The sequence below is a fragment of the Ixodes scapularis genome, unplaced genomic scaffold, assembly GCF_016920785.2.
Source record: "Ixodes scapularis isolate PalLabHiFi unplaced genomic scaffold, ASM1692078v2 PGA_scaffold12__126_contigs__length_90152505, whole genome shotgun sequence".
NCBI lineage: Eukaryota > Metazoa > Arthropoda > Arachnida > Ixodida > Ixodidae > Ixodes > Ixodes scapularis.
Window position 1 is genome coordinate 273,467 of NW_024609838.1, and position 110,941 is coordinate 384,407.

Here is a 110,941-nt window from a genome sequence, read left to right on the forward strand (position 1 = left end):
CATTAGCTACCTTCCCCTGGATTTCTTGGACTCTTTGGCCTCCTAATGCACAATAGGTGTGTGCAGTACACTATTTCAGCTCACATTCTCTCCCCCTTTGGAGGACCCGCCGACTTTGACATCACCTTAGAGGCTCTCGTAGATGTAGTCTCTGCGGTGCTCTAGGACGCCGTCCTTGAGGTCATCCTGCAGGCCTTCCTTAAAGGGCCACTAGAGTGGATTCTGAGATTGTCTCTTTATTGTAACTCAGATCTATGGGCTCTATAATCACCCTAGAAACCCCAAAAATTTCATTTGAAGGTGGCCGATTCGCTTATTCGAAATCCAAACAAAGATCGTGCCACGCCCCCCTTTCTGTGCCATGGCGCAGAACATCAGGGGGCGCCGTTGGACGGGAAGGCAGCAGGGGAGGACACACGACAGCCAATCACGAATGACGGCTTCCCGGCGGGCTGATTTTATTTATTTATTTTAAATATACACTTTACAGAAGATCAGTGTTGCCAGGTCTACTGATTTATCAGTAGATCTACTGATTTCGTTCCGGGTCTACTGATTCACTGAAAAACAAGAAAATCTACTGACTTTTTTTTAGTAAACATATTAAAAATTTATTATATGGCCCCTTCAGTTCCCAGGTTCGCCCATCAAAGGAAACTCATAATGTCCCAGAATTAAAAACGAAGCACTGGCTAGATGGCCCAGAAGCCCGTCCTATTCGAGTGACGTAGCCGTATATTCATCTATCTATTCACCCAGAGCAGGTTCGGCAGGTTGGGCAGGTTCGACGGTGACATCCGGGCCAGAGCCATATATGGAGAGAGTTTGGCTAGCCTATGATCTCGCCGTAACGTCCCTCTCCCTAAAGAGCCAATCAGCCCGTGGCGCAGAGCGAGAGGTGTTTGCGCATGCGCCTGAACTCTCGGCTGCTCCAATACAGCCTACTAGAATAGCTTCGAGTTGAGCAAAGAGAGCCGCAATTTTCATGCATTCGTTCGGCGGAATGCATGGGATCGACATCTAAATTTCAGTTATTTTCTATTATTTGGCAGGCTGTGGCAAGAAAGTGATATAATCCTATTCCTCGGTGGCTTAAAAAGCTAACGAATGAAGTTTCTCCACATTTGAACGCAAACTTTGGGTCAGGCGAAAAAGAAATAAGCCCGTAGCAGACGACGCGTAGCCTCAACAGTACTCCGGACCAGGGTGTAAGATAGACAGGTGGGGAAACGAGAGGCAAATGAGCGACCGGATTGTGTCCCCCTCGGGTTTCTCTTTTTCTGTGGCGCCATCTATGTGGAGCACCGCGAACTCTCACTCCGGGTGGGCGACCGGTGGCGACCGGCTAAACTCACGGAGATGATTTCTCGTGGATTTTCAATGAAGGAATGTCGTGCTCTCGGTTTATTTTACGCACTCTCCCATAAAGTTCCGCGCAAATTCAATTCCAATTTTTTTCCTCTCGCCGCAGCGCCATCTGTCGCAAATCGGGGGTACCCGCAAGCAGACGAGTACACAATCCGGTCACGGCGCTGCGGTAGGCTTCTATGGGCCGTTTCCCCACCTGTCTATCTTACACCCTGCTCCGGACCAACAGCGTTGCTTCAAAAACCTTCCACAGCCCAGTAAGGAACGATGGCAGCATGCAGAGGACTTCCATTGGACATGTTTGCGCGCACTTCCCGGAGCGTCTTGTTTCGGTTTCGTTTCAATAATAGCGACAGGTGAACGTCGCACTGTCGCCTTCATCTGTGCTCCCAAAAGTGCCTTAGTCTCGATTTCAAAGAATAATCCTCGAAACAGTCAATAATGACTAAAACAAAAACATTTATGGAGCCATTTTAATTTGTCCTTCATATAAAGTTACTCGAGAACTCGTCTTGTTTGTTTCTTTCATTTTTATTTGAGTTTATTACCATGTTATTTGTTACTCTATACTATTTCTTCGAAGTGTGTATTAATGGAGATAGCAAAACATGGCAAAATACATATTTCGTGGAATCTACTGATTTTTGTGCAAATCTACTGACTTTTTGGGGATCAATCTGCTGACTTTTTTTTTCTCCATCTGGCAACACTGCAGAAGATTGTATATGATCTCTATGGATTGTACTAACCATCTTTAAACAACTTCCTGGGCTTGTGAGAACTGGACGCAACGGGGACCTAGTTCCTAGCTATGTGCATGTTATAACTTACGACTCCTCACGAGAAAAAATACGATTCTGAACGCGCTTGTGACGATAATCGAGGATAATGGGATATATCTTATCGTGGGATACAAGTTGAGAATGGGCCAGAAGCTCACATCCTTAGTGAGACTTGGGAGTTTCACCAGTACACCCAGCCAAAGGGCGACACGAATGCTTGCTGGAAGCGGAGTGGACTGAGCGTGTGGTTCGATTAAACAGTAGATAGATGGCGCCACCTACCGACAATTCAAAAGGGTGGTGTATCTCCACAGGCTATCGGTGTTCTTTTTCGTACTTGGTTTACACGATTTGCTTTAGCGTACGTCCGGCAATGTGCCTGCCCCCTTTTTCTTAACGTATGTGGGTTGTAAACTCGAGTGCATAATACGCCACAGTTCTCCCCAGTTGTTACCTGAAGTGCAGACAAACCAGAGGTAGCCAACGGCAGTCTTGACGCCCGTACACAGCTAATGCCGTGGGATGAGACAAAACAAACTCGACTCTGCGCAGAAGACGGGCCTGGATAGATCTTCGTTCGGTACGCCAGCATCACATCGTTTTGTAGTTCACAACACCGACAACGCCTCCCCTATGACTGTGAGAACAAGAGCCGGGTGTGCGGGTGCACAATCCATCGGCGCAGTCTTTGGAGGCGCTCGTCGTTGCCTGCGTGTTTGAACTCCGCTGTCGGTGAAATGTCGTCCACAACGCCCAAATCAACAGGTAACGTCACGAGCGGTTCGTCGGCTGACGCTCCTGCTACATTTCTTCGTTTTCTCTACGAAGGGTCGTGCGGGGCGGCGGCCGCCGACGGCGTGCTTTGCGTCTACCTGTCATCCTGGGATCACGTAATGGGACCCCAACTCGTGTTCTGTTGGCGCATGGAGTGCCCCGGAGTGCTCTCCGCCGACGACTCGCCTCATTGCGCCCCTCACTACCTCAAATGCCACCAGTTCCTCGAGAACCCAGAAGCCTTCCTCGTTCGGAATGAAGCACCCCAGCAGGTACCCTCGTTGCCGCGAGGAATCGCCCTTCAAAACCTAAACGATCCCGTGCCCCAACATGGCAGCTTCTGGGTCCCTGGTTGGCCGCCATATTGGGGCCTACCTTGCACTTTTCACTTTTCCTCACGTAATCTTTCTCGCGCCCCTATTTGTTTCATCGAAACTCGTTTCGTGGCATTACCTTTCATGGACAACTTATCATGGACACGTTTCGTGGGCACCAACGTTTCATCCACACTCGTTACACAAATTGGATGCTGTAGGGGCATTTCGTCACACATGCATAGGCCTCCTGCTTTGCCCAGGAGGTGCTGCAGAAAAATTGGCTGGCTGTGCCCCCTACGATTTGTTTATTGGTATAAGGTAGTACAACCTTGCTCATTTGAAATTGTCCCGCATGAAAACGTTGGCCGGCAGTAAGAATTCCCCCTATGCAATTGTTTTTTACGGCACGGAATCGAGCCTATTTCTAACGTGAAAAGCTTCTTTCATTCCCCAAACTCGGCGATGCAAGCTACGTCTACGCTGTACAAGAGGCCGCAGATTTGGTTTCGGCACGCTGTCATGCGCAAAAACAGCAAGCTTGTACTAATGTTGAGCTTGAGGGAGCATTACGAGATACGTTAGCATGCTTTGTAAACAAAATCTCCCCAACTGCAGTCCCTCCGTGCAGCCAACGCTATCGGCTGATGATCAACCTTGAAAATGCGCGAAAGCAGACGCAAGCAACCGAGCGTCGGCCGGCCGTCTGTCGGCCGAGCACATTGTTCTTACTGCACGCTCCCTCTCGAGTTCCTGCACATCTGCGCTGTAAGCTTCACGCAACATAAGATCAGCAGTAGGAGCTCCGCCTTCAACACATGCTTGTTGCTTTCTGTGGTGCGTTAATGCGTGCGCACGCTTGTCTTTTCAAAGGAAAGCTCTCTCTGGGAGCGACGCTTTTACTCATGATCTCACGTTGCAAGAGATGTAGCTCAATCGGATCACTCCGCTGGCCGGACAGCATAGCGTGTTCCTGTTGGTAAAATGTGCATGACACACATTTCGACGCATGCCACGGCCGCTTGATCGAGTGGCCGTGCCTTAGCAGAACAACCTGAAGGGCGAGAAAAACGAGTCTCGCTTGCTCAGTGCGCTGGGCAGTTAGTATCGTTCTTTCTGCTTGACTTCACATGGTTTCGATGGGAATCCGTAGAAGTTCACTCCAGGGTTAATACCTTCCCGTTCTTGACAGTTGACGGCGCAAGACTACTGTCGACAGCGACATTTCGAACTCATTGAGGCCGTGCTGCTTGCTCCCGGTTTCAACATGTTTGGACGAAGAAAAAATGACCAACTTGCAGTGAGCTCGGGTCCCTGGGGTAATGTGCGGTGACGACTACGGGTGGACACATTTCAGTTGTGACCGTGCAAACGTACAAATAACAGCAGCGTGCAGAGGTGAACAGCCGCCCGAACAGGTTTGTTATTGTGCGCGGAACTTTTACTGCTTGTACTACTAGACATTCTATCGCCCGCCACTGGAGGGCACCACGATACGTTCAAAGCTTCCCTGCAGGAGGCCTATCACTGGGGTGTGCGGTGAAAGTCTGCGGCGGCTCATTACAAAAATGCTAGCCCACCCGACCGACCTGCACACGCCGCTTTGCGGCGACAGTCTTGTGCAGCTTATTACAGAAAAAGGCTAATCTGAGCTGTCAGTGAAACGATTTGTCGATGAAACATTGCCTGTAAATGAAACAATCTGTCGATGAAACATTGCGTGTCAATGAAACAATCTGTCGATGAAACGTCGTTCGATGAACTGACTGCCACCAATTTTTCTCAAGTCCTCTCCCTCCTTTACCTTTTCTCGGTTTTCACACCCTTCCCCAAGAGCGCAAAAAGTAGAGAGCCTTGCTCTCGATCTTCCACCCTGCCCTTCTGTGCTCCATCTTGCCGTACGGTGAGCCAGTCGGCGCACTGGAGGGAGACACATGACCGTACTCTCTCACCGGTTGCACGCAGTGCTGTCGAAGCCACGGGGAGGAGAAAGAGGAAAGCCACTTTTGTATGAATCTTTTTAATGACTTGCTAATCTCCAATGGAAACGGGTCCAGGTAACAGGGGAGTTCCTCCTCTCCCTCTTCTCCAGCTTGTTGGGCTACCCTCGCCCTTGTCACTTTGGTAAGTGCGGTCGCGTGCCTGGCTTCCGTCGCTCTAATTGGCTCACTGTTGGCTCTTTGCCAAGTTACAGTGAAACAAAGTATAGCCCCTCTTTCTCTACCCTCGCAGATTGGGAGAGGGGGCACCAACGGGATTTTCTCGCTTGCAGAAAAACCCGAGTTGAAATGTGCGCTTTTGCAGACGATGGAGCCTCGTGTAGAGGGCTATCAAATGACTCTAATGTGCCAGTTCATTCACCGTGTTGTGCCATCATATTTATCGGAAGACGCGTTAATTACCTGCTGGGCTTGCGTGGGGCACAGTTGATTAATGCGTGTGTCTGATGGCTGCAGTATGTAAACAATCCCCTTGCTTCTACTAAGAGGTATTTTGCCATAGGAGGAAGTGGGAGGGTTTTCCAACTGAGCACGTCTGAGGAATTATAATGCTTCGGGAGACAATAGGAGTTTAATTCCAGGCCTTCTCTCAAGGTTGTGTGCCCCTTTGGGTATATATTTTTTTTTCTCTTCGGGGAAAAACAAAGGGCGAGCTTTTGAAGCAAGGTCATGGCCGGTCTTTCGCGCAACCTGCCGAGTGCCTTCCTCCAAGCCTCTTCCTCCAGAGCTCTAAACGGGAGCAAACCGTCTTGGACCCCGTTCATGCACATTCAATTATTTCTAGAGTCTAATGACTACAGGATCTCAACCTACCATGCTTGCATTTTTGGAGTATACCTGTGCTGTGTTCCAATGTTGGCGCATTATTTACCAAATAAATGGATGTAATTAGGAAACATCCAGAGTCAAGAGAAAGGTTATGATTACAACTTTTACAACTGTGCGCCCCATTTCACCTTATGTTGAATCGCTGCAGATGCGCCGAGCCATACCTGCAGGGCTGCCAACACGGAAAGGCAGAATTTCCCTTGCGGATGCCTGAAAGTTTCCTATTTCTGCCTAAATTTACCTCCCTTGCCCAAATAATTATATAATACTAAATATTGTTTTCTGCATCAGTTCCATTTTTACAATGAGAGATATATTACGTAGCCTTTATGCTTCGCGTATGTTTCGCAAAGATTAGTTTATCGGGCCAAAATAGTGGTCGAAGCAAATGTGATGAGGGAATGTTATGCACGTCATCAGAACATGGTAATGTTTTAACAACTTCTTTAGCACTTTTTTTTATAATAGTAAGTCTAAAATAAAAGCTGTAACACAAGCTAGAGTTCTCGAACTCAAACACGTGGAACACGATACATAGTAAGCACCATTTCGTACATGGCACTTCATGAAGTATATTTTAGTCATGGTAAGTCTGTATCTTGGACACGGTATCTGTATCTCCAGACATCGCGGTACTTCTTGTACCCAAGCTTTCTTTTCTGAGAAGGCGCGGCGGCGCTCTCCGAAGATTCGAGTTGACTGGTCCCTTCCTCCATAGTTTTCACGGCGGCGATGAAAACTGATTTTGGTGACGAAAGTTGTTCGAGTGTTCCTCAGTGTTGCCAGACGGTCGCACAACAAACCGCCAAACAGATGCAGAGACTAACCGAAATATAGCCGAAGCCACCGAAATTCTACGTTATCTCGAAAAACAAATATAATTGACCTACAGATTTCTAAATATATACGGTGCCCGAAATTTCCCTCAAACTATCAAGATTTTCCTTATTCCCACATAGACCCGAATATTACCTTAATCTGGGAAATTTACCTCAAGTTGGCAGCCCTGCATCCCTGCCAATCTAAGGTCACGTGATGCTCGCACGGCATTGGATGGGCTCGGAAGGCTCGTAGCATCCCCCGCGTCTGATCGCGAGTTGCCATGGAGTACCGAGACCAGTGGCTTGTGGACAAGAGGGACAAAGGTAGATGGTTGAGCTTGCGTGTGTCTAAATTATGAAAACGAAAGAGGCATAAAAGACCCGTGTTTTCTGCAATTAATTGGTGTTCTTTCGGGGTTCACCTACTTCCTGCATGTGTAAAGACTGAGGGAGAAGAGACGAGAGCACATGAGGACGTCGGAACGGTGGGCTCTGGTTGGAATAATTAGTGGGTGGATGCAAAGCTAGCTGCCTTTTTGGCTACTCACTGTTTCAACACATTCGAATGTGAACGCCGGACCCTGGTGTTTGAACGTGTCCAAGGAGCAAGTGGAGACAAAGGCAGGCAGGTAGCTTTGCATCCACCAACTAATTGTTCCAACCAGAGCTCGTTGTTCCGAGGTCCCCGTGCTCTCTCGTCCCCTCTTCTCCCTCGGCGTCTACCCGTACGTCCACTGTTAATTTAAAAAAGGGTCGACCCGAAAACGCGAGTTCTCGGGTCGTACGTGCTCGAAGCACGCGCTGAGCGGTCCGTCTGCCCCCTCCAGGCCAGCCGCCGCCCGACGGAGCTGGAGGAGACGTACGCATCTAGCGTGCTCCAGCTGCTGCACGGGGGCCTGGAGCAGCGGCACACGCGGTCCTGCCTGCTGCTGCTGCCGGACAAGCGGGTGGCCCTGCACGCGGTGACCTTCTCCCTGACGGGGGCCCCCGTCAGCGTGACCGCGGTCTTCCGCCTGGCCGCCCTCAAAGACCTCTGGCTCCTGCTCAACCTCACCGACCTCGCCCTCGCCCGGGTGGCGCTCGTCTGCCGGACCCCCGGGGTAAGCCTGCGGCATCTTGATAGACCTCCGTTGCCTCGTACACACGGATCGCGTCAACGTCGGGTCGGCGCGGCTACGGCATCTGTAACTCTCATTCGACCGGATACGTTTAGCGTTCGTTTTTGCTCGTACGTCGAAAGTGGTCCCGGTGTGGCGAGGGACGATGTCACAAAGGCAAGAGTGTCACGCCGTCAGATGTCGCAGTTCGGGCGATTGGTGCTAGAAGCCCCGGCGAACAGTGGGCGAGAGCGTCGCCGCCGCGTCCCATCCCCCAGCTGCCGAAGTTTCCGTGCCCTGTCGAGCTGGAGAGTGATCTGCAATGGAACAGGCCTCCACCGCATTCACTGCCGCCACTTTGCTGCCGCCGGGATCGCGGTTGGCGACAACGCGACACTTCCGTGACGTTGTTGGGCATACGTCGAGAGATCACTTTTGGGGACGCAGTAAACAGGCCAGTCTGGGACGCGTTCCCCGCACCATAGCATAGCCGCCTCGATGGCTCCGAGGCGGTGCATCGGCACACGGATCCCTGGGTGGCGGGTACGAATCCCGACCAATGCGCCCGGAATCTGACGGAAACTTATTGCATCGAAGGCATGCAAACGAGATTTCAGTCGCACGTCAAAAGGTGGTCTTCGGTCCTCCGCTTCCCTTCGTTGGTTGCGCACGTAAAACCGAGGGAAGCTGTTCCCTTGGCAAAGAGCAGTACGTATTGATGTTGTAGTTTAATGAAACGACCTTATCGTAAATGAACTTGGTCACTGCTGCGCTTCCATCGACACTGTATTCATGTACTACCAGGTAGGAATGAAATGCTAACAGCAAAGCACATTGCTTTCGATACACGCTGTGTAACCTAGTGGTAACAGGAACTGATAGAACTGCGGAGAGAAGGGCTACGGGGATATGCTTATCAGAGTAGGCGTGCACCCTCGCAGCCCCCATAGCTTCTAATTGCCTCTAGATAGCGCAGCCTGTATCATAGACTGCAGGCTCCTCTGTTCACATTTCATTCCTACTTGGTAGTACCTTTCAAATCGTGTGGCTTACAAAGTCCATGTTTGCTCTCTATGGCTACTACGTACACGCCCGCATTATTTACCTACTACGAGCACTTTTAGGTGACCGTTTTCCTTAGCAGACACACAAGACCACACGAGATAATGTTCCGTGAATGGAGGACTAATTCTTTTATTATTGAATCGTGCGACAGCATTGCGGGTCCTAGCGGATTCATATTAGAACCGACTCGTACAACAACTGAGACATTGGCTTTCCACCGTTCTATTTGTCTTCGGTCTTGGTTTCTCGTTACGGTTGCTCGTCTCTCGCTCGCGTACAATTGGTCAGAAACTCCCGCTTCACAAACACTCTGACCTCTGCAGCGTGACCTAATGAAGAACCTGAGCAAGGCCACGACGCTTCTCAACCGGTACTTCCACCTGGCTGCGTCGCTCCTACGTACAAGGACTCTGGACAAGAGGGTATGGACATAGTTTGGTTATGATCTTTTTTTGTTTGCTAAAGATTGGATGAACAGCTGCATACACTTGTCAAGCTTGCTCTAGGTTTTGTGGTGATGACTGGGTCATGCAATTCGGTTTGCCCCAAAGGACCGTGGAGTTATTTCAAGGTCCAGTTTTGTCAGTTAACTTCTCCATTGTGAACGAGGAATAGGGGCAAAACGTATTGTTTGGCTCGGTGCTTCCTTCCCACTAACTAATGAATTGTAAGGAGACTATTGGAAGCCTGAAACACAAACAATGGGGTGCTACAGGGGCCAGTTGTCTCAATCCTGGAGGCAGCCACAACAGGAAAGAAGAAAATTAAAACGATGTTCTGCTTCGCAGATTTTCGAAGGTTTGTTGACCTTTGAGTTGGAACGGCACTGTTTTTCTTGCAGGCATCTGTGGATGCCCTGAGCAAAGACTGCATGCCGGAAGACTTGATGCGACGCGCACTCCAGTCGCACTTGCAAACTCGTCGTTGTTCCGTCGTCTTAGGGGACAGTGCTGCGCAGGTGAGTGCATGGGGACGTCTAACCATCTTCTAGCGTGTGATGAAAATGACACGTCCATCCAAGCCATACAAGGACACAGTTTGCCAGAGAAAGATCGTAGGATACTGTTGGCCCCATTGGCCAGGTACAAAGACGCCGAAATCGCTGCTGTAGCTACATTGATTCTCAAAGAAATCGGCGAGCATTTAGTGCTGTGGATCCGACTCGGCAGAGTATGGGAATTCCAACCTCGCAACGTTCTGCATACCGTTGTTTCGGGGAGCCAATCTTTCCTTCCAGGTGTCAGCGACTTCGCACAAACGGCGTAATCACAGTGCCTCGGTTTTTTTTTTGTTGTCGCGTATGTTGTTCCACCGCCACGGCTGCTCATCCCTCCTCTCCCGCCTTGTCGTGGCGTGTTGCTGGAAGCATGCCAGAAGAGTTTCCCTTTCGTAAGAGGGATAGTGGGCGTAACGAGCGAACGAACGAAGCAAACGAGCACTGCGAGAAGTGCGTCGGCCTCAAAAAACGAATCCAGTCCAAACCACGACCGTCTAAACAAAAGACGGCTGCATGCACCGGGGCAATAAATGCTAACACATTCAAAAAGTATCCTTCACTTCACTTCTTTTTTCAGAAACAGACGTTGGAACGGGTAGTTGTCATCAATTGCTCGTATTGTGGCAGACCAAAACTTTCTCCGCATTTATTTCTGCGTCCAATCTGCGTCTGCGCTCGACCTCGCTGCAATGCCGTCGAAGTGCTAGTCCGCGGGCTTCGGTTGTTTCTCGTGGCCCTGCCACTACCCGGATCATTCGAGGGACGATTCGCGACGGTTGCAGGTGGAGGCCACGCTTCGGGCACTCACGGCGTTCCTGGACCACGAGGAGCTGTCGTGCTCCCTCTGGGAGGGGCCACGGGGTTCCCGGGAGGAGGGCCTCCCTCCGTGCTACGTGCCGGGCCTGCAGCTGCAGGGGCTAGTGCGGACCCCGCTGGGAGGGGCGGGACCCCTGTCGGCCCGCGAGCTCCTCTGGTCCCCCCACCCGTCCACCGTGGTGGACGTCAGCCAGGGACGCGTCTGGCAGTGCCCGCTCCATGTGGGCTTCAGGGCGCCGCTCACACGCAAGTGAGTGGATGCCTCCCCTCGTTTATATACATACAGGGCGTCTCTGTCTGAGCTTTACACGTTTGTTTAAAAAAAAAAAAAAAAAAAGAGCCACAAAAGCTGCATTAATGTTATCTGTGCAGGGGACTTATATGGCCAGGGGGGGCATAATGTAGGGTGATAATAGTCACAATGAGTCGGTAATTAACCCAAAATATGTCTATTCATTTTTTAACTAGTTCCAGTTAGAAACTTGCCGAGCATGATCAAATACACTAAATCAACAAACTTTAGGAAGATTTGGAGCGCGTGCGAAGCTCGCGCAACGTGCAAAACCTGCGCACATTGAGGAAAACGGTAAAAGCCGCTTGGTTGACACAGCTACTCGCAGACGGTACAATGCCAGCTTGGGTCTACTTTAGGTTGTCCATCTCAAAGAAGCTTTCGTATTTTTTGCTTTATGCTGCGCCATCTGAGCAGCAGCGTGAAACAGACCGTTTTCCTCTCTGAACATGAGAAAAACTGGATTTTCTAGACTCGCATTTTTTTTCTCTGAAGTTTGCTTCGCACAGTTTTGATTTCTTACATTACGTCAGTGGTTCTCAAATGGGGGTTCGCGAAGGCTTTCTAGGGGTCCGTGAAGCCTTGCCTCGTCAGTAAAGCCCGGCAATAAAAGTTGTAGTTTTTTTTTTTAGATCGAGAAGATATGTTCGTTTTCAGGCGAGTTTTCTAGTGTGTATGTCAATATGAGAAGTCTACTTCATACTAGCTCTTAGTCATATCCATTTATTAAATCATTTTTGTATTTAACTAATACATTTTCCCCCTCCCTTCACCACGAAAGGGGTCCTCCATCATCTCCGCCGATACACAAGGGGTCCGCGAAACATTGGAGGTTGAGAACCACTGCATTATGTTATGAAGGCTTACGTACAAGTCATCGGGACATCTGTGCTTGATATAAAGCTTGGCTACCGGTTCAAGGAGATAGCCTGGCACCCGACATTTGAGACACAAATGTTTCGGTGATCTATACATAACGCGAGAAAACAATGCCGTGCGAACCCGCCTTAAGACCTACACATTAAATTTGAGTATGACAAGTGCGCCCTTTGAAGACACCTTAATGAAAAGTTCAATTTCATTCAGTTCCTCTATTTATTTTTATTCGTACAAATATTTTACGCCCAAACAGCGTTCGGAAATGCCCCGTAGGCGTCATCTGGCTCCGCCGTCTGCCCCTCTTGGCTGCTTTGCAGGCTCAAGGCGGCACGCAGCCCCGCGATGGAGTCACAGGTGTCTCAGTTCGTGCAGCACGTGTCGAAGCTCGGAGGCACGCCCGCTGCAGAACACCTTCTACTGGCCTTCAAGCGTCTGCTGCGTGCCAAGGCGTCGGCACTCATCCAGTGTGCGTCCCGTTCCCGGTAAGTGCTCCGGTTATTCTACCCAAGTTCCTAAATTCTTCTAAACACAAGGTTGGGGCAGAGCTTACGGAGCACGCCGCCCGGACTCTCGTGCTGCCGCCGCGGCGCTTCTGTCGCGAAAGTCTGATCGGCGAGCCTCGCAAACTTTTGGTTCCAACTTTGTGTTTGACAAGTCTAGGACATAGAGTTGTTACAAGGAACGCTGGAGGTTCAGGTGGCACATCATGTATACAGAGAGTTTGGTCAATGGGAGGCGTGGGCAGAGCCAGGGCGTGCACCAGACGCAGAAAGAGCGCTTGGCATGCTCCCTTGGCCAACCAGAAGCCTAAAAGAATCCCCTAGCGGTGGTGGCAAGAAACTGTTTTTGTCCAATGCATATGTTGGTACATTGTTTTAATAGGGAGTTTTAGAATAGCGCACGCTAAAGCTTTGCGTACGCAAAGAATAGCGTCGCCGCCACTGCGCATGCTCCGAACGCAAATCTGGTTTTGCGCTTTGCGTGCGCAATTTTAGCGTGCGCTATTTTTCAGAAATAGCGTGCGTACGCAAAGAGTCTTTGCGCTTCTCCAAGGAGGATTTGTGATGACAAGTTGGCTAAATCCAAGACGAGCAGAGTTGAAAAAAAAAATGGCGGCTTCCAGGATTATGTTGGCGGCTGCTTTGGCGGCGTCGTGAGTGCGACGTCGGCGGCATCCTCCCAACTGCGATTTTCAATACGGGACGACATTGTACTCGGTTTGGCAACGATCACCAGCAACATGATGCTTGCGACGAGCGAACATTTTGCGGCGAAGGTACGATGTGCGAAGGTCAGTACACGAGACCTCTCTTGCTGAGGCGACGCAAGCGGACGCGACCGGTCAACCGCAGGCGTCGCATTCTCATGTCTAAACAAATCTAAAATGCTACTCTGGACCAAAAAACTTGCTTTTTTCTAAAGTTACAGCATTTCTTGTGTGAAATAAAAATTGTTACTGTATCTCGGTGGCGTCGCAAGCGCGAGGTGCTTGGGCTTTTGCGTTGCGACAAAGAAACGCTATTCTAAAACTCTTGCGTCGCGTGCGCTAATACAAGCGCTAAATTTAGCGCCAGCTTCCGCTAAAATTGCGCACATTATTCTAAAACTCCCTTTATAAGCGCGTAAGAGTGAAGTGTAGTAACCCTTTATGGTTGAAAATAGGATACACGTGATGTTTTCATCATGATCATGCAGAAAGATGTAAGAAACGAACGCACCGCTCAACTCTGTTTTGCTCGGATAGTGCGTGACCGCTCGGACAACAGATTCCCGGCCTTCGGCGCTTGGCATATGAATTGTGTGGATCGTTTCGCTAGTCACACTCTTCCGCCATGATTTTGGATGACCATGATCAAAACATCACGTGCACCATATTTTCAGTCACTGAGAGTTACTCCGACGCACTTATCAGGTTTGTTTCTCGCGACCACCGCCAGGGTATTCTTTCAGGCTTCTGGTTGGCCACATTCGAATTTGTGAAGACGCCCTGGAACACGCCCAGCCCGCTTTCGGCCAATGGCGCCTCCTCATTTGTCTCCTATACTTCCCAACGAATGGCCAAACTCGCTACATATACGGCTCCGGTGGCACTAGTTTGCTGTTGCATTTTGAAGCAGACAGCAAACAGTCTAAACGTGACTTTCGGTAATACATGCCTATAGGAAAACGCAAATGCGTGCTTTCTTTGCACTCGATTATAAGAGCAAATTTTGCTTAGTGTTGTGACAGAATAAGAAGTTTAAAACGTTTTACAATCAGATGTACAAAAATATGTGTCGGAGCGTTTTTCTTTAGAATAAATGGCGTTGAACACTGCGCTAAAATAGCCCAATATGCATGTATACTACGTGTTGGTGGTTGCATACTGCAATTATAGGGCACATATTTACGCATATAGTCAATGCTACGAAGCACACAAGAGTGAATCAGCTTGAAAAGACACCAAAAGGATGCTAATATATGCCAAATCAAACAATCAAAACAAAACGAGAACGAAGCATGGAGTTATGGAATGAAGAACACATACTGGATTAGTAACAAACTGCATTAGTAACAAACTGCGTTTCCGTCATCTCAATGCTATTACAGCTTGAATAAACCCTACACACTTTTTAATTGTTCTTTTAGAACGCAGCTCTTAGGCGCCCGTTTGTGAATTGAGCGGCATCGGCGTCACCCCACGTTGCATTATGCTAACATTATTAGATTAGCTCAATTACGGCTCATAGATGCTGCATGCAGGAGCAGTACCCCGCCTCACTCACCACGACTCGCCTCCTGTCGTTGACGTGCCGGACGGCTGCTTTGGTAACTGCAGTGTATTCTATGGGATACGTATGTTCCGAAGCGCAGCGTCTGGATGGCGCTTTTTTGTACTCTATGGAACGCACAGTTCGTAAACGAAAACCTAGATGGCGCGTCGAACGACGGGAGGCAGACAAGTGAGTGAGGGGGGGTTCTACAACTGAGGCAGGGATGGGCAGTATTTCAAGTACAAGTATTCGAAATACGTATTTCAAATACTTTGTGTATTTTGCATTTGTATTTAATTACAAATGGGGTAAAGTATCTTAGGTGTGTATTTAAATACTAAAACGTGGGTATTTCAAATACAATTGTAATGAAATACAATTTTGTGGGCGAAAATACATCCCTAAAATTTATTGTCACTGTCCAGAGCAGGAAGAAAACTACGTTCTGCACCGAATGCAGTGTCTCTCAATCAAGTACAAGCGTTTAGTGACTTGGTGATTACGGTGCTAGTCCAGGGCAAGAATAGTGACGAAATCGACGTTCACGGCACTCGTGCCCACGCGTGCCCACTCGCAGCGTGGAGCGGGTTCGTTTCAGCCGGCACTCCACGAGTGGTTGCACTCTCCGAGTTCGTTTCAGCGCTGGCACCCCACGCGTGCATGCACTCGCTGCACCGAGAAAATCGGGAGTGCGCCAAAATACAATCCCGTCATGCCTCGCTCCGGCAAGGAGCGGGAGCAGACGACGAGGGTTCGTCTGCTGCGATGTGTTGCGGAACCGAAAGAAAAAAAAGTAGATTTTCTAAAAGAAATCTCATCCCGCGAGCAATGGAATCAAACGTGAGCTTGAATTGTGAGCGTCTCCTATTTCACGAACGAAGCAATTGACAAACCGTGCTATCAGTGGCGTACCAACTTGTTTTTGAGTGGGGGGGCAAACCAGACCCTCTCCCCCCCCCCCCCCCAAATCGAAAATTCGGCGCAACTTTTGTCCAACTTTTCTAAAGATTTGGCAATGATTCGGCAAAATTACAACGTTACCAGACTTAACATTGATATTTTGTTTTTTCTCACGAAAAAAATTTTGCTTCTTCTTCTTAAAATAAATACAACTTGTAGTGCCTATTGAAAGAGTTATGACTAAATAAGGTGATATTCTAGAAGATAATTGTATCGATGTCGCTTTTGTGTGTTTACTTGTAATTTTGGTGTATGCTTCCAGAAAGTGGCGTGACAACGAGGTTGGGTAGTAGCCGGCACAGTCACGAATCACACTACGAGAGCTTTGATTTTGAGGCTTCATCAGCGCACGCCTGCAAGTGTGTTTACATTGTTAAAATAAAGGCAATCACTGCGTTCTTACTTTCTCTGGTAGTCGCCGTTTCGTGCGCGAAAACGGATGCAACGGTTGCTGAGCCTTCACCAGAAGAGATAACAATATTGTAAATATGCATGTTTTTCGATTTGAGTCACTTGACGTCAGCTTTGCATGAAAGTGCGCGTTCCATATTCGTAACGTGCCGTTTTTAACCTTTAAAATTCCGGTTTCTGGTGTTCGGACACACACGGACGTTTAGGAAGATGGGGAGAGTTAGGAATGGTCGGATGTGCAACGTCGACCATGATAGTTCTGTGTTTAACGAATATTTTTCATCAGTGTTTACTAACGAGTGCTTGGACTCCGTCCCCACTCTCCCTGAAGAGCTTTACGAGCGCATGCATCCTATTAACGTTAACTCCGCCGGTATTATAACATTGACTGATAAACTAAAACTTACTTCGTACGCTGGAACCGATAACATCAACTCTAAAATTTAAAAGAAACACCAGTCTTATTTCGAGTGAGTATTTAAAACTTATCTTTATTCAGTCCTTATCTCAAAGGTGCCTTCCATCTGACCAAAAGGTGGGAAGGGTAATTCGCAGTCTTTAAACAGGGCAGCCGCTCTTCCGCATCTAATTATCGCCCTAATTCATTGACTTCAATTTCTTGCAAACTACTTGAGCATATCCTCTACTCCAATATCATGAGGCACCTATCATCCCGTTTCTTTTCTTTAAACAGCAGCACGGTTTTCAAAAAGGTACACTCTCCGGCAATATGAAAGACCCACTGGGAGCGCGTGGCCGAGGCGGTGGCTGGCGGGGGCGCTGCGAGCCCTCCGGGCAATTCCATTCTGCTTCGAGGGGAGGACGCTCACTCGGGCTCAGATAAAGCGAAACGCGCTTATCAGTTTGTGCCGAGTGCCGAATGAGCGTCCTCCCCTCGAAGCAGAATGGAACTGCCCGGAGCGCTCGCAGCGCCCCCACCAGCCACCGCCTCGGCCACGCGCTCCCAGTGGGCCTTTCATATCGCCGGAGACTGTACTTTCCTGCGAAACACAACTCTGCGACTTTATCCATGACTTGCACACTAACCTTGAACCTTGAACCTTGAAATGAAAAAACTGACGCAGTTTTTTGTTTTTTTTTCCAAAGCGTTCGGCCGTGTTTTTTATCAACGCCTTCTTTCTAAGCTATCATATTTTTGCCTCGACCAAATAACCGTTTACATAGATTCGTGACTTTCTTTTTTCCCGTGTACGGGTCACGTCCATGATGATCATGAATCTTCCTTAATAAATGTATCTCCTGGTGTTCCCCTGGGGTTCGTACTTGGGCCCTTACTCTTTTTAATATTTATTAATGACATCCCCATTGGGATTTCTTCAAAAAACCGCTTTTTCGCCGACGACTGCGTCATCCATAACAAAGTAACTTGTGTGCAAAATAATAACCAGCTTCAGGAAGATCTAGAGAAAATTAACAATTGGTGCAAAGAGTGGATTATGTCATTAAACAAGTATAAACGCAAACTAATCCACTTCACCAAGAAAAAAAACAAACACTGTCATTTAATTACTTCTTGTACTCCGATCTGATTGAGACCGCTACTGTGTATAAATACCTTGGTGTAAGACTAACATCTGACCTTCCCTAAAATAACCACATTGAAGTCATTACTGCCGATTCATCTGGAACTCTTGGACTAAGCAGACGTAACTTAAAAAGGGCTCCACCCTTTGTTCGTAAGCTAACCTTGGACACGTACGTCAGACCAAAAATAGAATATGCTTCAACCATCTGGAATACCCATCGACTGTACCTCATCAATACCCTGTAGAGGCAGTTCAGAACAGAGCTGCTCGCTTCATTTCATCCACTTATGACTTTTTTTTTCAGTGTCTCAGCGCTAAAATCTGAACTAACCATGTCCTCTTTGCAGCTTCGCAGAAAAGTCTCTCAGCTGTGCTTTATTCACAAAATCTACTACCACATTCCCGACCTCAAAACCACTTTGTTATTACCCCCCGACCGAACATCTTCTCGCCTCAACAACGTCTGCACCATCAAGCACATTTCTGACTCTACTAACGCTTTCAATTGGTCATTCCTTTCTCAAGCCATCAGCCACTGGAACAGTCCCCCATCCTCCATTGTCACCATCTTGGACCCTGCTGATTTCTCCTCTGCAGTAAAACTACACCTTTCTTGGCCCATGTGATGGTGTGCGGGGCTAGGCAGATAGGTGAAAACCCTTACGCAGAGCGCCTGCCGGGCCAGACTTGTACGTAGTTCAACTACTTTACTCAAGTTACTGTAGTTTAACTACTTTTCTGGGTAGTTTAGTAACTTTTAATTACATTTATATTCTAGTAATTCGTAGTTGACTTTAACTACTTTTCCGAGTGACTTCCACTCAAATTACAAATTACTTTCTAATTTTAGTGGTTGTTTTGCCTATCAACAGAGAACAGAGGTCGGAAGGTCAGCTGATATTTGCAGAGGGGGAAGCATGCGGAGTAGAAAGGGGGGGGGATGGGAAGGAAGAAAGTGATTTAGATAGTCCAAAAAACCCCAAAATTTTAACGAGCCCCCCCACTGCAACAACACTGCTACGAGGCGCGGGGAGCGAACAGACACGACGCAAGAGAGGTCGAGTAACTGTGGGATTAGCTCCGAATAGTGGCGTTTCTTTGTATTCCGAAGCTCAAGGAGACTTGACGCATTTGAAGAAAGGGCTTGTCCCCGCTTCTCTCCAATGTAGGAATTCTTGCCCACTACAGGAGGTGCACACACTGCTCCTTTTACGGTGCAGGCGATAGAACCCCTAACAACGACGCTCACGCCGGATGGGCTGCTCGTGTATCACTCGAAGCGCGTTAACCCACCCCCGCGCCTGCGTTCACGCCGCTTCGCGGTGACGGTGTGCGGCTGCTAATTACAAATCTATTAACCCACCTAGCCCCCACACCCCCCGTACACACCGCTTTGCGGCGTCCGGTCGGCAACCCAAGCCCCGCTGCCCCCCATGCACTTCCGTAAATAGAGTCGATACGATTTAGTTTAGCGATGTTTCGTCAACAACATTCGTTTTTTTAGTGTTAATGGTAAAAAAGAAATGTAAATATCGCCAAATGCCTCGACAAAACAAAATGTTCGAGAAAAAAAATAAAAAGAAGTAAGCCGGCCCACACCATAAATAGAACCCGGGTCTGACACGTATGAGGCAGACATCTCACCACTAAGTTACGCTACCTCTTCGGAAACTCGCATTGCATCCGCTGCCTATGTTGACGGCGGCAGCGCCTATCTCCAAGCAAGCAAGCAAAACTTTATTTTGTGTAAGGGCCTACGTCCTGGTCTGGACGGCCCGTCCGGCCCATGTCTCGCGGATGGATTCCGTTAGGTTACCGTGTAGCCTTGTTCGTGGGGCAAGGCTCCACAAACCAGCCAATCCGGCGTGCGTGAGCACCGTTGCTAGGGTTTGTATCGCCTGCGCGTTAAAAATATGCCCGCGCGGGTCGGGGGGCAGTGCCCTTGATATTCCTTGGGCGCCGGCGGCCTGTGTCTGCTCTGCCCAGTGGCGGCCGTTTCAGGGGGGGGCAAAACGCATGCCTTGCCCCCCCACTCTGAGAACTGGGGGGGCAAGTGCCCCCCTTGCCCCCCCGGTTGGTACGCCCATGCGTGCTATATTTGCAGGTTTAAGTCGCTCTGTTGCCGTACAGACGCTGAAATATACCAGTGTGTAAAGAAATGCTCAGAACAAACGCATCAGCGGCCCCCGCGATGTCTATCACTATCCGTGTGCGGGTGAAAAATTGAACATTTGTCGACAAAACTCCCCCAGCAGAAACCTCTGACTGCCCAATAAACACCAGAGAAAGCTAAACACAGTGACTTTACCCGAGGCTTGGGTAACATCATTATTTTTAACATTTACCTACGTCAGCTAACATGCCCCGTCGTATTTTGTTCGAGAAAGCTCGTCTCGACGCCCTCACCAAGGCTAATATCTGATCCACCAATAATGACGATCGAAATCGAAAGTCTCACGAAGCTTTGGTGACTATTCCAACAGACTAGTTTTAAGCCGTACCGCTCCAGTGGTTCACGCATAATGCCATGCTCAAACGGATCAAGGTTCTGCTCGGACAGCATCATCAGTTTTCTTCAGTGTAAGCGGTTAAAAAGAGGTCGCGACCAGCTGCTTTCGCCAGTCGCCAGTCGCGACCAGCTGCGAACAGCTGGATGCGGAACTTTACGCCGTCTGTAACTATCTGTACGACAGCCGAGTTGCTTGAAGTCATCGCAAATATAAACTACAGGTTGCAGCGACCGACTTTTGTAGATAAACGTTAGTAGCGACTGCACTTTCGCATTCCCAACCATCACTTTGAAGAGAAAGGCGCTAGTTTCGGTTTCAGATTAGTACCTTTTCTACAACATAGATGGCGGCAGCGTCAGTTTTCTGCACTCGGTGCATTTGGCGAGTTTGTTTGAGTCCAGTTCTCCGTGCAACACTCTGCGAGTGCGATGCATTCTGGGAGAGAACTCGAGCGGCGCCAGTGCGTGTGAAACGAACTCGCTATAAATAAGTGCCTGTGACAACTTGTGATGCTTTCCAGCCTGATTTCCGTCCATATATTCGCCTGGAACATTCTAAATGCGCGGGTCGTCCAGATTTTCGTAACTGGTGCGAGTTGCAACAATAAAAACGTCTCTAGCTAGTGCTGCGCGTCTTGGTCGTCTTGGTTCTTTGTTGGTATATACCAAAATGTAATCGACAAAAAAAAGAGCTGCTTGAAGCTTTGTCCTTTTTTCACCTATTACGTCCAAGCTGATGACATTTTTTTATGATTATATTTCTGTTACGTTACTAGAGACTCCCGCACTAACTCCCGAGTGTGCGATGCAAAATTAAAATGAGATACCCAGAAACCCGTTGCAGGTGCCCTGAAGTCGCTGACGCAAATTTTGAGGAATTTATTTAGAAAAGTATTTGGAGGAGACCAAATACATTTGATTGTATTTGTATCTTGTACTTAAATGCTTTTTTTTGGAAATGTAATTAGATTTGTAAGCAAATACATTTTTTACAGAGTATTTTGTATTTGTATTTCGATACATATTTGCATGTATTTTGCCCATCCCTGAACTGAGGTAATCAGTACCTTTGCATTATGCGACGCATGACGTCATGCATGATGTCACGAGGGTTGCCCTCATGGGGGTAACCACTGATCTCTATGTCTATTTGCTGGATTGTGTTCGACCAGCTCCGCCTATGGACGGGGATGCAGCCACGGTCGGCCATCTTTTTGGTAGAGTTTTATTATTTCTAGCCATCATAGTAATATGGCGGACAACGCTATGGCGGCAGGCTGCCATAAAATAGCCGTGGATCTAGTACACTGTACCGTGGGTGATATTTTGTGCTTGATTGAAGTTGTCCGACGAAGCAGATTCTTGAAACCCGGCATGAACGCTAGGCTCATCTTTGAGGACCCGGCGAAAGTTCTACGAAGGCGCAGCACCGGAGGAAAGCAGCGCAGCTCGAAAGCAGCACCGAAAGCAGACGCCGTACCGGCGTCTGCTTTCGGTGCTTCTTTCGATGCGTGCTGTGCTGCTTTGCCTCGGTGCTGCGATTTCGTGAAACTTTCACCGGGTCCTCAAAGATCGAGCTACCGGTCGCGCCGGGTTTCAACAATATGTTTCATCAAACAATTTCAATCAAGAACGAAGTATAATCCATGGCTAGTTTTGCCACGACGCTGTGTGTCATGGATGGATGATAGTGGCTGCACCAGCTGTACATTGGCTAGAGGTGATATAACTCTACCAAAAAAAAAGCTGCCAGTGGCCGCATTTGCGGAGTGGGCAAACGCAATCCAGCAATTGTCATAGAGATCAGTGGGGGTAACCCTCACGAGGCGATGATGATGATGATGATGACAAGCTTAGTTAACCAGGATCAAGCTAATCAGGCAACACCAAAAATGCACAAAAAAAAAAAAAAAAGAATGTATTGTATTTTTTGTGCGGGATAGGTATAGGTGTAGCTGTATGTTTATCTTTGAGTGTAAATTCTTCCCACCACCATGAGGGGCTTATATGTCATGGTAAAACTTTGCTGCAAGTTTGTGTATTTATGTTTTCTGTCTCTTCAATATGAATCCTGCGAAAACATTTATTTTATATATCTCAATTTTACTTGGATTTGTTATCGCAATTTCTAACTCGAAGGCAGGTGTATCCTTCGCTGCTAGAAACGAATAAAGATAACGTTTCTGGATGTTTATTCGAACAAATAAATAAAGCCCGTTACCAAAGCGTTGCTACAGATTTTTTTTGTTGTTTTGTTTTTGGCCTTGGATAGCGGACGCTTGGGACGTTAAAAAGTCTAAAGCATTTTTGAGTGAAACGCGAGGAAAAACAGGATGTGTTGAATCTGTTTAGAAAGGGGGAAAAGTCACTCTTATCTTCGTCTCTTATTCATTTGTTTTCGAAGGTTTTTCCCCCCTTTCATTTCGCTAATATTTTTCAGAGAGGACTTTGGCCTTCCCCGAGTGTAGCAGACGAAAACCGGCACGCGTCCTGCGCTTTTAAACATTTAGAAAGAGGAGACAGGTAAGGTACGATACAGACGGGACAGATGGCACGTGTAGCGCCCTCGATTTAAAACGCCCGAAAAAATGAGCCAAGGTGGAAACGATTAGCGGCAAAGGGCCTCGGTTATTACGTAGTTGGTGAGGTCGTCAGCGAGAGCCGCGACCTTGGCATTCTACGCGCATTTTAACATCGGCGCGATCGGCGCGCTTTGCGTCACTCTAATCGACCGTCACGTTTCTCAATCCGCAGGCGAGCACTTTCCACGAAATACCTCCAGTCGGTGCTTGCAGTTCCGTACCTCTCGGACTTCGAAGTCATCCTGGCCCATGCCGAAAAACTTCGGCCGGGTCTGTCACGCTACGTGCTGCCACCTGCGTGAAACCGTGAACTACCAAATTTGTGCGAAGGAGGGGGAGGGGGGGGGGGGGTGCAAAATAATAAAAAAGTCTAAACAAAATTTACTTCAGAAACGAGTTCTCTGCGTGTCTGCGTCGCTCAATTTTTGGTCTCCTTTCCCCTCCGTGAGAGTGGCGATGCCTTTCCCGACGAAGAATAGCCTTCCTCATCACGTGCGGGCAAGAACTCGCAGTGTCGGCGGTTTCTCTCGACGTCGTGCGCGCCCCAAGTCAAGGCGGTGCAGGCGGAGCGCGTCGGACCATCAGCTGACGCACAAACATGGCGCCGTCCTTAAGCAAGTTCATTCCTCCGCGCAAGCCGGTGATTGTGGCCGGTGCGGTAGCCGTGGTCTACTTGTGGTCCTACCTGCGGTTCCTACGGAAACAGAAAAAGTAAGTCCACATCACGCGATCACTTTCCCCGAGTGCTCGGTCCGCCGGCGGCAGAGCTGGCCGGACTGTCCGGCTCGGCCGCGTTCTTCGAATTGTAACGATTCTTCCTAGTTCCTCGTTTGACAGAGACCGCTTCGAGTAGCGCCTGGGTTTTTTGTGTTCTTTCTTCTACCCCTATTTGCCATAAACGATGTTGTTTTTTTTTATTTTTTTATTTTTTTTGGTTGATTTGGAGGAGCACGGGTGGCTCCGCAGCGCGAGGTCGCGTCCGTCTTGTCTGCTTCCGAGAAAAATGTTTGATTGTGCGTTCGTTTTTCTCTCTAAAATTCCAGGAGTAAAGAGCTCGCTGCTGCCGCGTTAGTCTACGATAAGGTAAGCTCGGTATGACTGTGAAATAAAACAAATCGGCGCGATTTCCGTGCGTGTGTTGCACTGCGGTCGTGCACGCGCAAAATGAATCTTGTGTATACCACGCAGAAAGATGCCAAAAGGGAGAAAGCACACGTCGATCGAGAGTTCTTCAGGTAAGCAGGTTGATCGCCGTCTGCAAAATCAACTCCGTCTGAATAAAATTCTATAAACCATCTTCCTTTTCACCGTGGGAACCGTTATTTCTCCGTGCAGACAGCTCAAAGACCTGATCAAAGTCGTGGTGCCCGGAATACTAACGCCCGAGGTGCGTGTTTCGAATCGCAGACTTGCATTCATCCGCGTATTAGACGCGGTTCGGCGCGAATGAATACTAATTACTTCCTCCTATTTATTCTGTTGTCGCAGTTCGGCTACATGCTCCTTGTGGCGGGTTCCTTGGTGGGCCGTACCCTGTGTGACATCTGGCTGATCAGGAATGGCACCATCATAGAACGGGCCATCATCTCCAGGAACTTTGCTCTGTTCCGGAGCACTTTACAGGCCTTCGTCTTCACAATGCCCATGGTGAATAGCCCTCCGAGTTCTCACCAAACCATGACAACGCGACTCGTATACGTGCAAGTTGCATGTCGATGAACTTCTAACTCCTTTGATTTCACCCCAATACCCCTTTCGAATGTTTCTTCTGCCATCATTTGCCGGTCATGCCATTGGTTCTCAAATTCCTTTTCGCCGTTCCTGTCCCTAAGTGAAGTTTTCTTTCAGTTTGAGCAACATCTTACAAGATCTGAGTCATCCGTTGATGTGCGACTATGTGTCACACGCTCCCCATTGTGTGCATCATTAATTACGAGCTCGGTTGACTTTTGCGCTGCTTTATTGCATCGGTGCCAAGACCAAAAGAAGTTTCTTGGCTACATCAATTAACCTTGGATTTGAAAAATGGGCCCCTAGGAACCCAGGCTTTTCCCAGAGTGTACCCCCTCGACTTCCCCTAACATGTCCATTATTGTTTACAAGGTTTAGGCTACTCTGCTGCTTATATACAGGGAAGGGTTCCTCAAGCTGTCAGTCAAGACTGATGGGCGTCCCTTGGGATCGAAGACTTTGAGCACCCCTGGTTTATGCCATGGTAGCCGTGAAAACGTGACAGTCTTTGAATAATCGAACTACCGAAATATCCCGAAAGATAACCCACCCCTATTTTTGGTACAATTTGCTATTTCTTTTTTTTATAAACACCAAAGGATGGCCCACTTTCAATAATAGCAGGACCGTGGCCAATAGTGACCTCGTCAGAAATGGCGTTTGGTTCATCTACCCTCCATACAATTACAGGTTTCACAGGTCACCAGTCTTGGGTAGTAACGCGTTACTAGTAACGCGTTGCTGTAACTTCGTTACTTTTTTGGTAACGTAACTGTAACGAGTTACTTTCTAAAAATGTAGCCTATAACTGTAGTTCTATTACTTTTTTCTGAGATAACGATGAAAGTAACAACGTTACTTTTGTCGTTACTTCCCAGTGTTTTATGAATAATATATCACTGAACGAGTGCAATTTAGCCATTTCTTGCACTTTCCAAACCGTCTATTCCGACATTTCGAGTGTCAAGTTGGCCTTGCACAAAGTTGTGAATACGTTCTTTCTCGCGAGTCACGACCCGAATATAGCCACGTGTAGATTTTGTGAAAAAATAGCTAGTTATCTTTACGCACGCGCTTGTACTTTGTGACTGAACACTTACATCTTAGTGTCTTGAAGCACTATCTATGTTGTGGTGTTTGTTTTATCTGTGTAAACACTTTTGAATCCGGTGAATCAACCGTGAAACAACAATACACGTTGGGGGCACTGCGCATGTCTCGTATTTTGATTAGCGCCGCTACTCCGCACTGCGCATGTTTCGTATTTTGATTTGTGCCACTACTCTGGCGTGGAAAGTTTCAAACACGTAACTTCGAGAAGCAACTGCTGCTAAGTTACAATATGAAGTAAAAAGCATATTTTTTAATTTTATGCAATAAAACGTGAGGGGCGTTTTCTAGTTTTTTCTAATTTTTTTTGTGTTATAGAAAAGTAGCGTCGTTACTTTTTAAAAGTAACTGTAACGGTAACTTCGCTACTTTTTTCTGAAAGTAACTGTAACGAATTCCTTTTTAAAAGTAACTTACCCAAGACTGCGGGTCACAGAATGTAAAACTAGCATTTCTTCAACCTTTTTTTGATTGCACACCGAAAGTGAGCCCACTAATTATTTTTACCTGATTTGCTTTCGATTTTAGGTGGGCTATCTCTCTGGATATTACGGCAATTAAAAAAATATTTAAAAAAAATTGGATTTTTTTCTCCAAACGAAAAACATTCTCGTGTTTTTCAAGCTGTACGTGATCTTAATAAAGAAGTGTCCGGGTCTCGAACGAGGCCACTCGCTTCTCGAGAATAGTCCGCGTCCCGTGGATCACGCAGCTGTCAGGAAACTGTCATCGGCGACTCGTGTCCTTACTTCGCCCTTTTTTCTTTTCCCGTTTTCTTTCGCAGTTGTCGCTCGTCAATAACGTCCTGAAGGTAAGAGGCAACGGCGGCTGGGAAGCCTTTGCGAGTGGGAGGGCGCGCGTCAAGGCCTGACAACCCGGGGCTTTGCAGTATGGGTTGAGCGAACTCCGGCTGCGGTTCCGGTCGCGACTGCACCAGGCCTTGTACAAGGAGTACCTGAACGGCATCACCTACTACCGCATGAGCAACCTGGACAACCGGATCGCAAACCCAGATCAGCTTCTGACGCAGGCAAGTGGTTAGCTCGACTGATTTCCTCGTTCTCTGTACTCTCGTTTGGGTTTCTGTGTGTTACTCCGCATGTTGCTTGAGGGGACATTGAACTCATAAGAAACAAAAAAAAATTCTTTTTAGTAAGTTCCTCATTAGGACAAATAAACTAAACCATAAAATTTTCCCTAAAAAAAAAAAATTAACTGCAATATTTATGTTGTTAGACTAATTTCAGTGATTCTGTAGCATGCTTCTATTTCGGGAATCACTCTTAACTCCAACTTAAGTATTGTGCCAATATAAAAAATAAAAAAATAAAAAAAAATATATATATATATATATATTGGTAAGATATGTGTCTTTTCTTGTGCTTGTGCTTTCGGTACTTTAAAGGGGCACTGACACATCAAAATCATATTTTTTTTTATTATCCGAAACGATTGAAAACGATGCCGGGACATTACCCTCAAAATTTGAGATTTGGGAATTCAGTATTCGTGAAGTAAAAAAACAATTTCCAAATGCCGAATTCGAAGTTCCCGCGCGATCGGCGCCGGTGCCTTGACGTCAAAAATCGCGGAGACCTGAGAGTCCCCTTTCTTTCACCACACCCTGCTGTTGCCATGGCGACCCAAAGCGAGGAGGAAAGGAGCGAGTGCCCGGCGTTGCGCCGGACCGGTTTTGAGCGGTGTCGCCTGTTTTCCGTTGGAGGATACAAGTCCAGGAGACGGCACCACAACGAACTCCCGATTTTTGGTATTTCAAAAAGAAGGGCCGTAGTGCGTTCGCAATTGCGTTAAAAAACATGTTTTAGGATTGCCGTTATTAAATGTTATAGAGATGTCGCCTACAATGCTTCTAAATTTCCTGATTTTTGACGTCACCGATCAAAAGAAGCGAGGAGGCGAGAGGCGGGAAAATCAAACGCCAAAAATAAAAAGGCGCGCGCGCGCGCGGGAAATTTTTTTTTTGCGTGTTTATGACTGCAACTTGCATCGTTTTAGACAATAAAAATAAATACAACCTTTGGGGTGTCAGTGCCCCTTTAAGACTGCAAGTTCGGTGCTTTAAGAGAAATTTTTTCTTGGTCGACGTCAAAATAAAAGCGTGTTTCGTAATCTCTCCCAGTGCAAAGCATTTCTTTAAACTAAATATTTCGCTATTTTTTTTTGGGGTAAACTTTATTTTGTGACATACGTGCGCCATCTCGGCACATCACCTTATGACGGACAATATACACGAACTCATCTCTGTTACGTCACGGCGCGGTGGTGGCGCGTCGGTCGCGCTTCCGGTCTGGGGCTGTGGGCAGAAGTCCCCATGCCAGACGTGTATTCCTGCTTTTTTTTGAAAGGAACCAGACAAAAACCGGCCTTCTCGTCAAAACGCTGCGACTGGGACCGAACCAAAAGTGTCGAGAAATGTTTGAAGGTCAGTTTTCACGTGCTCGGTTCGTCCGAGAATCCGGATATGTGCCGTGAAAAGGGAAAACCAGACGCCGTCGGACAACGATTGCTTGGGCGGGAAGCACTTTGGGTTGAATTCACAGATACTTGTGGTCAACAGATTTATTTGTTTTGTTCCAACATGAACGCCAGAAAACTGTCAAGTTGTGCGGACCACCTGTAAACTATGTTCAGTGCGTCTTCTAGTTCAACCGGCCGCCTGATTGTTTGAATTGTCGTCTGCTCTTTCAAGCGTTTCAGCTTGTCGTCTGCTCTCTTAGACGACGCCGGTCCGTAGACCAAATGTAGGCCCGGTACTTGCGATAAGAAGTGAGTGCAGGCCTCAAAAGACTTAAATTTGAAGGTTGGTAAGCAGGCTCGATGTAAACAGTAGATACAAGGAGATGTCGGTCATTGTTACCAGTGACCAACACCGACTTGTTATGCCTAATTCAGTTGGTCCGATTCTGCTTGCGATTTTTAGTATCGTCGTCGACCATCTTAGCTACGGTTCACGCTTTTGCAGCCCGAGCGGCGTCGTGACTGAAAATTCTGAGCGAAATCTCATCATGCGAATCAGGCTTTAGCGTACAATCTGCGGCGTCCATGCGGAATGAATCGCCACATGTCACACTAATCCCGCGAAGTTTTACGCTGTAACGAGCCTCAGTAATTTCGCTGACGCCGCTCAAGATAGTCAGACATCGCCAGGAAGAAGTAGAACCAACAATTCGAACGCGAAAAAGGGCAGGGGGACTCGCACCGACGCTGACAACATCGCATTTCAATGGTTTGTTTATGGGCGACGGCAAGCTTCTTGCCCACGCTCCCATCGCGCATGCGCGGCGGCGGTTGCGTCCGCTAGGGGCGCTCCGGGCGCTCCGGTTTGTTTGTAAACATGAGTTGGTGTATAGGATTCCACAAGCCACCGTTGAAGCCGATCCAGTGCTGCTTGGGCGTCGCATGACCAGGACGCGTGGCTTTGCGACAAAAAGCTTGCAGCGCCGGATCGGCAGGAGAATGACTCGTAGCATTCACCGCGGTCCGTCCGGCGTAAGGTGAAACTATGACGGCAGCCGTTTCGCTGCGGGTCTCTTCTTAGCTTGAGTGCACAAAAGCTTCGGAAACCGTGAATCGGGACGCCTCCGCGATGATGGTGGCACTTGTGTTCCCTCCCGCTTTCCCAACAATGCGACGCTCCGGCTTTGGCGGCTTCGTTTCTCGCCGCTTTGGAACCCTTTTTGACTCACGAGCAGGATGGGACGCCAAACGCGCCGGTCCAGCCGTGTTCAAAAATTTACTCTGTCTTACTCCGGGGTCAAGGTTCTGTACCTTGGCGTTCTAAAACCTACCCGCATCCAGCGTTTTTCAATCCGTGTTGCCACGCGACGCGACCTGCCGGAGCAGCTCGGATCCATTTAAGAAAGTTTTGGAATGGGGCCCCGCTAGATGCGCCGGTCCGAGACACCTTCCGGGTGCCGTAGCGAGTTGTGCTGTGACGTCGGACAACCGCTCTTTCCGAAAGGACGTGGAAAAGTTCTGCAGCTGCCTGACGGACCTGTACTCCAACCTGAGCAAGCCCATGCTGGACATCATCCTGTACGTGCGGTGGCTGTCACTGGCCATCGGGCAGGAGGCCCCCGGGGCCATGCTGCTCTACTTGCTGTTTGCGGGCATCATCCTGACGCGGATGAGACGCCCCGTCGGCCGCATGACCATGCAGGAGCAGAAGCTGGAGGGCGAACTCCGCTACGTCAACTCGCGGCTCATCACCAACAGGCAAGGCAACTCTCAGGAACAATGTTGCCGCGACGTGACAATCACTCTACCTCTGGGATTGGTGGGTAACGACGCGTTACAGTGGAATCTCGTTTCCTTGAACCCAGGGGGGACCAGAACTTTGAATTACCGGGAGTTTCCTTCCTGGAAACATGTAGCGCGGGACATGCATGTTAGTTTAAATTATCTGCAAGTTTGAATTAATGAGGGTTCCAATGTATCGTGACTTTGTTACTTTTTTGGCAACTTTTAACTGCAACGTGCTTTTTGAAATGTAACTTGCAACCGTAGTTCTATGCAGGGAGCAAGTTGTCTGCTTCTTGCCCAGAAGTTGCGGTGACATACGACGCCGAGCTCCGATTGGCTTTGATTGGAGGGATAGTGTGTATACCTCCATGCTAGATACCTTGAGGTCTACCCACTATTTGCTTCCATCGGCCAATAAGAGCGTTCTGACATCATTGCAACCCCTGTGCAAGAAGAAGCGGAAGAATTTGCACTCCGCATTACTTTTTTTCAAGTAACGAGGTTACTTTTTTTGTTCCTTTTCACAGTTTCTTCGAGGGGGCACTAAACCACTTTCTGCGATAGTCTCGTGTTGACCCATTCTATGAGCACTAAGCATCCTAGGAAACCAAACTACACATTCATGCCGGGCCAATTTCTCTATTAAAATCGGTATAAAAAAAATTTATTACCTCGTAACTACTGCAAGCACCAGCGGCCACTGTTGCACGAAGAAAGGCAGGGCTCTGCGCTTCTTTAGAGTTCCTGTATAGTCTCCCTACAGCAGCCAGAGTTGCGCGTCTGTTTCTCACGAGCAACCGCGCCTCTATTTGCCGAGATCCGATCACGCGAGGAGCAAAATTCGAGTGCCGTGCAGGAAAACCACCGCTACGGCTGCTTCGCCGACGTTGCACACGCCCCGGCATATGTTTCCCCGCTTTTGCCTCCTCCTCCTTTTCTGTTTTCCAGAAAATGAGAAGAAGGAGCGCGCCGCCAATGGTGCGGCGCCGCTGTTTGCTGAACTCATTCATGTGACAAGCAGAATCCCTGGCCAAGCAGGAAAGCCGGTGTTACGGGGATGAAAGCGCAGCTCTGGCTCCCGTGGGGAGCCCATACAGAAACTATACCCTTCTTCGTCAAATGGCGCCATCCGGTGTCAATCTTTCGATGTAACGATTCTAATGAGAAATTGTCCACGCATGAATGCAATGTTTGGTTTTTGAGCATGCTTAGAGGCCCTAGATTGTGTTATAAACCATAAATGGTCTATCGCAGTAAGAGGTCTAGTGCTCCTTTGAGATATCATTGAATGTGCAAAATCTAGCTATTCGTTAATTTTTTTAAATGATGTGTCTTGGTATTTTAGTGCCATGTCTGCCTTGTGCCAACTTGCACTGACTTGCACTTTCTGTAATAAACTTGAGAGAGGGGGTCGTTTTCCTTCTTTTTTTCTTGATTTGTAGACTTATCAAACAGTAACTTAAAAGTAACGCCATTACTTCTTAGCATTGTAGGTGTAACAAATTACTTTTTCGTGGCGGTAACGGTAACTTTGCTGCTTTTATCTGAAGGTAACTAACTATAAATTACTTTTCAAAAGTAACTTAACCGAACGCAACTGGCAGTGATTCTTAATCTGAACTGTTCAACTCTGGGGCTCGGTGCCAAACGGACTGATAGCCCTTGCAGGAGACTTGACTGCAAAACAGTTCAGGAAGGATATGTTTTGTTAACCGTCTCTAAACTGCTTCCCCACCTCCGTCTATCTTTTTCTTTCTTTCCTATGTATTGGGTGTTTCAAGCGAACCTTCCGCTCTAAAACGAGCAGGAAAAACGGAAGCCTGCACTTAGAAAGCTCGAACGTTAGCCGAACGTGCACAAAGCAGGTCAGTTTTACCGTGTGAACTTTCAAGGTGCAGTTCTCCTTCCGTAAAAAGGGAGAGCAGATAACTTGCCAAGGTCAAGGTTGGGCGCGTTTGCAGACGACCGAACTACCGACGCTATTTACTTTGTGGCACCATCTCCCGACGGCACTGCGAGCAGACGGCAGAGTGTGTCGTCTGCTCACGGCACCTGTCGGGAGATGGCGCAAAAGTAAATTGCGTCGCAAACTCGGTCGTCCGCGAACGCGCCCAACCTTTACTTTGGCAAGCTTTCTGCCCTCACGATTTTACGGAAAGAGAACCGTGCCTCGAAATTTCGCACGGTAAAACCGACCTGCTCGGTGCACATTCGGCGGATGTTAGAACTTTTTAAGTGCAAACTCCGATTTTTCCCGCTCATTTTACGATGGAAGGTCCGCTAGTAGTGACTTGCGAGGCATTGCAAACCTACGTGTATGGGCCTGCAACCTCCTGTGATGACCAAACTCTACGGAGTTCAATAAAGAACCCCGGAGAACAGGCGAGAGAAGAGGCGAGTCCACTCGCCTCCGTTCCAGCGTTTGCTCCGCTAAAGCGCAAAGAATGGAGGGCTTCGCACGAGGGGCCTGTGTCCTTCCTTTCTGAGCCTGCAGCAGACTACAGCATCTGCATTATTGTTTATAAGTTTGGCCGTGGTTCCATCGTTCCCCGCGGGCTGTGCTGGCGGCTGAGCCACAGTCTTCGTTCGTTGCGTTCCAGCGAGGAGATTGCCTTCTACCAGGGCAACGAGCGCGAGAGGATAACCCTGGACAACAGTTTCCGACGGCTGGTGTCGCACCTGAGGGACTTCCTCGAGTACCGCTTCACCCTGGGCATTGTCGACGACATCGTGGCCAAGTGTGAGTAATCCTGCAAGCGCGGCAAGCGCCTCCGGTTAATTGGTATCGCGTAGGGTGTCCCGGTGCCGACCTTCCGCCTTAAAACGAACCGGAAAAATATGTGCCTGCCCTCGCGAGACTCGAACCTTCACCGAACGTGCGTCGAGCACATTCGGTGAAGGTTCCCGTAAGAAATGAGAGCGGAAGATTCGGCAAAGTCTAGGCTGGGCGCATTCGCAGACGACCGAGCTGGCGACGCTGTGGACTTGCCAGACAAGACAACTTCCGCTTGATAAGATGCCGTTTTACGTGACCCTTAACAAAAATTTTACGGGTTTTTTTTTCATTGCGTAAATTAACTAAGCATTGCCGAACCCTCGTTCTCTGCCCAAATAGAGTACTAGCGGTCTGAACCAGATGCCAAGGTTTCAGAACTGACCGTTATCTTATCTGAAAGTTATTAGTGATTTTTTTTATATTTTCATTGGAAAAATGGCAGCCGACAGAGCTCTCGAATACATGCAGCTGAATGGCGCCAGTTACCGAAAACAGCGATGGGGGGCCCCATTTTGTCGTTGAAATTATCATAAAATCACTTTAACTTTCGAATAAGATGACGGTTAGTTTTGAAATCTTGGCATCTCGTATGGATCACTAACTCTACATTTGGGTGAACAGTAAGTGTTTGGCGGTGCATACCGTAAAATCCCGAGAGATGCCCTACCCCGAAAGATGAGAACTCACTCCTATCCTTGGCTCGTTTTGATATTTTCTTTATATACCGAAAGATAGCCCACTCCTAGTAATCATAGTGTTCGGATCAACGATGACCTTGGCATCAATGCCTCCAGTTGGCGGGATATAAGTGAGCATTACTGACTGGGAAGTACAGTCATCTTTGCTTCAATGCCCCTCGCTGTGATAACATGTTTGACAGAAACACATAATCTAAAATTAGCATTTTTTAACTTTTCTTGATTGCTCACCAAAAGTTGGCCCACTCCTTATTTTCATCCAATTATTTCTCGATTTTAGGTGGGCTACCTCTCGCGATAAGACGGTAGTTTATTTTTGCTGTGAAGGAAACACAATAAATGTTTTAGGGGGCAGAATGTACTTCTGTTTGCTAAATTGACATTCGACAGAACGACCGGCATATACTAAAATGTTCTCCGGCGAGAAGATTGCCAGTTTCTAAAGGTTGTTGAATGAAGTGACCCGTTTCCATTAAACATTGTTTGACGTAACGACCGCCATTTCCTAATAGATTGAACCAAACGACCACTAGTTGCCAGAATCTTGTCAGATGAGACTACTTCCGTTTGCTGAAATGTCATTCTATGAAATTACCATTGAACGCCAAAATGTCGTACAAGCTGTTTGTCATTTGCTAAAATGGTCGAGGAAATGACTGCATATTGTGAAAATGTCCTTCGATGAAAAGAGCTTTGCTTTCCTGGTATGTTCAATCAGTGGCATATACAATGCAACCCACTATAACGATTATGAGAAAACCCGAAAGTTCAATCGTTATAACCGATTATCATTGTATCTCGGCTAGAAACTGATTGTTTTAAGCGGTACAGGTATCGTTATAAGTAGATTGCACTGTAGCCAGGAAATGTTTTCAAGGGGGATCTTCATGAATGGGTTAAATCAAACAAACGCCGGTCATTGAAACGTCGTCCGAGGAAACGGCGCATGTCCACCCCCCCCAGATCTGGCGACGGTGGTGGGCTACATCCTGATCAGCCGGCCCTTCATGGGCAGCAAGCAGATGAGCGTCGACCACAACGTCCGCCTGGAGGAGTACTACAAGAGTGGGCGCATGCTGGTCAAGCTGGCCGAGGCCGTGGGACGCGTCGTGCTGGCCGGGCGCGAGCTCACCCGCCTCGCCGGCTTCACCGCTAGGGTCTCCCAGCTGCGCTGGGTGCTGAGCGACCTCTCGCGCGGCCACTACGTGCGCTCGATGCTGGCGGTGGACTCGCAGAGCGCCAAGGAGACCGCGACGACGCCGAGGAGGCGCATGGAGCTGGTGCCTGGCGCCGGGCGCCTCGTGACCCAGGACAACATCATACGGTGAGCGTTCGGGGAGGGGAGTGCCACGCTCCCCCGCTTTGGGCGCCAGACGGCGTCCCCGAAGTCCCTGAACTGGGTACGCTCGGAGCGTGGGTTCTCAAACTTGGTTCCTGGGGACGCAGGGGTCCGCCAGAGTATTGGCAGGGGTTTCTGCAAGCTCCTGAATTTCCTGGACCATCCCCATCCCTAAGTGAAGTGCTTTCCCAGCTTGAGCACTACTCGAGCAAATCTAACACAAGTAGCACGCCGGAGAGATGTCCAAATTGGCACGAGCTTTGCATTCTTGGGGGGCCTAACTTGGGTCTCGTAGGGTTTTGCTCCAAGGCCTTGGTTTGTGCCAAAGTATACTTTTTGCTGGCATTTCTATGGCTTTGCTCTGGCACGCCACATAATTGCCAAAGTGCCAGACCTGCGCCAAAGGCGCCATGTAGGAGCTGAAGAACCGGCAGCGAAGCCTGATTTCGGCACTCGTTTGGCAGTTTAGGCTCAAAGTTTGCACGTAGAAACTAAACGGCCAAAGGTGAAAAGACTAAGTGTGCAGGCAAGCTGGTGGTAGCTAATCGTGTCGTTTAACACCTCAGACTGTGGTGAAGAAAAGGTAAAAACTTTAAGTCGAAGGAACAGACACAGAAGGGAACGGCTCTGTTCCTTCGGCTAAGAGTTTTCTTTCATTTCTGCATTACAGTCTCGAGTGTAAACGGCATGATGAACCAAAGGCGAAGCCTAACTCTGGCACTTGCTTGGTCGTTTAGTCCCAAAGATGCTGTATGACAGCCAAACCATCAGCAGCAAAGGCTATAAGCTTTGGCACCTGTTTGGCAAATTAGGGCCAAGATACCCACGGCTTTGGCCAAACGAGGTCAAGTTTTGCCCTACCTTGGCTTCTGCGGGCTTTTCAAGGCCCTAAATTCCCGCGCAAAAGCCACACTTTGGCAAAAGGAACTGCGCTACCTAAGAAGCCGCTGTTTGATTCGTAACCATGTCCCAAACACTTCCTAGCATGTGCACTACTCTTGACAACGTCCATAGGCTTTTGTACTGCTCTATACGGATCGCAAGTTTTTTTGCTTCTTTTACGGGGGTCGCAGTTACGTCAGAACGCCAAGCTCCGATTGGCTCTGAATGGTGGATAGTGGGTGGGCCTCGAGGCAACCCGCTTTGAGGTCTATCCACTATACTTCAATTGGAGCCAATCAGAGCTCAGCGTTCTGACGTCACCCCAACTGCAAAGGAAGCAGATGAATCTGCGCTCCGCATAGTATCCATGCCGAGACCGGGAGGTCATCGAGGCTAACACCGTTTCAGTACGACTCCAATGCTGTCGGAACTACCTGCGCGAGCACGTGGCTTCTTTTGTCTCCTTAGCACGAGAGGGCTTGCCGACGAGACAGAAGCCGCAAACCATGCTTGCTCTCTCAGCAGTGCAGTGCTGCAGCGAGGCTACATTCTCACGGCTGCAGCTACCCGTGACAATGTAGCGCTTCGGTGGCTTCGATGCGGCGGTCGTCTTCATTCGCATTGAGCTGCTTGGACGAGTCTTGCCGAGCCTGCTCGTGAGCGAGATATCAAAGCAAATACACCGCCTTTCGATTGGACGCATACTGGCACCATCTATTGGGTAGCCATGGAAACACTTAGTTTTCGTATATTTCCTCTTTTTCTTTTATTATTCTATCTTGGCTTAAAACACTTTTCACTATGTTATAAACGACCATTTCTCATAGATAGCACCTACATTTAATCTCGCATATACCGCAAAACGTTCGCTCTAGCGAAACGCAGTTCCAGTTTCATCTCATAGATGCTCTGGACGGATGGGTCCGTACAGCCGAATCCTCGTAATTGGGCAGCGGCTTGCGCCGCCTATCGAGCGTTCCTTTCGGCGCCTCTAGCTACCAGCGCATGCGCAACATTGCTTTGCAGGTTCCAGGGGGTCCCCCTGGTGACGCCTAACGGAGACGTCTTGGTGGACGACCTGACCATCGAGGTCAAGTCCGGGGTCAACGTCCTCGTCTGCGGCCCCAACGGCTGCGGCAAGAGCTCCCTCTTCCGGATACTGGGCGAGGTGAGCGCGTCGGACGCACCGCATTTTGCGACCGGTTTACGCTAGAGAGACTGGATTGAAAAGAGGGTCCATCTCAGACCGTGAGAAGCAGTCTAAGGGCGGACGCCCCCCCCCGCAGAGATTGATCGCAAGTGCGCATGCTCCGCATTGTCGCGCGGCGAGGAGGAAGGCTGGCGGGAAAGTGAAGGTGTTTGCAGACGGTCGACATTTCCGGCACCTGTGGCAGCTCATACTGCACACGCGGCCCGTGAACCCGGTTCAGCAGTTGGATGCTCTCTGTGATGCAGGCTGTCTATAGTTTGCACGGCGGCCAGGCTGTGCTGGAAACTTACGTAAAACACAAAACATACTTGGAAGTACACGTAAAACGCAAAACAGACTTTCACTCAAAACAGATTGCAATATCTACATCGCGTGATTTATTTGAGTGATTTGGCACATAGACCCAAAATAGAAGCACAGGTATTAAAATCCCTCAGATTAATTTTGCGACGTAAAAATAACGGAACTTTGTTGTTGTTGTTTTTTTCTTTCCCGGGGGATTTTTTTGTGACATGTGTACTATTCGGGAACTTTAAAAGATATATTTTTGGGGAGTGCGGTCTCTCCTTAACATCTCAGTCCATTGACGCTTTTCCGAACTTGGCCGAGCCTATCTGAGCCACCATCTCGCCGACCGATCCAGCACTACCGCCATGGTGTTTGGAACGCTTCTGCGACCAATGTGCTTACCGCATCCCGAGACGTGGTCCCTCGATTTCCACCCGACGACACCGTAGAAGTGGGCTTTTCTGACGCGATTTGTCGCCCTTTTGGGACCACCTTCGACGCACGGGCGGGATGGGACGCCAAACGTTCCATGCACCGCAATATGGCCTAGCTATTGAGAGGTGTCAGTCCCGACCGGCTCGCCTGCTGCGCGGGAAACGTTTTGCCGAAGAGAGACGTTTCTTTCTTCCGCAGCTGTGGCCGCTGTTCGGGGGCACGCTGGTGAAGCCGGCCAAGGAGAAGCTGTTCTACATCCCCCAGCGTCCGTACATGACGCTGGGCACGCTCAGGGACCAGGTGATCTACCCGGACAGCCACCTGGAGATGCTGCAGAGGGGCGTCACGGACGAGGACCTGGCGCGCTTCCTCCACCTGGTCCAGCTGGACTACGTGCTGGAGCGGGAGCGCGGCTGGGACACGATCCAGGACTGGATGGACATCCTCAGCGGAGGCGAGAAGCAGCGCATCGCCGTAAGGAAGCCTCGCCGCCGCCGGCTGCGTCACTGCCTTATTAATCATCATCCTCATCTTTGAGATCTTGCTTCACCATCTTTTGTTCTGTGCCAGTTTTCCAACCTGGGCTAATTAATTATTTATGTATACCCTCAAGGGCATCAGAGAGGGGCGGGGATTTAGGAATACAAACATAATTGAAAGTTGTTACACGGGCTCGATGCAATGAGTAATGATTAACTGGTGCAACCCTATTAAAATCTCCAGTTGTCGCTATGGATGGGGCAAGGCGGTTCCAATACAAGAGTTTTCGGGGATGAAAGAACTGTAAATAAGGGGTATAGTGTTGCATGCGAGAATGCCAATTCTACAGTTATGGTTGAGGCGCGAAGATGTGTGGATGGGATCATAAGTAATAAGTTAATCTTTTATACACGTTTGCGAGTTTGGTTTCAAGGCACCGCCATCTTGCTCATCTCGGGTGCGCTTGGGCGCGGCCATAATCGAATTGCGACGCCTTGGCAAAGCTTCGTAATCCGATTGCAATGCATCCAAGCGCACCCCAATCGAGCAAGATGGCGGCACCCTGAGACTGGACTTTTAAGGGTGTATACTGGAATTATTGTAATAGATTATAGGAGATGGACACGGAGGAGACATTGCACGCCGGACGGAAAGGAGGGGTTCTTTGACGTGACATTTGACATACTATGGTAGTTAGAGAGTGTGAGTGCAAACTACCACCTTGCAGAAATTGATGTTATGTGACTTAAAGTGTCATGGGACTATGTCTCTCATGAGTTCGAGTCACATGATGTATTCATGTGATGTCATGTGACTGTGTCACCTGACGTAGTCATGTGACCTCAATTTTGTTCGCTACATTCAGCGGGAAATTGATGTTGCGTGACAATAATTTCCCCGCTAAATCTAGCGGGAAAATCTATGTGACAGTTCTTTATGACAGCTAGTAAAACACATTTTGCTTTGAAATGTTACGGGGCAATTTTTGCGTGTCTCGAGTTTCGTGCAACTTTCGATTGGCTCTTTTCTCGCTGGCACAAAACTGGTACACAAAACTGGTAGCCCGTGCGTGTATTAAAAACTAGAACCAGTAAGAAAAAGAAAAATCTAAAAGATGCATTAAATTACGTTAACTGAGTTACATTAGCAAGAGGATAGCAAATGGTGGAGCATAAAATCTCCGCAGGCCACCAAAAAATGTCACTTTTCGCTTCAGTGGCAAATAGTTATTAAACAACCAATCTTCCCCAACTTGCTGTTTGCCTTTTCTTTCAATTCAGGAATTCTCCTAAAACACAATTCTTTTCATTCTAATTAAACATTTGACTCCTGCACCATACCCGAATCGAGCACAACTATTTTTAATCAATACAGATATATATATATATATATATATTTTTTTAAGTCTGTATTGATTGTTATATGGATTACCGTAAAATACCGGGCAAGCGCCCACTCAAGATTTAGAGATAATCGTGAAAAAATGGAGGATGGGCGCCAGGGCCGTACCCAGAAAAAAATTTCGGGGGGGGTTTTCGGGAACAACGGCAGCCATTTTGAAACTGTCTATTGTCTTATTTTCGCCTATGAATCATGTGCATCAGTGGCATGTAATGGAGAGTTGCAGCAAACCGGGGAACCGGTCCCGGTTTGGTACCCGGTAGCCGACCGGCGCCACTGCGCGTGCGCAGAGGTGGAGATTACTGCAAGTGCACCGACCAAGGCCGTACCCAGAAAAATATTTCGGGGGGGGTCAGAACCCCCTAACCCCCCCCCTGGTTACGGCCCTGATGGGCGCTTGTCCGGTCATCAATTCTACATATCAATGTACTGTGCATGGTTTCTCAGATCTTACAAATTTGATATGGGTGGTTGCACGGCATTCTACGGTATGTTTTCATATTGTGTTTGTCAGGTTAAGGAATATTTGCCACAATCAATTTAACTCAAATGTACTATTAGGTAATGATCTTTATAACTGACCGTTCTAAGAGGTCACGTTGCAATTGCACTTTTGAAAACCGTCATTATGAGAGTCCTAAACCGATCTATACAATTAGAAAAAAAAAAGTGAATTGGCTTGGAAGTAGTGGTGGATTATTTTTTGCATTTCTGTTGTCCAGTAATCAAAAAGTTGATTAGCACATGTTACACAATTAGCCAGCTGATTGTGATGCTTATTCCTTATAAACGCGCACATTTTTTTTAAAATAAAATTCCCCATAAGTATTACTGAAAATTCTTTTTTTCTCAAAATTTTTGTAGGGGAAGGGCAAAATGTCGGTACATTTTATGTTAGCATCTCTAGTCGTGATCGGAACATAAAAGTCTGTCGGGCACCTATTTTTCAATTGGAGGAATAATTCCTGGTATTGTAGTCATAACCACAGCAGCTGCTTATTCCATAGGTCATTAGCAGAAATTTGGAACTTATTTTAACCGAGGCGGCGACGAGACAATCCCGCAACAGCATGTGTGGTCTCATATCTTTTATTTTGTCAGTTTTGATTAATTAGTGACTAGGTTAAACAAAGAAGAAAAAAAATTGTGATAGTGGCCGTTGTTTTTTGTGCATTCACGGTACAATGACAGTCGTCTCTATGCTGCGGTTATCACGGTGAAATGCAAACGGGACAAACAAAATTATAAAAGGAAAGGGGGACTATAGGCACTTGGAGAGTACAGAATATTCCTGAGAATCAAGCTTGCAAGATTTCGGATGACTTTTAACTGTTTGCAGCTTTAGAGATTTCGATACCTCCAGCAAGTGATAATTTGTATCTGTTCTAGTCCATGTTTGCTGCGATTTCTGTGAGTAAACTAGCAGAAACCTGCGTTTGATTCGTCTTAAGGAGTCGGTGGCGTAGGGTTGAAACCCACCTCCTGCAATCATCCAGCCTTCTTTCCCTCTCTCCCTCTTCAGATCCAGCAGACAGCCACATATCCCCGCCCCCACCAAAGAAAAACTCTGGTTATGTTATTGTAAGAAGTTCTAATACATGTTCACAGAGTTTGGATTCCCGAGTTGCTTGTGCAGATATGCTTCAAACAAGGCCATGTATGGAGGGAGGGAGTGCATCGATGAAAAGATCCTGTCCCAACATTCTTTGCAGATGGCGCGGTTGTTCTACCGACAGCCCCAGTTTGCAATCCTCGACGAGTGCACGAGCGCAGTAAGCGTCGACGTCGAGGGCTCCATGTACCAGTACTGCCGGCAAGCCGGCATCACCCTGTTTACCGTGTCGCACAGAAAGTCCCTCTGGAAGTACCACGAGGTAATGGCCCAGACAACCAGCTCCTTTGTCTGCAGGAGTTGGTGAACTGTGAAGCCAATCCAATCTATGGGGCTGCTCTAAAACACAGTGAATGCCGAGGATGCAATCTCCAATCCCCTGAAAGTGGCCAATAGTGCGGTAGTGCACCGCAGCTCGTTCTCTGGAGTCCAGTCCGTACGAGCATCATACTAGCATCTGCGTGTCATCACTACTGCATGATGCATGTTAAAGACCCCCAGGCTAGCAGGCATACTGCACTGGCTAAATTCCTCATACGCAGCGTGTGACAACGCTGCAAAAACTGGCGTGCTTGAGGCTCGGTCACACGGTTGTGTTCGAGAGCAACTGCAACCACTCGCGCCTCTTTAAAGGGCAACTCCGCTCTATTCCGAAACATTTAGGCTTACATGCGATTCCATTTCACAAAGCACTACTAAACAGCTCTACGTCTTCGGACTCGCGAAATGTGGAATAATATTTGTGTAATCCTAATTTAAACATCAGCTGATACCGAAACCGAAACTTTGGTTGCGTCACGCAACATTGGTCTCGTGCCGTCGGAGTCATGGCCACGTCACGTCGAACCACGTGGTCTTGTGACGTTCAAAGGGGGGGGGAGAGGGGGGAGGGAGAGGAGAGGGACAGGACACGTGACGCGGGCAGGTCGCTTCGCATGGCGTGGACGGTGAAAGGGGAGAAGACGAAAGAGGAGTGGAAAAGCAGACCAATAAGCGCGCAGGGCAGCGCAAACTAGCGCATCCGCGTTACAGTGATCACGTGGACGCCGTTCAGCCAACACCGGGAGGAGAGACTCGTGACATCATCGTTCAATTTCGCTCTGAGAAGTAAAAACACAAAACGTGAGAATGACGTAGTCGTGCCTCTGACGTAGTGGCTCAACATTCACCGCTCCAACTCTGTCGCATTGACTGTGCTGACGATTGCGCCTCACGCTAGAGTTGGCAGATTTCGGCGACTTGGCTCACTTGAAGGTTTGCTGGCCAGTTTATTAAATATATAGACAGAAATATATTGTAATATTTGACATGGGGTCTTCCTATAGGATACTGAAGAGGGCTACATGGTTTTTTTTTAAATATCAAAAATGAAGCGGAGTTTCTCTTTAAGTGTCGAACCGAAATTTTTATCGGTTCGGTTCGGGTTCGGGTTCACGGCTTTCGGTTCCGTTCCGGTTCAGTTCCGGGGAGCAAAAAATAACGGTTCAAACCGATTCGAACCGGTTTGAACCGGTTCGAACCGCTATATTGAGAATATATTTTCCGCTTTGTTCTGGCAATGTACACCATTTACGCCGTGAAACAATTAACTATGTAGTTTCTTCGATCGCCCGTGGAATTTACGTTTGTTTTCGGGTGCCAAAAATATAAAATTCAGTTATTTAATTTTGACGCAACAGCAAAAGAAAGTCTGCATTAACATACATATAATGTCGTGTTCATACGACTCAACATCCCTTTGTTTACCAGTAACATATATTTTACCTGAATCAAAATGTTTAAGCACAAAAGTAAAGAGTTGAGGTTATTGGTACATACCTGTAAATAGATCAGCTTCAAATTTAGAACTAGACTGTATTTTTTTGTCCTTTCTTTGTGTTTCAGTAAAATTCTAAAGTTCAAGCGGATCTATTTACACGGTATAATATGTTGTCGCGAAGTGTGGTAGGTCGTCTAAAATACCCGTGATTGGTCTAACTTTGTGTCGCAGTATTAGAAGTGAAATCCTGTTCTTGAACTAAGGAATTCATTGCATCACATAAAATTATGAAATGAGCTCCTCGTGGCCATATATATCATAAAATAAGGTTCACGAAATACACTTCACAATATATATGTATATGATGACGACCCAACTGAGCTAAAAGCAATGAAATTTTCAAAATGTAACAAAAGTTTTAGGATAATTCCTTTTTATAGAAACACCGAGCGGCAATCCAAATGCCTGTTGTTCTAACCAAACATTTGTAGCGGTCATCGCGCCAGCTCTTGAAAGAGGAAAGAAGAGGACGACACGGAGAAAAGGCTCGCGAGCAAGTTGAGCGGCTAGGTTCCGAAGGCCGTGACAGCAATCTGCACTTGATATGTAAATATTGTATATATAAATACTGATTGCTAAACATTGTTTACACTCAGCACCGCACGCATGCGACTAATGATGCAGCAAGAAGTAATCAAAATTGTTCACTCTAATATATACGCACCTTCGCACTCAGATAGAATCTGGCTTAAAATAGCGCTTGCCCAAGTGAACATTTTCTTATACAGAATAAGCTGGCATAGCCTGGCAGTTGAGGTTTGTTCTTGACAACATGCCGGTCAATTTAATTTGCAAATGAGCATCACCCTTGCTAATTGATGATTTTAACACGATAGCGTTAAGGAGCTCACGTCGCAGAAAAGCCGATGTTGGTGGCGTGACTGGAAATCCTGAATGGTCGATAGGTTCATGACGTCAGAGCTAGATAACCTCGCGCAAGAATTTCAAACAACCCAAAATGCTTACGTGAAACTTGACATCACGCGTGAAATGAGAGTGATTAAAACAGGACATCTAATGCGAGTTAAAGCTTGCCGTATGTCTCAAATGATTTCACTTTTGAAAGTAATTACTTTGCCTTAAAGAAAAAAAATTAAGAATTTTAGACGGGATTCGAACCTACAACCCTTTTTTTCGCGAGTCAGACGCTTTTCACTAGGTCAGGCGATACACGCTTGCGCGGCAAATGAGAATGCGATGCAAAAGAGGCCCGTTGATGCTATCGCGTTCCACTTTTAAAGGCGAAGCTTAAGCGTCCTTCAAGTTTGTTTTTTGTTAAGTAAAACGAAGTAGTTTTCACGTTCTACTTGACATGGCAGCTACTTAATTACACACTTTCTGGCGGTTTGCGTACGTAATCGTCATAGTTCCGCCGTGAGCCCCTGTTGGCTTCGTTTTTGTCCAGCCATCAGACACATAAAAGTAATGTTCACCACATAAAAGAGGCAGTAACAGACTTCTATATGTTTGAGAAGTTATATGTGTGAGAAACACAAAACACATAGTTATTTAAATTAGCTTCAAAATCAGAAATGTATGTAAGGCCACCCCATATCACTTACAACGTGGCCGTCGAGGATAAAAACACCGGAAAATATTGGCAGAACACCTGTCGAATAATTTGGGGGCATTGCTTTAGGGTGGTCGGCCCTCTATTTGTGTTGTCAAATATTCAGTTAGTAATTAAATATATATTTATATTGATCAATAAATTTTACTTTATAAAGTTCACATAACCGCTTGAAACCGACGCAGAAGGACAATACTCGAAACTATGCGAGCTGTGGAGTATGCGTAAAAGTGTTTTTTCTGTTTTCTGATTAGCAGTGTGAAACATTGGGTTGCAGGGCACGCTAAAAAGGACTCTGTGCTAACATGATGAATTAGAAGTCAAATACACGAAATGTTCAAAAAGAGAGAGATAATTAGTGTTATTTTTCCAAATAATCCCTTGCAGAACGACTAACTGCAAAAAAGAGATACGCAAAGATGCACGCAATGGAATTTATGATGTTACGTAAAGAGCGCGAAGGGCAGACAAAGATTCTTAAAATCTCAGTATAAATCGCATTTTATCAGCTTGCATGAGCTCGAAACTTCGCGAAATACTGCCTCGGGAGGCTAATGTTATATTCGGTTTTACCTGCACTTGTTTTGCGCCCTCACTTTACAACACTATGCTAGAATAGTCATGCGCTCTAACGTTTCTTTAGGCTGCCATATCTCATCTCGAGACTTCTATAAATACTGCACAACTTTACAATTAGGACACCTATTGCTAGCGTTGCGAATATCACATTTCACCAGAAAGCTGAACTATTTAACATGGTATGCACGTGATGGCATCACACTGTAGGCTGGTGGTCATTCTGATTTCTTCTTGCTGAGTAAAATGAATTCGACGGTGCAAAAGGCACGCTGCAAGAGGTTCAAGCTCAGTGAAAGCCAAGTATTTGAAAGGCACGTATTATTATTCTTTGTGCATCGTTGGGAGGAACGGCCCGAGCGTCTGGCACGACAAAAACGTGCGTTCTGGCAAGAGCGCTTTTGCAAACAAAGTACTTCCCGGGGTCACGCTTTTTGGTCTGCGCCAATGATGCAGGAACGAGGAACCTTTAGAACACAGTATGTTTTTAAAACTCCCCCTCCCCCCCCCCCCCCCGCCCCAAACACACAGACGCACTTCTTTATACAGCGGTGCTGTTAATGGCTAGTTTCCCCAGTGTCGTGTCCGTCAGCAAACAAATGATGACACTAAACTCGGGAGAGCTACCGCCATCTATAAATGACGACGGCAACCCCTCCAGCCTTTCCACTCTGGCTTGCCAACTTGCGGCCGGCCATTACTTCATTCCCACCATAGTACAGCTTTTCTTGTCTTCTTTCTTCACCAGAGCGGAAAGGCTGAAAGTATTCCTGAGGAATCGCCTCCTCCGTTTGTGTCTGTTAATTCGACAATTTTATGTGACACTTGTTAACCGCAACTCTTCATTGCTTTTATTTTGCACCCTGTGAAGTTTAAAGGGGTCATAAAACGATATGGGGTTGGAATGTTCATGACTTTACCGAGGCGTATTGGTCCTCTGGCCCTAGTGTACTCGCACAGGCCACCACTGATTCAGAAGCTCCTCTGTCGTGGTGAAATAGCGAGGATTAAGCGAGACTATTTCTTTTAGTCTTGCCTTCCCAAAGATTGATGTCGTAATTGTGGGATCAAACCCACCCGCCTGTCGACAGTCGAGCGCGGCTCATGGGTTGGACACAAGAACTGCGTGAGCACTGAACATCGGCTCGTAACAGTCAATGCCTTGGCGGACACTTCAGTAGTGGCTCGTGTCCAACCACTGCGGTGAGAAGAATAGCCGAACTGCCTGAAGCCTCAGCCCGCGTTTTCCTCCTTTAAAACTCCAGCGTAGGGGTATGATTAACGTGGGCGGCATAAGATAGGCACCAGGCCACGTGGCCGCTTCTGGCTCCGAGTTGAGGGGATGAACGATGCTCAAATTTCTCGGAATTTTTTCGGCGACTACCATTTCCTAGAAAAATGAGCAAAGCCAAGTTCAATCAGTTATTAACGTTAGGGACTGATCCTGAGTAGTATTTAGTAATGTATAGAAATATTTTTATAGCTCCTTTAAGCAAAATACAGAGGGGGTCGAAACCTGGGCAATAACTTGAGAACGAAGCTCGTGTGAGACTTAGAGCGACTGCCAACGTTCGGCTGTTCCTCTGAGGTCACTAAAATATCTTCTTTTTTTAGGTATTCCTTCCGTACACACATGTAGTTCTATGTAACGTCACATTATTAAGTCGTATTTAGTCATTTCAGAACTTCTATTCTCAAGGACATCTTTCGGATGCAGTTCAGCAACAACGGAAAAATGTCTCGGTGCCTCATAATGTAAAATTGGTCTTGCAACAGTTTTTTGTAGTTCAATAAATAGTGTTAAAAATAACCTCCGACGTTGATAGCTTGCGGAAACATCATTTAGTTTTCCCCTAGTAACAGATGCAGAAAAGTTGTCATGAACCCGAGCACTCGACTAGGGGTTATGAAAATCACTTACGTCACGGTATCACGTGATTCTCGAAGCGAAATCGTAATGTCATGCTGTGAACAAGGTTAATGCATCTAATGATTTCCTCAAATTAAATCGAGTTGATCCAGTGAGTCACGTGACGTCACGAGGTTACGTCACATTACTTGACAACATGTATTGACACCATAACGTCACGTGACAACGTGACATATGGTTACACCTAGTGCCAATACAAAGGTGCCACGAAAACCCACAATTTATCATACATTGCAATTCTCTATATGACGATTTGCTCAATAGATAGAAATACAGCCGCCAATTTTTTATTTCCATATGTTCATTTTGTGATACTAACAAAAAAGAAAAGAAGAAATATTATCTTGAACCGTTTTTAACCGGTTACCGTTATATTTCTTTTCGGTTCGGTTCCGGTTCCGGTTCAGTTCCAAGATGGCGGCGAAGATTTCGGTTCGGTTCAGTTCCGGTTCGGCTAAAAATAACGGTTCTGTTCCGGTTTTCGGTTCGGTTCGACACCCTGTCTTTAAGACAGTCTGGGCGGAGCTGTTGCTTTGGCGACACACACGATGAGCCAGTGAGGGGCACTGTGCTGCAAGACGCAGCCAACACGAATGTGTGAACCAGCTTTATGCTTTCTGAACACAAAACACATCCACCTAACAAAAAAAAAAAAAAAAAGTTTGTGCCATTTAAAAAGGAATGCTGCTTATAGAGGCTTCACACACGCACCAGATTACAGCTGACATTGCCAACCTTTTCTTGCCTTACCGAGCCACTGAAACGGCATTGACGGGCCTCCACAAAGGCCAATGCCGAGGACGCAATAAAATCTAAAATGGCAATGACCTGGCCTGCAACGGTGATGATTGGAAGTTAAGTAAACAGAATAAGAGGAAACAAGAACTGAACTAATAGCACTAAAATCATTGCGATCAAGATTGCAGTATCTGTCAGATTGGCCATATTCACGGTCCTGAACACCACAGCATTCCCACTCGAGTGTTTTCATGTGGCAAACCTGTTTCTTTATTTGCACGTCCTGCTTATGCTTTTATGTGTCACCTTTTTGTTTTGCATTTTAAGGCAATGTCAAAATTATCACCAGCTCACAAGTATCTCTTTCGTGGTTCCTACCAAGTGTTTACCTTTCTAAGTGCTTAAGCTTAGAGGCCAAAAGCCCCACTAACCAACCATTACCTTGCAGTACTGCCTGTACATGGACGGACGTGGAGGCTACCAGTTCAAGGAAATCACCCCAGACACAGCAGAATTTGGCTCCTAGCAGCAGCTACCCTACAGCGAAAGAGACCCAGTGCCTTCAAGGACCGCCTAAACAACAGTCGTCGAGACCGGTGCCAGCCCTGCCACCACTGCGCACACTTCCCACAATATAAATAAAGCGAGGCCACAATGTCTACACAAGTAATCTGTTTTTTTTTTTTATTAAATCGCCATCTCAACAACTTCACATGGGAGAAAGGAGTGACTGAAATGATAAAGATGTCTGTACAAAAGATTGACAGCTCCCCCGCCTCTTCGAGGGAGGGAGCCGCCGGTTCACACACCCCACCCAATGTCCCATATGCCCCCATTTTGTCGAAGATGTCCTCAAAGTTCCTCGTGGTCGTGCTTGTGTTCTTCCTCAGCATCGCCGCCAGCCGGCGCCTCCTCGTCTTCCTTCTTGTCCTCATCATCCTCCTCCTCGAAGTCCTCGTCCTTCTCATCCTCTTTGTCCTTTTTCTCTGCCTCCTTGTCCTCCTTCTCATCCTGTTGCTCCTTCATCTTCTTCTCGGCATCCTTGGTGGCTCCCCAAGTCTCCTCGCCGTACTGCCGGGCATACTCTTCGTCGTCAGTCAGCAAGATGTTGTCGAAGATTGTGCCGGACTTGACCTGCCACAGGTCGAAGCCGAGGGTGCAGATCTCCTTGTAGCTGTGCAGCTTGGGGTCCGGGCTGTACTCTGGGTTATCGATCTCTGGATGCACCCAGGCTCCCTTGTAGGCCGGGTTGTCGATCTGCTTCGGCTTCCACTCGCCCTTGAACGCCGGGTTGTTGATCTGCGGCGGCTCCCACTCGCCGTCCATCTCGTCGTCCCAGTCCTCGGGTTTGGTCGCGTCAGGGTCCGGGATGTACTCGGGCTGGTCCCAGTCCTCGGGCTTGGTGTCCTCCGGATCGTCGATCTTGGCCCTGTCGTCCCAGTCCTCGGGCTTCTTGGCGGCGGGGTCCTTGATCTTCTTGGGCGGCAGGAAGGACCAGTCCTTCTCGAGCTCGCCGCTCTCCACCACCTCGTTGTCGATCTTCACCGTGTACGTGTTGTCCGGCTTCACGATCAGGGTGTACAGGTGGGTGTACACGTCATCCTTGCAGCGGATCTCCTTGTTGATCAGCAGGTTCTTGCCCTTGTAGTTGAAGATGACGTGCACTTTCTTGGTGCCGGGCCCGCAGATGTCCGGCCCGAACATGATGTGGTACGGAGACTCGCCGTGCATCTCCTTCTGGTCCAGCGAGCAGTCGAACAGCTTCACGTAGCCGCCGCCGCAGTCGATGTTCTGCTCGTGCTTCACCGTGAACTGGACGACCAGGGTCTTGCCGTCGTTCGAGAACGGCTCGAACTTGGTGGACAGTCCGTAAAAGCGGGCATCTTCAGAGGTCTGGATGCCGAGGTCCTTCTCCGGGTCGCCGTGGAACTTGCCGGCGGACAGCTTGAAAGTTCCCTGCTCGCTTCCCTTCTTCGTGGAGTGTACCCATCGGCTCGTCCAGGCGTCTGAAAGCGCAACGACGAAGAAGAATTAGACCGAACCGAAATAGGAGATCCGATCTCAACGACGCGTCATCACCAATGCCGGCGTCTTCCGCCAATGGCTAACCGCCCGCGGCTGCGTGAGGTAGACTCTTTTTAGGGTCGAAAATGGGGCTTACCTCCGTCGGCGAACTCTTCCTTGAGGTACACCTTGGGGTCGGCGAAGACCGTGCCTACGAGAAGCAGCAACAAGCACACGATCCGCATGATGAGGACCTAGGGCCAGCGACGAGCTCAGGAAACCACGTTCAAAGACCTAGCAGCAGCTATGATCAGCGCTTGTAAATCAAAGCCGGTTGGGCACGTGACCCTCCAGATGTATACTCGTGATTGGTGCGCGACCGTCGACCAATGGGGCTCCACCACGCTCAGTTCGGAGTGTTTTGTGCGGGGAGCGCGTGTCACTTTCGAACGCAACATCGCGTGAAATCAAACGCTTTACTTAAACGACAACAAAGTAAAATATAATAACTCATTATTTTGTTTAATTATTCCTAAAATTTAAGAAGTGCTTAATTTGTATGATTATTTTAAAATATTGTAATATATAAGTAGTATTGTTCGGTCTCACACTTTTGCCGCTAGGTTAGAGGCTAGCGTTTTACGAGTTGGGCTACCCTTTGAAGTACACTCTATTAAAAGGCTAGCGTGACGTCATAGTAGGCACGTGACGTCACGGAAGGCGTGCGTGCGTGTGCCGTTCGGTTTGGTAGGTTTTGGTGTTCGAGCGTGGAAAGCTCTCGCGTTGACACGTGTTATCTCGCCCTTACTGACAGCAAGTCGCTTACTTGCTTTCAATGTACTCGTGTTGTTTTTGCAACTGGACACTGGACGTTGCAACGGTATGTAATGCATTGAGATACACGTATGGAATTTGATATATTATTTAAAAAATGCTCGATTGACACTTCATGTGCCTGGTCAGAACTTAGATGTGACAGCTTGCGCGATTATTGATTTCAAATCCCTGACACGAAGTTTATCTTTGATCAGCTTTAGAGCCTGGAAAAGATACGAATGTGCTACGAGATAGCTTTTTGGCTTTTTTGGTTGCAGCTACGCAGAGTCCTCTGCATGCAGGGAGATTGCTCGGATCTGAGAGGAACCAAGATACCATTCTTAAAATTGCTTATTTTTCTTTTTTTTCTTTTTCTTTTGGGGGGGGGGGGGGAGGGGTGACGTTGTGGAGAGTCATAGTTTCTGTGCGTATCTTCTTCGTTTGCAATCATAGCATCTTAGGGTAGTCATGCCACTTCGCCATCTAAATTTTGCGTGTTTATAGGTGACCATAACTTTCTCCAAACTTTCCTTTGTCCATCCACAGGTTCAAGAATCTGTCAGCAATAGATTGGTAAATAAAATAATATATAAAAGAAAAAAAGCCCACATATCCACTCTGACTTGACACCTCGAATCTGAATGCTGACACCTTGAATAACAACTTTATCAGTAGACCGCAAGTCACGCACAAAAGCCCAGCCATTTGCACTGAATCAAAAATTTACAAAACGAAAAGTGAATTATTTTTACGAATCTTGACGCAAAGCCCAATTTTATGTTTTTGGAGACCCAAAAGTAAGAGTTCATTATCATTCAACCATAAATGTAGCTGCTGACAGCTGCATGCTAATAGCGAGTTCGTTTCACTGCACTCGTGCCCACGCGTGCCCACTCGCAGTGTGGAGCGGGTTCGTTTCAGCCGGCAAGTACTCCACGAGTGGTTGCACTCTCAGAGTTCGTTTCAGCGCTGGCACCCACGCGTGCATGCACTCGCTGCACCTAGCAAATCGGGAGTGCGCCAAAATGCAATTACGTCATGCCTCGCTCCGGCAAGGAGCGGGAGCAGACGCCGAGGGTTCGTCTCTGATAGAAATCGCGTCCCGCGGGCAACGGAATCAAATGCGAGCTTGAATTGTGAGCGTCTGCTATTTCATGAAGGGAGCAATTGACAAATCGTGCTTTATTTGCATGTTTAAGTCGCTCTGTTGCCGTACAGACGCTGAAATATACCAGTGTGTAAAGAAATGCTCAGAACAGACGCATCAGCGGCCCCCCGAGATGTTTATCACCATCCGTGTGCGGTGAAAAATTGAACATTTGTCGACAAAACTCTTCCAGCAGAAACCTGTGACTGCCTAATAAGCATCCGAGAAAGCTAAACATAGCGGCTTTACCCGAGGCTTGGGCAACATCATCATGTTTAACATTTACCTACGTCAGCTAACTTGCCCCATCGTATTTTGTTCGAGAAAGCTCGTCTCGACGCCCTCACCAAGGCTGATATCTGATCCACCTGTAATGACGATCGAAATCGAAAGTCCCACGAAAAGTTTTGCTGGATATTCCAACAGACTAGTTTTAAGCCGTACCCTTTCAGTGGTTCACGCATAATACCATGCTCAAACAGATCAAGCTTCTGCTCGGACAGCATCATCAGTTTTCTTCAGTGTAAGCGGCTATGAAGAGATCGCAACCAGCTGCTTTGTAGACAGCTGGTTGCAGATATTTACGCCGTCTGTAACTATCTGTACGACAGCGGAGTTGCTTGAAGTCATCGTAAATATAAACTACAGGTTGTAGCGACCAACGTTTGTAGATAAACGTTGGTAGTGACTGCACTCTCGCATTCCCACCCATCACTCCGAACAGAAAGGCACTAGTTTCGATTTGAGGTTGGTACCTTTTCTACAACATAGATGGCGGCAGCATCAGTTTTCTGCACTCGGTGCATTTGGCGAGTTCGTTTGAGTCCAGTTCTCCGTGGAACACTCTGCGAGTGCGCTGCATTCTGGGAGAGAACTCGAACGGTGACAGTGCGTGTGAAACAAACTTGCTATAACATACACCGGGTGTCAGAAAAAAAAAAAATTACAGTGATTTTTTTATCGCAAAAATAAACTAGGCATTGCCGAACGCTCATTCTCCGCCCAAAGGTAGCTCTAGAGGTCACAATCAGATGACAAAGTTTCAGCCCGATCTGCTACCTTAATAAAAAGTTATGATTTTCTGAAAATTTCAATGGGAAAATAGCGGCCGACGGAGTTTTCGAATATGTGGGGCTCTACAGCACCAGAAACCAAAAAATGGGCTCCATTTTCCCATTAAAATTTTCAGAAAATCAATTATAACTTTTGAATAAAATGTCGGATCGGGCTGAAACATTGGCATCTGGTTGTGACCTCTAGGGCTACCTTTGGGCGGAGAATGAGCGTTTGGCAATGCCTAGTTTATTTTTGCGGTAAACAAAAACCTGTAAAATGTTTTTTGTGACACCCTGTAGTACAAGATAAATAACCCAAGCAGCGAATTCCACTCACGTACGAGAAAATATCTTGAAGCAGCCTGTCTAAATCGTCGCATTGCTTATCACCATACGTCCCTCCAGAACAAACGGCCTCTCGTGCTGGAATTCATATTTTCTGTGCCGACGAATGATTACTACTAGTGCGTTTTTGAGTGATGTCGGACCACACAACGTATTTGATGGTGCCAGACAATTCTTTCAAACGCTCACCTTTGGCATGCGCTAGGCAGCTCATAACAACCGAGTGGTGGATGTTATGACACCAATGAAAACGCTCCATAAAATAATGACAATCTTGACAGAGCATACGTTAGCCCAGTGGTCCTCAAATGGGGGTCCGCAGACTCTTTGGGGTCCGCAAAGGCATTCTAAGGCTCCGCAAAGCCCTGTCTCATCAGTCAGGACTGGCATGAAAAGTTGTCTTTCTTTCAGATTGAGAGGTAACGTTCCGATTGTTGGGCGAGTTTTCTCGTGTGTAGAGAAGTCTGCTTCAAACTAGCCCATTGAAGGCTAGCTGCTCGCCTGTTTGTGGCGAGCATCTAGCCTTCAAACTAGCTCCTCGCCACAAACAGGGTCCTCCTTCATCTCTGGCAATCCACAGGGGTCTGCGAAACATCAATGGTTGAGAAACACTGCATTAGCCTGTCAGTCATTTGTCCGGCAAGCTTTTGTCCAGTCACCTAAGTCCACATAAGCCAGATAAAGTGCAGCTCTGTGAACATGACCCTTGCTTTTGTTTACCAAGAGCCTCTCTGATCAGACACCTTTGGGGAGGCTGTTGCTCTTACCAGCAGCATTGTCCAGATTCATAATGTAACATACAAAGTATTTAAAAAGTGCCGAATTGCAGTTCAAATCATTTGTGCACTCATTTTGAAGTCTCCAGTGGACTCCGGCAAAGGTCCGTATAAGGAATTAAGACGATAATGCAATTAATGCAAAGGTGCAAGCCCTGGAGAAGAACAAGGGGGACAAAGGACAAACTAAAATCTCCGAACACAGCTAGGTGGCTGGTGCGCGACCGAAATTGCATTAATTTCGGTCGCGCACCAATCACCTAGCTGTGTTTGGAGACTTGTGTTTGTCCTTTGTCGACTTGTTTTTTAATTACAGAAAAAAAACAAAAAAAAAAACCCTGCAGCGCCGAAAAACTTTGGCATTATAGCAGGTACAGCCCATGAATTAATACGCTCGATAAAATAAAAACAGAACACTTGAATATACAACCTGGGCTGTCAATGAAGAAAATACATAAACATCGAACATAAACAACATTAAAAATCAAGACCATTTCCTGAGATAAATGGTCCCACGTCGTCACGAATAAAAAAAGACTTTGGTAACGGGTTCCACTGAGCGATTGTGCGTGGAAAAAATGAAAACTTCTTATAATCTGTTCTACAAGAAATTTTCCTTATTTTTCTGGTACGATCCATACGATTTGAAATGTAGTTAGGTAATTTTATGTAGTTGCTTTTATCAATACCAGTCATATCATTAAAAATTGCGAGCAAGAACCTCAATCGAAAATCTTTGCACCTTGACAGTAAAGTTTCCCAACCAAGTACATTTTTAGTCTCTGTTACGCTATTGTTCTTTACTATAATTTCCTGTTACAAATCTCGCCGCACGGTTTTGAAGTTTTTCTAACTTATCTGCAAGGTACTTTTGATGGGGATCCCACAAAACACACGCATATTCCAGTGTAGGTCTTACCAAACAGCAATAGGCAGTCTCTTTTAGTTTCTGTGGAGCACCGCGTAAATTTAGAATAAGAAAATTTAAAGTGCGGCTGGCTTTCTTAGCAGTTTCAGTGACATGAACATTAAAAGAAAGGGTGCTTGACAAGGTAATCCCCAAATATTTAACATCAGTGTTATTACTTAATCTATGACCATCAATAAAATAGCAGGATGGAACAGGGTTACGTTTCCTCCCAAAAGTGACTTGCACACACTTTTCCACATTTAAGCCCAACTCCCAAATCCTGCACCAATCCAATATTTTATCTAGGTCCGACTGCAAAAAAGCTGATTCACCAACATTGTCTACCCTACTGTACAAAACACAATTGTCCGCAAACAGCCTTATGGGCGAGTTAATGGTCGACGATATATCATTAATAAATACAAGAAATAAGAGGGGTCCCAGCACTGAACCCTGCGGCACGCCAGAAGTCACATCAACAAAATCTGAGCTGGCACCGTTTATGACGACACACTGCTTTCTCCCAGAAAGGTAATTTTCGATCCGACGGTGTATGTTCTCATCGAGGCTAAGGGAGCTCAGTTTGTGTAGCAGCAAAGGGTGAGACACTTTATCGAAAGCCTCGCGTAAATCAAGAAAGATGGCGTGCGTTTCTGCTCCCTCCTCAGCAGTTGAAACCAAGTCACGATAAAGTTCTACGAGCTGCGTGGCGCATGAGAGGCCCTTTCTGAAACCACGTTGAGTCGAAGAGAAATATCTATTTGTATCGAAATGCCTCGCAACATTACTATAAACAATATGCTTTAAAATCTCGCAACATATGCAGCTCAGTGATATGGGGCGATAATTCTCTACATTGTGTTTCGATCCGTGCTTATGGATTGGCGTAACACACGTCATCTTCCATTGACCTGGGAGTACACTTGGTTCTAGCGATTTACAAAAAATAATCTCCAAGTAACGAGACGCAACAAATGAGCATAATTTTAAAACTCTCGGTGACAAACCATCGGGACCTACAGCCTTTTTAATATCGAGCTCATCTAAGCACTTTTTTATCCCTTCTACACCGATGACGACCGGGGGCATTTGATTCACAATTTGTTCATTGAGAGGGGGGTAAGAATGAGTTCTGACGCTGGAGGCAAAAATAGACTGGAAGCCCTTCTCCAGGGATTATCGCCATTCTTGTCCAGCCCGCTTGCACCTTTGCTTTAATTTCACTAGCATCAAAACCTTAGAAATGCAGGCCCATTAGACTGGTGGCAGCTGATGAAAACCCGTTTGCTCTACTGACGTCTAACTCCAGGTTAGCTCGGTTGGCAGAGCGCTCCACTGGAAATGGAGAGGTCCCTGGTTCGATACCCGGACCAGGCGGATTTTTCAGTCACGCACCAGTCACCTAGCATGTGCTCAGAGATTTCTGTTTGTCATTTGTTCCCCTTCTCCGAGGATTATTATTGTCGTCTGTATACCCTACGGAATCCGTGTAAGGGTGAAGTCAGCTTGCCTCCATTAAACTGCAGTTCGAAGAAAAAAATGTTTTGTTCTAACACGAACGGAGGCAGCCTTTGTCGTACAAGTTTTTATCGGTGTCGTAAGTCACAACTAGGTATAGTGCCCGGAGTGCATCTCGCAGCCGGCGTATTTACCGCGTCCACAAAAGTGGCCCCTGGATTCCGCCGCTGCCCGACGACGCCACAAAAGCGTCGTGCCGTTCCCAGAGGTGGAAAGCAAGGCAGGCAAGAGGGGGAATGGCGCGACGACGGCGACCCTTGCGTGTGCCCGCCTTTTGCACCGTCATTTCGAACGCCCGACCCCCGGGTTTACGACAGCACGATGCACCGGCTTCCGCGACAGAATTCGTCGCCACTTGGGGACCGCCTTCGCCGCATGCGCGGGATGGGACGCTGAAAGTCGGGGACATGTTCCGGCCACCGTAACCGTGACCAAACACTTTGTCGACAGGCTCGCTCCTGCAGCGCTCCGGCCGTCATGGCACGATAAACCGACGGCACACGGTAGTCATTGGGTTTAATATTTTCGATGGTCAAAACGTCGGGAGGGCGTCGGGCACGGTGTGGGGGGGCGGCGGGGTCACTTGTGCGCCTTCTGCTTCTTCTTGGTGGGCGCGTTCTCGAGTCCCTTGAGGAGGCGTCTGGGAACGCCGTACGAGGGCCCCGTGAGCAGCCGCTCGAGGAACACCACCTGGTTTCCCTGAACGAGCAGCTGCAACACCTGCTTGTTGCCCCCGCGACTCACCGGGGTCAGCGACGTGCTCGCCGCGACACCCACCTGGACCTGTTGGGAGAGTGGTCGCGCAGTGGTGTTGTTAACCCTTTGAGTCCCATGCCCAAAAACACTCAAGTGTGCGCTGTTCTGTGTGTATGTGCGTGTGTTTTTAATGTGCAGTGTTATGTATGGGGAAGCATCGAAAACGGTGTTTTTTTTGTTGTTTTTTTTTGTGTCACTTTTTCTCGGCACGTACAAGATTTTATTAAGTGACCTCCGTTTCAGTTTGCTCCTTCGTTGTTGCAGAAGGCAGACCCGCGTGGTTTGACCTCGCACTTTAACGTCGAGATTTAGAAATTACTACTAATTGGCTCTGTATTCGACAACCGTGACGATAGGGAAATTACAGTTCCGAATAAAAAAAAAAGGCAGAGTAAGGCCGCTGAAAAGACGTCGAGGTGCGACTCTCTAAAGTACAGCGTCTACAAAAGCAAAACACGAGAAAAATGTCCTCGGTTGGAGGCATGCAGATACCAATTAACTTTTAGCCCATAGAACAGTCTGTATTTGATAAAGCATACGATAGGGTTACTTAAACCAAAATTTGCGTTCGGCGCGCAGGAAAAACACAAGACCCGGCACTTCAAGGGGCAAGGCCCAGATTGTGCAAGAAGCCGGGGTTTCCTACGGGATGCTTTGAAGGAGCGCTGAACTACCGAAAAAAGAAAAATGACATTTTCTTTTATGTGCATGAACAGGTCATGCATGTTGCAAAATACAGTCAAACGCCGCTACAACGAACGCTTCTACTACGAAATAGCCTGTACAACGGGCTATTTCGTTGCTTATCTGCTTTATTGGGGTCATTAAGGTGCGCAACGGATATAACGAAGTGACGTGTATAACGAAGAATTATCGCAGTCCCACACGCTTTGTTATACAGGCGTTTGACTGTATACAAATCGCTAGAGCAAAGGTTTAGGGTATTTGCAACATAAAACATACCTACTATCTAGGAGAAAGGGTCGTCCATAACATTGTCAAAAGATTTCGCAAGCCAGGAAAGAATGGTGCTCGAAAAAAATGGAAATATACGGAAATGTCAAACGTTCCACGGCTATTCGACAGATGGCACCACTTTGTCCTCTCGTCTTCAGAGATCACGGGAGGTCTTAAGGCATACGGTTAGGCTGTACTAGAACTGGGAGGTGTGCCGACCGCGTCAGCTTCACTGGCTGGGTGTCGTGTGCTCCAATTCTGCCGCAGGGGCCTTGGGTGGTGCTGCCAGTCGCAGCAAGGCCGGGAGGCCGTTCGGGCAGCATTTTGCGAGGCTGGCTTGGGGCGTGTTGGCGTGACTATTTTTGTTTTGTGTCGTAAATGAAGCGATACAATATTGTGTGGCTGCAAGCTGTTCCGAGGAGACAAGGGACTCGCAACAATGTCAAAAACTCTGGAAAAAAAAAAAAAAAGACAGTTTGGTGGTGTTTTTTATTGGGACGCAACACGGGTTACAAAACATGCAAAAAGAAGCACTCCTTGTTTCGGGTGCCGAGCAACGGCTCTCTGTTCGCAGAACGGGATCGGATCCCAAGAACAAATTCTACTGTGCCGTGCTATTGCATTTCTTTCTAAAGGGAAAAACTAAACTGCTTAAAAAATAGAAGTCTTGCAAGAATGTGTGACCTGCATGACATGTGAGAGAAAAATTTTTCCAAGTGGGATTTCTCTTTAATGAAGACAGCAGTTTAGGTTGCTCCATTTATCTTGCCAGTTTTGGTGTTTATTTTCGTATCATGCACGCTCTCACTCGATGAGATCACCTCAGACATTTCCTGGTCTGTAAGCTTTGCTTGAGAGTGCAGAATTCAAGGAAAGCTTGGGTTCATTAAATCATGCTACATAAAAAGATGCATTGACACCGGGACAAAAACGATGGGTATTTAAAGCGGTTCCAAATGTACAGCTGCCGAAAAAAAATATTTAAAAGAGCTTCGACAATAAAGTGGAGAGGAAAGCATTGCATATCATATCATACTCAAAACTGGCTCTCTTAATGCTGGCATGTTCGAGTAAAAGTTCAAGTTTATTGCCCTCGAGGACATTCCTAGGAATGTATTACACGAGGGGAAGTGCATAAAAACGGTCCGAAACACTTTCGCAGTTTTTCTTTTAGATGAAACTCCGGCGAAATATCGATGGTCATTGATTTTTATAAAATTTTCACCGTCTATCCACCTGTGAGTATGTCTACAAAATGTTTAATAAAAAGATTAATTTTCTTTCGAGAACATGAATTTTGGAGTTTACGCGTATACCTCCGAATGACTCGCTGCCGCTCCACTGGCAACAACGAGCAGGGTCACTCGTGACGTCGGACGTATCCGAGAGCAGATGACGTTCTCTACTCCAGGGCGTTGTGCGCTGCAGTGACAGTGAATGTCCGTGGTTTTGCAAATTGCGTTTGGTTTAGGCTGTTTGCAGCATGCGATGGAGGGGGAAGGGGGATTTGTTATTGTCTGCGGGTACAATAACACCACAACGAAATTCAGCAAAGTGACACCTTATCGGTTTCCGACCGAGAAGTCCATCTGCGAGAGAAGTGGGTTCGGGCAGTCCGATGCGAACGCCGGCTCCTAGCGTTTGTGTCGTGCTAAAAGACGGATCGCGCCTTGCTAGCAAATGAAACCTTCCGTGCCATTCTACTTTGAAGCGGCATTCGAGTTCACACGTTGGCAAATCGCGAATGTAGCCCCCACGGGAGGCATTCTCAGAGGCGATACCGGCTGATTGAATACGAACGGAAAATCGTCCGAAATCTCGTGCTGAAAATCTGAAAACATTTGCTGGTCATTGCTCGACTAAGACAAGCTTGATGAATCGAAGTCCCTTATTTCCCACGGACGATCGTGACGGCCTTCTGACTGCTTGTCATGTCAGATGTCAGACGTTTATACAACATCTGACATCACAATATTGCAGATCAGTAAAGTTGCAGGCTAGTTTCAGTTTCAGTTACCTATATTGAATTTATACAATTAAAAATTACACTAGACTCTTATTAATTCAAACTCCAGGAAGCCACGAATTTTGTCTGAATTATCGGAAGTATGAATTGTCAGAAATTGATCTAAATACGAAACAAGTAAAATTATGTTAAAAAACGAGCGTGTTGGTAAATACTTAAACAACCGGAAAGAATAAACACCAATTCGGGACGCAAACAGACGATACAACTCTTCGTCTGTTTGCGTCCCGAATATGTGTTTATTCTTTCCGGTTGTTTAAAATTATGATTTGCCACATGAATACACATACAAAGCAGGTATTTGATGATTTCCTCTACATAAGCCTACGGACCATAAACAGGTATGCCACGCATGAAACATTCGAGAAATGTACGACAAGTTTATTTATCCCTCAGAAATGTTGTCTATCATGGTCTGTTTAGACGGCACATGACAGCTCAAAACAGAATTAACTTTGTTCATCGGGCCAAAAAGTTGTCTAATGTAAACTATTAGACAGGGAACACATGTGCGATTCGTGGCACTTTTCATGACAACTTGCGCGGACGGTGTGACTTAGACCTATGCCATGCCGCCACGTCTCAGCGTCCGCACAAGTTGCAGTGAAAATTTCCACGTGGTGCCCGTTTTCATAGCTTATGTGCGCCCTGCTTGAGCCCCGTTAAGTGCACTTCTCACCGGGCATCGGTGCACTGCGGAGAAGCACCACCCGCGGAAGCAAGCTCTGTGGGTGTTGCCTTTTTGCAGTGCACCGGTGCTCGGAAAGAAGCGCACTCAACGAGGGTGCGGGAACAAAAAGTATGAATTACACGAAAACACAGTTCAAATTAAGTGGCTTATGAATACATTAAAAACATAGGAGGACAACCACAATTTTTTAATTTGTTTGAATTAACCAGAAGTATGAAATATCCGAGTTTGAACCATCACGAGCTTACTGTATTTTTTAGGCATATTTTTAGGGAAATTTACTTGCTGCTCTAGGCTCAGTTTATTGCGCTCTTTGAGAAAATATTTTAAGTTGAAAACTTTCAAATTGACGACGGAGCCCCCCTTTTAAGCACTGTCTTGGCACATGTGAGCAACCCATTGATGCAAACACTCCCTATTAACTGAATTACTGTTTACAAGGCCTGTAGGCTCCTGCACTGTCTTATCGCATCAAGCCAAGACTGGGAAGGGTTCCTCGGCAGCCATGACAGGTAAATGGGGATTCCTCAAAACTCGAGAGTTGGAGAAGCCGTGACTTAGACTTCGTTTGTATTAAAAAAGTGAAAGCCGCTTACAACTCCATGTAACGCCGAATTAGAGCGCAGTTCTTGAGGAGGAGGAGGGAAGGGTACTGGGGGGGGGGGGGGGGGGGTTCAACTAACCAGGGGGGGTCACGTGACCCCCCCCAATGCCGAAGATGTCATCGGTGACGATGACGATGCAGATACCGATGACGTCATTAGTGACGTCACTGATGACTTCACCGGTGATGATGACGATGCGAATGTCGGTGACGTCATCAGTGACGTCACTGATGACGTCATCAGTGATGATGACGATGACGATGCGGATGCCGGTGACGACATCAGTGACGTCACTGATGACGTCATCAGTGATGATGACGGTGCGGATGTCGGTGACGTCATTAGTGACGTCACTAATGACGTCATCAGTGATGATGACGATGACAATGTGGATGCCGGTGACGTCATCAGTGACGATGACGTCATCGGGGGTCACGCGACATTGGCGGGGGTCACGTGACCTCGGGGAGTCACGTGACTTCGGGGGGTCACGTGACCTTGGGGGGGGGGGGGGGGTCACGTGCCCCCCACGAGGTCACGTGACCCCGGTGGGGGGCTCGCGCGGTGCATTATGGGACATTTCCCATAATGCACCGCGCGGTTACGCCGACGGCGACGGCGACGCCGCTCAAGCCGGAAACGGGCCCCTAAAAGCTGCGCTTTAAAACACACTATAATGTCCCCACTTATTAAGAAAATAAAAAGCTCACCTCGTGCGCGAGACGCTGGGGGTCGATGCCGTAAGTCTCGAGTCCCTCGACTAGGGTGACCTTCTTGTTTCCCGTTCGCTGCGCCACCGTGATGGCGATGGGTGCCAGGGCGCCCCGGTGCACGACGGGCTCCCGCCCTGGCAGGCGCACCTCGTGCGCAAACTGCATGCGCGACATGACCCGGCTGCCGAGCTCTTCCCAGCTGAGACGCAGTTCCGACGTCCCCGCAACGTCCGACAACGTCGGGTCCATCTGCACCATCCTGCGAGAAGTTGCCGCGACAAAGTTGATGGCAGAGCGTAATGGTGGCTGCAGCGGTTTTCGCTTATTTGCCTCAAAGGCATGCTTCATTTCATTCCAAGTCAGACCGATGACAAAAGGGAACGCAAGAATCTGACTACCAGGAATGCCTTTCTTTCTTTCTTTCTTTCTTTCGAGATTTAGGCACCAAAACACGCACACTCAAGTATCCACATGAAACCTTTTTGTCCAGTTTTTCTATCTGAAACAACTTGTTTTTGAATCCATTTTTTCAAAGAAAGAGGCGTCGTGACATTATTCTGGACAAAATGTGGCGTGACTGCGAAAAAAACTCCGTAGCCTCTTTTTGTGTTTGGACTTCCGTCGTTCTGTCCGACGATGCACCTTGCACATACTTTTCGAAACGGTGGCACAGGACGTGAGCAACACGAATCCTTCCAAGTCACAACTTGGACTTACCTAGTCTGTTCCCCGTACGCCCCCAAAACGCTGCCTCCATCGAACGTCGAGACACTGACGTGGCTCTTACCTCTTATCTGTCGGATCCTGGAGTTCGTTCTCTTTGACGTAGTTCCGCAAGACCGCCCGCACATCTTCAGGTGCCAAGGCATCCCCTTTGCTGTTGGAGAGCCAGAAAGGGTGCGTCGAACATGGCGGAAAACGGAACACGACCACCATATATATAGAAGTAATAACTAATTGCCGCCAAGCAAGAGTGTGTTCATTTGTTTTCTAATGTGGAGTAATTGGTTGAAAATATCAATTTTCTTTTTTTTTAGACTGCATGACTGTTACATTCACAGTGTGAATCGTGGTGTTTCTCAAAAGCAAACCAATCTCATGTCTAGGCTGCATTTGCTACATAAATATAGTTGCAGATAACTCAAACTAACATGCAGGTCCCATCCTATGCGTCTATTGGGAGGAAACTTCTGGTAACTCAAACTTTACTTTATTCAAACGAATGTTCGGTCCCCTCGACTTCAAATCAACGAGATTTGACCGTACAGTAAAACCTCGTTATAACAAAGTTGAAGGAGCGGTCGTAGTTATTTCATTATAACCATTAGTTTGTTATAGCCAATGTCCAGTTCTCCATACTATTAGCAAGCAAGGGGAATTATGATTGCTTTGTTATATCCATTAGTTTGTTATATCCCATTTTGTTATAACGAGGTTTTACTGTATATCGGGTCAGGCAAGCAAACGACATGCATAAAGACCAATCATCCAGTTCAAAAATTTTTCATTAGGTGAATCAAATTTTCGATTTCGGTCAAAACAAAAAATCGGAGGGTTTTGACGTACTGACTTTGCAAAAAGCATGTGTCAAACACCATCAAAAGGCTGAAGGTTACTTTCGACTACCTGGGGATCTTTTCTGACAAGCAGCCGAAATCGCAGTTACATGGCACCTACTCCGCAATGAGCCTTCGTCTTGATGGGGCAAAAGGTCCTCGTCAAATCCATGTCAGCTATAGTACGACTGATTGCACTCTCTTCCAGAAACGAGTCTCCCCCCCCAACTACGCACCCCATACATGGGCACAGGGTAATCGGGAACGCAGGACGCACCTGCATTTGGGAAAGAGGGGCTTCACGGCTGCCGTGACCGTCCTGAGCTCGCGCACTTGGGGAAAGGTGTAGCCGGCCTCTTCCTGCGAGTCCGGAGCAGGCTCCGGAAGCGCGAGGTTACAACCCGTGCGGAGCCGCGGGTGTTCCCTCTGCACCGAGACGATGCTCTGCACCCCGGGGCTGGACTCTCGCACCACCAGCAGTCCTTCCTGTGGCCGAGGCACCGAGGGCATCAACGTACGCGGGAGGCAAGTCAACCGAAACGCGTCCCTCGGTCCGCAAGAAGGGGAGCTCGCCTAAGAGGAGAGTTGCGGCGAGAGATCACGTGCGCTACGAAGAACATTGTATTCCATTCTGGTACGTGAATGGCAGACACGAGGGAAAATAGCTGTATAACAGCTTGACGGAGCCCCTTGCAGTTTCCTACGGATGACATTAAAGTATGCACAGCAGCAGCATAAACTCGACGGAGCACATAACACGAAATAAACCGCTTTCTGCTAATTCATTCGTTAATTTCTTTAACTCATCATGCAAACCTTTCGGTGCAATTGAAAGGAGGTCGACATTATTGTTTAGGAAAGCATTTGGAGTAGTAGGGACAAGCTCCACCCCCGCGGCTGTTCGCACTTCTGCAGGGAAGAAGCGTCTCGGCCGTGGGCTCTTCGTTCGTTGGAGCGAGTCTGTTAGTTTTAGCTTGATAAAAGTAATGTAATTCTCGAGGTGTGTCCTTTCCCCTTTTTCGAAGGCCAAGTTGCCATTCGTAAGGAGCTGGAGCATTTCCAAAAGCCACGAAAAAGGGAAGAAAGTCGTTAGGAGGACTAGAAGGCGCCGCCGGCGTGTAGAGTCAAAAACAAGCCCTTTGCATTTTCCCACTACTGTATACAACAGGGGTGGCCAGGCTGACCCGGAGCCGCAAAGTGAACCACAAAACTTTTAAGAGCCACCGAAAAAGGAGGGGGGGGGGGGGGTGAAACAAACACCGATGCCTTGTTATCCCCCAAAAGCATAAAAAAGCAGCTCGAGGGTCAGAACTGCAAGCCGGTAAAAATAACAGTGAGAATGTTCCTGGTCCTTTGTCAACTTGAACATAACGTTTGTGACTAGTGGAAGCTATGCATGAGGTCAACCCGGGCTTCCGCGACCTTCGACAAGAAACGATGTGGAGGGAACCTCCGTTACCTAACGGGCACAAGTATCACGAGCGAGTGCCAAAGGCCGCGAGACAGAACATTCCCTTGACCCCAAGCCAAAGTGCATGCATGTCTCGACAGTCCCTGTCCTTGATGCCTTTCGGGTCCGGCAAACTCTCTCGAATAATGAAAGAAACGGGATCTGTGGAAACATACGAGCGAAAAGCGCTTCGACTGTACGTATGGGGGCACAAGGCTGCCAAACCGCATGCTGTTCTTTATTCTGAAATCCTTTCCATTTTCCGGGGGAAACGCGGAAAGGGGTGAGGGGGGGTCTCCTCACGAGGGATCCGCGAGCTATTTTGTGGGCAGCGAAATTTCGCAACACGGAGTAATTCACTATGCATTCATTGCCATGGAGTGACATATTTGCGAACCTCTATCAATTCAAGCGCAATTTTACAGGTCACCAAGTTTGTGTTAACTAAATTGTTTACGATATGCCCTTTTGACAGTGCTCGCTGCTTCGATGTCAAAGTACCCTTTGCACAAGAAGCGGATGAACTTGCTTGCCGTAATGACAGATTACTGTCATCTCCCGCCCGGACTTGCTCAGGCTAAAGTCACTGGATGCTGGGAAAGTAGTGCCGTTGCCTTCCCTGCCTGCTACCACGACACAAGCAGATACTAACATACAGACAAGCAAAACTCGCAAGGCAATTGGCTGAATGGTGCCTGTTGCCATGGCAATCGCCATTTCGGTCCTTTCAAATCTTCGCAAGGGTCGTAACGAACCATTCACACCAAGATCCCGGTGGAGCGACATTACCGTGAAGGCGTTCCTCGCCAGTAGATCTCTTACAATGATACTGTCCTTTGTGCATTATTTCTCGACAAGAAAATTATGTTTCAATGCCGCCAAGTGCGCCGCATGTGGTGGCAGTGCGAAAATGTGCACTTGTTTCGCTGGTGTGCGAATAACTAAATCTCTGTGTACAAGAAATGTCTTTATAGTCATTGCGAATTTTGATCAGTTCACTAAGACTGCAGAGCTAATGTAGAAACTGTTCAGTCCGTGAACCAAAATGGTGACCGTACAACTTTCCCAGGATCCAATGAGTTTAGTTAAAGCGACCCACGTTTTGGAGGTGTGCCAGGTAGGAGGACAGCTTCTTGTGGGATGTCCTCTTGAGGTCCAGGAAGCGTCCTGGGGGACAGCGGGGAAGGACGTGGGTGCTGTACAGGGTGCTCGCCAGCACGGGGAGGGCCAGCTTGGAACGCAGTGCCGACAGCATGCAGCTCTCCAGGAGAACATCCATGGCCTCCACCTGGCAAGAAAGCTCGCAGGATCACTGGACAGCCATTTTTAATACTTCGTCCCATCTGATAACAAGTCAGAGATACCGGACAATTCACTTCACATCTGAATTACATTCACCAGAGAAAGTCTACTACACATCTGAACATGCTTATGGGATATTCTGACGTCGTGAGGACGTCTCTAGAACTACATATGCTGCCAAGGAAATGGTATGCATATTTGGAGAACCACATCTCCAGTCCCTCGGGCATTGGAACAATGTTTACGGGAGATAGGTCCTTGGACGTCTGAATGTCTATGTGACATTCTAGTGTCCTGAGGACACCCACAAAACTATATTTGCTTCAGAGAAATGGTTATGTGCACACACAGCGAATCACATCTCTAGTTTCCTGGACATCCAAGGAATGTCTCTGGGAGATGGTCCCGTGAATGTCTGAACGTTTATGGGATATTTTATGTCCCGAGGATGTCCACGGCCGTAGTTCCTTGCCCAAGTGCAGTGAACCACATCTCCAATTTCCTGGACATCCAAACATAGTTTAAGGGACATAGACGCCGGGACGTGTCTGAAACAATACTTATGGAACAATCCAATGTCCTGAGGACGACAACAGAGCCATATTTGCTGTTAGGAAAATGGTTGTGTGCGTATACAGCAAACTGCACCTCCAGTTGGTTGCACTCCCCCGGAACGAGTCGTATAAGCAGCTTATATGCAAGAAATAAGCAGGTTAAACATCCGAATGTCAGCAGCCGTATGCTGCATAATACGCAATTTACTCGCAACGCAAGGTTTAGCTCAATGAACGGCATGGAACCCAAGTGCCAGTTTCATTACAATCTTGATCCAACAGTGACAGAACAGTGATTTGTAGTTCCAGGTGCAGAACTGTAAACTAACATCAGTAAAACATTACTGTTATGAGTTGTTGAGATGGCTAGACGCAACTTTGCAATGCACCAAGTTGGCTCTGCTTGCGAAACAGTACACAGACCTCATTGCAGTTCAAGATCCACAAACAAAGAGACCTCTCCACACACCACGATCTAAAGAACTGACACTACGACACAACCACCCACCGAGTCCACGGGCGCCTCGGCAACCTCGGGCGTCTTGGCCGCCTCGGGCACAAAGTCCGTCAGGGTAGTGTCCGTTCTCAAACTCTCCGCAAGCTTCGAAGTGTCCGAACCCTCTGTCGGGCAAGGTGACTCCGCCTCCTCTCCGGAGCCACAGCCCTCCTCCTCGCCCTCTTCTGTGGATCGCTCGCTCTTCGGCAAAGTCCGCTTGCTCCCGTGCGCCCAGAGGTAATCCCCGTAGACGTGCGCCACGGCGACGGCTTTGCCGCGTCGCTGCGGACCCATCAGACTTTCCGGAGCGACGAGCAGCGATCCGACGGCCACCGCGAACTCGCCGGAGTTGGACAGCCGCACCGCGATCGGATCGCCGGGCCTTGCCCGGACAAAGTCCTCACTGTAGGCTCCGATGCCAGGAGCCATCAGGTCGGCGCCACCGGAGAGCCGCTCCAGCACTGCGTCCCAGGTGGTGAGGTAGGGGAGCAGCGACGGGACGCACCAGAGTGCATAGACGGTGGGTAAGAGGCCGTCGTCTTGCTCGAAGAACATGGGTTCGTTGGCAAGGCAGTAGGCGATGACGGCGTCTCCGGCGTGGCACATGAGTTTGAGCTGGAAGAGGTCTTCCTTCGGAGGGCAGAGCGCGTCGAGTTCGACGGCAGAGAGCTGCGGGAACTGAGCCTCGATCTGGGACCGTAGCTTCTTTCTGAAACGTAAAGAATGTTTGAAGTAGGACTCAAAGAAAAGAATAATTTGTTTGTTTTTTCCTTCCAAATTTCAAGCTTAAGGTTGCATTTCGCTATTCAAAGAAAGACATGGTGTACTTAATTGCATGCAGAAGCAGTTTGTTGAACCAGAAATTTTAATTTACACTCTAAATAAAATTTTTAATTGATTGTTTCAATTGCGATTGTGCAGCCTGTTACACAATCATCATTGTTGTTTATTATTATTATTATTATTAATTATTTAATTAATTAATTATTAATATTAATTGGAGATTATTAATCTCCAAACACCTAGCTGTGTTTGGAGATTTGTGTTTGTCCTTTGTCCCTCTTGTTCCCCTTCTCCAGGGATTATTTTCGTCATCATTGTTGTTGTGATAATAATGCAACTAATGCGAAGGTGCAAGCGAGTTGGACAAGAATAACAATAATAATCCCTGGAAAAGGGGAACAAGGGGGACAAAGAAAAAACACAAACCTCCAAACACAGCTATGTGATTGGTGCGTGACTGAAAAAATCCGCCTGACCCTGCTATCGATCCAGGGACCTCTCCATTTTTTATAGCAGGCTACAGGTCAAGAAGGTAGCGGCAAATGCCCCTCAAAGAGAATCATACATCCCTCCGCCACCTCCACATCCAATAGCGTCCCATCGTTTCCGTGACGTCGCGGCTAATGCGCGAGGAGGGTCTTGCCTTTCTGTACATATTTGCTTTATCTTTCGACTTTTACTTAGCATTGTGGAAGCCACGAGAGGGAGATTAGAGTTCTCCCCCACCGACGGAAACAAATACGACTTTCGAGGATTAGGTTCCCCCACCGATGGATACAAGGGTCGCTTTCTTAAAAAGTGGGATCGGAGACAAGTTGGCATCGCTCTGTACTGTAGCCAAAACCTATCCATTGAAGGGGAACAAGGAGCGTTTTCAGTGAACTCTTCTTTCGACTGCGGAGGGATTTGAAACGGGCGCATCACGCTTGTGGGAGGAGCTTCTCCTACCTTCTTGACTTGTAACCGACTATAGTCGTGCACCAGTTACCTGGCTGTGTTTAGAGATTTGCATTTGTCCTTTGTCCCCCTTCTCCAGTGACATAGCCAGTAATTTTTTTTTTTTTGGGGGGGGCTAAGGTGGCTGGGATGTCCATGACTTGGGGTGCGGAGAGGGGGAAGGCGGGTCAAAATGCATGTGTATAGGGTCGGCTGGATTTTGAGGGAGAATGCTGAAGCCCCATGAACCTCAGTATTGATGTCGCTCGCCTGTATTAAGGCGGAGCCTCCCGAGGGGGCGGGACCTCCTCCTCCAGGGGAATAATGGGGGCGCGCGTTAATTCATCCCCTCGTGCTGCGCTTACGCCGCTCTGCGGCGACAGCCTGCGGTGGCTAATTACAAAAATGTGAAACCATTTGGCCCACCCGTAAACAACGCTACGCGGTGCCCTACTATTTGCTAAAGTGTCATTCAATGAACTGCCCCCTCAATAGGCTCTGCCTTATTACAGGAGAGCGACATCAAAGCCTAAACCCCCCCCCCTTGGCTACGCCACTGGCTCTACTGACGTCTAATTCCTGGCTAACTCGGTTGGTAGAGCACTCCACTGGGAATGGAGAGATCTCTGGTTTGATACCAGGACCAGGCGGATTTTTTCAGTCGCGCACCAGTGACCTAGCTGTGCCTGGGAATCTGTGTTCGCCCTTCGTCCCCCTTCGCCAAAATGTGTTAAAATTATTTAAAAAGGCTGAAGCTCCAGAGTTCGTAACCTTTTTTAAGGAAAACAATTTTGCTACTCTGGATCGTAATACAATATATTCGAGGGGCGAATGTCGTATAAAACCGGGTTTTACCCAGACACGAAGCATTGCATTCACAAATATGCGCAAATCGTCACCGACTGTGAAAGGACTTCTACTTGCGATCCAACACGTACTTATGCGATGACTAGCGATGTCAGCTTTAAAATTATGAAGTATTATTTGAGCTTGCCTATTTTTTAGCGCCCGTATGGCGCATGTCAGACGACGTTGTACCGGAGCAAGAGATATTCGGCTACCGATGAAGACGATCAGATCGTAGTAAATATTTGTACAGCGATCGCATATTACAGGCAGCAGAAATTTCGTGATGAGACGATCTGCTTTAGTTCGATTTAAACCTACGGGTTGCAGATGTGTGGTGTACATACCGGTCAGAATTCTTGAGTCGAACATTCGACTTGATCCTGAATTGCTTCACGAACATGATCGCTCCTCAGCTGCCACCGAAGGACCGAAATTAGACCGGATGCTACGATCCCTAATAAATAAAACCGGGGAAAAATAAATGAGGAGATAGCCGAGAAGTCAATTAGACGTCCCGAAGAGTCACGAGCGTCCCTCCTACTTCCTTTCAGGAGAATCACGGGGAAATTGGTAAGCTAATCCAGCACGAAAATTGCGAACCAGCCATATTTCGGTTTTGCGGCCTGGCACTTGGCTTGGATTTGTGCTCGAGCAACCAACCCAACAGCACCTCGCACTTGCTGCTTTTGAAATAAACTTTGTTCAACCAACTAACCTCTTAACTAATAAAATAAACATAAAACTGCTTTTAAGATCATTGAGATTTTTATGAGCAATTATTTTTGTTTAAAACACTAAAAATAAACAAACTTGACGTTTAATAATTATCGCGTGCGCTTTGATCGCCCAGTTATCTGAAGCGGCGTCCATGCTTACTTTTACTTCGACTCAGTATTTTCGACCCAAGCAAAGCTCACTGCAAATCCACTGCAAATTATGGCACCGTTGGCGTCGTCGGTGTCGTCGCGGTGTGCAGTCACCGAGGAGTTTGCGGCGTGCCTTGGGGTTTCATTCTCGGCACGAACAAGACGTGTCCGCTTATCCTGAAGCGCGATGCGCCGGCACGCCGACACCGCAGCGTCCGTTCGTGTCTTGGACACACCGACAGCAGCAGTGACGAACTGAAAACGGTAACATTCTGAAAAAAGGAAAAAAAAAAAAAGAAAAAAGAAAGCGCCGACCGTCACTGATAGGACCTCTCGACCCATCTGAACTTCCGTACAGCGGGGGCAACATGCCGCTACTGAACCAGTGAGCCGTGAAACGGGGTGGTCCGTCCACCGAGTCCGACTCCGTTGCCGTCGTTGTAGGAAGACACGACTCCGTTATGTCGACGAGACGCTCGAGAATCCAAATTAAGCCCAACACCGGGCGAAAGGGTGATAACGCCGCCGCCAAGCCAGCGGCACCGCTCAAACCCCAAGGAGTCCGGAAGTCGAGTGGGATCTCCGTTCCCGCCCCAGCTCTACCGGTCGAAGAACCCGCCCCAAATCCCGCGGAAGAGACGCCTTGTTGCGTCGGTGCCGACAACGAAACTCCCCATGTCGAAGCAGCGGTCGCCGAGGTTGGGGTGCCCAGTCAACCGGAGTCGACAATCGAAAAACCGCCGCCGTCCCCGCCACCGCCAGCGGCTCAACCGGCCGAACCCGCCTCGCTTCCTCCTGTGGAAGAAATCGGACCACCGGAGCCGGCTGCCCAAGTCGTCCAGCCGCCGGCACCACCGCCGTTACCCCTTCAACGAACTCGAGCATCCAAGCGACCGGCTGAAAATGAGCCTAAAAACGCCAGGTACCGTACGTTTTCTTGCTTCCGTATTGTCGACGGTGTCCTCGAATTGACCCGTGCGTCTGGCTCGTTTTATTGTGTGTCTGGGCCACGCGACTCCTTTAGAATTCGCAGCCCATTCAGACAAAGTGCTGTCGTGTCCCTGACAGTGCCACCGAGCGCGTCTGGTACGACATGTGCACTAGATCACGTTCTACACGATCGATGTTCACGCAAGAGTGACTGACCCGTATGGCCCGAGGAGAGTGAACTTGACCTTGGGGCCGGTGACGGGCCACCTGACCGGAACCTGGCTCGTTTCCTGTGGTGTTCCTTTTAGTGGAAAAAGAAAGTTTTAAACGTTTTAAAGAATGAATCGCACTTCTGTTTTTATCGAAGTGGTAGCACCTGTCTCCAGCTTCGAAGGCAATCGTTGCACGGGAAATTAAAGTGGAGAGCTTTTAGCGACTGGATCATTATTCGTGTTATTTTTTTTCTTCCCAAGATGAGCCGCCTGAACACAACCGAGCCAATTGCCGGCACAACTTATTTGTGGTTATTCCCGAATGCCAAGCGAGAACATGCTATGCGTTGAGCTGCTAATGGCCGACTAAGGATGTCGTCGTGTTTGCAGGCCTGCCAAGGCTTCAAATGGAACGGCTGATGCGCCGGCACCCAAGCATGTCCACAGCCAACCCACGGACGCCGCTGGAGAGAATTCCTCCGAGCCTTCCACGGAGCCTCCTTCAGAGTCACACACCGACAAAAAATCGGAAGCACGCTCTGAACCAAAGTCTCGCAAAGCAAACAAAAAGGTCAGCTTAGAGTCTTAATTTGTGTGGGTCATTTTGCTTACAAAGGAGTTGGAGAGACAAAGCAGTGATTGGGAAGTAATCCTCAAAGAAAGAGGATCAGTAAACCCTCGGTGCAATAGCCAACATTTTTTGACAAACTTTACCGGAGCTTTTTCAGGTTTCTTTATACACACATAAGATGATGAAATGTCCATGGTCGTTGCATCACTTGAGTGCAAAGCACATGGATGTGATGGGCTCATTTTAGAGCCACTCAGTTTCCTTCACAGGTTGCCACTAAAGCTAATGGCAAACCTGCTGAAAAAAACAACAAAAAAACAATATGTGCGTGTTTAATCCAATCGTAAGACATTTTCTAATATAATGGATGCATTTTGTGTAGCTGAGGATACTGTTATGCTTCCATCCTGAATTCCATTTAAACTATTTTTCAAACATTCAGTGACATTGTTTTAGCTCCGGATCTAACCACGTCTGCTGACGGTGCTTGTAGTGGCTGTTCACAAACGTTGTGTTGTGATGACCGATTCCTCCATCGTAACACTTGTTATGCTCGTCTGCTTTTAGCCACGGCGGACGACGCGAACCGCCAGCCGAAAGCCTCCTGCAGATCGCAGTGCCATGACCATGATGGACCTCATCTACTACAACCCACCCGGAAACCCCATGCCGTAAGTGACTCACTTGACAGCAGGCTCTTCATTGCCACCAAGCTCCAACGATGAAGCAAAATGTAAAAATGAAGTGCTTTCTCAAATCTGTCTGGGCCCTGCACAACTTTCAACATACAATCCCTAGTGCATTGGTCGTCAGTGTGGATTGACTACACGGAATCCGTAACGAGCTAATGGCAGTTGCCGTTCTGGAGTAATGGTAAATAGCAGTCCTCAATACTGAACTAATTTCTGTCTGTTCTGCATATTTGCGACCTTAATCTAGTGCAAGATTGCTTTTACTTCTCTCTTTCTCCATCTGTACAGCCTTGAAACCTTTATATTGGTGCATTTTGATATGGGCAAGACTATATTCTAAAGACAACAATGACGTTTTTGAACACACAGCCTGCATTGGCATCACATCCCAGATTTCTGCGAATTGGCTTAGAAGGTCAAGGGGATGAATCATACTTTTGGTTTTTAGTCTTGGTGGCACTTGCTGCCACCCGTTATAGATAGTGCAGCCATTAGCATCCCTCCGTCCATCCTTCTTGTGGGCACCGACATTTTGGTGCCTAGCGCCGAGCAGGCACAATCGACGATCGGTACAGTGAGAAAATGCGACTGCAGATATGATGTCAAGAGGCTTGGGCGATAATGTTTTGCTTTGTAGCGGTCAGTTCGAATATTTCTGGGGGGTGGAAAAGCTTTTCCCGCAATTTCAGATAAGCTTTGTGCAACTGACAACAATGCTTGACAGTACCAATGTGTCCGAAGTGTCATCACTCTCAAGCGTAGCCTATTTAAGTGCTCCCATACAATCTACCGAACAAACGTCAGAATTATTGCGTCATTTGTTTTTAATGGTTTTCGTAACGACTTGCTTACTCGGTCTTTCGTATCCTCTTCGGCGAACAACAGGGAGAAAACCTCCAAGGTCCGCATCCTGGAAGACAGCGCCGAAACCGTGGACGACCCGGCGGAGCCAGAGGCCGCTTCGGACGAGGACGGATCTGAGGCGTCGGCGGGTCCGCGTGTCCGCGTCGGACCCAACGGGGAAATCACCCTGGACGAAGAGAGTCTCGTGGTCCGACGCCAGGCACCCCGCTCCGAGCCGCGGCCGGTCGTGTACGAGACGGGCCACGAAACAAACTACACGTCGTTTCGGCGGCAGCCGCACGGCCGGCGGACTTGGACGGAGAAGCAGACGGCCCGCTTCTACCGGGCCCTGAGCGTCTGTGGCACCGACTTCACGCTCATGGCCACCTTCTTTCCCGAGCGCACGCGGCAGGACCTCAAGGTTTGTCACGGTCGATCGAAGCTGGCGTGCACTCGCAGAGAGTAAAACGAGAGTTGTATTTTGTGCGCCAAATCGAAGGGTCGTCCTAGCTAAACACAAAGAATGTTTTCCGTGTAGAATCTAAAAATTCAGAGAGCCAGTTGAAATGTTTCCTCGAAATTGGAGCTCAGTATCGTAAGACGTTCTGATACAAATAGACCTTTCAAAAACTCCATCGAGGAATATTGGCGGCAGCCACGTTTCAGTTATAGCTTTGTGTATAGCCTAGGATTGCACCCAAAGCTGAACGCCGACGTAGCTCCTGCGTCTAATGCCACACACTATACCCGGCATTAACTTTTTTACAGCAATAGCCGTTGTGGTCTCTTCCCGCTTCTGGAAATGATGTCCGTCGTCGACGTTGCCAAATCCTCGAAAAATTATCTCCCGCCGCTCGCAGAAATCAGACTCGTGTCTGCCGCGTGCAAAGCGAAGGCGTCATCACAGAGCTACGCCGCAGCGTTAACAACCCGCCCTATACTCTGGAATTTCGTAGTACCCGACGCCCACTGCATGCGCCCCCTGGAAAAATATGAAAACTGTCGATAACAAAACGTTGTCGTAGCACCGTCAATGCCAAGAGCTCGTGCCAAGAGAAACAAAAACGTACGGAACAAAATAGTCGGATGTTTTTTTTCATTCCGAACGCTTTCGCCATGACTTGTCGCAGCTATCGCGGCGACTGCGCTGTGGGTTAGAGCAGGACTGCTCAGTATTGTGCTGTGCTGTCAAAGCAAGTGTAGCTTCAACAGTGACGCCGCCCAGCACTGCTACAAAAGCATGTAAATTCGTTTTCTATTTTTGTTTTATGCGGTGCAGTATTGCAGGGTGTGCCGATGGCAAAAGGTGCAAGTTCCTGACAACGCCTTAGTACCATCTCGGTTCACAGTGGGCAACAAGCAAACAAATTTGACGTAATAAAAAAAATTTATTATCATTATTAAATTCTGCACGTCATAAACAAATTCGAGTGCTAAACAAGTCCTCTTTGCGCAAAGAAGGCGCCATGAGCTTGCGCTACTAGCTTTGACAGTGTTGGGGCGCTGCGTACTCTATGCTAGCCTTGACAACGTAGCGCAAATATGTTGACACGAAGTATACGAGCGTGTGGCGGTCCGCTGGCCTGCCACACCGTCGATTAAAGACGACGACGTTGCTCGTCGATACGAGCCCAACGGCACAAGGGATTAACGAGAACTTTTTCAGTTAAGCTCGGAGTCGGTCGCGCCGCCTCTCCCGCTCTCAACGTCGACACGCTACGAATCGGTGACCCGGACGTGATACAGTCGCACAACTTATTGATGATCTGTGCTGGTCCACCGGCTTGCCGCGCCGCCAATTAAAGACGACGACGTTACTCGTCTATACGGGCCAGACGGCATGAGAGATTAATCGGTGGTGCAATTGCTGCTAGGTGGTGTACACCTTCGTAAAGGGCCTATTACATCTGAAGTCAGGAGGCGCTACGTTTTCTTAACCGGCTACTGCTCTCCTGTTAGGGACAAGAAACTACCTATGAGACTGGTTCAATTTTTCGATCGATCAAGTCTCATCCTTTATTCCATGTTACAGGCATACACGCACGTTGCAGCTGTACTTCCGGTTTGTGAGGCGCACAAAGTGTTGGGATTACTCTCTGGACGAGTGTCATACTGGCATGTGATTTCGTTACTCCTTGACGCAAGCCGAGGTGTTAGCTGTCTTGCAGCACTGGCGAAATTGCTCATACAGAGCAAAGCGACGAGTCTCCTCTTTGATGGCTTTCTAACTTCATGGTGTGTAAACATTCACACACCCCGACTTTATTTTTAAATGCCCTTGACTGTGTTTTGGTTGTGCGTATAGGCAAACGGATGAATTTTGTGCAGGGAGTCCTCTACTCACTAGTCTAGCCGTACGTCACTAATTTTCTTCATTATTACCAAGTTTTACTGCGTGCGTGCATGACCCGCTTTGCTCGGTTTTGGTCCGTACCTTGTCAAGGATCGCATGCTACGGCCCCCTCGGACCAATCAGTGTGTCGGAGCAAATCACGTGACAGCCTGCTGCAGGAGGAGTGCTCTCAGACGATACATTGTCACGTGCCCCACTCCCGCAATTTGAACGACTCGCTGGGGTCGTAGCTTTTGCTGTTTGCCAAGTTGTTATGAAAAAAAGTATCATAAATGTGGAGTGCAGCAGTGCAGTGCCAGTAACTTCTCACCCTGATTGTTTTTGTTTGTCCTTAGAACAAGTTTAAGAGAGAGGAGCGGATGCATCGGGACTTGGTGGACAAGGCAATCAGTAAGTGCACTTCCTGCGGGACATGGCGTCCAACACCCGAGGCAAGCGAAAGAGTGGGCAGTGCTGGTGTGTTGCCGAAATAATGACGAGTGCGAGAGGAGACTATAGTTGGTGGCGAGTTCAGGGGAAAGTTCTCCCACCGCCCTCCACTTTAATAGAGCGAACGCAGGAGCGGAGGTTCGCCGACTATAGAATCATTGATTTTGCTGCAAGTTCTTCATCTCTTTTATCCTTGTGGTGGTTTTGCAAATGGAATAAAGAAAAGTTGGACAGGCCGTGCATGGTCACCAGCCAGTGCTTTTCCAATAGAAGTGCGCGAACAAATACAATTTTAGACAGCAGGCTGGCAAAGTAACATTTTTTTCTTTATGCTACATTTTTTTTTTTTTTAATGAGAATGTTTTTTGACGACGCTCGTCATCTGTCACACTAATGGTGGGACAAGGCCGGTGCAAGAGTCACGAAAAACATCTTGCAACAGTCTCGTTGTCTGCTCAGCAAACACGCTCGTGTGACAGATGGGTACACAACATTTTTTACGATTTTTACCGAGGAATTGAGCCTTCTCGTTTGAAGCGCGAATCCACTCTCATATTTTTGCCTGGAAAGGGTGCTTCCTCCATGTACACCGGCGCACTAGGCAAAGCTGCAGAGCTGCTAGCCTGCATCTCACCGGCGCAGGAATTGTAACACTATGCCTTTCTCTTGGCTTTCCCAGCCTTCTACCTGCTTCGTCGTACAAATGTGCATTTCAGCATTTCTTTCCGATGCCTAGCCTCTAGCACGCGCTTGTTTTCTTCTGTCGTGAGGCGCCGAATTGTTGTTGAAAGTAGGAAGCTTTCGCCGGAAACTGGACAACCGAAAGTCCTCCCTGCCGTCCCATCCTGTCAGCTACCGTAGTGCGTAGTGTGTAGTGAAAATGCGAACAAAACAGTACTGTGTGGTCATAGCGCTACAACGGCTCTCACATTTACGATAAATTCTAGACAAAAGTGAACCGATCGCATATTTGTGCAGCCGCGTGGCTCGCAGCAACCAATCGGTTTTGTCGTGCTGTCGAGGGCCGACAAACCAAGGTTACGATATGTTCTCGCCATCAGGAAAGTCGTTGCCTTTTTGCAGACGACCCCACGCAGTTCGACCTGGTCGGGCTCGAAGAGGAAATGGAGGATCCCGACGACCCTGAACCCACTCCGGATCGCCAAACCAAGCGCCGCGGCCGGAAACGGAAGGCCGTGGCAGAAGAGCAGGTCGAAGAAGAAGTCGTCCACGAAGAAATCATCATCGAAGACGCCACGGCGGAAAACACGACCGCAGAAAAAACCGGCATTGCGACGCCGTCGTCGTCTGGCACTCCGGGTGCACAGGCACCCTTAGAACTCCAGTCTGGGCAGCTGGTGTTTTACGCCAGTCGTGCTCAGGAGCAAGTGGTGCACGTGTTTGTGGTGTCACCCCAGGGAGAGAACGGCAGCGAAAGCTCGTCTGAACTGGTCAACAGACTTAGTTCGCCGCCCCTCCGCAGTCCTCCGCCGGCGACGGCCGAGGTTTCGTCTTCTTAGTGAGATTTCTGCCACCGCTGAGTATCTTTCGTCGTGGCACACTTGTTGAGGCTTGGAATAGCTGCGTGTGGTAACAACAATGCAAGTTTTTTTGTTTTTTTGTCTGTGTGTTTTGAAATTGGGCATTTTTTTGTACCCTGAAACAAACTCCTGGTGTAAGTGTTTGTGCATGTGCATCGGGCGTAGCCCGATGCACGTGCACAATCCAGCTGATCTTATAATATACACATGCACCCCAAGTCATAGACATCCCAGCCACCTCAGTTCCCCCCCTCCTCCCCGAATTTTGACAAATTCCCGGCTATGCCACTAATGCGTGTGTGTGGTATGGGAGGATGGTTCTTGTAAAGAGACACTCTCCACGCGTAGTCGTATCTTGGATGCCCAAAAATGTAATGCACTGTTCGTTTCTTTTTTTTTTTTTTTGTATGTATGTTTAAATTTTGAGGGTCTTGGCGCGGTTTGCGGGGAAGAAAAAAAAAATATATCTGAGCGTAAAACGTGAGTAAAAATTGATTTTTCACGAAGCCCTCCCGGTCACCTCGTCCTTTTGAACTCTGTACGATTTCACATCGGCGCGCGAACCTCGCCAAAACTAGAGCCCCTCGACAAAACGCGCTTCGCGATCTTTTCTTCCATCACAAGGGTAGGCCTACCCTCTCCCCCCCACCGACACAGCCCCATGTGCTTTTTTCGCCCCACCTTCCGCTCTGCTGACTCCCCGGTCCAATGGGAGGGCCCGCTGGGACCCCACGTGACGCCCCTTCACCAATGGCGCAGCGCCGTTTTCAAATTCGGTTCCCCTTTGTCCTGGGCCCGTTCAACGGATTTTCCCGTGCCGTCCGTGAACGCTAGTCCCACGTTACCCACGTTTGTTAATGAACTAGCCTATATCGAGCGTCGCTACAAATGCTATCGGCGACTGATTATTCCAACCGGCGGTGAGCGACAAAGCGGCGACGTTGCAAGTAAGTGGCGCGCGCGGCATCGCCGAATCCGCCCAGACACCCCCCCTTCCTCTGCCGTCGAAGAGCGAAGAACAAAGCCCGTTCTGGCTGCTGGTAACGTTGCTCCAACTTGCACGAACACCACTTGCTCGCGTTCGAGTCTCGTGTCATAATCGCCGTCAGGTCTCTCGCTCGAACTTTTTTCGCTTCGTTTGCCGCCGAGATAGCGACGTGCGCGTGGAAAATACGATTCGTGTTGGCGCTTTTGGAGCCTTCAAGCGCGCCCGCCACCGCCGCCGCCGCGCGCGCTTGCGATGGAGGGCGAGTTCGCGCGGTCTCTTTTGAGTTCGCTGCATTTCGCCTGTTCCACGATTCCTGGCCGCGCAGTGTTTGCGTTTCGGCCGCAAAGTTTCACAAAGTCTGTTCCGCTGTCGGTTGTGTTTCGCGCACTTGGAAGCGCAGCGACGCTGCGGCGCTGGCGCTCGAACTGCCCGTTTCCCGCCCCATTTTGAACCGCCCGCAACCGGCCTGCGCTACGTTTCGATCTAATTTCGTCCCAACTCGCAGATCACCATGGAGCTTTACGAAGACGCCTTCAGGCTGCAAGAGATGATCGAGTCCGACATGCGTGCCGAGGTCGAGCAGCTTCTCGCCCCGGGCAGCGGCGGGGAGCTCCGCTGCGCCGCCGACGCGGGCGAAAGTCTGGACGCCTTCGACTCGCCTCTCGGCCCTTCGGTGTGGCTCGGTTCGCACGGCATCTCGCTCATCTCGGACTTGGACGGACTCGAGGGCTTGTTGGTGGACCCGCAGACCGGGCTGCCCAGTCACAGGTCGAGCATGCCCCAGACGACGCTCGTGAACGTGACGCTGGCGGCTGCCGTCACCGAGCCCGAGCCGGCACCCCTGCCGCAGCGTGCCGCGTCGAGGACCAGCCAGGACCGCAGCTACCCGAAGCCCGCCTACTCCTATTCCTGCCTGATTGCCATGGCGCTCCGCAATAGCCGCACGGGCAGCTTGCCCGTCAACGAGATCTACAGCTTCATGACGTGAGTCCAGCAGCTGTTTTGGTTTGTGAGGGCTCGCGCGGCTGGGAGACGCGACAAACAAACACACTACTTGGTTTCCGTGATTCACCGGAAAAGATAACAGTGCTACGAGTATGAACGATAGACACCTTGAAAGAACAAACGGACGGAGCTCTGTTCTTGTCTACTATAATCAATGGCGGAATGAGAACTGTGGGGAGGACTTTCAGTCGTCCCACTTCAGGAGAGATTTTTTTTCCTATGCTGAAGCATCTCACGAGCTTCCAAAGCGCAGTCGAAAGCGAGGGAAGTTTTCCTGAATCATTACACCTAGTGCGAGCATCGTTCAGTGTACTATGGACGTGAGGATGAACACTGCTCATCTCTTTTCTGTTGATGTGTCACACGCTACGTGCATTAGTAACGTTGTGCAGCTCTCATTCTTGCCTCCCTTGCATCACCAGTTTACTTGACAGCTGGGTTGGCAAGTAACCTTGACTCACCCACCTGTCAAAGTCACAAATCGCTGTGGCGACGTGGTAGGCCTCGGATATCCCCCGACGATTCACATAAACAATGCGAGGCACATCACCGCTTCATGCGGGCAGGCGCTCGATTTTATTTATTTTCGTGCGATGCAGGCTTGCAGGTGGTATGCAACGATGACAAACTGGGAGGTGGTAATTCTTTGCTTCTCCCTTCTAGTTTGTCAAGTTGTACAACCTACATGTGCAAAGCGGAGATAATGCCGGAAGCTTAGAAGAAGGAAGACTAGGAATGGACTTGACAGACGAGACATTGCATTACTTCCTGGCATGGTTTGCGGATATTGGATCCGTCGTGAACGCCGTTCTTCGCTTGGTGGTTTGCCCAAGCTGCTAGGCAAAGCCGCGACCACATTGTGGTGCTTTCAACACGTAGCCTCGCTCTACACCAAGAGCTGCATACCGATCCCTTGAAGGAGTTCCACTGCCTACTTGAAATCGGTAGTACAAGGAGCGACGACTCAGGTTCCCGTTTAAACCGACCTCAAATTGCAAAGGCATACCGTGTTGGCCTTCGGTGTTGTGCAAGTTTGTACGAGACAGCACTCTGTCATTTTTCCATGTTACACAAGTCGAAGACCAGGAACAGGTCTTTGACTTGCGCATTTATTGCATCGAACTGCCCACGCCTCGAAAGCGGTCCCAAAGTGGCAACCAAACGACACCGCAGCAGCCGGCGTGTCCTGCTTTCTCATGCCACAATCCCAACAGTTGGTCGTAGAAGTTCTGGCGAAAGAAAAGGAGCAAACGCAAGGGTCGGTGGCGTTGCCAAAGGTGCTTCCGCGGACTGTCATGCCGAGAGTGAGCCACGACACAATGGGCGTCTGCCGATTCGTCCACGCCGCTCTCGCCAGCTTGACGGTACACGGAAGCTTCGGCAGTCAGGAGTTGAAACTCCGCGAGGACGGCAGCACTTTTCAGAGACTTCTACGGCCAACCGTCGGGTTTGCGACGTCCGACAACGGCTCCTCGTCTCCCGCGGTATCATTTGTTGCCATTTCGAGATCGCTTCGGATGCACGGGTGGCACAGGACACTAAACACACCGGTTTGGGACGCGTTTTAGGCGCCGTACCGTACCCAAGGTTGCGGGGCCCGCGATAACCCATGCCCTCCTTCACCCCCTCAGGGAGAACTTCCCGTATTTCCGGACGGCCCCCAGCGGCTGGAAGAACTCGGTCCGGCACAACCTGTCCCTGAACAAGTGCTTCGAGAAGATCGAGAAGCCCGGCACGGGAGCCCAGCGCAAGGGCTGCCTGTGGACGCTGAGCCCCGCGCGGGCAGGCAAGATGCACGACGAACTGCTCAAGTGGAGCAAGAAGGACCCCGCTGCCATCCGGCGCAGCATGGCCAACCCCGAGCGCCTCGAGCTGCTCGAGCGCGGACAGCTCGCGCTCGCGGCCCCCGCGCTCCCCCACCGGGCGTCCGAGGAGGACGACGAGGAAGAAGACGAGGACCCCCTGGGCTGACGACGAGCGCGACCTTGCGCCTCCTAGTCAGCGGCGGGTTGCCCCCCCGCGCGAGTCGCCGAGACAGGCCCGAGCTCTCCCTCCGCTTGGTTTCTCGGCGGCCATCCCAGTGAGAGACGCGTTGCCCCGTGGGACAAGCCGGAACTCTGTCGCACCGTTCTAAGAGATCGAGCGTGGCGGCGACGCAGCTGCAGAAGATCGTCGGCGTTCTGCATTAGGGGGCAGGTGGGAGGGCGTGCGAAGGCTTGAGCGTACGTCCGCGGGACTGTTGTCAGGGAGCGAGCGTTCTCGTCTTCCGGGGGTAGTTTTCAGGCTCTTTTTCTACCGACGAAACTGCATCTCTTTTTAAATTGTGACCGGAGAGGGTTTGGGGGTGCTTTCCGGCTGCGAAAAGGACAAAAGGACGCCGCAGGCGTGCACCCTGCGAACTGCACCGGCACTCACGGCTGCCGACCTCGACGTCTGCTCGGAGGCAGCTTTTTTTTACAGTGAATTGCTTTTTTTTTTTTTTTTTTATACAATGGACTTTGTGTCATCATGATCTCAACTGGCTGCAAAAGACTTGTTCAAAACAAGAGTTCATAAAAGACAGTATTTATTGAGATGTTTGCGTGGTCAGCGGTTTGTCCAGTCGTAGGGTGGCGGTGGCTCCGTGCCCTGGAAAAGAGAGTCGGGATGCGTTTGCACAAACTCGGTTGTGTTTGTCTCTTCACAAACTATTAGGTTGATATCTTTGCTCACTACTGTTTGTGTGAAATTGGGACGGCTTACAAGGTCAACCAACCAATGATGCATTCTCATATTGTGCAACGGTTTGCTTACGTCCAAAACGATGACCAGGTCGTCTTTAAGGCTTCTGCGGGAGTCCTTTTTGAGAACACGGCATCTGAAGCGAGACATGTGGTGCCGACATTCAGGTCGTGTTAAGGCAATCATGGCGCCATTTTTATTTTATTTTTTTGTATTCTATAAAATTAGAGAGTTTTAGTATATCATTCCAATACTTCAGATAACAATGCCTGGTGATGATCCGCATGTGTCGTAAGAACAGTGACAAAGAAGTTGGCAATATTGACTACAGATGCTCATTGTTTTCAGGTCTTGGTATACAGCGACCGAATGGTTCCAATGATATTGGCAGAGGTCAGATGCTTGTCAGTGGTCACTTCACTGCATTTCTTTTTTTCATTATTCCTTTACCAAGGTAGCTGGTGGAACCTTTGTATCCTTTCTGCTGTATCAACAATTTAAATTGCAGGGGAGTATCGACAGTGTCTGGCTGTTAACATTAAAGAAAAACGTGCCTACATTTAAAATTTCTTTGAAAAAATTAATTTTTTAAATTTTATTATACACTTTTACGCTGAATTTGATAAGCATTTTCAAAGCATTATGAAGCAGTAAGAAAGCAAAGGAGTTCAGTGTTTGAATGCATATTTTTCGGTTCCAACTTTTGCTGCAAAAAGTGGGAGATGGGGAATCGAAGGCTGGAAAGGAGGGGATACCTTCTTGTTCTGAGGCCATTGATGCCCTGTTGCATTCATATCGCATTACTCGAGTAAAAATTGAACACTATGCAGTGATTTAAAATGGTAAGAATAAGCATACCGGTGGGAGGGGGGGGGGGGGGGGGTGCCCTTCAATCTTCTCCCTCCTCTCCCCAAAGAAAGTGGATCCTATTTGGATTTTGTCGGTGCTATGATCTACAAACTTTTTTTTCCTTCTCCAACATTTTTTTTTTTTTTTTTCGTTACAACTTACATATAGCAGACGGCTCCAGCGACGCTTGCTGCGATGAATAGCGCCAGGAGGACAAGCAGGCTGAGGAACACTTTGGGGTCAATCATGACAGGGCCTCACCAGCTGACTGCCTGCCAGCGCTGCGAGACAAACAAGATACCCCTTGCCAAAGTTTGAATGGCAGCCTCCGCGGGAATGCTCGAAGCACGTTGCATCAAACAACCACACGGAAGTCTGTAATAGGCCTTTTGCTAAATTGGCTAAATTACTCGAGCATGAAAAACGGTGCCGGGAACGTGACACGCGCGTGCAAAGTGCCATTGGTTTTGCAGTTTTACTTTAGAACTAACTGCAGCAGAAGACGATACGCGCAGTGCGTGGAACTTCATTCGCGCACGCTTGGGCTTGGGTAATTTAGCAAACCGTCTATTGCTCGCTTAAAAGCATTGGGAACTTTTCGTAGACCTTACGCTAGACTCGCTTTGCTACCGGGGCGCACGATCTAATCACTCTCTGGTAATGCACGAAGAAAGTTATCAGACATGCGCAGAAAGTGTAAGAAACTGCTTGTGTGAGGCATACACAGCGACTTTTTCTTTTCTTTTGTACAACTTGTGAGATTATCTAATGACAGACCTACTGGGCTATCACCTGTCGGCAATGTCCAATGGCGTAATTAAAGCTGATTGACCCCAACTAGGAAATGTTCTCTTGCATATGAGAAATAAGAGAAATCTCCGATGAATTCGCATCTAATATTTTGCCCCGCGATAGACATATCGGAGGTACGCATGGTACTATTTTGAACGGATGAATATTAGTGGTGGTACATTCATTTCACCAACGCGCTCGTTTTCAATTATTATTCATTTGCTTCCTGTCCGTATCTAATCTACACGAGACTACAAGTCGCGTAACAGAAGGGCGGCATGCTTGGATACTCGAATTCGGTACCGTGCAAACAACGTGGTTGCTGCAACTTCTGCCACCGCGTGCTCGTGCCTGCAGCGCGCGCTCTCTTAGCTCTTCCCGCAGTAGGCGCGGTCGATGGTGATCTCCGCACGTTACGTGCTACCCGATTACGCAAACCATCGGCCCCTCGCGCACAACTTGCATGCCACGAACATCGCCCCAATGCCTCAAACAGGGAACGTTTCCGCAACGGACGAGCATCTGCCACCCGCGCACGGATCGGCCGAGCCACAGAAAGCCACAGCCGTCCCTCGGTGAGAGGGGGAATGGCCAGGTGCCCGCTGATGCGATCGGCTTTTTTATATGCGTGCGTATTTTTATTGCTGTTAATACGGGCGGCTCTTCCGTGGACCTCCCTCGTCCGTTCCCTCTCCACACGACAACACGCCGCCAGCGTCTAACCTGCGGGGCAGAGCGTTCGTGCAGTGGGCACCCGCCACTTGCCAAATCGCGCGCACATGTGTGGCGTTATCGGGGGTGCAGAAAGGGAGTTTTTATGGTCGGCCTCATTATTAGAACTAGGTGGAGGTTAGCAGTGAACGTCGAATCTCTCTTGTTTGCGCGGCTTGTGTATCGATTAACGAGGATGGGGGCAACGCTGCGCTGGCGGTCATCGTCACGAGCTACCAGCAGCGGTCGTCAAACTTTGGCGGTTGATGTCCTCCCTTTACCCGGGCTACGGGCCTCTCCGGGCAGCTCCAGCCCACCCGTCTTTTGGGCAATAATATTCAATTTGTGTTTCTAAGCGCCTAACAGTTTTTTTTTTTTTTTTTTTTTTTTAACGATTGTTAGCGTTGGAAAGGAAAAAAATAATTTGGGCAATCCTGGACTAGACGTCGTGGTTAACCGCGCCGTCTGCTTTCTCGCCTCATTAGACGGAGGAAAAAAAAAATCTGAATGAAAGACACTTTCTAAAATCCATGAAATGGAATGAAAAAAAAAAAAAAAAAAAAATCTGAAATGTTCACAATTTCGACACCTTCGGTCGAGAGACAGTCGGCCCGCCCCAAATAGAATGTCTCAAAAGCCGAACGATGTGACTGCGCAGCTTTTTGTTTTATTTGTTTTCGCCGCTCACAACACAGCTGGCAGCGGCAAAGCAGCTGCGCTGGCTGCGCGCGCTGCGCCGCGAGACGCGATTGGTCGAGCATCCAACGTTGTTGTTAGGGCAGACCCTCCGCCTGCCCGATATCCCACCACTCGCTCCGCCGCTCGCCCGACGCCAGTGTAAACAAGGCAGCACGCACAGCTGCTGCGTCGGCGGCCTGCGACTCCGGTCGCCTCGCCAGCGTCTCGCGTCTACTCCGTCCTCCCCTCAAACAACGCCCGGTGTCCTGTCGTCTTCGAACACCATCGGCGACGCCGAGGGTCCCGTGGCTGAGCCGTCCAGCGTCGCCGGACGGCTAGCTGGGCCGGCGATGTTGGCTGCGGTACGTCGGCATGAACGCCGATCCCTGCCTGCTGCCCGAAGTTCACATTTCGAATGGCGGTGTGGCCGAGGCGTCCTCGGTCGCCGCAGCGGAGCTCATCGAACTGGTGCCCGACGAGCCCGGCAGATCAGAGGGACCCATCTGCAAGATCTGCCACATGGTGTCCAAGGACGCCGATCCTCTCATCTCGCCGTGCCGTTGCTCGGGAACCATGCAGTACATCCACTGCGGCTGCCTCATGGTAACTATATTCCGCCTGCACCAGCTCCTACCGCCCAAGTGCCGGAGTGTTGCGCCGCGCGTGGGTGCTTTTGAGATGTCTTGCAACCGCCCCGTGATTAGATCGCGTGCAGAGGTATTCGCGAGTGTCTGCTTTACTCCCTTTTCTACTAGAAAGAACTCCCTCCAACTTGGGAGTGTCACATTTACCCCCCTTCTACAAAATAAGTGTGAGCGTCTGCTTAACTTTGCTCCCTCGTCTACAAAAACGACTCCCTCCAACTCGTGAGTGTCGGCTTCAACCCTTCCTCTAGAACCTGCCAGTGTATTCTTGCATCTCGGAGAGCATACAGCGTCGCAATTTCTAAGGTTCTCTTTGAGGTGTTTGTTGTTTTACCTTTTGCTGCAATGTTTTCCATGGGGTCCTCGCAGCAGCGCATGTCACCCATGACTTTGTTTGCCGCAGTGGCATAGCTAGCCAGAGGGAGAAGGGGCGGGGGGTTTATGGGGCTTCAGCCCCCCTGAAATCCAGCCGACCACACACATTTTAACCCCACCCCCTTTCCCGAAGTCATAGACATCCCAGGCACCCCAGCCCCCCCACGAAAGGAATTTCTGGCTACGCACTGGTCGAGTGAAACAATACTGGTTGGGTCCAGAACTGTTGAGAAGTTCTACATCTGGGACACCCATGACTAGAAAGAAAAAAGTGGACAATGCATGCACACGCAGTTCTACAAAATCTGCCAATGGCGTTACAGTCGCAAGATCTACGAGAGGGAACACACAAGCGCATGTTACTCGGTAGAGGCAGAGCAGGCTAGCAAGTGCTGGCTGTGATGTCACGTGTGCAGCGATGACTGAACCAAAAACTAAAGACACCCGGCTTAAACCGGCGCTCTTTGCTGCGCTGACTGCGTGGGCTGCCCATAGCGATGAAGGCGTACGTGCAAAGGCGCTACACTATTGCCATGCCGCGCACATCGGGAAAGGGAAATTTGGTAGCGTTTTTCCTTCGTTTGACAATCTCAGCATTCATAAATTCGATCAAATATTAGAGTTGTCCAAACGTCGTCGCTTATCAGAAAACTCAAGCAAGATGTCTTTCCCAGATGAATATAATTTTTTTATCGGTACGGAAGGGAGATTGGCAGCTGAAAAATGCCGTTGGATCCTTGTTGCATGGTGACGGAGCAGACGACGTGCCAGCGCGAGCCATAAGTACTCCCAATTGTTTGAAGTGCCAAGGCTGCACACGAGACATTGCGCACGGCGTTCACTAGAGCGCTCTGCGGCTGCCTGACATGCACTCACTCGCACGTTTCTTCCCTCTCATGACTGTACCTTCTCAATGCACTCTCTTTACACACGGCTTGCAATGACATCACCTCAGCTGCCGCTATAGCTGCCTTGTTGCTGAGTGTATACCTTCTGCAGCGTACATTCTCGCCGCAACAGTTGTTCTCCAAAAAATAAATAAGTAAATAATAATAATGCTTTTTTTTTTGCTGACTCGAACGTTGTTTCAGCAAACACTTTTTTTCCTTAACTTGACAGTGTGCAACATGGTACATTAACCTTGAATGCCTGGCCACCTTGCACAGCTAGAACACAGTTATGCACGAGTTAAGTGCACACATGCACAAGCCTTGCACTTGTACGAACCACCATCAGCTGTGTGCTGACCATGCACGAACCTGTAACTAAAATATGGCGTTTTTTTTTTTTTTTTTTTTCAATTCTTATGTTTTTCTAAAAAAATATTTTCCTGATATTTTGAAAGGGAGGTTTGAGATTTTTTAGTGAACATGTGTGCATATGGTGGCAGACTCAGATGCAGGGGGGTCTGGACCCCTCTTTTGAATTCTGCTTGTGTAAAAATTGAGGGTGGGGAAACAGGAAGGGAAGGGGGAAGATTAATTTTTTTATTATTATGGTTATTGGGCAATTATTATGGTGGTAGCCAATTAATAAGTGGTGGCATTCTGGGCAGCGTTTTCACGGGGTGCAAGCAACTGCCATGTGAAAGGGCAACAATCCGAATTCCAAGTTATTGGTTTTAAAATAAATAACAGTGTGCGCTGAGAAAGGGAGGGAGGTAGAGGAGACGAGATTGCGTGGGAAGTCAGAATGCCGAGCTCTGGTTGGAATGATTAGTGGGCAGACCTAAAGCCAGCTGTCCTTGTCTCCACTGCGCTCGTCGAACGCATTAGAACGTGGAACTCCGGCATTTGGCTTTTGCATCCGAATGCGTTCAATGATTGAAGTGGAGACAGAGGCAGCATGGCTTTAGGTCTAGCCACCAACCATCTGAATCAGAGCTCTGCATTTCGACGTTCCCATGCACTCTCGTCTCCTCCTCTCCCTCACTGTCTCAGCGCATAGTTAATGAGCTGTGCCATAACCACTCCGAGACATTAATTTTCTCTTTATTCCGAAAACACTAAACTCGACTTGCAACTCAAGATGGTGACTGGTCTTTTTAAAGCTGGTGGGTCTGCTCAGAACTGACGAGTCACTGCTGATGAATCTGAGCCGATGGGTCTGCTCAAAGCTGATGAATCTGAGCCGACAGGTCTGCCCAGACCTGATGGTTCCGAGCTGGCAGGTCTGCTCAGAGATCACGTATCGGAGCAGACGCGTTCGCCCAGAGCTGACGGCTTCACCCCGACAGTGCAAAGGTTGCATTCGCTTGTCGTCCTCCCTCAGCGCTGGCTGGAGATCCTGAACAAGAAGTCCCGTAAGCCGCCCAGCTGCGAGCTCTGCCAGTACCAGTACCAGTGGCACAAGAAGTTCCGCGCCGGATCGTGGAAGCTGCCGCCATGCTCGACACGCGACAAGCTGCTGCACTGCCTCTTCCTGCTGGCCGTGGGCGTCATGGTGGCGTGCGCCACCGTCACCATCGTCTGCTTCAAGCAGGACGGCGCCGCCCGCATGGCGCGCAGCGAACTCAGCGACTCTGAGCTGGTCACCCTCGTGTGTGGGGTGCTCTTCTTCCTCGCCTTCTTCGTGGCCATGTACGTCGAGGTGACGGCACGAAGCACCCTCTACCGGCTGCTCCTCAAGTTCATCTACTTGAACCAGCAGTGGTACATTGACGAGTATGACGCCAAGAGGGGGCCCGTTGCTGTCTAGAATCTCAGGGCGGCGTTGACCGCCACCGCCCAGACTTAAGAATGAAGCCCGGCCCCATCCGCCGGGCAATGCTGCCATTATGGGGCGGAACAAAGATCTTGCTTTGCCTCGTTTCGTTGCGGTTTTTCTTCGGCGCCTAACCCGCGACCGTGCGAGGGAACTCGCGCGTCGCTTAGGCTGGCGTTCTACAAGCAACTGTCAAATCAGCAGCTGTCCCCGGCTTTTGCATTGCATGTACTGTGCTTTCATTTATCGACAGCTGGAAAACCGACCTCATATTGAGTTATCCGCGTTGCATTCTTCGCAATTATGACATTAGGTATAAAGCAATTTGGCGAGCAGCGAGGCAAGCCACATGAAAGCAACGGAAGCAAGCGAACAAGGCGATGAGCGCCATTTCCTTGAAATCCAAAAACCGAGCGACGCGACGAGCGAATGTGAGAAATCTTCGTTGCTCTTCGCGAGTCTCGTCACTCGCTAAATTGCTTGCATGAGGTTCAGCATTTAGACTGTCTTTACTGCCTTTAGACTCGTACAAGTCACATATAAGTCATTTTGCTTTAATTGGCTTTAAGTCCGCAATGCTCACGTGGGAGCGGACGGGATTATTTATTTTTCAGTCTTTCTCTACATCCCCACCTCAAAAGTTCTCTCTTTAGATGAAAACTGGAAGCATTGTGCACTCGCTTGTGCCGCACCATATCAATTGTGTCTGCTCTCCTCAGGTAAATCACGTGCTTCTGCAGCTACAGAGGAAAGCGGTACACTCGCAGTAAGCCGAGGGAAACGTCAATGAATCAAACGCAATCGTTACTTCGACAGAGATCACCGTTATCGTACAGACACGTGCACATAAACAAGCACACACACACACACCCAGGAACCACTAAAAAACGACAAACAGACCCAACGCTCAAACTACCAAGTTGACTTCGAAAAACTTTGGTTTATGTCTCGCCTAGACGGTTCCGTTCGCTTCTCGACCTCAGACATATAAAAATTAAAAGTCAGCGCGCTCGTCGTGGACTGCCCGACACCGCCGCCGACTCCTCTACGCGCGGCGCTTCTTTGCTTTCGAACACTACCCTGTTGAGCTCGCGCTCGAAGCGGTCCCAGGAGAAGAGTGCCAGCGCTCTCTCCCTCCCACTCTCACCCATCTCCTGCGACAGACTCCTGTCTTTCGCCAGCTTCACCATCGCGCTCGCGAAGCTCTCCGCCGTCGGCGCGCACAAGAAGCCCGTCTCGCCGTCCGCGACTGTCTCGGTGGGTCCGCCGCTGTCGCACGCCACGACGGGCCGCCGCATGTACATGGCTTCCAGCGGGACGATGCCAAAGTGCTCGTTTGCGGGGGTGTAGATGACTCCGCGGCAGCTGTGCAGGAGCTGCTGTTTGGCCGGCTCCGCTGGGCTCTTGAGAAAGCTCACGTGTTCCGCAATGTTCAGCTCTTTCGCAAGGTTCTGCAGCTCTTCATAGTGCTCGACGTTCTCGCGGTGGTTGATGTCGTAGCCGCCGGCGACCACCAGATGGCAGGGCACCTCCCGGATGGCAAGTTCTGCGAAGGATTCGATGCCCCTTTCAAACGACAGGCAGGCATACCCTATTTACCCAATTATAACGCACGCTTAGTTTTTATACCCACGAACGGTAATTCATGCCCCTGTTTTCTATCCGATTCTAACGCACGAGCGTTTTTGAGTTGATTTTTCTCAGAAAAAGGTGCGCACACTGCTCACACGCAGTAAATCACCACATTGTAGGTGAGAAACTAATATAACTATGAGGTCGAGAAAATGACTCTTCACCAAAATGTCGTTTGTGCTGAATTTTGGTTGTGTGGAATGCCACACGCATTGTTAGAGCGTAGATGCCATTTTCGTGCGAGAACGCTCCGACGCCTTTTCTAGCCTCCTTCAGATAACAGAAATGATTGGCTATTTGGGTACTCTGCTGCAAACTAGACACACAGTCTTTATTCATAAACAGTGCTGCTATTGCTCGAGTCAGTACAGTATTTCTGCTGTGCAATGCAGGCAAGCCTACATAACTGAAGAGATTTTCCTGTCGTAATCAAGTTGGAGACGATTAATTGCGTTCTCTTTTCTATTTAGACTCTCGACCGTGCGAATCCTCGTTTTCCAATGCAATGTTAGTTGGGCAGCAGACACAACTTTTCAAAACTTTTAGCATCTGTGGTCTTGTGGGCCAAGAACACAAAATAGAAGACTCCGTCTCCTTGCTCCCCATACGACCTGATCCTCGCCAAAATAGAAGACAGCATCTTGGACCTCCGAACCACTTCCCACCCGCCTCCGAGAAGGCAGGAGTACTCTGCCATCATTGTCCTGTGCCTTGGTGCCTTGGTGCCATCTTTTTTTTTTTTTTTTTTTTATTCTGACAAGAATGACGTTATCCGCAAGCAGACGGGGATTTCAATTAATAAATCCTAACCAAAACATGTTTTGACCCCAAGAACAGCAGTGAAAACGTCTGGCCCCTTGCAAGGCGTTTTTACGACCAGTTATTTGACCAAAACATTCGCGCTTCCAACACTCGCAAAAAAAGCGCCGTTTCTTTCTCCGAGAACACACTCGTGTCGGAACTACTAGACGCAGTGTGCCTGAACTACGCACAAAACTCGCCTTCATGTAACGAGTACAGCAGATATTTACACGCTACGGTCGCTGAAAAGATGAGAATGGCAGGGCGCCTTGTTAGGGTGTCCGGCTTCCAGCACGCAACCATTGCCTTCCACCACACTTGGGATATGCATACGCGCTCAAGATTCACGTGACGCCGAGGCGTTATCGAAAGCAGGAAGCTCGCGCTGGAGGCAAGACAATCGAACAACTTCCCCGTCGTTCTTATTCTGTCGGAGACCACAGCACTCGTAGTAAGCAAGAAACACAACAGAACTTTTTTAATCCAAACCCCGAGAACTAAAATAACGGACAACCAACCTCTCCGCCGTGGAAGACCACGGCACTACCCTGGAAGGTGCGTAGAAATTGCGGCGGACAGGTGTTCCATTGGTCGTTGTGTCACTAAGGGGAGGGGGGGGGGGGGACTGCCCCGGGTGCAGTGCTTTGAGAGGGGTGCTGCTGTGCGGTTAAAGGGGGGGGATCGCGGCGGGCCATTGCTTCGGGTTGCCGCCGACCCTAGTGACTGGCCACTCACCCAACGCTTGAAGTGCCAGGCCCAAGTTCTTCTTGCGCTCGTAACGGTTGAGCGACAGGAAGACGGCGCCGCTGGGATGGATCCCCAGGTCCTCCAGGGAGCCCTCCAGTGGGCGATCCAGCCGCGATAAACTCGTCGTCGGGTGCAGGACGTGCAGCGGCACGTCTGCCAGCTTCGGAAAGACTCTGCGGAAGACGTCGCCTGCGGTGGACGGTTGGCACTGCGCTCAGTTGCGAGCAAAACGCACCTCGAATGTGAACAACGGTTACCGGGAGGACGGATTGCAGTCGTAAACGCGGTGGACGTTCCTCTAGTGTGCGCTCCTCGAAATACAGCAAAATCTGGTTAAAGTAGACCATACCCGGATAGAGGCTACAGCTGGAGGGTTCTTTTGTCGACATTTCTCGTCGGCAAGCCCTACATTGGTGCCGTAGAGTAAACGTTACTGTATCCACGTCGTGACTATATCTGGACCGTTTCTCGACCGTAAGCCCTACATTAGTAACCAAGCTAATGTCGCTAACAAATTGTAAATAAAAAAATCAACGGAAAGCAAAAAAAAAAAAGACAGACAGGAAAGACTACCTTTCTTGTCTACGTGCTGGAACCTTCGTGTTGTTAGTTTATAGTCATAAACGAACGAGCATGCTTCCTGCCACTGCGAAATTGAAACTACCGTATATCTGGAGACCCTTAATCGGTAAACCCTAAAATGATAAGAAAAACGATGTCACTAATAATGGTTATTCCTACCGCGACACAATGAGACAACTTCTATGCGAGACGCTTGTACCTTAGAAAAAAGAGCTACGATGTATACTTGTGCGAGAGTAATGCAATACAAACCAGTATTCATCAGATACCTATGCAAACGTGCATTTTACAAATGCTCTATGGACAGTGGAAGTGTGGTGTTTGAGCAACGTACGGATGGAGCGGCATAACCTATGGTTATGCCGCTCCATCCGTACGTTGCGTTATGCCGCTCCATCCGTACTTGGGAGCTAACTACGGTCCTCTAAAAGGGCCCCTGAAAAGAAAAAAAATTTTTTTTTAAATGAGGCTGGTTGGGACACGAGTGGCAAAAAGTTAACTTTACGTGGAGAAATAAATTTAGAGCAATATTGACGGCGTGAGATTTATTTGAAGCTCTGCGCGCAGAGCCCATGACGTCGCGGAATGATCACGGACTCTTTCCACCTCAACGAGATGGCCAAGCCAATCCACCTGTCCTCCACACGCTCGACGTGCCGAGAGAGAAAACAAGTGGAAAGGAGGTGACTACCAACTAAATCGCTTCTCGTGCCGCCAACATTGCTCTAAAAAAATTTTTTTTTTATGCGTAAAGTTAATTTTTTGTTACGCCTTCTTAACTAGACTGTTTGAAAAAAAACTTTTCTTTTCAGGGGCCCTTTCAAACCTTTGAGTAAGAAAGGCATTCTCACTTCAGAGACTGTACAAGGATGCCAGCAACCAAAACTCGGCCCACTTAATTACGGATTATGCCACGGTGTAACACTGACATAGACCGGCATCGCAATATATGGAGAACATATTTGCTGCAGTTGGTGACAGGCCAAACGTTTAGGGGAAGCTCCCCCCCTGGAAGGCTAGAGAGGCGACCTTCTCTCCAGCGTTAAAAGTGGAAAGAAATGGGAGGAGCTTCCCCTAAACTCTTAACCTGTCGCGGAGCCAGGTCGTCCCTCCCCAGAACCAACTGACCCGTGAATTTGCTGTTGACAAGAACCGTGTCCGCCTTCCCCGTGCTCCACTGCTCCAGCGTGTCGATGGGCCACCGGTAGATCCGCCGGAGGAGTCCGCTCCGCTCGGCCAGCATCAGATCCGGAAAGTGGCAGTAGAACACCACCCTGGCTCCGCCCCACTTGAGCACGGGCACGCAAGCAGACACCTGATCGCAGACCACTACGTCTGGCCGGAGGTCGCTGAACCAGACGAGGTACACGGCGGCAAAGATCATGCGCAGGTAGGAGCAGACGGCATAGAGGTGTCCCAGCACGGAGCGCGGCATCCAGTCGCAGACGGTGGTCACCTCGAGGGTGCCATCCGTGGTTTCGGGGAAACAGTGACTCCGGTCGTGGTGCGTAGTTAGAAATTGGACGGAGTGGCCCCGCGCCTGCAGTGCCAGTGCGGCGTCTACGACGAGCCGCTCGGCTCCGCCCACGCCTAGGTCTAGGTGGAGCAGGACAACCCGTTGCTTCGGAGTGCTGTCATCTGCTTCCTCTGTGGAACAGTGCGAAAGCGACGATTGAGTAGATGCGTACAAAATGATTTCACAGAAAGAAGTGTGTACTGTAGAGAATGTTTTCTTTCACACGTGTTTGCACACTGTTTGTAAATAATATTGAAATCTGCGGTGACATTGAGTTGACACCGAAAGTGGCTCACTTCTTGGATTGTTGAGTGAGCACTCAACCATCCAAAGGAAGCTTAAAAAAACAAGTGTGCAACATAGGGAAACTTTTCACACTTGTCTGTGCACCGTTCGTAGGGAATGCTGAAATGTGGCGACACTGAATCAACATCTTAAGTGGTTCACATCTTGGATCATTGTAAATCCAGAAGTGCAATGACTGCTGCAGGTTTATCTGCTCGTTAAAAATAGAGCAGAGACAAGTATGTACGATGGCAACCTTTGGATAGTAACCGTCCCATTTGCGGCTGTGTTCATCCTGCCTTGCACCCGACGTCATCCCGTCAGCTCTCCGGCCACCACCAGAGAGGAGGGGAAAGAGGAACTCCCGCCACCGGGACTCTCTTTTGTGTGTCCCAGGGTTGCCCAGACGTCGCTATTCCTACAAAAGCATCTTCCCCTCTCTCTCTTCTGTGGTGGTGCAATATGATGCCGTTCTTTCTTTGCTGTTCCTCACACTGGAGTACCAAATGGCAAAAGGTTCAAATAAATATTAAACTGCAATGCAGTTTCTCGAAGGAAAAAAAAAAAATACTGCTGTCAGCAAATCACAAAAACGTTGATTTTTTTTTTTTTTTTTTTTTTTTTAATTTAAGCAAAGTATTTTTTTTTTTTTTTTTTTTTTTTATTGAAGGTTGGATTGTCATGTATTAACACCCGTGGCTCTGAATGATACACTGATCAGTGAAATTATATGCACTTTAATTGTGATGGGAGAGCGATACAGCAGCAGCTGAACTGATATGAAGTTTTGTAAATGTTCAAACGAAGTGCCACGCCGGTAGGAGCAGGATGAAAACCATGCAATATGCTTACCGCCGCTTTCCTTTCGTCTTCTCATCGTAGCTTCACTTGTGTGCATAAATCTATCCACAAATTTGTCAACACGGCACCCACGCCCGTTGGTTTTTATCGCGCGACTTCTGTAAAGGCAAGTGGTGATGTGGACGCCGCCATATTGAGGCATCACGTGGCTCGCTTGTTCGGTTTGTCGAATCTTGCAGCTCGTGACTTTTATTGGTCATTTATTGTTACCTGACGTCATACGTTTATACATATTTTAAGTTAAATTAGCTCTAAGCAGGTTTCACTCAAGTAATGAAACTTTAACGTGAAATTGTGTAAGTATTATTACAATAATATAAGCAGTGTTAAGGTATTACGTAAATTTAAGATATATATTCTGCACACCCTCGTTCACTTAGATTAACTCCCTTGAGAGTTAGTGTCTTATGCAGCCAGTACTCAAATCAAAAATATTTCAACCAATGAGCACATAGTTTTAATTTTATATATACATATAAAAATATTTATCAAACTTATTAAATTATAAACAACAATTAGGGATTGTAGTAAAGCGATAGTTTGTCAAAAATAAGCCACGTGACTAAATATTACGTCATTAGTTGATACATTGCAATTGTCTCTCGCTTTAAATAACATGACCGAGCACGCTGACTGAAGCTCTTTGGCTCGTCATCATCGCCTCGTCGATTCCAAGCTCACGCGATCGCCTCGCCTGAAAAACCTCACGGATTGTGCATGACCAAGATCTCTACGTCGGTTACTCGAAGAACTCGGAGGAGCACAGCCTGTCGTCCAGACGACAGCGCAGCGATCCGAAGATGAACGACGTGGGTGAAATGGTCCCGCTCGTGCCTTCCCTGCAAAACATCGTGGACCAGAAATCCCTGAAATGGGTGTTCGTCGGCGGCAAGGGCGGTGTGGGCAAGACGACGTGCAGCTGCAGTCTAGCCGTGCAACTGGCGGCCACGCGGGACAGCGTTCTCATCATCTCCACGGACCCGGCGCACAACATATCGGACGCCTTCGATCAGAAGTTTTCGAAAGTGCCCACGCCAGTGGCCGGTTTTCGTAACCTGTACGCCATGGAGATCGACCCCAACCTGGGTTTCTCCGAGCTGCCCGACGAGTACTTCGAGGAAGGCGACCCGTTCCGTGCAAGCAAGAACATGATGCAGGAAATCCTGGGCGCCTTTCCGGGGATTGACGAAGCCATGAGCTACGCCGAAGTGATGAAGCTGGTGCGAAGCATGAACTTCTCCGTCGTCATCTTTGACACGGCGCCCACGGGACACACGCTTCGGCTCCTCTCCTTCCCGCAGGCAAGTATTGCTTTCCTTTTTAAATGCTTCTACAACTCCGTTTGCACAACTCTACATCGTGTGTTGGCCGTGGCCATGGCGTAGCATTCGTGCTACTGCGCATGCGCGGTGCCCACCGCTGTTGCGTGACGTCACGGGGGCTGCTGCTCTCCTGGACCCTCCTGCCGAAAAGTCAGTCTTGACCACTGATCTCTATGTCTATTTGCTGGATCACGTTTGACCAGCTCCGCCTATGGACGGGAATGCGGCCACGGTCGGCTATCTTTTTGGTAGAGTTATATTACCTCTAGCTGTCATAGGTAATATGGCGGACAGAGCTATGGCAATAACGTTGGCTATGGCAGCAGGCTGTCATAAAAATAGCCGTGAGTCTAGTACACTACCGTGGGTAATATTTCGTGCTTGATTGAAGTTGTTCGACGAAGCAGATTCTGGAAACCCGGCGTGGACGGTAGCCCCATCTTTGAGGACCTGGCAAAAGTTCTACGAAAGTGCAGCACCGGGGGAAAGCAGCGCAGCTTGCATCGAAAGGAGACTCCGTACCGGCGTCTGCTTTCGATGCGTGCTGTGCTGCTTTTCCCCGGTGCTGCGATTTCGTGGAACTTTCACCGGGTCCTCAAAGATCGGGCTACCGTTCACGCCGGGTTTCAAAAATATGTTTCGTCGAACAATTTCAACCAAGCACGAAATATTACCCACGCTATTTTGATGGCAGCCTGCCACCACAACTGCCACAATGCTGTCTGCCATGGATGGATGATAGTGGCTGCACCAGCTGTACATTGGCTAGATGTAATATAACTCTACCAAAAAAATGGCCGCCAGTGGCTGCATTCGCGTAGCGGGCAAACGCGATCCAGCAATTGTCATAGAGATCAGTGGTCTTGACAGATATCATGTTACATCTTCTGTTAGCTAGATGTTCAAACTTGCATCAGGGTGGCAGGCATGCACATTGCATACTTTGTTTTTTTTTAATACATTCAAACAGGATGTGTATGTGCCTACCTTTTTTTTTGATTGACCAGATTTCTTTTTGCACTTCTGCCGTTGGTATTTCTATATTGCAATGCATTATATCATCAATCCCTTTTTGATGTTTGGTTTCAAGTTCAAATTATAACTACTTGTTTCTGTGTGTTTACAATACCCTCAGTCCATAAGGCATCAGACAGGGAAGTGTAGCAGTGGCATTATTTTTAGCCCATGGACTGGTTTGCTCAAAAGTGTAAATCCTTTATTTGGTGTGGACAGGTGATGGAGAAAGGCCTTGGCAAGCTTCTGCGTCTCAAGTCCCACCTGAGTCCGTTCATCTCTCAAGTTGCGGGTCTGCTTGGGCTGCAAGACCTGACAGCGGACGTCATGTCCTCCAAGGTCGAAGAAATGCTGCCCGTCATCCGCCAGGTGAACGAACAGTTCCGTGACCCCGACCAGACGACCTTCGTGTGCGTCTGCATCGCCGAGTTTCTCTCGCTCTACGAGACAGAGCGCCTGGTCCAAGAACTGACAAAGTGTGGCATCGACACGCACAACATAGTTGTAAACCAGCTGCTCTTCCCGTGTGCGGACCAGGCGCCGTGCAAAATGTGTGCCGCGCGTTGTCGTCTGCAAGCAAAGTACCTGGACCAGATTTCGGACTTGTACGAAGACTTCCACGTGACCCGTCTGCCACTGCTCGACCGTGAAGTGCGGGGTGCCGACCAGGTACGCGCTTTTTCGCGCCATCTGGTGGTACCTTACGTCCCCGGAAAAGATGTCTAGTGTGGCGCTGCAAAGATTTACGTTGCAGAGTGGTATCTGCCGTCGTCCTGTTGTAGTCACTTCTGAGAGCCTGCCTCATTGTCTGGAGATCACTGGGCTGCTACCCATCAAGACAATTGTGCCTCGGAGAGCGATGTGCTTCACTTTCGATTTTTGTGGTGCGGAGGAGCTATGGCGATCTAGTGGGACACTTCATGTGTGCAAGGTGTACTCATGTTGTAATAAAAGATACTATCCTACTAACAAAACATGAGTTTTTCCTTTTTTGGAAGGGTGCTATCAGCTATCAGCATGCAGAGGGCACATAATCCAAATATGTCGGCGAATAAACTATATAAACCGAATTGAATAAAACATTTAAAAAAAGACAAAGGTGTATAACCTGGGGTCCAAACTTAGGTCTCCTGATGAGTGGTCAGATTTGTCAGGCACTGAACCAGCACTACCTTGACATTATTATTTGGTAGTATAATGGTACATACTGCATACTTCAAATCGGGCACGTAAACAGGGCCCCCCCCCCTGAGATGTAGGAAAATAAAAAAATGGACAGAACAGCAAAGTCTACTATGGTCTACTATACGGATGTCATTGACCAACTCGCCTGCGTTTTTTACCTTTCTTCACAAAAGTCGTTCTTGTCTTTTCTTTTACTTTTGTCACACGAAATATGTTGTGCTTCAAAATGTCACACTGTGTCTCTTGGTAGTCACATTTGGTTGATTGGCCGATTTGGGATCGGAGAGCGCTTCATCTCCTCAGCCTGCCAGTGTCCAGTGTTAACGTTGAGAGGGCATTCTCGAAGCCCAGGGTCATTAACAGGAAAGAATGAGGATCAACGAGGAGAACCTGGAAAAGTACACATATGTCTACTAGAATGAGATTACGCAATCCTGATGTACAGAAGGTGTTTTTTGTGCACTCACTTGTTTGTACTTCTTTTTTTTTATGCTTGCACACAATTACCAAATAAAGTGTCAATGTTTTTTTTTTCAATGTATTTGTGCCATTATTTCTTGAGGGATCACAGATATCAGAGTTACAAGGATGATCTGATCCGGTGTCCGATGGTGTTCCTTTCATATTCACCGAAAAAAAAAGGTTAAACCTATAAAAGTATGCCAAATTTCGAAAAAATAAAAACCTAAAACGCGGAATCCTAATTATAATCATAACCTTAAATTGCAGGCTTCACCCTTGTTGGTGCTAGACTGGTGGCAGCTGATGAAAACCCGTTTGCTCTACTGACGTCTAACCCCTGGTTAGCTCAGTTGGTAGAGCGCTCCACTGGAAATGGAGAGGTCCCGGGTTCGATACCCGGACCAGGCGGATTTTTTCATCTGCGCACCAGTCACCTAGCTATGTTTGGATATTTGTGTTTGTCCATTGTCCCTCTTGTTCCCCTTCTCCAGGGATTATCTCCATCGGTCCTGGCTATGTGCCTGCTTCAAATAGGTGACTTATCACTGGACGTCAAATCAAAAACTTTAAACGAAATACGGGAATTACTGTATCTAAATAACTATTCTTGCCAAGACATTTAGTTATGAGAGTAATCCGCCTGGCCCCCGAGTACCAGGACCAGGCAGATGTTTTCGGCCGCGCACCAGTCACCTAGCTGTGTTTGGAGATTTATGTTTCATCTTTGTTCCCTTTCTCCAGAGATTACCATCGTCATTGTTGTCCAGCTTGCTTGCACCTTTGCATTATGCATTATCGTCGTAACCTTAAAAATGCAGGCCGTTCACTCTTGGTGGTGTTAGACTGGTGGCAGCTGATAAAACCCGTTTGCTCTACTGAAGTTTAACTCCTGGTTAGCTCAGTTGGTAGGGTGCTCCACTGAAAATGGAATGGTTCCCAGTTCGATACCAGGACAAGACGGATTTTTTTCGTCGGGCACCAGTTACCTCGCTGTGTTTAGAGATTTGTGTTTGTCCTTCTCCAGGGCTCATTGTCGCCATTCTTGTCCAGCTCGCTTGCACCTTTGCATTATCGTTGTAACAGTTAATTACGTTTTCTTAACAGTCAAGCTCTAGAACCTCTTCATCAGTGAGCCAGGGAAACGTAACAGGGCACCTAACTACACATTCATTGCCCATCTTATTGCAGACAACATTTCACGAGATAAGTCTGCCAGCTTCACAAATGTCCGTACGTCCACCAAAAACGGCTGGAGCTAAGCTGAAGATACCTGGAACAGTGAAACCCTGAGCACCACATGAGTGATGATGATACGGGGTTTTATTTGGCTAAGTGACCGCTGTTGGTGAATCACAAACAGCAGCTTCACGGAGAAAAAAGTCTGGATCGAGAGGGTTTTCGGCGGCGACGGGTCCTAGTCCAGACCGTCGTGTTTTTCACGGACGGACTCCTTGAACCGTTCCTCAAGCAGGGACAGTTCGCTGATGAGGTCCGTGATGGCGTTTGTGAAGGCTTCCTGCGGCGTGCTGTCGGGCGTCGTCTGCACTCGCAGGATGAACTTGTGTTCCAGTGGATGGGGCACCTTGTATCCCGCGAAGAGCACGCAGGGATCCTTGAGAAGTTGGGCCCGAATCATATTGCCGAGCGTGTGGTCTTCCTTGTTCACCGTGAAGATGGCAGCGTTCGGGACTTTGGTGTCTTTCTCGATCGTGATCTTCTTCTCTCCCTCGAAGAGAAGGAATGACTCGAAGGCCGGTGGTGCGTTCATTGTTTAGCGGGTCGGCGCTGCTACAGTGCAGGCCTGTGTTTTGCCCTTTTGCGAACCTCGCAAACAGAGAAAAATACAGCAACTGTTTGGGCTAGTGGTGACGAATAGTAACAGGTTGAGCCAGTCCTTTATTATTTCTCACCACGACCACTTACCCGCCGCCCAGTGTACCCGCCCTTTTTTTTTTTTATAGCACTTTTATCAGTTTTGCTAAATACTGCGAACACATATGTCAAATACAACTGCTAAAGGAACCCGAGGAACCGCATCATGGCAAAATGACATTATTATTTTTTGACTAAATCAATCAAGAAAAGCTCCGACGTAAGGGTGTCAGATTTTTTCACTTTATAATTTTTAATATATATTTTTACATCGTGAAGATTGGCTCAAATTAGTGGGCTAAATATTAAAGCGGCGCCTCAAGTGTGGTGATAATATAAATATGTTACGTTCTATAACTTTCAATAAATAATTGACGTCAATTTAGGCAAATAAAACCATAATAAAACTAACAAAATTGTCAACCATAGATCTCGCAAAATCGCGAACTGGGAACGAGATATCCCGAGATCTACCCGTTTGGTCTTTCCGTGCCGAAGCCGAAAGGTGAGGACATGTTGACTTTTCTATTCCACTACTGAATCATATTTCATCGAAGCGGTACGACAATAAATTGCAATAATTAGCGCTGTTGAATACTCAACGAGATCTTGCAGATAGATTGAAACCCGTATTTGATATCCACATCTAATCAAAAACAATTTTCTCATGGTGTATCTGCCGAGCACTTTCGGCAGTTCTGGCAGTTGTAGTCATCTTGACGTCGTTGATCATTCAACTTCTGTCATTACCGCTCGCCGGCACATTGATGACATTGCTGTCTCCTTATTGCCCAGTTGCCTTAAATCTCGAATGTTCGTAACCGCCAAGGCTCCGTGTCACTAGGGCCAGCGGGCCAGATTGGTTTAGTGCCCTAACCCGATATCTCCGTTTCTAGGCTATCGTTGAAACACACATCATGGGGGCCTACAAGTATATGCAAGAGCTGTGGCGCAAGAAGCAGTCCGACGTAATGCGGTTCCTGCTCCGTCTGCGTTGCTGGCACTACCGTCAGCTCAACACGTGCCATCGGGCCCCTCGTCCCACCAGGCCTGACAAGGCTCGCCGCCTTGGCTACCGTGCCAAGCAAGGTACCGTATGCATTGCCGATCATAACTCTTCACACTGATCTCGTTTTCATGGGTTTGATTGGCTGCTGCAGCGGCCATCCCTTGGGTCTTTGATTGGGTACCGTCTGGAGTGGATGCCCAGAACTTCTCTGATCTTGAGTCTTGAGTTGATGCCCACCTCCTCTCAGATTGGAAGGTGCAGTGTCCCTCCCCTAGCTAGCTCGTCTCTGATTGAATGTTGAGCACAGCAAATAGCCGAGAAGTTTGAATGGGAGCAAGTTTACCTTTATGCTTTGGCTCCCCACTGGCTGTTGGGCAGGGTGCATACATCCAGTCCTGACAGACATTTTTTCACATTCTCATTGTAGGACCCAGAACAAGGAGTAATTGGAATTTTAGACCCAAGCTTGTTTCTGACAGGGCCTAATCAATTTCTCATCTCACCAAGTCGATAGCATAGCTCTTAGCGTGTGAGGCGCAGATTGTTCGCAGGTCATCGGGAAAGCCGAAGTGTGATACCATGACCCCTGACCGGGATTGTTTTCTGTGCAGGCTACGTGATCTACAGGATCCGTATTCGCCGTGGTGGTCGCAAGAAGCAGGTGCCCAAGGGCTGCACCTACGGAAAGCCCAAGAACCACGGTGTGAACAGCCTGAAGCCTGTGCGCAACCATCAGTCCATCGCCGAAGTGAGTGACTTTGGCTACTACTGTGTGAAACCACGGCCCTTAGATGCCCTGGTTTGTTGTGCTATGGGAGAGCTTTTGCTTAGTCGCAAAAAGAACCACCAGATGTGTGTTCTCTGTGCTGCGGGGGAACCAATTTGGTTGCACAAAAAACTTGCCTGTAGAACTAGGAAGACATCTGCACTTGCCTCAAAAAACACTAAAATTAAAAAAGACATTTTTTAAATTTATTTATTATTACAACTGATGGCATCAATGCCTGGCATGTACATTGGCGTCGACAGAATCTCGTCTTGAGGCAAGTGAACAGCCTCACGGTTTTTCGTTGCAGAGCTCGTATACCAACTTGCTTGGGTTTGTCGCTTTCAGTGCCATACACTGCCGATCTGCAACTATTAGTCGCATCCAAGTGTGGCTCCGAGGCAAAGCGCCGGCCTACAGATCCCCGGGTGGCAGGTCCGAATCTTGGCAAAGGTGCTCGCAGTCTCACAGAGGCCGAATGCAAGGAGAATCGGAATTTCGGCTGCACGTCAAATAACGTGCACGGCTGCACGTTATTGCGCACATTCATGCGCAATAACATGTACCCTTCGTAGAAAAATCTTCAAAAAGGGATCGACACACTTGGTTTCTTTAAGCGTTTGTTCTTGAAAGGATTTTTCGCCGTTCTGGCATCAGTAATACCCATGGAGGAAAAAGTTGCCAAGCCAGAGAATAACGGTATCTAAGGGCCGTGACACTACATCACTCTTAATCTGCACCAGCTTACACCGGTGCAAAAAAGTGCGGGTCAGTATACTTCCGGTACACATTTTAAGGTAGGCTTCACTCGTGAATCGAATGTACGGCGGCGTGCATAGAGTGTAGCTGGTGTAGGAGGTGTGAATGAAATGGAAACGCCTGGTGTAGGGTTATTTGGACAGCTCTTGGTGTGAAACTGACCACAGAAACCGTCTCATTTGGTGCAAGATGGCATTTGCTTTCGGTTCTGTTCTCTGCACCATAACACACGGCACTAAAGGCTGGTTCACAACGACAGTCTGCCTTAAAAGCTCGCAAAATCTTACACGAGAGGACACACTAGTGCCATCTTTTGGGATGGTACATGCATTCGATCTTGCAAATACTGCAAAACTTTCGCTCTAGTTGAATGCAGTTCCAGGGCTCTCTTTTAAGAAGTAACAAGAGCCTGGTGATAAGCAAGCGCAATTGTTTGAACGGGCCTTACAGGGGTGAGGACGTGTCAAAAATAAAATGATAGCTATACTGCTAGGTTTCATTGTACTTTTTACGTATTTTAGCTAAATTTGTTTCGTAAATGGCACGATAGTTTCGTTACTACGTCGCTGTATATGCGGGACACTCAGATCCATCCGGTTCGGGAAGGCTGCCACGTCTGATGGGTCGAAAACGTACCTCAGCCGCCACACGGCGTCTCCTTGCACGCACTGGCAGACTTGACTTTCTCGGCACGTCGCGCTTCAGATTCTGCTTTTGGCACTGATCGCGGCAGCGATGGGAGTGATTGTTGTCGAGAGATATTGGAAGCTGGTCGTTTCGACTTCAACGCGCTGACGACCAGCAATAACAATGAGATTGCCATGGACAAACTTCCCATTGTCTGCGACGATCTCACGTGCATGCTCTGCTGATGGGGAAGGAGGCAAGAGCGAGAGTAGCATTAGAGTAGTGCGAAAGTGTGCAATCGTTGCGTAACAATCATGGGGGTGCTTAGAATGAGAGCGTTCAACTATACATCATGACCACGTGGTTTATGGACACCATGGTGCGACTAATTTGGGCAGTGTTGCCCGGTTGCCGGATGAAAATGATTGACGGTAGTAAATTGATTATTGCAATTACTGGAGCTCTAACACTTGCAAAACTTGGTGTATATACTAAGTAGCCTACGAGCGTTCCATTTCAAGAATAATCTACCCGTTTAACTTTCACGTCCCTACCCCTTAACCATTTTGGACGAGGTTAGCTCGTCCACCTAGAGTCGTCCCCAACCCTTTAGGACGAGCGTAGCAGACTTGTACGTAATCCGTTACAAGTAACGAAATTACTTGTAATCCGTTAGATTTATCAGTAATTTAGTAACGGAATAGTTACATATTTTCTAGAGTAATTTTAAAGTAATTCCCTTACATTTTTCACGTAACGGATTCCTTGTAATCCGTTACATTTTCTTTTTTCAGGACCAACCCCCCCCCCCCCCCCCCCCCCTTTCTAAAGAAAGGGTTGTTTTTATTTTGGTAAAGTCGAGCGCAGTGACACTGCAAAGAAAGGCTTGGCACTCTTCAGTTCCGCAAAGCCTTTTTCTTGCAACACCAAGCCCCCGAATAGTTTTTTTTCCTTTAGACCCTAACCACAATGTAAAAAAAGAAAAAACATTTCTACAAAAAAAAAAAAAAAAAAAAAAAAAAGAGGGGGGGGGGGGGGGGCAAGTTATATCTGCTTTTTTTAGTCCCTTTGTTTTGTCTTTGCGATTAAAGACTGGGAGAGGAGGACACCAAGTGATTGTGTGCCTCTGCGAGATGCTCGAGGTGGTAAGTGCACAGACAAGAATTAACAATGCCCTTCTCGGTTATAGTGACTACGACCATTTTCATAATGCGGCCGGTGGTATAAATAAATAAATAAATGTCACAACACGAGACAACGCTCCGTCTACCCTAAAATCCGCTAAAATAGATGTGATAATATGTGAATGTGTTATTGCCACAAGCATCCTCGTTCGTTGTTGCACACTTATCATTTTCTCTTAAAAAACAGGATGTTATTTTTTTTCTGTTTCTTTCACCTTATTTAACCCTGGTTTAAAAGTTGCTTACTTTTTTGTGGTCGAACTTTTAGGGTTGGCCCACTTTATTTCTGAATTCCAGCCAGGTTATCTGCGTCTGTCACCCTTTTTGTGAGTCAGCTCTTTGCGAGCCTTTCGTGTTATTCCTGTTTTTACCCCAGCAGGACGCTTTCAATCGGATAGTTTTACAAATAAAACAATGGTGGCTGACGTAGGCTTGATATTCTGGGCTTGAGGAGGGGACCTGTGAGTGCGGCCATAGCGCCGCTTACTTACTCTGCCGTTCGCTGCCCGTGGCATCAGCGGACGTCTATCTGGAGAACACCGGAGTAATAAACTGCAGTCGGTTCGTGCTCCGTGCGTTTTGGAACGGCATCAAGAAAGGTACACACGGCAAACGTGCGTTTAAATTTCCCTGTTTTAACCGATGTTCTAATTAATTGCTGTTATGCGTGTCCTGTTCTTTTTTATTACTTATATTTATAAAGACTGGAAACTTTTTTTATTCACCAACGTCTCACCCGAGGCTCAACCTGTTTAGAACCAAAGGAAGAAGGATATCGAGCCAAACGTTATTTATTATTTAATTATCACCTTACTGTTACGGCTGTTCTGCTACTGTCTGGTAATAAATGCCGGTATAGTGAGATGGACATAAATCAGTTATTATTCTAATTTTGGCTAGATGCATGATGACTTTTATAGCTTCGCGATTTTGACAATACAAAATTTGCACATGCATCGTATTGTTGTTGGGGGTACCGGAGGCATCGGAACGATCTACTAAAACTCTCAAATATCAGGCAACAGCTGCAACGAGGAAGCTTTGCTCTATCTTTGAGGTAAATAGTACTTGCACTGTTTCGCTGAAGAAGCTCAAAGCAGAGTATAAAACATTCGTGAGGAAAAATAGGGCACTCTCATCCAGTGCCTCAGTTCAAAACGTGCTCAGAGTAGCAGTCGACATCTTCAGTAAGAAATAACGCAAACTGTCTGACCAGACTTTCGAGAGCCAGCTGTTGCTAAAAATACTCAAGGTCATTAAATGGAACAGGTTGCACCAATAAGAACTTGAATAACCGTCTTCCCTTTGTTTCCTAATTGAAGACAATATTGTTGAAAGTAACGCCACGAAAGTAACGGATTACTTTTTGGGGTAACGGTCACTTACTTTTATGGGAGGGTAATTGTAATTGTAATAAATTACAATTTAGCCTTCAGTAATTGTAAATGTAATTCCTTACTATTTTTCAGTAACGTGTACAAGTCTGGAGCGTAGCCCGTCTACGCACCTTCGCTTGCCGTTTGGCTGTTTTGGAGAACCCAGGCTTGCTAAGAGCTTAGTTTGCGGCGCTGCCTAGAGATGGCAGCACGTTTCTTTTTATTGTACACACTTTAAAAAAGGGCAACTGGCAGTGGAGACGCCTTCCACTCCGGACACGCGTGAAATAAGAAATTTAAAAAAAGCAGTTTAGTGTAGAAAAATTTTCCAAAATAAAAAGGTTAAGCAGGGTATCTATCGACCGGAAATTGTCAGGAAAATTTTAATTACTGGAAGAAATCGGGAAATTGTCAGTGATATTGTCAAAAAGTGAGCCCAGTCAGGAAAAATGAGCTGGAAACACCATTGAGTGCCTCGAATGAAGACTTGAGGACTTGGGGGCTGAAAAATAGGCAATAAGTTGTGCTTAGAGCGGAGCGCAGGCTCTGCTCACCCGACGTAGGGTGTGCTACCTGATGCAAAGGGAACAGCCGACAAATTTTAGTCCAAGCCTTGGATTGAATTGGACTGAGGGTGCGACACTAGGCTAGATCCAGTTGGAGCTACTAGATTGATAAGCTAGAGCGATAGTGACAAAACACAGGGAGAAACAGAGACATACACACCGCTGTGTATGTCTCTGTTTCTCCCTGTCTGTGTTTTGTCACTATCGCTCTAGCTGACCATTTACCTAAATTATGTACCAACTAGCTCAACTTCAGCCTGTTACTAGATTGAGTAACAAATGGAAAAGCCGCAGACCCCAATCCAATCCAAGCCAAAAGCATATTTTCGGAAGTGGCCTCTTCACTGACGATGTCGGCGGCAAGAAAGTGCTCGTTTAATCCGGAGTGGACGAACCCGAATATTTCGGAATATGCAAGTTGGATTAAGCCCGTGCAAAATGATCCACACAGTGCTCGATGCATTGTGTTGTAATGGTCTCGTATATTTAACCGCCTCTGCTGTGGTCGGAAAATTTTACCTGAAATTGTCGGGGAAACCCTGGAAAAGTCGCAGAATTTCAAAATAATTTGCTAGACACCCTGTTAAGGGCGTTGCAAGTTGTGCTCGATTCGTTGAACAGTCAAGTTGGAACAACTCGGGGGTGGCGGACTAAACGCTTTGTCCTCCGTTGCGTCCCAGGAGCGTGTGGGCCGGCGCTGCAAGGCCCTGCGGGTGCTCAACTCGTACTGGGTGGCCCAGGACTCGACGTTCAAGTACTTTGAGGTGATCCTGGTGGACCCGTTCCACAAGGCGGTGCGCCGGGACCCCAAGGCCAACTGGATCTGCGAGGCGGTGCACAAGCACCGGGAGCTGCGGGGCCTCACCTCGGCCGGCCGCAAGTCGAGGGGCCTGGGCAAGGGGCACCGCTACACCAAGACGGTGGGCGGGTCCCGCAGGGCCTGCTGGAAGCGCAGGAACACGCTGCAGCTCAGGCGCAAGCGTTAATAAACGGGGCTGCCTCCGTCTTCGCAGGTGTCTGTCGGGATCTCTCTTTATCCTTGTGTTCTCCAAACGGCGACATTTTACAGAATCGTAACGCCCCACCAAAAGCCTATATGAGACGCCGAATGGTTGTCGAAGGTAGGAAGCTTGTGCTGTGGAGGCAGCATGAGTTTCCTCACCTGGTCAGTGAACGAAACATAAGGGTGCAGGTGAGCTGGTGTATACCGACCACCTTGAACCAACTTGAGACTGAGGAAATACAAAAGGAAACCATGAGAAGGAGAACGTCTGAAACGCAAGAGATGATCTCCTCTTCTCCTGGCCTTTCGTATTTCTTTAATCTCGGGTTGCTTCAAAATGGCTAGTGACCATAGTGTTTGCCCCTGTTCCTACCAAGTTTAGAAAAGTTTTGCTGTAAATTCAGGCGTATTGCCATTCTGATTTACTCGCAGAGGCTTAGATTACCTGTGCTCGAGTTTGAGGTATCCAACAGCTAGCTGCACACACTGAACCACGTCGTCCTTTTAAATAAATGCATACAGTGGCGTGTGGCCTTATGTAGCCGGTTCTGTAGTAGGCAAAATAGGGGTGTGGAGCATCCACCAATGCTTTTGGAGCAGATGCCAACATCTGTTAGCCCATTGCTTGAAGATTGAAGTGATTGCATCGCTAAATGAGTTCATCGGCTGACTTGAGAGGCCACACGGCTGTGCTCAGCGTGGCGCAGCTTTACGTAAGCGCATACTCAATCGTCCGTCATTGAAACATGGCCCACTACGCCACAAAACTAAGGGAGCAGAAGAATGGCATTCATGCTTTCGCATTCACAACTCGTAAGAAGTGCTGAGGTTTCCTCAAATTTTTTTTTTTTTTTTGGCGCAGATTTTTAAAATTGGAGATTAGCCTACCACCAAAATCAAATAAGGTAGACCTGGAATCGGGTGGATTTACGAGTCAGGCCAGGGAAGGCGAAGAAGGGGGGGGAGGGAGTCTGCCGAGATAGAGGTTACGGTTAGGGATGCCGCGAACTTTTTTGGAATCAAAGTTTTGATGATCGAATCAAGCAGTTCGAAAGCTTTAGAATTTTCTACATTGTAAAATTCGACGGAAGTCGAATTTTCGAACTTGTTAAGCTAAGAAGTTCGACGTTTTTCGAACCGTCAAACTTATTACGCAAAAAAATTCTATCCTTTTCGAAAGGAAGGATGACGGGTTTTTGACAATTATCGTTTGTGCCAGATTTGAAGCGCAATATAGCTGAAGCTATTTATGGTAGAGACTTTTTAAGAGTGATCTATGTATAGCCTAGGTAAGTGTCTTAAGATGTGATTATTGTTATTCAAGGTGAGTTTCGAAGAAATGTTTAAGCATGTATCTACATGCAATTATGCCCTAAACTTTGTATTTATTTTCGTCTAAGTTGTTCGAGGTATCGCATTTGAATTAACACCACAGACAGTACATATTATTGCCATCTGCAGAATACAAAACAATTTATTTATTGCTTTTTCACGTTGAGCAGGGGTGGAACGGCTGCGCCATTTGCGCCATTTTGCGCCAGACGCATTTGTCTGCGCCATCCTGCGCCATT

The 110,941-nt window shown here is 48.2% G+C and overlaps 11 protein-coding genes, 1 long non-coding RNA gene and 1 other non-coding gene across 15 annotated transcripts; 8 read left to right on the forward strand and 5 right to left on the reverse strand.

Annotated features, from left to right (window-relative positions):
• The first annotated feature begins 2,421 nt into the window (after positions 1-2,421).
• On the forward strand, positions 2,422-23,188 carry LOC121835322. Of its 2 annotated transcripts, none has more exons than XM_042289360.1 (8): positions 2,422-2,915; positions 2,979-3,196; positions 7,715-7,987; positions 9,373-9,471; positions 9,891-10,007; positions 10,829-11,112; positions 12,351-12,515; positions 22,968-23,188. In XM_042289360.1, the coding sequence occupies exons 1-8, from the start codon at positions 2,888-2,890 to the stop codon at positions 23,095-23,097; spliced, it is 1,314 nt and encodes a 437-aa protein (XP_042145294.1). In that variant the 5' UTR covers positions 2,422-2,887; the 3' UTR covers positions 23,098-23,188. The 2 variants fall into 2 exon arrangements, with proteins under 2 accessions (XP_042145294.1, XP_042145293.1); XM_042289359.1 differs by having other exon boundaries at positions 2,436-2,915; positions 12,287-12,515.
• Positions 23,189-23,287: 99 nt separating this feature from the next.
• LOC120846342 (ATP-binding cassette sub-family D member 3) lies at positions 23,288-48,319 on the forward strand. Its single transcript, XM_042289358.1, has 14 exons — positions 23,288-23,506; positions 23,839-23,878; positions 23,984-24,030; positions 24,131-24,182; positions 24,284-24,442; positions 26,421-26,447; positions 26,526-26,666; positions 29,619-29,872; positions 32,500-32,639; positions 34,337-34,697; positions 36,621-36,762; positions 37,726-38,001; positions 41,121-41,282; positions 48,102-48,319. The coding sequence occupies exons 1-14, from the start codon at positions 23,394-23,396 to the stop codon at positions 48,177-48,179; spliced, it is 1,992 nt and encodes a 663-aa protein (XP_042145292.1). The 5' UTR covers positions 23,288-23,393; the 3' UTR covers positions 48,180-48,319.
• LOC120846343 (calreticulin) lies at positions 48,313-50,048 on the reverse strand. Its single transcript, XM_040218078.3, has 2 exons — positions 49,815-50,048; positions 48,313-49,659 (listed from the first exon to the last, which is right to left on the reverse strand). Exons 1-2 carry the CDS (start codon positions 49,900-49,902, stop codon positions 48,506-48,508), a joined length of 1,242 nt encoding a protein of 413 aa, XP_040074012.2. The 5' UTR covers positions 49,903-50,048; the 3' UTR covers positions 48,313-48,505.
• Positions 50,049-56,723: 6,675 nt separating this feature from the next.
• On the reverse strand, positions 56,724-70,541 carry LOC120846344 (eukaryotic translation initiation factor 2D). Its single transcript, XM_040218079.3, has 7 exons — positions 70,243-70,541; positions 67,343-68,039; positions 66,078-66,266; positions 63,806-64,014; positions 62,760-62,849; positions 61,970-62,231; positions 56,724-57,007 (listed from the first exon to the last, which is right to left on the reverse strand). The coding sequence occupies exons 1-7, from the start codon at positions 70,296-70,298 to the stop codon at positions 56,804-56,806; spliced, it is 1,707 nt and encodes a 568-aa protein (XP_040074013.2). The 5' UTR covers positions 70,299-70,541; the 3' UTR covers positions 56,724-56,803.
• A 209-nt stretch (positions 70,542-70,750) lies between these two features.
• On the forward strand, positions 70,751-78,837 carry LOC120846345 (transcription factor TFIIIB component B'' homolog). The gene is made up of 6 exons (XM_040218080.3): positions 70,751-71,686; positions 72,297-72,477; positions 73,045-73,148; positions 74,055-74,433; positions 76,701-76,755; positions 77,878-78,837. Exons 1-6 carry the CDS (start codon positions 71,226-71,228, stop codon positions 78,312-78,314), a joined length of 1,617 nt encoding a protein of 538 aa, XP_040074014.2. The 5' UTR covers positions 70,751-71,225; the 3' UTR covers positions 78,315-78,837.
• A 119-nt stretch (positions 78,838-78,956) lies between these two features.
• LOC120846346 (forkhead box protein N4) lies at positions 78,957-82,903 on the forward strand. 2 transcript variants are annotated; one of them, XM_042289362.1, is made up of 3 exons: positions 78,957-79,375; positions 79,829-80,307; positions 81,960-82,903. In XM_042289362.1, exons 2-3 carry the CDS (start codon positions 79,835-79,837, stop codon positions 82,297-82,299), a joined length of 813 nt encoding a protein of 270 aa, XP_042145296.1. In that variant the 5' UTR covers positions 78,957-79,375; positions 79,829-79,834; the 3' UTR covers positions 82,300-82,903. The 2 variants fall into 2 exon arrangements, with proteins under 2 accessions (XP_042145296.1, XP_042145295.1); XM_042289361.1 differs by having other exon boundaries at positions 78,957-79,282.
• On the reverse strand, positions 82,880-84,254 carry LOC120846347. Its single transcript, XR_006077538.1, has 3 exons — positions 84,061-84,254; positions 83,122-83,185; positions 82,880-82,956 (listed from the first exon to the last, which is right to left on the reverse strand). It is a non-coding gene; the product is annotated as an uncharacterized LOC120846347 (long non-coding RNA).
• A 1,921-nt stretch (positions 84,255-86,175) lies between these two features.
• On the forward strand, positions 86,176-89,910 carry LOC120846349 (E3 ubiquitin-protein ligase MARCHF8). The gene is made up of 2 exons (XM_040218085.3): positions 86,176-86,682; positions 89,370-89,910. The coding sequence occupies exons 1-2, from the start codon at positions 86,452-86,454 to the stop codon at positions 89,793-89,795; spliced, it is 657 nt and encodes a 218-aa protein (XP_040074019.2). The 5' UTR covers positions 86,176-86,451; the 3' UTR covers positions 89,796-89,910.
• Positions 89,911-90,721: 811 nt separating this feature from the next.
• On the reverse strand, positions 90,722-96,822 carry LOC120846348 (alpha-1,3/1,6-mannosyltransferase ALG2). The gene is made up of 4 exons (XM_040218084.3): positions 96,217-96,822; positions 94,692-95,210; positions 92,970-93,170; positions 90,722-91,347 (listed from the first exon to the last, which is right to left on the reverse strand). Exons 1-4 carry the CDS (start codon positions 96,365-96,367, stop codon positions 90,803-90,805), a joined length of 1,416 nt encoding a protein of 471 aa, XP_040074018.3. The 5' UTR covers positions 96,368-96,822; the 3' UTR covers positions 90,722-90,802.
• Positions 96,823-97,025: 203 nt separating this feature from the next.
• Positions 97,026-100,285, forward strand: LOC120846350 (ATPase ASNA1 homolog). The gene is made up of 2 exons (XM_040218086.3): positions 97,026-97,526; positions 98,781-100,285. Exons 1-2 carry the CDS (start codon positions 97,026-97,028, stop codon positions 99,285-99,287), a joined length of 1,008 nt encoding a protein of 335 aa, XP_040074020.2. The 3' UTR covers positions 99,288-100,285.
• A 258-nt stretch (positions 100,286-100,543) lies between these two features.
• Trnas-gga lies at positions 100,544-100,616 on the forward strand. Its single transcript has one exon. It is a non-coding gene; the product is annotated as a tRNA-Ser (tRNA).
• An 894-nt stretch (positions 100,617-101,510) lies between these two features.
• Positions 101,511-102,111, reverse strand: LOC120846352 (DNA-directed RNA polymerase II subunit RPB11-a). Its single transcript, XM_040218088.3, has one exon. The coding sequence runs from the start codon at positions 101,974-101,976 to the stop codon at positions 101,623-101,625; it is 354 nt and encodes a 117-aa protein (XP_040074022.1). The 5' UTR covers positions 101,977-102,111; the 3' UTR covers positions 101,511-101,622.
• Positions 102,112-102,479: 368 nt separating this feature from the next.
• Positions 102,480-109,373, forward strand: LOC120846351 (60S ribosomal protein L15). The gene is made up of 4 exons (XM_040218087.3): positions 102,480-102,585; positions 102,977-103,169; positions 103,701-103,837; positions 109,048-109,373. The coding sequence occupies exons 2-4, from the start codon at positions 102,998-103,000 to the stop codon at positions 109,351-109,353; spliced, it is 615 nt and encodes a 204-aa protein (XP_040074021.1). The 5' UTR covers positions 102,480-102,585; positions 102,977-102,997; the 3' UTR covers positions 109,354-109,373.
• Positions 109,374-110,941: the final 1,568 nt, after the last annotated feature.

Coding starts and splice junctions, on each gene's coding strand:
- LOC120846346 (XM_042289362.1), top strand. CDS start 79,835: ATGGAGCTTTACGAAGACGCCTTCAGGCTGCAAGAGATGATCGAGTCC. Junction 80,308..81,959: donor GAGATCTACAGCTTCATGAC/GTGAGTCCAGCA, acceptor TCACCCCCTCAG/GGAGAACTTCCCGTATTTCC.
- LOC120846343 (XM_040218078.3), bottom strand. CDS start 49,902: ATGCGGATCGTGTGCTTGTTGCTGCTTCTCGTAGGCACGGTCTTCGCC. Junction 49,660..49,814: donor GGAAGAGTTCGCCGACGGAG/GTAAGCCCCATT, acceptor TTGCGCTTTCAG/ACGCCTGGACGAGCCGATGG.
- LOC120846342 (XM_042289358.1), top strand. CDS start 23,394: ATGGCGCCGTCCTTAAGCAAGTTCATTCCTCCGCGCAAGCCGGTGATT. Junction 26,667..29,618: donor CAGATCAGCTTCTGACGCAG/GCAAGTGGTTAG, acceptor TCTTTCCGAAAG/GACGTGGAAAAGTTCTGCAG. Junction 32,640..34,336: donor CGACGACATCGTGGCCAAGT/GTGAGTAATCCT, acceptor CACCCCCCCCAG/ATCTGGCGACGGTGGTGGGC.
- LOC120846344 (XM_040218079.3), bottom strand. CDS start 70,298: ATGTTCGTGAAGCAATTCAGGATCAAGTCGAATGTTCGACTCAAGAAT. Junction 68,040..70,242: donor CGACTCAAGAATTCTGACCG/GTATGTACACCA, acceptor TTTACGTTTCAG/AAAGAAGCTACGGTCCCAGA. Junction 64,015..66,077: donor ACCTGGCACACCTCCAAAAC/GTGGGTCGCTTT, acceptor CCTCGGCCACAG/GAAGGACTGCTGGTGGTGCG.
- LOC120846349 (XM_040218085.3), top strand. CDS start 86,452: ATGAACGCCGATCCCTGCCTGCTGCCCGAAGTTCACATTTCGAATGGC. Junction 86,683..89,369: donor TCCACTGCGGCTGCCTCATG/GTAACTATATTC, acceptor GTCCTCCCTCAG/CGCTGGCTGGAGATCCTGAA.
- LOC120846345 (XM_040218080.3), top strand. CDS start 71,226: ATGTCGACGAGACGCTCGAGAATCCAAATTAAGCCCAACACCGGGCGA. Junction 73,149..74,054: donor CCACCCGGAAACCCCATGCC/GTAAGTGACTCA, acceptor GGCGAACAACAG/GGAGAAAACCTCCAAGGTCC. Junction 74,434..76,700: donor GCACGCGGCAGGACCTCAAG/GTTTGTCACGGT, acceptor GTTTGTCCTTAG/AACAAGTTTAAGAGAGAGGA.
- LOC120846348 (XM_040218084.3), bottom strand. CDS start 96,367: ATGCCTCAATATGGCGGCGTCCACATCACCACTTGCCTTTACAGAAGT. Junction 95,211..96,216: donor AAGACGAAAGGAAAGCGGCG/GTAAGCATATTG, acceptor ACTGTTCCACAG/AGGAAGCAGATGACAGCACT. Junction 91,348..92,969: donor CCTGGCACTTCAAGCGTTGG/GTGAGTGGCCAG, acceptor AATCCTTCGCAG/AACTTGCCATCCGGGAGGTG.
- LOC120846350 (XM_040218086.3), top strand. CDS start 97,026: ATGAACGACGTGGGTGAAATGGTCCCGCTCGTGCCTTCCCTGCAAAAC. Junction 97,527..98,780: donor GGCTCCTCTCCTTCCCGCAG/GCAAGTATTGCT, acceptor TGGTGTGGACAG/GTGATGGAGAAAGGCCTTGG.
- LOC120846351 (XM_040218087.3), top strand. CDS start 102,998: ATGGGGGCCTACAAGTATATGCAAGAGCTGTGGCGCAAGAAGCAGTCC. Junction 103,170..103,700: donor TGGCTACCGTGCCAAGCAAG/GTACCGTATGCA, acceptor TTTTCTGTGCAG/GCTACGTGATCTACAGGATC. Junction 103,838..109,047: donor ACCATCAGTCCATCGCCGAA/GTGAGTGACTTT, acceptor GTTGCGTCCCAG/GAGCGTGTGGGCCGGCGCTG.
- LOC120846352 (XM_040218088.3), bottom strand. CDS start 101,976: ATGAACGCACCACCGGCCTTCGAGTCATTCCTTCTCTTCGAGGGAGAG.
- LOC121835322 (XM_042289359.1), top strand. CDS start 2,888: ATGTCGTCCACAACGCCCAAATCAACAG. Junction 2,916..2,978: donor CACAACGCCCAAATCAACAG/GTAACGTCACGA, acceptor TTCTCTACGAAG/GGTCGTGCGGGGCGGCGGCC. Junction 11,113..12,286: donor AGGGCGCCGCTCACACGCAA/GTGAGTGGATGC, acceptor ACGCCCAAACAG/CGTTCGGAAATGCCCCGTAG.